The following is a 138,978-nucleotide window of genomic DNA, read 5'->3' as shown; positions in this document are numbered from 1 at the left end:
CTTTCCAGATTCTCACAAATCCACTTTTGAGCACACTTTCTCTGCAGTCCGCAAGTCCTTACAGGGGATGCAAGGTCATACTGCACCCTAGGCCCTAAAACTACACAGTGCCTGTCACGACTCACACGAAATCAAATCTGAAACCGGGCGCTTCCCAGGGCTGCGGAGCGACGAGCAGAAAGTTATAAAAACACAGGTCTAGATTACAAGAGCACGACGGCGCGACACCAAAACAAAAGCAAATGCGCGCACGCTCGCCGCGGGAAACATCTGCCGCGAGCGAGCGCCTCAAAACAACCGAAACCCAAAATGTGCGCGAAACACGGCGCGCAAATGAACTCCGTTTAGCGTGCGGACGCGAAATATCGTTTTCCCTATACCCTATACCTGGCCTCACAGTCCTTGGTTTGCCCTACGCGCGGGAAACGCAGGAGGAGTCCTTCGCTACGGAGATGCATCACGATTCGCGCGTCATACTGCAACGCAGAAACGTTTGACATTTACCTGGTCGCAGCCTTCCGGCGAGAATCTGCCTGCCTTCATGTAAACAGCGGCGTTTCGTCGTGTTCACCCGGGTGCTCGTCCCCGTCAAGGACTCCGCCACAGCGGTGCTCCGCTGCTCGGGAGGGCGAGTCGACGGGGCGGTGCTGCCGCTGATAATGAGAGGGATTCTGGCGCGTGAGGTTTGTTTGAGAGCCTCGTGAGGAAGACGAGCGTCGACGTGAAAGCAGCTGCGTAATATTACGACGCTCTCCTTAAAGGGGACCACGCCACTTGAAGTTGCGAAGACGTGCGAAATTACTTACATTTCAAAGAAGCCGTTAGACCGGTCTTTTGACGCCCAATTAAACGTCAGCTAAACCTAAAAATGTAAAATGAAATAGAAATCACGATACAGGTGACATGACGTATAATAAATGATTTATTGTTCTAATTTCGAATATGGTTTGTGTTTACTGAAACGCTATTAGAATTACATACAAGAAGCGTTGCTTTTAAGACCATTCCCCCTCCACCCAAACACAATTTTGGGGGATGTACTTACACTTTAAAAGTAATATCAGCGTGGTTATAACAGTGCACTTACTGAAGAAGAACTCAGGTGGGAAATGCCAATGTCGATTAGAAATTATCGAGAGAAGTTAAATTGATAGAGGCAATAATTGATTTAACCCTTTAAATAACCACTCAGTCTAAAAATAATAAGCACACGTTTTCCAGGCATTACCCTCCCAATGGACTTTAGTTTGGTTTATGTCCGTCTAATCAGATATCATGTTTCCAACACTCTTCAGCCATTAGAGTAAACGGAGAAACTCTTTCAGCACCGCGGACAGCGCCCTCCAGGCTCTTCTCATTGACTGGACACTCTTTATGGGATAGGTGGCTATAAAGCTTGTTTGTTATTGATGTGAAATGCAAAAGCCAGAGAAGAAAAAAGAAATATATCAGGATTAATGTTTTGTCCTTGACCTAATAATAATAATAATAATAATAATAATAATAATAATAATAATAAGTAATAATTCGTTAGGGTGTTTACATTCTCTAAAAATGATAAAAACTAAGAAATCCTTATCATATGACCAAGAAAAGTCGTGAGATGTAACAAAAAGTAAACAAAAAATCATCCAAGCTTGATTTATCTCCGTGTAGGCTTTGTATTAAAGGCTTTGTGTTAATGCAATGATAAGTATTTAAATACAGCCATTTTGTATTTAATTAGCTAATAAAATGCAAAGGAAAGTGAATGCAATTTTCAAAGTGAATTTTTATGACATCTGTTTATTTATATATACAGATGCATATTTCAAAACACTTCGAGCAACTGGTAATTACATATTTCCTTACTGTCCTCCTGACAGAGAATTAGCTTCGTGAATATAAAAGATTGCAAATGTTCCCGGTTGTTATTTTCTTGTCTGTTGATCGACAAGTTCTTCAAGAACTACACCATCTGCTAAACTGTAAGAGGAGCTGGAGTATCTCACTGAGAATGCTCCTCTATAAGGTCATTTGCAGATTACGCAGTTTTTTAACAATTTTCTGAATTTTTATTTTTGTTGTTTAATTTTTCCTTCAGTTACATCTCAAATCAAATTGCAGTTGGGTTGTTTTGCCCAAGTTGAAATATAAACTAAACAAACAGCTAACACAATAAAACCTTGATTAAAAAAAACATGATTTCTAAAATAAACAAAAAAAGTTATCTATTTTTGCAAATATACTATTTATATGTCAATTCAAATCAAATTATATACTAAGACGTTCTTAGTTGTTAATGTTAACTGCAAAAGATGGAATTGACATGCTTCTGTTTTTGAATATATTATAAGCTTAGAAATTTACAGAAGGTTTGCCTATATAAAGAAAGCAAAACTACATTAGTGATGTTTCCCAGTCATCATCAACAAAATGCAAAACTGAAATTTAATTAATTCAGAATTTGTGAGAAGATAGCCAGAATGATCTGTTCTGTTCAGCATGTTCTTGTTAATAGTTGGTTTGTGTTTGTGTGTGTGTGTGTGTGTGTGTGTGTGTGTGTGTGTGTGTGTTGAAGAGCTTGGTTTATCTGATGGACAGGAGTCAGCTTTTGCTGATGTCACCACCCTCTTAAACTGAACTCCACATCAAACACATGCAGCATTATCTATAAGCACGAAATCAGATTAATGACAGAGGTAATGGTTGTGCCATATACTCTAACCTATCTTTATACAAAGTTACTTTTTGCTCATGTTTGCTTTGTACTTTAAGGATAATTAAAAATATTGGGTTGTTTATTTTGTCCTTTGGAGCGTTTAGGTAGCTACTGATGAGTCAGTTGATTCAATTTTAAATCTAATGAATTGCTCAATGTCTCAATTAACCAAATTACTAAATAAATGTGAAAATCACAGACAAAACATTATTTAAAATTTATTTGATTCAGCATAAAATGTATTGTACATTTAGGATACAACAGCCTTACACAAACCATGGAACATAAAATATGATTTGAGAAACATCTCAGTAATTTATGTTTATACAGTGAAAGTTACTGTTAACTGGTACCAATATATATATATATATATATATATATATATATATATATATATATATATATATATATATATATATATATATATATATATATATATATATATATATACACACACACACACACACACACACACATACATACATACATATATATATACATATATATATATATTTTAAAGAAAGAGTACTCTAAATAAGAAACTAAACAATCTGCCAGCAGGTGGCGGTAAATGTCATTCAAACGGTTGATTCATTCAGGAGCAGAAGTTAACGGCTCTCTCTGTGAAGGAGCTTTTGAATATATAGTTGACACGATTTATTAAAAACACGGATATTTTTTTCAGAAACTAAACACCGCTGAGCTGCTCGGAGATGTACAACAGTTCTGCTGTAACTTAGATTTAAAAGGTAATATGTTCTCTTCAAAATTTAGCAAAACGCAGCGTACTATTGTGTTTAAAATATAACACGATATAAATTTCAGAACATGAATATGGACCGTTGTTTAAAATGTTGTTTAAGCTTGTGATATTCCTTACAAATATCAGCACTCCTCTGATATTACCCTCGCTACTTATGTGATATGACTTATGCACGTATGTTTGATTAGCATACTGAAATGAAGAACCGAGGCCTGTTTGTCAAAGGGACGAGTAAAACATGAAATCATTTCAAATGTATGAAAGTAGTTGTAAAAATCATTAGCTTGACATTTGAACAAAGAGCTTTTTTTAAACGCCATATAGAACTCCGAGCTACGCTCCATATGTTCCACATCTTTATGACGCGGGGGTGCAGCAGGTACATATGAGCGTTCTTTTCTATTATTCTCTGTTGGGTGTTTTGGAGATTGTTGTGGTTGGTGTTTTCGTGCTTCTGTGAGTTTCTAAAGTGATTATTTCTTCGGTTCTTGATTTTCGGTTTTTGACTTTTTTCCGACTTTGACTATCGGCTTCGGATTTGCTCTTGACATTGACTCTCGGTTTTTGACTCGTTTCCGTTTTTGACTCTCGATTTTTGACTCGTTTGGACTCCCGGTTTTGACCCTTTTCCGTTTTTGACTCTCGGCTTTGGATTCGTATTTTTTGTAAACTCGGACACCGAAGAAAGATCATTTCCTACAATGGGAGTGATTGGTGTTTTATCGGTGTGTGTAAGTATGCGCTATGCACACAACAGATTACAGTCGGTGACAGTTTACAAATGCTGAATGTTCACTAATGCACTTGTGTTATTGAATACTTGGTTGGTTTAGTATTGTAACTATCAAACTACATTTTTCTGATGGACATTTGTCTTGTGCAGGAGGAAACACCAAAGACCGTGTTCGGTGTGCCCCTCATCAGCCTGAGGAAGAGTGGGCAGATGAGGCAGGGTCTTCCTCTGACGCTCACACACACGGTGGAGTTCGTGGAGAAGCACGGTGAGTGTTTGACAGCGTTTCTCAGTGTTTTTCACTTGTACGTAGAGGTTGTGGGTATTTGTAAAATGTGTGTTTGTGTTTAGGTCTCAGTGCAGCTGGCCTGTTTAGAGTTGGCGGATCGGTGAAACGCTGCAAAGAACTGAGGAAAACGCTTGACGAAGGAGGCTTTCCTGAGTTTAACAGCTGGGATGTTTTCACTACGGCCTCCTTAATAAAGGTTTTCCTCAGGGAATTGCCCGGTGGGCTTATTCCCGAGCAACACAGGACACGGCTGCTGAAGGCGTTCAGGGGTAAGAGAAGTTGAGGTGGTGATGAGTGAACGTGTTAAGTACTTGCTGGTCAACAAAACAGATTTATCAGATCCAACTCAATCTTACTGAACTCTTGTATCTTGCAGATTTAGAAAAGGATGAACTGAACCAAGCCTTGAGGAGCGTGCTGAACAGTCTCCCAGAGGAAAATTTTAATGTCCTCTGCTATGTAATGTTCTTCCTGTCCCGTGTTGCTGCCGAAAGCCAAAGTAATCTCATGACATCTACAAACTTGTCCCTAGTTGTTGGACCCAACATCTTCCAGTAAGTGTTTGTATGCGTGTGTTAAGCTTATACGGTCTGTTCTTCAGAACACATGACAAAAGAACTTGGGACTGAGGTGTCTAGAATTACATGCTCGAGATATTATAAGACGCTGCGACCTGTCTGATGAAGCAGTCAGTCATGTGTGGTGTATGTAGTAAGGTGACAGGTATTTCTTATTTGTATGTGCAGCGTTCCTTCCAGCCCCACCATGCTTGAGGAACAGGGACAATGTAATGCTCTGATTGAGCACATGCTGGACAACATCATCCACCTGCTGCCAAACATATATCCACACACATCCACCAGCAACGCAGCAGTGAGTTAAGTTGAAGTTTCAAATGATACTTGTGTGTTTGTGTGATGGACTTAATAAATTCAATCAGAAACTTGGTAAACTGTCATTGCTGGGGTATAATATTGTGTGTAATAGTAAAAATGCTGAAAGAAAATCTGTTTTATTTTGTGTTCTATATGTTTGAGAGATTGAAAATGCTTAAAATAATGTATTTGTGTGTTTAAGGAGGAAAGAGACTGCACTGATGAAGACTGTGTCCCACAGTTGCCAGTCACAGAGATCAAGTACATATGCAGAAAACACACACACACACACACACACACACACAGATCTGTGCAGATCTTTGCTATTAGAAAGTAGTTGTTAATTAAATGCAAGCACAGATCATGGACATCCACATATATGATGCAGGTTTCTATAGGTTTATAATGATTCATTTATTGTAGTGTTTGTTAGTTTGTTTCTATGTTTGTTCTGTGTTTGTTTTTTCCAGCGTAAAGCCGCCTAAAATTGGGAAACTTGGGCGACTCAGAAAAAGATTCAGAGGTTTTTGGAGAAACCTTTGCTCATGCACAGGTACACAGTAGGAATTGTTGATGAAAAAGACTGATCTGGTTTGTTGTCCTGTACATGTGCTCATATAACATATAGAAATGAAGATCAGATAAGTGTTGTCAGACTGAGTTGAGTATAAAGAAGTTAAATCAAAAATCAGTGTTCTGCCACTCAGCATTTATTTCTTTTTCATTTTTGTTACATAGCAATGACTGAAGAGGCCCCTTAAGCAATAGAGAGCCAGAAGCAGGAGGGTAGAAGGCCACCAGAATGAGTCACCAGATGCCAATATGGCCAGTGAGGTCACAGCAAGACATGGGGGCCAGTGAGGGTCACCAAAAGACACTGGGGCCAGTGAGGGTCACCAAAAAACACTGGGGCCAGTGAAGGGTCATCTTAAGACACCGGGGCTGGTGAGGATCACCACAAGACACGGGGGCCAGTGAGGGTCACCACAAGACATCAGGGCCAATTTTGAAGAATCAAACAAAATAAATACTGATGTTGAATTAAAGATTGTCATCTTCATTCAATTTCAGAGTATATAAATGATTTGTTTTGTACAAATAGTTTATCTTGTGTGTGTGTCCAGTCAGTTTAAATATGAATAAATTCTGCACTCAGTTGACTTACAGGCTATCTGAGTGATCAGAAGTAGATCAGAACTCCAAATCCTCAATCTTTCTCAAACTAATCAGACAGGAGGGTAGATTAACTTTGGTGGACTTCAACTTGAAAAACATACAAAACATGACAAAAAATCACTCTGGACCCCTCACATCCAGCACACTCCATCTTTGAACTGTTGCCATCTGGTCGACGCTCCAGAGCACTGAGTACCAGGACAGCCAGACACAGGAACAGTTTCTTCCCCCAGGCAGTCCATGTCATGAACACTTGAGGACACTTATTTATTTAACATACAGATTTGCACATAACACTGCACAAACATAATTCCTGTTTACACTTGAATGTTTATAGTATGTATATATTTTTTTATTTTTGCTGTTTTGCACATTTTATATTTTGTATATTATATATAATTCTTTATTATCGGTCTTGTCTTGTTATCGTGTTGCCCTGTAGAGTTTCTGTCACTAAAACAAATTCCTCGTATGTGTAAACATACCTGGCAATAAAGTGATTCTGATTCTAAATGTTTTAGTCACTTATTTCACTGGATTTTAGGCATCAAGCTTTAACTTTCAGAAACCAGCCATGAAATATAGCACTTTACCTAACTATCACATATTTTAGAGGAATGCAAGTAAGAAGAACTGATTGGCTAGAACCTTATGGACCTTTAAATATTGTCTGTGTGTTTTCACAAAAGTGGTTAAAAAAAGGGAATAAACAAAGTCAGAGAGGTCATGGTCCTCTGAAAAGCATTGGGTGAAATTAACTTTAGATCAAAGAAAGGGTTGCCAAATGACATACATTTATATAATTATAGAAGAAGAAAAAAACACACACACACACACACACACACACACACACACACACACACACACACACACACATCCTTACTTTAAAGAAAGAGTACTCTATATAAGAAACTAAACAATCTGCCAGCAGGTGGCGGTAAATGTCATTCAAACGGTTGATTCATTCAGGAACGAAGTTAACGTCTCTCTCTGTGAAGGAGCTTTTGAATATATAGTTGACACGATTTATTAAAAACACGGATATTTTTTTTCAGAAAGTAAACACCGCTGAGCTGCTCGGAGATGTACAACAGTTCTGCTGTAACTTAGATTTAAAAGGTAATATGTTCTCTTCAAAATTTAGCAAAAACGCGTACTATTGTGTTTAAAATATAACACGATATAAATTTCAGAACATGAATATGGACCGTTGTTTAAAATGTTGTTTAAGCTTGTGATATTCCTTACAAATATCAGCACTCCTCTGATATTACCCCTCGCTACTTATGTGATATGACTTATGCACGTATGTTTGATTAGCATACTGAAATGAAGAACCGAGGCCTGTTTGTCAAAGGGACGAGTAAAACATGAAATCATTTCAAATGTATGAAAGTAGTTGTAAAAATCATTAGCTTGACATTTGAACAAAGAGCTTTTTTTAAACGCCATATAGAACTCCGAGCTACGCTCCATATGTTCCACATCTTTATGACGCGGGGGTGCAGCAGGTACATATGAGCGTTCTTTTCTATTATTCTCTGTTGGGTGTTTTGGAGATTGTTGTGGTTGGTGTTTTCGTGCTTCTGTGAGTTTCTAAAGTGATTATTTCTTCGGTTCTTGATTTTCGGTTTTTGACTTTTTTCGGACTTTGACTATCGGCTTCGGATTTGCTCTTGACATTGACTCTCGGTTTTTGACTCGTTTCCGTTTTTGACTCTCGATTTTTGACTCGTTTGGACTCCGGTTTTGACCCTTTTCCGTTTTTGACTCGGCTTTGGATTCGTATTTTTTGTAAACTCGGACACCGAAGAAAGATCATTTCCTACAATGGGAGTGATTGGTGTTTTATCGGTGTGTGTAAGTATGCGCTATGCACACAACAGATTACAGTCGGTGACAGTTTACAAATGCTGAATGTTCACTAATGCACTTGTGTTATTGAATACTTGGTTGGTTTAGTATTGTAACTATCAAACTACATTTTTCTGATGGACATTTGTCTTGTGCAGGAGGAAACACCAAAGACCGTGTTCGGTGTGCCCCTCATCAGCCTGAGGAAGAGTGGGCAGATGAGGCAGGGTCTTCCTCTGACGCTCACACACACGGTGGAGTTCGTGGAGAAGCACGGTGAGTGTTTGACAGCGTTTCTCAGTGTTTTTCACTTGTACGTAGAGGTTGTGGGTATTTGTAAAATGTGTGTTTGTGTTTAGGTCTCAGTGCAGCTGGCCTGTTTAGAGTTGGCGGATCGGTGAAACGCTGCAAAGAACTGAGGAAAACGCTTGACGAAGGAGGCTTTCCTGAGTTTAACAGCTGGGATGTTTTCACCACGGCCTCCTTAATAAAGGTTTTCCTCAGGGAATTGCCCGGTGGGCTTATTCCCGAGCAACACAGGACACGGCTGCTGAAGGCGTTCAGGGGTAAGAGAAGTTGAGGTGGTGATGAGTGAACGTGTTAAGTACTTGCTGGTCAACAAAACAGATTTATCAGATCCAACTCAATCTTACTGAACTCTTGTATCTTGCAGATTTAGAAAAGGATGAACTGAACCAAGCCTTGAGGAGCGTGCTGAACAGTCTCCCAGAGGAAAATTTTAATGTCCTCTGCTATGTAATGTTCTTCCTGTCCCGTGTTGCTGCCGAAAGCCAAAGTAATCTCATGACATCTACAAACTTGTCCCTAGTTGTTGGACCCAACATCTTCCAGTAAGTGTTTGTATGTGTGTTAGCTTATACGGTCTGTTCTTCAGAACACATGACAAAAGAACTTGGGACTGAGGTGTCTAGAATTACATGCTCGAGATATTATAAGACGCTGCGACCTGTCTGATGAAGCAGTCAGTCATGTGTGGTGTATGTAGTAAGGTGACAGGTATTTCTTATTTGTATGTGCAGCGTTCCTTCCAGCCCCACCATGCTTGAGGAACAGGGACAATGTAATGCTCTGATTGAGCACATGCTGGACAACATCATCCACCTGCTGCCAAACATATATCCACACACATCCACCAGCAACGCAGCAGTGAGTTTGTACTACGCTATAAGTTGAAGTTTCAAATGATACTTGTGTGTTTGTGTGATGGACTTAATAAATTCAATCAGAAACTTGGTAAACTGTCATTGCTGGGGTATAATATTGTGTGTAATAGTAAAAAATGCTGAAAGAAAATCTGTTTTATTTCGTGTTCTATATGTTTGAGAGATTGAAAATGCTTAAAATAATGTATTTGTGTGTTTAAGGAGGAAAGAGACTGCACTGATGAAGACTGTGTCCCACAGTTGCCAGTCACAGAGATCAAGTACATATGCAGAAAACACACACACACACACACACACACACACACACACACACACACACACACACACACACACACACACACACACACACAGATCTGTGCAGGTCTTTGCTATTAGAAAGTAGTTGTTAATTAAATGCAAGCACAGATCATGGACATCCACATATATGATGCAGGTTTCTATAGGTTTATAATGATTCATTTATTGTAGTGTTTGTTAGTTTGTTTCTATGTTTGTTCTGTGTTTGTTTTTTCCAGCGTAAAGCCGCCTAAAATTGGGAAACTTGGGCGACTCAGAAAAAGATTCAGAGGTTTTTGGAGAAACCTTTGCTCATGCACAGGTACACAGTAGGAATTGTTGATGAAAAAGACTGATCTGGTTTGTTGTCCTGTACATGTGCTCATATAACATATAGAAATGAAGATCAGATAAGTGTTGTCAGACTGAGTTGAGTATAAAGAAGTTAAATCAAAAATCAGTGTTCTGCCACTCAGCATTTATTTCTTTTTCATTTTTGTTACATAGAAATGACTGAAGAGGCCCCTTAAGCAATAGAGAGCCAGAAGCAGGAGGGTAGAAGGCCACCAGAATGAGTCACCAGATGCCAATATGGCCAGTGAGGTCACAGCAAGACACGGGGCCAGTGAGGGTCACCAAAAAACACTGGGGCCAGTGAAGGGTCATCTTAAGACACCGGGGCTGGTGAGGATCACCACAAGACACGGGGGCCAGTGAGGGTCACCACAAGACATCGGGGCCAATTTTGAAGAATCAAACAAAATAAATACTGATGTTGAATTAAAGATTGTCATCTTCATTCAATTTCAGAGTATATAAATGATTTGTTTTGTACAAATAGTTTATCTTGTGTGTGTGTCCAGTCAGTTTAAATATGAATAAATTCTGCACTCAGTTGACTTACAGGCTATCTGAGTGATCAGAGTAGATCAGAACTCCAAATCCTCAATCTTTCTCAAACTAATCAGACAGGAGGGTAGATTAACTTTGGTGGACTTCAACTTGAAAAACATACAAAACATGACAAAAAATCACTCTGGACCCCTCACATCCAGCACACTCCATCTTTGAACTGTTGCCATCTGGTCGACGCTCCAGAGCACTGAGTACCAGGACAGCCAGACACAGGAACAGTTTCTTCCCCCAGGCAGTCCATGTCATGAACACTTGAGGACACTTATTTATTTAACATACAGATTTGCACATAACACTGCACAAACATAATTCCTGTTTACACTTGAATGTTTATAGTATGTATATATTTTTTTATTTTTGCTGTTTTGCACATTTTATATTTTGTATATTGTATATAATTCTTTATTATCTGTCTTGTCTTGTTATCGTGTTGGCCTGTAGAGTTTCTGTCACTAAAACAAATTCCTCGTATGTGTAAACATACCTGGCAATAAAGTGATTCTGATTCTAAGCTGACTTCATTTCCGCTTTTTCTTTACATTCTTCACTCAACATTCTGGGCTTGACTGAGACCTGGATTCGTCCAGAAGACTCAGCAACCCCAGCTGCTCTAGTCAACAATCACTCTCTCACACACACCTCGTCAGGTTAGCCGGGGTGGGGGCACTGGTCTGCTCATCCCAAACAATTGGAAATATTCAACCCACTCACTTCTATGTAATTACAACTCTTTTGAATTTCATGCAATCACAGTTAGTACTCTGACAAAATTCCACATAGTGGTAATTTACCGCCCCCCTGGACATATTCTAGACACCTTCCTAGAGGAGCTGGATGGATTGTTGTCCTCTTTTACAGAGGAAGGCACTCCACTCCTACTCTTTGGGGACTTCAACATTCATCTTGACAAACCATACGCTACACACTTGCATTCACTTCTAGCTTCATTTGACCTCAAACGTCTTATCACGACAAGCACCCACAAATCAGGCAACCAGCTTGATTTAATTTACACACGCAGTTGTACTGCAGACACCATTTCAGTACAACTGCTTCACATTTCTGACCATTTCCTTCTTACATTTAAACTACATTTTCCTATCTCTGAGCAACCAACCCCTATACCGGTTACTTTCCGACGTAACCTTTGTTCCCTTTCTCCCTCCCATCTCTCCTCTGCTGTGTCCTCCTCCCTTCCCTCACCTACCCATTTCTCTTCTCTGGATGTGAATGCAGCTACAGATACTTTGTTCAGTACTCTAACCTCCTGTCTAGACGATATCTGCCCTCTCTCCTCCAGGCCAGCACGGACTGCCTCCTCTAGCCCCTGGTTGTCTGATGTTCTCCGTGAGCATCGGGTCAAACTCAGGGCAGCGGAGAGAAAGTGGCGCAAATCTAAAGAGCTGTCAGACCTGAGCAGGTATCAGACTTTGCTTTCTTCCTTCTCTGCTGAAATCCTCACGGCCAAATCATCATACTTCCAAAACAACACTTCAGACACACGTAAGCTCTTCAGATCATTTAACTCTCTGCTCTATCCCCCTCCACCACCTCCCACCACCTCAATAACACCTGACGATTTTGCCACATTCTTTACAAACAAAAAAACCCCGAAAGCGATCAGTAGCCAGTTCTCAGCCCCCCCAACACACAACCTTCAACCAACCACATCGACTACCGATTCCTCCACTTTCTCCTTCTGCTCCCTCACTGAGGCAGAAGTATCCAAACTTCTCCTCTCCAGCCATCCAACAACATGTCCGCTAGACCCCATACCCTCTCATCTTCTGCGAGCAATCTCCCCCACAGTCTTGCTGGCACTCACGCACATCATCAATACATCTCTCCTCACAGGCACCTTCCCCACAGCATTTAAGCAGGCTCGGTAACCCCACTGCTCAAAAAGCCCACTTTAAACGCTTCCCTTATTGATAACTACAGGCCAGTCTCTCTTCTTCCATTCATAGCGAAAACACTTGAAAGAGTTGTTTTCAACCAGGTATCACTGTTTCTTTCGCAAAACAACAAACTGGACCATAACCAGTCAGGTTTCAGGTGCGGCCATTCAACTGAGACTGCGCTGCTCTCAGTCACTGAAGCCCTGCGGACTGCAAGAGCTGAATCCAAATCACCAGTTCTCATTCTGCTGGATCTATCCGCTGCTTTTGACACTGTGAATCATCAGATCCTGCTGTCTACCCTCTCATCACTGGGCATCTCTGGGATTCCACTTCGCTGGTTCGAATCCTATCTCACTGGTAGGTTTTTTAGGGTGGCCTGGGGAGGAGGAGAAGTATCCACAGCACATCAACTGGTCACTGGGGTTCCTCAGGGATCGGTTCTTGGACCCTCCTCTTCTCCATTTATACTACATCACTAGGCCCCATCATACAGGCTCATGGCTTCTCCTACCACTGCTACGCCGATGACACACAGCTCTACCTCTCTTTTCATCCAGATGATCCAACGGTAGCTACTCGGATCTCGGGTTGCCTGGCGGACATCTCGGCATGGATGCAAGAGTACCACCTACAGCTCAACCTGACAAAGACTGAGCTGCTTGTATTCCCTGCCACTCCAACTACACAGCATGACTTCACCATCCAGCTAGGTTCTTCTACAATTACCCCATCAACCTCAGTCAGAAATCTTGTTGTAATCCTCGATGACCAACTAACCTTTAAAGATCACATTGCAAAGACTGCTCGATCCTGCAGGTTTGCACTACACAGCATCAGAAAGATCAGGCCCTTTCTAACAGAGAAAGCTGCACAGCTACTTGTCCAGGCCCTTATCATTTCTAGACTGGACTATTGCAATGCTCTTCTGGCTGGACTTCCATCAAACACAATAAAACCTCTACAAATGATTCAGAATGCAGCGGCACGGCTGGTACTCAATGAGCCCAAAAGAACCCATGTTACACCTCTCTTTATCTCCTTACATTGGCTACCGATTGCAGCTCGCATCAAGTTCAAGGCACTGATGCTTGCATATAGAACAACCACAGACTCGGCACCGGTCTACTTCCACTCACTATTACAAATCTACACACCCTCTAGAAGTCTGAGATCTGCTAGCGAGCAACGCCTCGTGGTACCATCTCAAAGAGGCTTGAAATCACTCTCCAGAACTTTCTCGTTCTCTGTTCCTGGCTGGTGGAACGATCTTCCTGTACATATCCGGAATGCTGGATCTCTGTCAATCTTTAAGAAACAGCTGAAAACTCACATCTCTCAGCAATACCTGACCTCATCATAAAAAAAAAAAAAAAAAAAAAAAGAAAAGAAAAATTTACTGCCTGTGACTGGGTGTTACAAGCACTTACTCTGTCTGTTTGTCTCTCAAAAAAATGAATCGCTGTTGTACTCTCAATTGTAAGTCGCTTTGGATGAAAGCGTCTGCAAAATGACTAAATGTAAATGTAAATGTTTTAGTCACTTATTTCACTGGATTTTAGGCATCAAGCTTTAAGTTTCAGAAACCAGGCATGAAATATAGCACTTTACCTAACTATCACATATTTTAGAGGAATGTAAGTAAGAAGAACTGATTGGCTAGAACCTTATGGACCTTTAAATATTGTCTGTGTGTTTTCACAAAAGTGGTTAAAAAAAGTCAGAGGGTCATGGTCCTCTGAAAAGCAGTGGGTGAAATTAACTTTAGATCAAAGAAAGGGTTGCCAAATGAGATACATTTATATAATTATAGAAAAAAATACACACACACACACACACACACACACACACACACACACACACACACATACATACATATATATATATATATATATATATATATTTTAAAGAAAGAGTACTCTAAATAAGAAACTAAACAATCTGCCAGCAGGTGGCGGTAAATGTCATTCAAACGGTTGATTCATTCAGGAACGAAGTTAACGGCTCTCTCTGTGAAGGAGCTTTTGAATATATAGTTGACACGATTTATTAAAAACACGGATATTTTTTTTTCAGAAAGTAAACACCGCTGAGCTGCTCGGAGATGTACAACAGTTCTGCTGTAACTTAGATTTAAAAGGTAATATGTTCTCTTCAAAATTTAGCAAAAACAACGTACTATTGTGTTTAAAATATAACACGATATAAATTTCAGAACATGAATATGGACCGTTGTTTAAAATGTTGTTTAAGCTTGTGATATTCCTTACAAATATCAGCACTCCTCTGATATTACCCTCGCTACTTATGTGATATGACTTATGCACGTATGTTTGATTAGCATACTGAAATGAAGAACCGAGGCCTGTTTGTCAAAGGGACGAGTAAAACATGAAATCATTTCAAATGTATGAAAGTAGTTGTAAAAATCATTAGCCAAAGAGCTTTTTTTAAACGCCATATAGAACTCCGAGCTACGCTCCATATGTTCCACATCTTTATGACGCGGGGGTGCAGCAGGTACATATGAGCGTTCTTTTCTATTATTCTCTGTTGGGTGTTTTGGAGATTGTTGTGGTTGGTGTTTTCGTGCTTCTGTGAGTTTCTAAAGTGATTATTTCTTCGGTTCTTGATTTTCGGTTTTTGACTTTTTTCGGACTTTGACTATCGGCTTCGGATTTGCTCTTGACATTGACTCTCGGTTTTTGACTCGTTTCCGTTTTTGACTCTCGATTTTTGACTCGTTTGGACTCCCGGTTTTGACCCTTTTCCGTTTTTGACTCTCGGCTTTGGATTCGTATTTTTTGTAAACTCGGACACCGAAGAAAGATCATTTCCTACAATGGGAGTGATTGGTGTTTTATCGGTGTGTGTAAGTATGCGCTATGCACACAACAGATTACAGTCGGTGACAGTTTACAAATGCTGAATGTTCACTAATGCACTTGTGTTATTGACTACTTGGTTGGTTTAGTATTGTAACTATCAAACTACATTTTTCTGATGGACATTTGTCTTGTGCAGGAGGAAACACCAAAGACCGTGTTCGTGTGCCCCTCATCAGCCTGAGGAAGAGTGGGCAGATGAGGCAGGGTCTTCCTCTGACGCTCACACACACGGTGGAGTTCGTGGAGAAGCACGGTGAGTGTTTGACAGCGTTTCTCAGTGTTTTTCACTTGTACGTAGAGGTTGTGGGTATTTGTAAAATGTGTGTTTGTGTTTAGGTCTCAGTGCAGCTGGCCTGTTTAGAGTTGGCGGATCGGTGAACGCTGCAAAGAACTGAGGAAAACGCTTGACGAAGGAGGCTTTCCTGAGTTTAACAGCTGGGATGTTTTCACCACGGCCTCCTTAATAAGGTTTTCCTCAGGAATTGCCCGGTGGGCTTATTCCCGAGCAACACAGGACACGGCTGCTGAAGGCGTTCAGGGGGTAAGAGAAGTTGAGGTGGTGATGAGTGAACGTGTTAAGTACTTGCTGGTCAACAAAACAGATTTATCAGATCCAACTCAATCTTACTGAACTCTTGTATCTTGCAGATTTAGAAAAGGATGAACTGAACCAAGCCTTGAGGAGCGTGCTGAACAGTCTCCCAGAGGAAAATTTTAATGTCCTCTGCTATGTAATGTTCTTCCTGTCCCGTGTTGCTGCCGAAAGCCAAAGTAATCTCATGACATCTACAAACTTGTCCCTAGTTGTTGGACCCAACATCTTCCAGTAAGTGTTTGTATGCGTGTGTTAAGCTTATACGGTCTGTTCTTCAGAACACATGACAAAAGAACTTGGGACTGAGGTGTCTAGAATTACATGCTCGAGATATTATAAGACGCTGCGACCTGTCTGATGAAGCAGTCAGTCATGTGTGGTGTATGTAGTAAGGTGACAGGTATTTCTTATTTGTATGTGCAGCGTTCCTTCCAGCCCCACCATGCTTGAGGAACAGGGACAATGTAATGCTCTGATTGAGCACATGCTGGACAACATCATCCACCTGCTGCCAAACATATATCCACACACATCCACCAGCAACGCAGCAGTGAGTTTGTACTACGCTATAAGTTGAAGTTTCAAATGATACTTGTGTGTTTGTGTGATGGACTTAATAAATTCAATCAGAAACTTGGTAAACTGTCATTGCTGGGGTATAATATTGTGTGTAATAGTAAAAAATGCTGAAAGAAAATCTGTTTTATTTTGTGTTCTATATGTTTGAGAGATTGAAAATGCTTAAAATAATGTATTTGTGTGTTTAAGGAGGAAAGAGACTGCGCTAATGAAGACTGTGTCCCACAGTTGCCAGTCACAGAGATCAAGTACATATGCAGAAAACACACACACACACACACACACACACACACACACAGATCTGTGCAGATCTTTGCTATTAGAAAGTAGTTGTTAATTAAATGCAAGCACAGATCATGGACATCCACATATATGATGCAGGTTTCTATAGGTTTATAATGATTCATTTATTGTAGTGTTTGTTAGTTTGTTTCTATGTTTGTTCTGTGTTTGTTTTTTCCAGCGTAAAGCCGCCTAAAATTGGGAAACTTGGGCGACTCAGAAAAAGATTCAGAGGTTTTTGGAGAAACCTTTGCTCATGCACAGGTACACAGTAGGATTTGTTGATGAAAAAGACTGATCTGGTTTGTTGTCCTGTACATGTGCTCATATAACATATAGAAATGAAGATCAGATAAGTGTTGTCAGACTGAGTTGAGTATAAAGAAGTTAAATCAAAAATCAGTGTTCTGCCACTCAGCATTTATTTCTTTTTCATTTTTGTTACATAGCAATGACAGAGACTGAAGAGGCCCCTTAAGCAATAGAGAGCCAGAAGCAGGAGGGTAGAAGGCCACCAGAATGAGTCACCAGATGCCAATATGGCCAGTGAGGTCACAGCAAGACATGGGGGCCAGTGAGGGTCACCAAAAGACACTGGGGCCAGTGAAGGGTCATCTTAAGACACTGGGGCCAGTGAGGGACACCAAAAACACTGGGGCCAGTGAAGGGTCATCTTAAGACACGGGGCCAGTGAGAGTCACCACAAGACATCAGGGCCAATTTTGAAGAATCAAACAAAATAAATACTGATGTTGAATTAAATCTTGTCATCTTCAATCAATTTCAGAGTATATAAATGATTTGTTTTGTACAAATAGTTTATCTTGTGTGTGTGTCCAGTCAGTTTAAATATGAATAAATTCTGCACTCAGTTGACTTACAGGCTATCTGAGTGATCAGAGTAGATCAGAACTCCAAATCCTCAATCTTTCTCAAACTAATCAGACAGGAGGGTAGATTAACTTTGGTGGACTTCAACTTGAAAAACATACAAAACATGACAAAAAATCACTCTGGACCCCTCACATCCAGCACACTCCATCTTTGAACTGTTGCCATCTGGTCGACGCTCCAGAGCACTGAGTACCAGGACAGCCAGACACAGGAACAGTTTCTTCCCCCAGGCAGTCCATGTCATGAACACTTGAGGACACTTATTTATTTAACATACAGATTTGCACATAACACTGCACAAACATAATTCCTGTTTACACTTGAATGTTTATAGTATGTATATATTTTTTTATTTTTGCTGTTTTGCACATTTTATATTTTGTATATTATATATAATTCTTTATTATCGGTCTTGTCTTGTTATCGTGTTGCCCTGTAGAGTTTCTGTCACTAAAACAAATTCCTCGTATGTGTAAACATACCTGGCAATAAAGTGATTCTGATTCTAAATGTTTTAGTCACTTATTTCACTGGATTTTAGGCATCAAGCTTTAACTTTCAGAAACCAGCCATGAAATATAGCACTTTACCTAACTATCACATATTTTAGAGGAATGCAAGTAAGAAGAACTGATTGGCTAGAACCTTATGGACCTTTAAATATTGTCTGTGTGTTTTCACAAAAGTGGTTAAAAAAAGGGAATAAACAAAGTCAGAGGGTCATGGTCCTCTGAAAAGCATTGGGTGAAATTAACTTTAGATCAAAGAAAGGGTTGCCAAATGACATACATTTATATAATTATAGAAGAAGAAAAAACACACACACACACACACACACACACACACACACACACACACACACACACACACACACACACACACACACACACACACACATCCTTACTTTAAAGAAAGAGTACTCTATATAAGAAACTAAACAATCTGCCAGCAGGTGGCGGTAAATGTCATTCAAACGGTTGATTCATTCAGGAACGAAGTTAACGTCTCTCTCTGTGAAGGAGCTTTTGAATATATAGTTGACACGATTTATTAAAAACACGGATATTTTTTTTTCAGAAAGTAAACACCGCTGAGCTGCTCGGAGATGTACAACAGTTCTGCTGTAACTTAGATTTAAAAGGTAATATGTTCTCTTCAAAATTTAGCAAAAACGCGTACTATTGTGTTTAAAATATAACACGATATAAATTTCAGAACATGAATATGGACCGTTGTTTAAAATGTTGTTTAAGCTTGTGATATTCCTTACAAATATCAGCACTCCTCTGATATTACCCTCGCTACTTATGTGATATGACTTATGCACGTATGTTTGATTAGCATACTGAAATGAAGAACCGAGGCCTGTTTGTCAAAGGGACGAGTAAAACATGAAATCATTTCAAATGTATGAAAGTAGTTGTAAAAATCATTAGCTTGACATTTGAACAAAGAGCTTTTTTTAAACGCCATATAGAACTCGAGCTACGCTCCATATGTTCCACATCTTATGACGCTGCGGGGTGCAGCAGGTACATATGAGCGTTCTTTTCTATTATTCTCTCTGTTGGGTGTTTTGGAGATTGTTGTGGTTGGTGTTTTCGTGCTTCTGTGAGTTTCTAAAGTGATTATTTCTTCGGTTCTTGATTTTCGGTTTTTGACTTTTTTCGGACTTTGACTATCGGCTTCGGATTTGCTCTTGACATTGACTCTCGGTTTTTGACTCGTTTCCGTTTTTGACTCTCGATTTTTGACTCGTTTGGACTCCCGGTTTTGACCCTTTTCCGTTTTGACTCTCGGCTTTGGATTCGTATTTTTTGTAAACTCGGACACCGAAGAAAGATCATTTCCTACAATGGGAGTGATTGGTGTTTTATCGGTGTGTGTAAGTATGCGCTATGCACACAACAGATTACAGTCGGTGACAGTTTACAAATGCTGAATGTTCACTAATGCACTTGTGTTATTGACTACTTGGTTGGTTTAGTATTGTAACTATCAAACTACATTTTTCTGATGGACATTTGTCTTGTGCAGGAGGAAACACCAAAGACCGTGTTGGTGTGCCCCTCATCAGCCTGAGGAAGAGTGGGCAGATGAGGCAGGGTCTTCCTCTGACGCTCACACACACGGTGGAGTTCGTGGAGAAGCACGGTGAGTGTTTGACAGCGTTTCTCAGTGTTTTTCACTTGTACGTAGAGGTTGTGGGTATTTGTAAAATGTGTGTTTGTGTTTAGGTCTCAGTGCAGCTGGCCTGTTTAGAGTTGGCGGATCGGTGAAACGCGCTGCAAAGAACTGAGGAAAACGCTTGACGAAGGAGGCTTTCCTGAGTTTAACAGCTGGGATGTTTTCACTACGGCCTCCTTAATAAAGGTTTTCCTCAGGAATTGCCCGGTGGGCTTATTCCCGAGCAACACAGGACACGGCTGCTGAAGGCGTTCAGGGTAAGAGAGAAGTTGAGGTGGTGATGAGTGAACGTGTTAAGTACTTGCTGGTCAACAAAACAGATTTATCAGATCCAACTCAATCTTACTGAACTCTTGTATCTTGCAGATTTAGAAAAGGATGAACTGAACCAAGCCTTGAGGAGCGTGCTGAACAGTCTCCCAGAGGAAAATTTTAATGTCCTCTGCTATGTAATGTTCTTCCTGTCCCGTGTTGCTGCCGAAAGCCAAAGTAATCTCATGACATCTACAAACTTGTCCCTAGTTGTTGGACCCAACATCTTCCAGTAAGTGTTTGTATGCGTGTGTTAAGCTTATACGGTCTGTTCTTCAGAACACATGACAAAAGAACTTGGGACTGAGGTGTCTAGAATTACATGCTCGAGATATTATAAGACGCTGCGACCTGTCTGATGAAGCAGTCAGTCATGTGTGGTGTATGTAGTAAGGTGACAGGTATTTCTTATTTGTATGTGCAGCGTTCCTTCCAGCCCCACCATGCTTGAGGAACAGGGACAATGTAATGCTCTGATTGAGCACATGCTGGACAACATCATCCACCTGCTGCCAAACATATATCCACACACATCCACCAGCAACGCAGCAGTGAGTTTGTACTACGCTATAAGTTGAAGTTTCAAATGATACTTGTGTGTTTGTGTGATGGACTTAATAAATTCAATCAGAAACTTGGTAAACTGTCATTGCTGGGGTATAATATTGTGTGTAATAGTAAAAAATGCTGAAAGAAAATCTGTTTTATTTTGTGTTCTATATGTTTGAGAGATTGAAAATGCTTAAAATAATGTATTTGTGTGTTTAAGGAGGAAAGAGACTGCACTGATGAAGACTGTGTCCCACAGTTGCCAGTCACAGAGATCAAGTACATATGCAGAAAACACACACACACACACACACACACACAGATCTGTGCAGATCTTTGCTATTAGAAAGTAGTTGTTAATTAAATGCAAGCACAGATCATGGACATCCACATATATGATGCAGGTTTCTATAGGTTTATAATGATTCATTTATTGTAGTGTTTGTTAGTTTGTTTCTATGTTTGTTCTGTGTTTGTTTTTTCCAGCGTAAAGCCGCCTAAAATTGGGAAACTTGGGCGACTCAGAAAAAGATTCAGAGGTTTTTGGAGAAACCTTTGCTCATGCACAGGTACACAGTAGAATTGTTGATGATGAAAAGACTGATCTGGTTTGTTGTCCTGTACATGTGCTCATATAACATATAGAAATGAAGATCAGATAAGTGTTGTCAGACTGAGTTGAGTATAAAGAAGTTAAATCAAAAATCAGTGTTCTGCCACTCAGCATTTATTCTTTTTCATTTTTGTTACATAGCAATGACAGAGACTGAAGAGGCCCCTTAAGCAATAGAGAGCCAGAAGCAGGAGGGTAGAAGGCCACCAGAATGAGTCACCAGATGCCAATATGGCCAGTGAGGTCACAGCAAGACATGGGGGCCAGTGAGGGTCACCAAAAGACACTGGGGCCAGTGAAGGGTCATCTTAAGACACCGGGGCCAGTGAGGGACACCAAAAACACTGGGGCCAGTGAAGGGTCCTCTTAAGACACCGGGGCTGGTGAGGATCACCACAAGACACGGGGCCAGTGAGGGTCACCAAAAACACTGGGGCCAGTGAAGGGTCATCTTAAGACACCGGGGCCAGTGAGAGTCACCACAAGACATCAGGGCCAATTTTGAAGAATCAAACTAAATAAATACTGATGTTGAATTAAAGATTGTCATCTTCATTCAATTTCAGAGTATATAAATGATTTGTTTTGTACAAATAGTTTATCTTGTGTGTGTGTCCAGTCAGTTTAAATATGAATAAATTCTGCACTCAGTTGACTTACAGGCTATCTGAGTGATCAGAGTAGATCAGAACTCCAAATCCTCAATCTTTCTCAAACTAATCAGACAGGAGGGTAGATTAACTTTGGTGGACTTCAACTTGAAAAACATACAAAACATGACAAAAATCACTCTGGACCCCTCACATCCAGCACACTCCATCTTTGAACTGTTGCCATCTGGTCGACGCTCCAGAGCACTGAGTACCAGGACAGCCAGACACAGGAACAGTTTCTTCCCCCAGGCAGTCCATGTCATGAACACTTGAGGACACTTATTTATTTAACATACAGATTTGCACATAACACTGCACAAACATAATTCCTGTTTACACTTGAATGTTTATAGTATGTATATATTTTTTTATTTTTGCTGTTTTGCACATTTTATATTTTGTATATTATATATAATTCTTTATTATCGGTCTTGTCTTGTTATCGTGTTGCCCTGTAGAGTTTCTGTCACTAAAACAAATTCCTCGTATGTGTAAACATACCTGGCAATAAAGTGATTCTGATTCTAAATGTTTTAGTCACTTATTTCACTGGATTTTAGGCATCAAGCTTTAACTTTCAGAAACCAGCCATGAAATATAGCACTTTACCTAAGTATCACATATTTTAGAGGAATGCAAGTAAGAAGAACTGATTGGCTAGAACCTTATGGACCTTTAAATATTGTCTGTGTGTTTTCACAAAAGTGGTTAAAAAAAGGGAATAAACAAAGTCAGAGGGTCATGGTCCTCTGAAAAGCATTGGGTGAAATTAACTTTAGATCAAAGAAAGGGTTGCCAAATGACATACATTTATATAATTATAGAAGAACACACAAAAACACACACACACACACACACACACACACACACACACACACACACACACACACACACACACATCCTTACTTTAAAGAAAGAGTACTCTATATAAGAAACTAAACAATCTGCCAGCAGGTGGCGGTAAATGTCATTCAAACGGTTGATTCATTCAGGAACGAAGTTAACGTCTCTCTCTGTGAAGGAGCTTTTGAATATATAGTTGACACGATTTATTAAAAACACGGATATTTTTTTTTCAGAAAGTAAACACCGCTGAGCTGCTCGGAGATGTACAACAGTTCTGCTGTAACTTAGATTTAAAAGGTAATATGTTCTCTTCAAAATTTAGCAAAAACGCGTACTATTGTGTTTAAAATATAACACGATATAAATTTCAGAACATGAATATGGACCGTTGTTTAAAATGTTGTTTAAGCTTGTGATATTCCTTACAAATATCAGCACTCCTCTGATATTACCCTCGCTACTTATGTGATATGACTTATGCACGTATGTTTGATTAGCATACTGAAATGAAGAACCGAGGCCTGTTTGTCAAAGGGACGAGTAAAACATGAAATCATTTCAAATGTATGAAAGTAGTTGTAAAAATCATTAGCTTGACATTTGAACAAAGAGCTTTTTTTAAACGCCATATAGAACTCCGAGCTACGCTCCATATGTTCCACATCTTTATGACGCGGGGGTGCAGCAGGTACATATGAGCGTTCTTTTCTATTATTCTCTGTTGGGTGTTTTGGAGATTGTTGTGGTTGGTGTTTTCGTGCTTCTGTGAGTTTCTAAAGTGATTATTTCTTCGGTTCTTGATTTTCGGTTTTTGACTTTTTTCGGACTTTGACTATCGGCTTCGGATTTGCTCTTGACATTGACTCTCGGTTTTTGACTCGTTTCCGTTTTTGACTCTCGATTTTTGACTCGTTTGGACTCCGGTTTTGACCCTTTTCCGTTTTTGACTCTCGGCTTTGGATTCGTATTTTTTGTAAACTCGGACACCGAAGAAAGATCATTTCCTACAATGGGAGTGATTGGTGTTTTATCGGTGTGTGTAAGTATGCGCTATGCACACAACAGATTACAGTCGGTGACAGTTTACAAATGCTGAATGTTCACTAATGCACTTGTGTTATTGACTACTTGGTTGGTTTAGTATTGTAACTATCAAACTACATTTTTCTGATGGACATTTGTCTTGTGCAGGAGGAAACACCAAAGACCGTGTTCGGTGTGCCCCTCATCAGCCTGAGGAAGAGTGGGCAGATGAGGCAGGGTCTTCCTCTGACGCTCACACACACGGTGGAGTTCGTGGAGAAGCACGGTGAGTGTTTGACAGCGTTTCTCAGTGTTTTTCACTTGTACGTAGAGGTTGTGGGTATTTGTAAAATGTGTGTTTGTGTTTAGGTCTCAGTGCAGCTGGCCTGTTTAGAGTTGGCGGATCGGTGAAACGCTGCAAAGAACTGAGGAAAACGCTTGACGAAGGAGGCTTTCCTGAGTTTAACAGCTGGGATGTTTTCACCACGGCCTCCTTAATAAAGGTTTTCCTCAGGGAATTGCCCGGTGGGCTTATTCCCGAGCAACACAGGACACGGCTGCTGAAGGCGTTCAGGGGTAAGAGAAGTTGAGGTGGTGATGAGTGAACGTGTTAAGTACTTGCTGGTCAACAAAACAGATTTATCAGATCCAACTCAATCTTACTGAACTCTTGTATCTTGCAGATTTAGAAAAGGATGAACTGAACCAAGCCTTGAGGAGCGTGCTGAACAGTCTCCCAGAGGAAAATTTTAATGTCCTCTGCTATGTAATGTTCTTCCTGTCCCGTGTTGCTGCCGAAAGCCAAAGTAATCTCATGACATCTACAAACTTGTCCCTAGTTGTTGGACCCAACATCTTCCAGTAAGTGTTTGTATGCGTGTGTTAAGCTTATACGGTCTGTTCTTCAGAACACATGACAAAAGAACTTGGGACTGAGGTGTCTAGAATTACATGCTCGAGATATTATAAGACGCTGCGACCTGTCTGATGAAGCAGTCAGTCATGTGTGGTGTATGTAGTAAGGTGACAGGTATTTCTTATTTGTATGTGCAGCGTTCCTTCCAGCCCCACCATGCTTGAGGAACAGGGACAATGTAATGCTCTGATTGAGCACATGCTGGACAACATCATCCACCTGCTGCCAAACATATATCCACACACATCCACCAGCAACGCAGCAGTGAGTTTGTACTACGCTATAAGTTGAAGTTTCAAATGATACTTGTGTGTTTGTGTGATGGACTTAATAAATTCAATCAGAAACTTGGTAAACTGTCATTGCTGGGGTATAATATTGTGTGTAATAGTAAAAAATGCTGAAAGAAAATCTGTTTTATTTTGTGTTCTATATGTTTGAGAGATTGAAAATGCTTAAAATAATGTATTTGTGTGTTTAAGGAGGAAAGAGACTGCGCTAATGAAGACTGTGTCCCACAGTTGCCAGTCACAGAGATCAAGTACATATGCAGAAAACACACACACACACACACACACACACACACACACACACACACACACACAGATCTGTGCAGATCTTTGCTATTAGAAAGTAGTTGTTAATTAAATGCAAGCACAGATCATGGACATCCACATATATGATGCAGGTTTCTATAGGTTTATAATGATTCATTTATTGTAGTGTTTGTTAGTTTGTTTCTATATGTTTGTTCTGTGTTTGTTTTTTCCAGTGTAAAGCCGCCTAAAATTGGGAAACTTGGGCGACTCAGAAAAAGATTCAGAGGTTTTTGGAGAAACCTTTGCTCATGCACAGGTACACAGTAGGAATTGTTGATGAAAAAGACTGATCTGGTTTGTTGTCCTGTACATGTGCTCATATAACATATAGAAATGAAGATCAGATAAGTGTTGTCAGACTGAGTTGAGTATAAAGAAGTTAAATCAAAAATCAGTGTTCTGCCACTCAGCATTTATTTCTTTTTCATTTTTGTTACATAGCAATGACTGAAGAGGCCCCTTAAGCAATAGAGAGCCAGAAGCAGGAGGGTAGAAGGCCACCAGAATGAGTCACCAGATGCCAATATGGCCAGTGAGGTCACAGCAAGACACGGGGGCCAGTGAGGGTCACCAAAAGACACTGGGGCCAGTGAGGGTCACCACAAGACACGGGGGCCAGTGAGGGTCACCAAAAGACACCGGGGCTGGTGAGGATCACCACAAGACACGGGGGCCAGTGAGGGACACCAAAAAACACTGGGGCCTGTGAAGGGTCCTCTTAAGACACGGGGGCCGGTGAGGGTCACCACAAGACACGGGGGCCGGTGAGGGTCACCACAAGACACGGGGGCCGGTGAGGGTCACCACAAGACACGGGGGCCGGTGAGGGTCACCACAAGACATCGGGGCCAATTTTGAAGAATCAAACAAAATAAATACTGATGTTGAATTAAAGCTTGTCATCTTCAATCAATTTCAGAGTATATAAATGATTTGTTTTGTACAAATAGTTTATCTTGTGTGTGTGTCCAGTCAGTTTAAATATGAATAAATTCTGCACTCAGTTGACTTACAGGCTATCTGAGTGATCAGAGTAGATCAGAACTCCAAATCCTCAATCTTTCTCAAACTAATCAGACAGGAGGGTAGATTAACTTTGGTGGACTTCAACTTGAAAAACATACAAAACATGACAAAAACCATGACAAAAATACATTCTGTTTATTCATGTTTATTTCATGCTTTAAGCAAGCATTCTGTTCATGTGTGTTGCTTGAACTGAGACGATACAGTAATCTGTCACAACACTGAAGAGCCACAAATTGGTATTTATTTGTTTGAATTTCTTAAGAAAATGCAAAGATTTGAGAGCTGAGAGCATGTTTCATACCAGATGAAACCTGTCTTGTCTGTCGGCACATTGTAAGTTTACTCTTTGCTCCATAGTCTACATGATCTTGTGAGAGCGGCATTGTTTGTCGGACATAGCAACAGTAACTAAGGGGGGTGGGTTTTGCGAACAGTCAAGTGAAATTCTTAATTCTGCAATCAAAAATTCAGCTGTTTTGTTAATGTTATGATATGCTCTAACAAATACTTTAGACATCTGTATTTTAACCGTAAGCCAGCTTCTCATTAGTTTACCCATCACAAGTACTGTAGTCTCACCCTCATAGTAAAGCACTAAGATGAAGTGACTCTCTGCTTTTGTCTGTTTTCTTTTCAGATTAGTTTCCTCCTTCGATGCCAATATGTGAGTGTGCTGCAGTGGCCCAAAGACAAACCCTTTGGTGGTGTGTAAGATCTTTGTTTTCATCCACTTATCTGCACCAGAATTTGAGTATCAGACCTCTTGGGTCTTAGATGCTTTTAAATGGACTTATTTTAAAATGTTTATTTTATCAATTACTGGGTTGCAGGCAGGCAGTCATACAGATATCTGATTCAGTATGTTCCACCTCTTATGCAAAACAGTTTCTTTACACTTCTTTGGAATGTGAAGAGCTGCAGCTTACCATGCTTATAAGCATTAATAATCCATCATTTAAATTAGCAGAAAAATGTGTATTTATTTTTGTTTTTAAATCAGCATAACTTTAAATATATAATTACTGTTTTAAGTTTTTTTTTCCAAATCATGCAAAAATCAGTTTCACGAAGAGAAAGGGAAATTAAATCACGCCGCTTTAAGTAGCAAAATGTGCTTACAATTTATTTTAAGATGTCCTTTGTTACAGTGTAATTATATATTTAAAGTGCCGAGTAGTATTAATTAGCTACATGTACTTACTATATGTATGCTATATAACGTGTGATGATGACACCCTGAAATAAAGTGTTCCTCCAAATGTTCGACAGAAATATCTGTATAACCTGTATCACTTTGACAAACTAAAGATGTTTTTAAAGTTTGGCAGTTGGCAAGTGAGGCTGTCTTGTAATATACTACCATGACCAGCAGATGGTAGTCAACATTTGAGTTCAGTGTTTGTACATCAGTGATAAACAGGCACAGCGTATCTTAGTTAGTTTTGTAAATGTGGCTCACTGGAGCCGAGAGTTGAATTGAAATTCACCAGTGTTTCTACCATTTTATTTTGTGAGATGGATGAAGATGTTTATTTTTAAGCAGCATGGCAGTGACAAAGTACATGCTGCAGCTTGAGTTAAATGAACCCCTAACAAACTTTATACAGTTACAGTTTTCTACTATTAATGTTAATGAAGTTCTCTTGTCATAACAGCTGAGGTGCGTATGTTTATGAAGTTCTGACACTCCACTGTCTGAGATCATTCTTGGTGTCCCACACCCATTCCCATTTAATTGGTCAAGATTTGCTCAGGATATGATCATTACAAAAATGGTACAGAATCAACTGTTAACTTTTTCTCTATAATAAAGCCATTCTGGAAAATTAGCAGGATCAAACTTGTGGAGTGGAATCTGGGTCAGGGCAGACTTACAATTACAATGTCTTGAATAAGATTTATATAATTCAATGTTTTACTGAAGTCAGATAAAAGGCCAGAAATGTTGTTTTTTTTTAAAAAAACAACAACAAATGGTTTTATCTTCCATCCTATTTGCTTTTATCATCTTTCATAAGTTTTTTTTTTTTTTTTTTTTTACAAAAATATTGTAAAATGTTTTAGTCACTTATTTCACTGGATTTTAGGCATCAAGCTTTAAGTTTCAGAAACCAGCCATGAAATATAGCACTTTACCTAACTATCACATATTTTAGAGGAATGCAAGTAAGAAGAACTGATTGGCTAGAACCTTATGGACCTTTAAATATTGTCTGTGTGTTTTCACAAAAGTGGTTAAAAAAAGGGAATAAACAAAGTCAGAGGGCCATGGTCCTCTGAAAAGCAGTGGGTGAAATTAACTTTAGATCAAAGAAAGGGTTGCCAAATGAGATACAGTGTACCAGCAGTGTCTCTGGCAAATAATTAAATTTTTTTGCAAAGTTTGAAGTCTCCTGGTATTGATTTAGCTCTTGTGAGTTCTGTCATATCTGTGATAGCAAAGCAATGGGAGGGAAAACAAATGGAACAGGAAAAGAAAATTGACTTTTGTATGAAGCCAATCACAGCTAGAGAGGTCACTAAATCAACTCTTAGCTCTCTGTTAGCTTTCTGGGGTTACAATGCTTTCGGTTTTTAAATATATGACTAAATATAACCAGGAAGTATGTTTCTCTCACATAGACAGCCTCTGTTGTCGCTTTATTGCAGTTATTCTTTTGCACATGGAACAAGGATTCTTGCTTTTTCATTCTGTATTTTTACGATTTATGATGCTTATACAGTACTATGTAAAGATTTATTCAATTTCATGCCTGGAGGGAGATGTGTGTTTAGATGTATTATGAGCTATTTGAATTTTTCACACTATTTCTGTCCTGGCTTTCATACTGAGAGAACTATGGTTCTCGGCCTGACTCACAATGGATCCTTCTGATGATGCTGTAGACTTGATGATTTGTTGAGTTGAACCTTCGGTGGTAAAATGCGGTGTGGTGGTAAAAAGTTGTCAGTCCTGTCTGGAGTGCAAATATGGCTCTGTTCAGAGGAAGAGCTGTTTGAGTAGAACGTGCAATAACTAGTATTCAGTCTTAAGACCGTCTGACTGTGCTTTAATAATATAATCAATGAAAAATAGAAAAATCTTATGTTAGGCATTACTTAAGGCTAGATTAGAGTTAGATTAGAAGATTGATGTTCAAAGCTTTTAGGTGTCTATGCGATCTCATTTTCACAGTTATTGCATATTTTTTTGAATGCCACTCTTATGTTTACTGTGAAAATGATAGATATGGAAAGAGCAGACTTATAAATAGAGTCTGCATCTGTGGTATCAATTTAGGTTTTGTTGGCACTTTTATGAGATCTGAGTCTCATTTTGTATAGTGTATTCATAATTATAATTAAACAAGCTGTTTGTTTACCTATGATTTAGAAAACATGCACTTCTTTATTGCTGTATTAGAATCTCATATATATATATATATATATATATATATATATATATATATATATATATATATATATATATATATATATATATATATATATATATATATCAAATGTGCTCAAGTCAAAAGTTGAAAGACCTTTTAAAGGGTTAAATATGGTTTGACGTCGAGAATAAAATGACAGAGAATTAAAGCAAATAGCTAGTTTTCAGAATAAAAAAAAAGCAGAATGAAAGTCTCTCTGCTGATTTCCAGCACAAAGCCTGATCGAAGTGGTGACATGCAGACATTCGAAATTCTTTTTCAAATGTTTGCACAAGGTCATATCTTGAATGCACTGCTGAACACAAAGAAACCAGCCCAGGAACACTTGGCTACGAATAAAAATGGGCTAAAAATATAACATCGTTCTCTTGAGTGGTGGGCTGAAAAGCATTCCCACTGAGTCACAGGCAGAAACGCTAGAAAAGTGGTGCTAGGAAAGAACAGGGCTATAACGGTTAGGCAATCACTCAGTGACATTCTGAAAGTACTGGGTGAGTTCATGTGCTTCACATCAACGTTTTAGGTTAAATGGGGAGTGCCGGAGAGCTAGTGACAATGTTTTGAAGTCTTTCGTCAGGCTCAGTAGCTGGCTTTGATCACTTGCATTGATCCTCTTTGTGTCTCTGGTTAATTGTGGCTGTCTAATGCTGTCGGTCATTGTCTGCCAACACAAAGCTTCAGGAATTAAAATGAGATTAAGACTTGGAAGAAATGATGGAGAGGGAATGCATGTGCAATGATAGGCACTGTGTTAAAATTAAGTCTGTTAAAACCTGAGAGTGCAATAATCACTTGCCCCCTTCTCAATCTCTCATTCTTTTCTCCTTGAATCATTCTTTTGATGTCAAGTCCTAAAATTCACTCATACTTTTGTACCATTTTTTTTTTGCTCTTTTTTTCTTTATTTCTTTCGTCTCTTGTCTGTCAGCTCTATTTTCACCATTCTTTTGCTGAGCAAAAATGAAGCACTCAAAATCTAAAAATGCTTGTACTCTTATCAGCTCAGAGGAAAGAAGGGCCAGGCTTTCTGAATAACTCTGAATAATTCAAATAGTGTGATAAGTGCCACATGAAAAAAATACTTCAATGTGTTTAATTAAATAACTCAATTTTTCTTTTTTTATGTTATCCCATGCTTTGTGTCACCATGCTGTCAAGACTTTTACAATGAATATAATATGCAACACTGGCAACAGTTCTTTTAAACCTTTTTAACCTTAAAATGTATTTCTACACACACATATTTTATATATATATATATATATATATATATATATATATATATATATATATATATATATATATATATATATATATATATATATATATATATATATATATATATATATATATAAAATGCAAATGTGTATTTTATAGATTTAGTATGTAGAGCTTTTAGACATTTTTTTAAATAATTGTCATTTTCTTTTCATCCTTTTCTAGTAAAAAAGGCAGCTGACCACTGAGTTCATTCTACTTTCATCAGAAGTGGTCATTTCTTCTCCTTTTGATTTGACGGCTGGCCACTTCAAACACAATATCACATTGATGTCTCCACCTCTGGCTCTTGGTTTTAGAAGAAGTGTTTGTTCCTTGTTCTGAACAGTTTCTTGGACACAAGGTAAGGGTATTATTGATATAATGCTTTAGAAAGGCAAGTGATAATGTTACTAGAATCAGCCATGTGAAGTATCAAACCTATTTAAAGTTATGTACATCTGTCTTGCAATGGGTTCTTGAAAGTAGGCTGATAAAGCGTGAGGTGTAATCTTGACTTGTTAAGAGCTCTCAGACACCCCATCCAGACTGACTGACATAATCATGCTGCTCTTGAAACATATAGCCCTATAGTTAAAGGTCACCATGATCTCTGATTGAATCAGGTGAAAGTTAACCATGGGTTGTGAGCATGAACTAAGTGTCTAGTAAACTAACCACACATACTGAAGTTGTGAAGTGTCACCTTCAATATCACATGTAGGGTTAATAATACAAGTTCTAAGAAGATGCAACAGTGTGTGTTACGGAAAATTAAAACATTTTTATTTTTTGTTTTGCGCAGAGCCTACTTATGTAATTATTTATTTTTAATGGCAAACTAAAGAAAGAATTGCAGTGATCTCAGCTGGTGCATCATGACTTAAAAACGAGTCACAGGTCTGTTCATGTTGAACACAGTAACTTTCTGCTATTTATGTAGTTGTACCATTTCTTATGCAGCCAGTTGTATTCATTATATTTGATATCCTGTGCATTTAATATGTCTTGAAATTCTGAGTAAATCGTTTTTTTAATGGAATTGGTCATGCAGAAATGAGCCAAAACCACTGATAAATACATTGTAAGTAGATTTAACTAACTGTAAAACAGGGATGGACAGGGACGAAAATCTACCCAGGCATTTTTTGCTCCAGTTGGCCCCACCACCACATATAGGCCTACCACACACATATATACCCGCCCCAAAACAAAAAATAAAATTATGAGTAGGCAACTGCGCACACATAGGCTACTATAAATTTACATTTTCGCCAGTAATCTTCACACTAAGAAACAGCAAAGAATGCAAGCTTTGAGAGGAAGGTGGAAAATAAGTTAATTATGATTATTTTAAATACAAAAGTATCGGTATCTCTAATGTTGAAAGTTAAGTATTTGTGTATAATTGTAACAAATCGTGTCTGATACAAGGAGACGACACTGTTCAATATAGAACAATAAATAAATAAATTCCAATCTGAACTTTACACAGCACAAAACATACTTTAAGGACTGACCTAAACAAATGGCACAACCGGGGTATTTAAACACAGTGACACAATTAGGGAGAACTGAAACAGGTGGATAGATAGGGGTGGAAACTAATTAACTAATAATCACATAATGAGAACAGGAACAGGAAGGACCAAATAAGGGCAAGGAGGACACACGAGGAAAGAAAACGATAAAGAAAAAGTCGCAGAACGTGACAGTAATACAAACTCACAAAATAAAAAATGGTTTTAGAATATGTCGCTGGATAAAAATTAAATGTCAGATCATATTTAAATCTAGATTTATCCACATTAGCCCATGTACAAACATTTGACTTGGCCAAAACAGCAGTGTTCGAAGTGGACGAAGTGTTCTACGTATCCTACACACGAGGCGCACACACGCATTAGGACAGGTTCGATTGTTATCAAGCCCCTCACCGATTAAACTCTCTTTGGTTCATCAGTCTGTTCTTGATAACGCTGCTGTGCACATTTTAGAATTGCTCACGACGAGGCACGTTTCGCGGCATCTGCCTCCAAATTTGTAAGCTACTTTTCCCTGAGCTCTTCAGCACCACTGTTTCGCTTTGGTTTGTCGATTTTTAAAAGTATGAGAGGAAGGTGGAAGAGAGGTGAAGCGATATGTACATAGGCGGAGCAAGATCCTGTATCACGTCTGTGTAGTGCTTTGTGACGGGCCGGTCTTCGGTGGAAAAAGAAAATTGTACTGGTCCAAAAGTGCGACGGCCCACCGAGAAAATGCATGGTACGCCAGATTACCAGCTCAGCCCTGCTGGAAAAGGAAAAAATATTTGTATTTGGATTTTACATGAAAGACTATAATAATAACGTAGAAATAATCTGAAAATAGAAAATGAATGAGGGATGGAAAAACGGCTCTATTCTGTTATAACTGAGACTTCTTCAGTGTAAAACTTCACACATGAATTCCGTGAGAGATAAGGAGTAAAAAATAACAGCTCGACAGTCCTTAGAAAAGACTGAATGTGAATTTCATTTTATCTTTGTGCAACATTTTGGTATTGCCATTCCACAGGTCTGCAAATGAATTAATAGATTAATTACATTTTGTTTTGCATCAGATATAATGGTATTCTTTTGAGCAGGCACATATTAGGCTTCTGGAAGACACTGTGCACTGTGTCTGACAGCGTGAGAGAGATTGAGCGCAGATATCCATTATGATATCTATTCACGAGTCAATATGAAGTCATTTAGTCATTTCTGATTCAATAGAAGGAGAGGCTGAGGTAGAGAAGTCAGTCTAATACTAGTTTTCATTGGAAACTTTTTGATTCAATAGAAGGAGAGGCTGAGGTAGTCATCTGCAAGAAGTCTTCAAGAAATCTTTAAGAAAATCGTCAAGCAATCTCCAAGAAAATCTTCAAGAAATCTCCAAGAAACAAATCTAACTTGAAACATGTTAGGTTGAAGTATATATGTTTCAAAGGGGGAGGAGTACACAGAGGTGGAGACCAGTAAAACAAGAGTACAAATGCGATCAGGAACTTAGCCCAGAACAGGAACTTTCCCGATCCTTGATCTATTTAGCATCCAGGTGTCATTCAAATGCATAGGTGAAACAAAAGGCACAGTTGTACCTTAGGATTAGCATTCACACTTGATTTAGGACACCTACCAGATGTTCAAGAAATGAAAGACAAAAGATAACTGTCTCGGAGCTTGGGCTTCCTGCTCTTAGAATGTAAATCACAATACACATTCAGCATATACTGTTATATTGGCGTCTGTGTTTAACCTTTTATAAACGTAAGACCATTGTGACAGCTAATTGCCTTACTGTCTGGGCAGTAGTAATAGTAACAAATGGATTTTAGCTGGAAGATGACAAAACGTTGCCATTTAGGTTTGACCTTTTGGAAGGGGAATTGTAAAGCAGACTGAGGGTGAATTTATTATTAATGAATTGTGCTTGCTGATTGCACCGTTTAGGTTCATGGGCTGCCTGTGTTGTTTTAAAGGCCAATTCACTATTCACCCAATTTTTTGAATCATGCAATGCATTTGTGGTATTGTTCCATGAACCTGATTTTTCACTATAGGCAAAAATATAGTTTTTTTCATGCACTGTCCAATTTTTTGATTTTAGGATATTTGGCTTTTATTTGAGATATTTGGTCATAACGTGTTTTTTCAGACTAGTGGCAAATTTCAGACACATTTTGTTCATAACATGTATGTTTAAATGCACTGAAATGCCAGAAATATCCTTTTCAATCTCCACTTCCAGGTTTATTCCAATCATTATTCTGAAGGGCCTTTTAAAGAGGTGAGTTTATGTATAATTTGCCTGATGTATATAACAATTTATTCGAAAAAAGTGACTATATATGTGACTATATATTTTCTGGTTCAACAAATAATACAAAGACGTATTATAAGACTACAATGTCACAAATGCACTTTAATATCCTGCATGCCAGTGTCCTTTTTGTGTTTTCCATGAAGTTAACAGATATTTTCTTCAATCCTAAGTGTAATGTGTAATTCAAAATAAGGTTAAAAAGACATCTGAGAAAAATCAATATAGAAAAATTCCATTGTATGTTGGGCTGTATTTTTACTGATTTGTCTTAGAATGTGAATCACTTGTAATAAATACTGCAATGGTTACTAGATACATATTTAGTGTGTTTACGTCCCAACAAACGACAGGATTGTTTTTGGTCTTTAGCTTTACATAAGAAAGTGCAGCACTGATAGGAACTACCCCAGCAAGACTCAAACCCTGGTCCCCACAAGCACAACAGCAATGCACACGTCCTCCGATTAGCAGCGTATTTTCATTGACATTAAGTTTGCTTTTCCTCTAATAAATTTTTTCACACACATTTTGAGAATGTGAAAAGCAGCTTTCATTTTTCACAGTACTGGGGTTAAACTTAGAGCACTGTAATTAAATCTAGGGTATTTAGTGTGAATATGCCACTGCTTTATGCCAGTCAAAAATCAAACCCAGACCCCATTGCTGCCAACCAAAATAACCTCATCCTCAGAAAATAGCCGTCTTTTATTTCACTCCCCTTTGTTTCTAGTGTCAGTAAAAGGGCCTATTTTCAAATCTATAATTTGGCAGGGTAATTTGCTGTGTGCATTAATGCAGTCTGTCCTGTCGATGCACTTTGATTAGCTTGACGTTTATTTTGAGGCTCCTTTCACAGTGGTGTGATTAGACACGCGGGGGATGAAATACTTCTGTGCTATCTGCTCTAATTCCCTCTCTCTCTGCCCTTTTGCATGCACGCTTTTGAAGGGTTTCTTTGAGACCCTTGGGCCTTAATGGTATCAGGAGCATGGCACGGCTTCGATAGTGTGTGCTTATGTTTGTGCTTATGTAGCCGGTGGTGTCATAGAAAAAAGTGGAGATGGAGTTAACATACTGATGTCATGAGGCTTGGGGTTCTGACAGCGTTTCGACATGGACGCTGATGCTGTCGGTAATTGGTATTTCTCTCAGAGGTGTTTGAAGCAGCAGGAGGTCAGCCATCTCTGTTTTCAGAGAGAGTGGCCCTCAGATGACCCAGAGGCTAGATGAGATTTTGAGCATTCTGTACATGTGTGCTGGTAATGAGGTGGCAATCTGCAGTGAACTAGGTCAACATGTCCATTGCTTATGGTTTGTTATTAGAATTCAAGTTGTGTGTTTTATGATCCGTGGCAAAGCTTGTGCACTGTATTTTTTTCTGCATTAAAATAAGGTTTCATATCACAGATTTAGTGGTCATTAGATGACAAAAAATAACATTTAGTTCAATTAATATTCATCTGATATATTAATCTTGCTCGTTTCTGAACAGCTCTAGAGTCTGAGTCAACTCCAGCACTGAAATCAACTCTTGTTGTATGTCGACTCTGAAATTGCTTATTTTCAAATCTGTCAAGTGCAGTATATTCGCAAAATTAAGCATTTGGCAGTAAATAACCGCTTGCAGTGCAGTCTGTTTGCAGTGTAGAAGCAGCTCTGGCTCATTTTGTTTTCACATGTTTGTAGTAAGCTATGATCTCTGGCTGTTTACCACCATTATTTTGATTTCAAATCCAAACGTTAAAAAGTTTTGTTTGTTTTTTCGCAGACATTGAAAATCAGTATATTACAATTAATTCTGTATAGGTTTGGCCTAAAAATGAAAATTCTGTCATGAATTATTTATCCTCATGTCATTCTGCTTTCATCTTTTGGACACAAATTAAGATATTTTTAATAAAATCTGACCCTCCATAGATCCCAAAACAACTGAAATGTTCCCAGATCCAGAAACGTAGTAAATGCATCGGTAAAATGGACCATTTGACATTAGTGGCTAAACCTGTGATGCTAAATGTTTTTTTTTTTTTCGCAAAGAAAGCAAAAATAACATAATTCTTAGAGAGCATCACAACACATACAAATGTTTTCCTCTAGGCGTAAACAATCGCGGACTACGTGCTTTCCCCTGATTATATTAGTAAATGTAATTAGTGATGCTGTCCAACATTGATGATAGCTCATTTTAAGGTAGTGTCACACCCACTAAATTGGACTAATTTGGACAGTATCACTAAATGGAGACAAGATGGTGGGAGTCAGGAGTCGGAGTTGATTACAGTAAACCTGGAAGTGGCTGTTTGTTGAACAATGGAAGACAGGTGTGTGTTTCGGAAATCTGTTTGAAAATAGTCATTATTTTGGTAACATAGTTTGGTGACATTAATTCAGATTAGTTCCCCCCTTTCCCTCTCACACTTTTTTTTTCTATCTGTCCCCTTCATAATGTAAAAAGCATGTGTGCTCCCAGGTGTTCTTATCGACAGTGCAATAATAAGTGATATCTCAGGAGAATAAAATGGACTTCTTAGAATCTTCTTTAACACTCATCTTTAAATCATGGAGCCCAACTCCTCCTGTCGCTTCCAATCCCGTATGTCCACCTGACTGGACACTTGCTCATCCATCTGCCACCACTGCATTCCACTGATCATATTTCAATGTTTCACTTTCACTCCTCTAAGCTTCACAGAGGCTGAAGCCCGAGGAGATTGAGAGATAGACAATAAAACCTGTTTTGAAAGTGAAGTAAGCTGATTGTGCCAGTAAAACACACCAACATAATGTTGTCCAGTATTTGTTCTTTTTTTCAGCTGGTTGCTTTTATTGGGCTCTTCATATCGCAGAGACATTTTTTAGGTAAGATATCTTATGTGCATCATGTAATAACATCTAGTATAACTGTTAAAAATATTATATAACTATTATTACGTTCTCATTCTCATTCACAAGTACACTAGAAGTACACATTTATTATTAATTAGCTCTGAATTAATGAATTACTTAACTAATTTATTATTATAACGAATCACTTATGTTCCTCATTTGTAACTCGCTCTGAATTAATAAGTGATTCAAGCTGTGAATTTGTCACGTTTACACTGATTTTTTCTAGTTTTCCACTACTCTTTCCTTTGTTGGCCCTAGTGTGATCCCAGCGAGATGGTGTGTTGCATATTTGCTGCTCTTCATGCAGTTATGAACGTGTCATTTGATAACATTTTGTCTCTGCAGATAGATAAAGAGATGGAAATCTGATCATCACATCATCATCAGTGTGTGTGCATGTGGGTGTAAATGAACATTTCCATTTAACAAATCCTTCTTTTCCCATTAAATTTATAGTTTCTTAGTTTAAATTATATCAAGTGTTTTTAAAGCCAGGTGGATTTGGCATGGTGTTGACAGCTGCTTACAGCTATAATAAATTGTTATTATAATAAACTGCAGTATTTGCTTTTCAGCAGTGTGAACAGGAAAACAAATGAAGTCTGAGTTAGAAAATAATACTTACAAGTGTCAAGACACCAGTGGAAACAAAGCCAAGATTGACTGAGACTCATGTCTGCTCATATTATTCCACCCAGTAAGATTCTTCATTTTAATTTCCTTTTTCAGTTTTATCAGTTAAATGCACATACTTTTCATTCTGGTATCAGTTAGAGATGTCTTTGGATGCTAGACTTGGCTTTCAATTAATCTGAATACAAGCATTTGTCTGTATCAGATTTTTTAAATGATTGTTTCAATATTGAAAACCTTTGGTTACAGCATGGATACACTTCTTTATTAGTGGTGTACAGTATTCTGCAGCAGGAGGTCATTTTAAAAGGCACTGGATATCTAACCAGACAGGAGAACACCTTTCATTTAAAGATGTGCCAACCTGCTAGCAGTTGTCTTCATTGAAATGATGAATATTTAATATCTGAAACCTATGAACATGATTTTATGTTTGCATCTTATTCAGCCCAGAATATTACTGTTTTTTTATTTTGTAGTAAAACTAAATATACTGACATTAAAGATGTGCTATCTGAAACAGTCTAAAGTAAGACTGCTTCTCTTACTTGCTTCTCTAGTAAATAGTAAAAGTTATCAATTCAAGGATTGTTAGATATTTTAACCAGAAAAGAAGTCAGAAGTCCTTGCTTTGTGCTAAAGAAAGAATTGCAGTGAAAGAATTGCTTTCTCCACAAATAGCTTGGCAAGTGATCAATACCCTAGCCAACTTCAACAACTGGTTTATCACAGCTTCTTATGGCAGATGCTTAGTTCTAGAAAGCAAATTGTAGCAGATTTTGCCAAACACCTAGGACATCTACTCGATTAGAAGCAATAAAGACTAGTTCAGTCCTTAAGGAACCTCTCACAGATGCTTTTCACTCCAACCATCTGGTATGTTACATCAGAGCATCCAATCAAGAGCCACCAGATTGTGAAACTATATCAAGAAGCAGAAACGCCATCGATAGTCAGTCATCACTGATTATTGGTAAATGGATTTAAAAAAAAGTTGCATGGCTATTCAAGTCTGTTTTAGCTCTTTGTGTATGTGTTGTATTGCATTTTCAATAGCCTTTTCCACAAGTGAGTGCATAAATTGCGACTTAATCCAAATGAAATTGCAAATTGCACATACCATTTGCATTTTAGCTTTCACGACCCCACAGTGACTGCCACATTTCGAATGAAAAAACATCTGTGACTGTGTTTCCCATGTCTCACAAGCTATGAGTCTGTCATATTTAAATAGCAATATTAATTATTAATTATACCACATTTGCTATTTACTTTCTCTGTGTTTTGCATGTAACCTCCCAAAACTTAAATCGTAATCGCAAATACAGTTCTTTAACCTAGGAGAATGCAAAGGGATGTGCAAAGGCTATTCTAAAATAATGTGTCAATTACAACTTTGCTCTGATAATCTGGCGGTCCTGAATCAGCGACTGTAAGTATTTATGTATTTGATCTATAGTGGGCAATGGTCAAAGTACCCTAATGATGTAGTATTTTCTATGCATAAAACCTGTCTGTTTACTTAAATAACAGATATGGGCATCATGCCATATCATATACTTTTAATACTGCTACTCCTAAGCCTGCCTGCCCTAGATGAGACATCACTTAACTCCAATGATCTAGGCGCAGCTATCACAGGTGCTGCAGCCAAGGTAAAAAATCATGCGCAATATCCAGTGGCTGTACACAGTGAATCCAGAAACTTGCACAACTGCTCACGGGACTGCTCCATTATGAATTGAAACTTTAAAATATCAGGGTTTTAATCAGGGTTTACCAAAGGTCATGGAATTTCTGGAATGTTTTTAAAGGTATATTCCAGACTTTGTAAGTCAGGGAATTTTTTGTTGCTTTAAATTTTACTTTCCATTTATTAAAATTAAAATTTTCTATACCGATTTTTTTTCTTGTTGTTTCGCACATATTGTGGTTAGACTCAGTGGTGTAGTGGAGGGTATATGCAGGTATACAGGGTATACCCACTTCTTTATCAGTCGACTTTGCTCTTCAAAAAATCGTTTCTGATGTGCAACATTTATGTCCTGTAGTGTCCTGCATTAGCCAATCATGACAGTCTACTACACGACTAGCTAATCCAATCGCATTTGAATAAATGCAAATATTCCCTATAAATACTCAGTAAAGACAGTCAGGTTTGCTGGCGCTCCCTCTTGTGAGGATTCAGACAGACACAGAAATGCTGGGGAGGTGGTAAAATAATAATTAATTATTGATTACTAATTTGAATCTATACATTATAACAAAAAAAACTTAAAATGAAAAAAAGCAGGTTTTTATGATCAGAAAATGAATGCGTTCAAACAAGTTCAAAACAGCTTTCGTTGAAAAGCTATTAAAAGTAGCCTATCACACTGTGCCGGGTGAGACGGTCTATTTATAAGAGAGTTACTGAGAAATAAAACCAAATTACCTTAACTGCACAAAGATACTGTGGTAAAAAGGCAGTATTTATGTTTATAAAATATGACGCCTAGTTAAGCAACACAAGAAGGTTCTTGTTTTTGACAATGATTTTATTCAAAAGTTTAAACAAGTTGTTTCTTTAATAAATTCGCTGATCAAATAGTTTGAAAAAATATTTATATAGGGCCTTTGTAAGTTGTTGTTTTTTTTGGCTAATAGACATTTTTAATATCCAAATTGGGATATTACAATTGAGTGGAAAAGCCCCCTGTAGCCTATTGTAGCCCCCACATGCAACAGTATAGGATTGGTCAACTATTGTCTCACGTCTTACACTGCAAGAGAGATGCTCAGCTATGCACCCAAATTTAAAAGCTGCTGTCTGTTAATGAAGATGAACTTGTGACTCAATTGGACTCTTGTCATTTCAGAAAGATAAGACTTTCAGTTTTATGGACATCTGCATCTTTGATATTACTTTGGTCACTGTTGCTATGGTTACTGGTAAGGAATAGGGCTTGACCCATTTCACATTCAAACAAAGATATTTAGAGACTCACACCTGTAAAGAAAATGCGTTTGTCAATCCCAAAAATCAGCAGTGTGAACACAAAGGTTGCCTGTTCCTTCACACAGGCTCAAACTGGTTATCAGCTGCATTTAGCAGAGTCTTTACAGAGTACCTCCATTGATCAAAGCATTTCATTGAGTGAAGTCATCTCCTAATACAAACAACTCTCATAATATAGTCCCACCCCCTTAAATTGATTGATAGCTTTCTGTAAAGACATTCACAGTCAATACTACAATCAAGTATAATTATTTAAATGTACATGTACAGAAACAAAAATCTTCATAAATCGGATAAATGTGTCAGTAATGTGGCTTAAAATGAACCTTTATGCCTCTGGAGGGTTATCACATGTACTCGCAGACCGAAACTGCAGAAAGCGCATCCTGTTTTCTTTCATCATTTCACAAATAAATGTAAAAATTAGTCTTTACAGATTCTGTATGAGCAAAAATTGAATCTCTCAATTCACCTTGCCTCCACCACCCAGACTCCGCACCGTTAGCAAATTCTTTCCTTAATACAAGGGGAAGCGCTTTGGGAACGGTCTGGGCGTTGAGCTCTGACTCCTCTCCCTGGGTAGGGAAGAAGACTCTGGAATTGGGAGTCCTGCAGAGCTCCGAGCCCTCTCCGTGTACAGCACACCAAATATGCTTAGTCTTTACTCGATTAATTGTATGTATGTGTGAACTCGTTAAACAATGGAGTTGTACTTCCTTCACCAGTTGAAACAGTTCTACAGTTCAGCTGTCATTGAGTCTCTCTTGTGCACTTCAATACGTCTCTAGTTTGGTTCAATTACATAAACAGATATCAAAAGACTACAAAGAATAGTTTGGACAGCTGAAGGTTAGTGATGCTACCCTGCCCACCCTCCAAGAACTGTACATGTATAGAGTAAGGAAAAGAGCTCAGATCCAAGCCATCACTTTTTTTTTAGCTTTTGCAGAAGTTGTGAGTTTGATATTTTAGAAGATGGTAATCTGTTTCAGTAACAATGACGCTGTTAAGGTTGGTAATCGGTTTGCTAATAAGATTCAAATCAGGTGGAGTAAGGTTTCAGAAGATGAGAGTCATTTCAGTAGCAATGTAGTTCAAAGCATAACGCAGATAACTGGTTGAAAATGAGGTTTTAGAAGGTGAGACTCATTTCAATAGCAATGGAGTTCAGTGCTGAGCGTATGTAATCCGTTGATAATATTGAAATTAGGTGGAGCCAGGTTTCAGAAACCAAGATCTGTTTCAGTATGAAACAATGAAGTTGTTGATTTTGATAATCGGTTGCTAAGAAGGTTCAGTTTAGGTGGAGTAAGGTCAGAGATTGTCTGAATCTGCTCCAGTGGCGCAATCGGTCAGCGTGCGGTACTTATAAGACAGTACGTAGCAGAGCAATGCCGAGGTTGTGAGTTCGAGCCTCACCTGGAGCAAGGTTTTAGAAGGTGAGACTCATTTCAGTAGCAATGGAGTTCAGTGCTGAGCGTATGTAATCCGTTGATAATAATGAAATTAGGTGGAGCCAGGTTTCAGAAACCAAGATCTGTTTCAGTATGAAACAATGAAGTTGTTGAGTTTGATAATCAGTTGCTAAGAAGGTTCAGGTTAGGTGGAGTAAGGTCAAAGATTTTCAGAATCTGCTCCAGTGGCGCAATCGGTCAGCGCGCGGTACTTATAAGACAGTACGTAGCAGAGCAATGCCGAGGTTGTGAGTTCGAGCCTCACCTGGAGCAAGGTTTTAGAAGGTGAGAGTCATTTCAGTAGCAATGGAGTTCATTGCTGAGCGTATGTAATCCGTTGATAATATTGAAAGGTGGAGCGAGGTTTCAGAAACCAAGATCTGGTGAGAGTCAATTCAGCAGCAATATAGTTCAATGCTTAACGTACGTAATCGATTGACAATAAGATTCAAATTAGATTGAGCAAGGTGTCAGAAGATGAGAGTCATTACAGTAGCAATGGGATTCAAAGCTTAATGTAGATAATGGGTTAAAAATAAGATTGAAATTAGGTGGAGTAAGGTTTTAGAAACCAAGAACTGTTTCATTAACAATATAGTTCAAAGCCTAGTATGGATGAACAGTTAAAAGTAAGATACAGATTAGCTGGAGCACAGTTTTAAAAGATCTAAATTAGGTGGAGTAAGGTCACAGATTTTCAGAATCTGCTCCAGTGGCGCAATCGGTCAGCGCGCGGTACTTATAAGACAGTACGTAGCAGAGCAATGCCGAGGTTGTGAGTTCGAGCCTCACCTGGAGCAAGGTTTTAGAAAGTGAGACTCATTTCAGTAGCAATGTAGTTCAGTGCTGAGCGTATGTAATCCGTTGGTATTATTGAAATTAGGTGGAGCCAGGTTTCAGAAACCAAGATCTGTTTCAGTATGAAACAATGAAGTTGTTGAGTTTGATAATCGGTTGCTAAGAAGGTTCAGTTTAGGTGGAGTAAGGTCAGAGAATGTCAGAATCTGCTCTAGTGGCGCAATCGGTCAGCGCGCGGTACTTATAAGACAGTACGTAGCAGAGCAATGCCGACGTTGTGAGTTCGAGCCTCACCTGGAGCAGGGTTTTAGAAGGTGAGAGTCATTTCAGTAGCAATGGAGTTCAATGCTAAACGTATGTAATCCGTTGATAATATTGAAAGGTGGAGCGAGGTTTCAGAAACCAAGTTCTGGTGAGAGTCAATTCAGCAGCAATATAGTTCAATGCTTAACGTACGTAATCGATTGACAATAAGATTCAAATTAGATTGAGCAAGGTGTCAGAAGATGAGAGTCTTTACAGTAGCAATGGGATTGAAAGCTTAATGTAGATAATGGGTTAAAAATAAGATTGAAATTAGGTGGAGTAAGGTTTCAGAAACCAAGAACTGTTTCATTAACAATATAGTTCAAAGCCTAGTATGGATGAACAGTTAAAAGTAAGATACAGATTAGCTGGAGCACAGTTTTAGAAGATCTAAATTAGGTGGAGTAAGGTTTCAGAAGATGAGAGTCAATTCAGTAGCAATGTAGTTCAAAGCATAACAGTGCTGAACGCAGATAACTGGTTGAAAATGAGATTCAAAATAGGTGGAGTAAGGTCACAGATTTTCTTAAATTGCTGGAGTAAGGTGGCGCAATCGGTCAGCGCGGCAGCGGTACTTATAAGACAGTACGTAGCAGAGCAATGCCGAGGTTGTGAGTTCGAGCCTCATCTGGAGCAAGGTTTTAGAAGGTGAGAGTCATTTCAGTAGCAATGGAGTTCATTGCTGAGCGTATGTAATCCGTTGATAATATTGAAAGGTGGAGCGAGGTTTCAGAAACCAAGATCTGGTGAGAGTCAATTCAGCAGCAATATAGTTCAATGCTTAACGACGTAATCGATTGACAATAAGATTCAAATTAGATTGAGCAAGGTGTCAGAAGATGAGAGTCTTTACAGTAGCAGTGGGATTCAAAGCTTAATGTAGATAATGGGTTAAAAATAAGATTGAAATTAGGTGGAGTAAGGTTTCAGAAACCAAGAACTGTTTCATTAACAATATAGTTCAAAGCCTAGTATGGATGAACAGTTAAAAGTAAGATACAGATTAGCTGGAGCACAGTTTTAGAAGATCTAAATTAGGTGGAGTAAGGTCACAGATTTTCTTAAATTGCTCCAGTGGCGCAATCGGTCAGCGGCGTATGTACTTATAAGACAGTCAGTAGCAGCAGAGCAATGCCGAGGTTGTGAGTTCGAGCCTCACCTGGAGCAAGGTTTTAGAAAGTGAGACTCATTTCAGTAGCAATGGAGTTCAGTGCTGAGCATATGTAATCCGTTGATAATATTGAAATTAGGTGGAGCCAGGTTTCAGAAACCAAGATCTGTTTCAGTATGAAACAAACGAAGTTGTTGAGTTTGATAATCGGTTGCTACTAAGGTTCAGGTTAGGTGGAGTAAGGTCAGATCAGAATCTGCTCCAGTGGCGCAATCGGTCAGCGTGCTGTACTTATAAGACAGCACGTAGCAGAGCAATGCCGAGGTTGTGAGTTCGAGCCTCACCTGGAGCAAGATTTTAGAAGGTGAGACTCATTTCAGTAGCAATGGAGTTCAGTGCTGAGCGTATGTAATCCTTTGATAATATTGAAAGGTGGAGCGAGGTTTCAGAAACCAAGTTCTGGTGAGAGTCAATTCAGCAGCAATATAGTTCAATGCTTAACGTACGTAATCGATTGACAATAAGATTCAAATTAGATTGAGCAAGGTGTCAGAAGATGAGAGTCTTTACAGTAGCAATGGGATTGAAAGCTTAATGTAGATAATGGGTTAAAAATAAGATTGAAATTAGGTGGAGTAAGGTTTCAGAAACCAAGAACTGTTTCATTAACAATATAGTTCAAAGCCTAGTATGGATGAACAGTTAAAAGTAAGATACAGATTAGCTGGAGCACAGTTTTAGAAGATCTAAATTAGGTGGAGTAAGGTCACAGATTTTCTTAAATTGCTCCAGTGGCGCAATCGGTCAGCGCGCGGTACTTATAAGACAGTACGTAGCAGAGCAATGCCGAGGTTGTGAGTTCGAGCCTCACCTGGAGCAAGGTTTTAGAAAGTGAGACTCATTTCAGTAGCAATGGAGTTCAGTGCTGAGCATATGTAATCCGTTGATAATATTGAAATTAGGTGGAGCCAGGTTTCAGAAACCAAGATCTGTTTCAGTATGAAACAACGAAGTTGTTGAGTTTGATAATCGGTTGCTACTAAGGTTCAGGTTAGGTGGAGTAAGGTCAGAGACTTTCAGAATCTGCTCCAGTGGCGCAATCGGTCAGCGCGCGGTACTTATAAGACAGTACGAGCAGAGCAATGCCGAGGTTGTGAGTCGAGCCTCACCTGGAGCAAGATTTTAGAAGGTGAGACTCATTTCAGTAGCAATGGAGTTCAGTGCTGAGCGTATGTAATCTGTTGATAATATTGAAAGGTGGAGCGAGGTTTCAGAAACCAAGTTCTGGTGAGAGTCAATTCAGCAGCAATTTAGTTCAATGCTTAACGTACGTAATCGATTGACAATAAGATTCAAATTAGATTGAGCAAGGTGTCAGAAGATGAGAGTCTTTACAGTAGCAATGGGATTCAAAGCTTAATGTAGATAATGGGTTAAAAATAAGATTGAAATTAGGTGGAGTAAGGTTTCAGAAACCAAGAACTGTTTCATTAACAATATAGTTCAAAGCCTAGTATGGATGAACAGTTAAAAGTAAGATACAGATTAGCTGGAGCACAGTTTTAGAAGATCTAAATTAGGTGGAGTAAGGTCACAGATTTTCTTAAATTGCTCCAGTGGCGCAATCGGTCAGCGCGCGGTACTTATAAGACAGTACGTAGCAGAGCAATGCCGAGGTTGTGAGTTCGAGCCTCACCTGGAGCAAGGTTTTAGAAGGGGAGACTCATTTCAGTAGCAATGGAGTTCAGTGCTGAGCGTATGTAATCCGTTGATAATATTGAAATTAGGTGGAGCCAGGTTTCAGAAACCAAGATCTGTTTCAGTATGAAACAATGAAGTTGTTGAGTTTGATAATCGGTTGCTACTAAGGTTCAGGTTAGGTGGAGTAAGGTCAGAGATTTTCAGAATCTGCTCCAGTGGCGCAATCGGTCAGCGCTGTGGTACTTATAAGACAGTACGTAGCAGAGCAATGCCGAGGTTGTGAGTTCGAGCCTCACCTGGAGCAAGATTTTAGAAGGTGAGACTCATTTCAGTAGCAATGGAGTTCAGTGCTGAGCGTATGTAATCTGTTGATAATATTGAAAGGTGGAGCGAGGTTTCAGAAACCAAGATCTGTTGAGAGTCAATTCAGCAGCAATATAGTTCAATGCTTAACGTACGTAATCGATTGACAATAATATTCAAATTAGATTGAGCAAGGTGTCAGAAGATGAGAGTCTTTACAGTAGCAATGGGATTCAAAGCTTAATGTAGATAATGGGTTAAAAATAAGATTGAAATTAGGTGGAGTAAGGTTTCAGAAACCAAGAACTGTTTCATTAACAATATAGTTCAAAGCCTAGTATGGATGAACAGTTAAAAGTAAGATACAGATTAGCTGGAGCACAGTTTTAGAAGATCTAAATTAGGTGGAGTAAGGTCACAGATTTTCTTAAATTGCTCCAGTGGCGTAATCGGTCAGCAGTGGTACTTATAAGACAGACACGTAGCAGAGCAATGCCGAGGTTGTGAGTTCGAGCCTCACCTGGAGCAAGGTTTTAGAAGGTGAAACTCATTTCAGTAGCAATGGAGTTCAGTGCTGAGCATATGTAATCCGTTGATAATATTGAAATTAGGTGGAGCCAGGTTTCAGAAACCAAGATCTGTTTCAGTATGAAACAATGAAGTTGTTGAGTTTGATAATCGGTTGCTACTAAGGTTCAGGTTAGGTGGAGTAAGGTCAGAGAGTTGTCAGAATCTGCTCCAGTGGCGCAATCGGTCAGCGCGTATGCGGTACTTATAAGACAGTACGTAGCAGAGCAATGCCGAGGTTGTGAGTTCGAGCCTCACCTGGAGCAGGGTTTTTAGAAGGTGAGACTCATTTCAGTAGCAATGGAGTTCAATGCTAAACGTATGTAATCCGTTGATAATATTGAAAGGTGGAGCGAGGTTTCAGAAACCAAGATCTGTTGAGAGTCAATTCAGCAGCAATATAGTTCAATGCTTAACGTACGTAATCGATTGACAATAAGATTCAAATTAGATTGAGCAAGGTGTCAGAAGATGAGAGTCTTTACAGTAGCAATGGGATTGAAAGCTTAATGTAGATAATGGGTTAAAAATAAGATTGAAATTAGGTGGAGTAAGGTTTCAGAAACCAAGAACTGTTTCATTAACAATATAGTTCAAAGCCTAGTATGGATGAACAGTTAAAAGTAAGATACAGATTAGCTGGAGCACAGTTTTAGAAGATCTAAATTAGGTGGAGTAAGGTTTCAGAAGATGAGAGTCAATTCAGTAGCAATGTAGTTCAAAGCATAACGCAGATAACTGGTTGAAAATGAGATTCAAAATAGGTGGAGTAAGGTCACAGATTTTCTTAAATTGCTCCAGTGGCGCAATCGGTCAGCGCGCGGTACTTATAAGACAGTACGTAGCAGAGCAATGCCGAGGTTGTGAGTTCGAGCCTCATCTGGAGCAAGGTTTTAGAAGGTGAGAGTCATTTCAGTAGCAATGGAGTTCATTGCTGAGCGTATGTAATCCGTTGATAACATTGAAAGGTGGAGCGAGGTTTCAGAAACCAAGATCTGTTGAGAGTCAATTCAGCAGCAATATAGTTCAATGCTTAACGTACGTAATCGATTGACAATAAGATTCAAATTAGATTGAGCAAGGTGTCAGAAGATGAGAGTCTTTACAGTAGCAATGGGATTCAAAGCTTAATGTAGATAATGGGTTAAAAATAAGATTGAAATTAGGTGGAGTAAGGTTTCAGAAACCAAGAACTGTTTCATTAACAATATAGTTCAAAGCCTAGTATGGATGAACAGTTAAAAGTAAGATACAGATTAGCTGGAGCACAGTTTTAGAAGATCTAAATTAGGTGGAGTAAGGTCACAGATTTTCTTAAATTGCTCCAGTGGCGCAATCGGTCAGTGCGCGGTACTTATAAGACAGTACGTAGCAGAGCAATGTCGAGGTTGTGAGTTCGAGCCTCACCTGGAGCAAGGTTTTAGAAGGTGAAACTCATTTCAGTAGCAATGGAGTTCAGTGCTGAGCATATGTAATCCGTTGATAATATTGAAATTAGGTGGAGCCAGGTTTCAGAAACCAAGATCTGTTTCAGTATGAAACAACGAAGTTGTTGAGTTTGATAATCGGTTGCTACTAAGGTTCAGGTTAGGTGGAGTAAGGTCAGAGATTTTCAGAATCTGCTCCAGTGGTGCAATCGGTCAGCGCGCGGTACTTATAAGACAGTACGTAGCAGAGCAATGCCGAGGTTGTGAGTTCGAGCCTCACCTGGAGCAAGATTTTAGAAGGTGAGACTCATTTCAGTAGCAATGGAGTTCAGTGCTGAGCGTACGTAATCCTTTGATAATATTGAAAGGTGGAGCGAGGTTTCAGAAACCAAGATCTGTTTCAGTATGAAACAACGAAGTTGTTGAGTTTGATAATCGGTTGCTACTAAGGTTCAGGTTAGGTGGAGTAAGGTCAGAGATTTTCAGAATCTGCTCCAGTGGCGCAATCGGTCAGCGCGCGGTACTTATAAGACAGTACGTAGCAGAGCAATGCCGAGGTTGTGAGTTCGAGCCTCACCTGGAGCAAGATTTTAGAAGGTGAGACTCATTTCAGTAGCAATGGAGTTCAGTGCTGAGCGTATGTAATCTGTTGATAATATTGAAAGGTGGAGCGAGGTTTCAGAAACCAAGATCTGTTGAGAGTCAATTCAGCAGCAATATAGTTCAATGCTTAACGTACGTAATCGATTGACAATAAGATTCAAATTAGATTGAGCAAGGTGTCAGAAGATGAGAGTCTTTACAGTAGCAATGGGATTCAAAGCTTAATGTAGATAATGGGTTAAAAATAAGATTGAAATTAGGTGGAGTAAGGTTTCAGAAACCAAGAACTGTTTCATTAACAATATAGTTCAAAGCCTAGTATGGATGAACAGTTAAAAGTAAGATACAGATTAGCTGGAGCACAGTTTTAGAAGATCTAAATTAGGTGGAGTAAGGTTTCAGAAGATGAGAGTCAATTCAGTAGCAATGTAGTTCAAAGCATAACGCAGATAACTGGTTGAAAATGAGATTCAAAATAGGTGGAGTAAGGTCACAGATTTTCTTGAATTGCTCCAGTGGCGCAATCGGTCAGCGCGGTACTTATAAGACAGTACGTAGCAGAGCAATGCCGAGGTTGTGAGTTCGAGCCTCATCTGGAGCAAGGTTTTAGAAGGTGAGAGTCATTTCAGTAGCAATGGAGTTCATTGCTGAGCGTATGTAATCCGTTGATAACATTGAAAGGTGGAGCGAGGTTTCAGAAACCAAGATCTGTTGAGAGTCAATTCAGCAGCAATATAGTTCAATGCTTAACGTACGTAATCGATTGACAATAAGATTCAAATTAGATTGAGCAAGGTGTCAGAAGATGAGAGTCTTTACAGTAGCAGTGGGATTCAAAGCTTAATGTAGATAATGGGTTAAAAATAAGATTGAAATTAGGTGGAGTAAGGTTTCAGAAACCAAGAACTGTTTCATTAACAATATAGTTCAAAGCCTAGTATGGATGAACAGTTAAAAGTAAGATACAGATTAGCTGGAGCACAGTTTTAGAAGATCTAAATTAGGTGGAGTAAGGTCACAGATTTTCTTAAATTGCTCCAGTGGCGCAATCGGTCAGTGCGGTACTTATAAGACATACGTAGCAGAGCAATGCCGAGGTTGTGAGTTCGAGCCTCACCTGGAGCAAGGTTTTAGAAGGTGAAACTCATTTCAGTAGCAATGGAGTTCAGTGCTGAGCATATGTAATCCGTTGATAATATTGAAATTAGGTGGAGCCAGGTTTCAGAAACCAAGATCTGTTTCAGTATGAAACAAGCGAAGTTGTTGAGTTTTATAATCAGGTTGCTACTAAGGTTCAGGTTAGGTGGAGTAAGGTCAGAGATTTTCAGAATCTGCTCCAGTGGTGCAATCGGTCAGCGCGCGGTACTTATAAGACAGTACGTAGCAGAGCAATGCCGAGGTTGTGAGTTCGAGCCTCACCTGGAGCAAGATTTTAGAAGGTGAGACTCATTTCAGTAGCAATGGAGTTCAGTGCTGAGCGTATGTAATCCTTTGATAATATTGAAAAGGTGGAGCGAGGTTTCAGAAACCAAGATCTGTTTTCAGTATGAAACAACGAAGTTGTTGAGTTTGATAATCGGTTGCTACTAAGGTTCAGGTTAGGTGGAGTAAGGTCAGAGATTTTCAGAATCTGCTCCAGTGGCGCAATCGGTCAGCGCAGTACTTATAAGACAGTACATAGCAGAGCAATGCCGAGGTTGTGAGTTCGAGCCTCACCTGGAGCAAGATTTTAGAAGGTGAGACTCATTTCAGTAGCAATGGAGTTCAGTGCTGAGCGTATGTAATCTGTTGATAATATTGAAAGGTGGAGCGAGGTTTCAGAAACCAAGATCTGTTGAGAGTCAATTCAGCAGCAATATAGTTCAATGCTTAACGTACGTAATCGATTGACAATAAGATTCAAATTAGATTGAGCAAGGTGTCAGAAGATGAGAGTCTTTACAGTAGCAATGGGATTCAAAGCTTAATGTAGATAATGGGTTAAAAATAAGATTGAAATTAGGTGGAGTAAGGTTTCAGAAACCAAGAACTGTTTCATTAACAATATAGTTCAAAGCCTAGTATGGATGAACAGTTAAAAGTAAGATACAGATTAGCTGGAGCACAGTCTTAGAAGATCTAAATTAGGTGGAGTAAGGTCACAGATTTTCTTAAATTGCACCAGTGGCGCAATCGGTCAGCGCGCGGTACTTATAAGACAGTACGTAGCAGAGCAATGCCGAGGTTGTGAGTTCGAGCCTCACCTGGAGCAAGGTTTTAGAAGGTGAAACTCATTTCAGTAGCAATGGAGTTCAGTGCTGAGCATATGTAATCCGTTGATAATATTGAAATTAGGTGGAGCCAGGTTTCAGAAACCAAGATCTGTTTCAGTATGAAACAATGAAGTTGTTGAGTTTGATAATCGGTTGCTACTACGGTTCAGGTTAGGTGGAGTAAGGTCAGAGGTTTTCAGAATCTGCTCCAGTGGCGCAATCGGTCAGTGCGGTACTTATAAGACAGTACGTAGCAGAGCAATGCCGAGGTTGTGAGTTCGAGCCTCACCTGGAGCAAGATTTTAGAAGGGGAGACTCATTTCAGTAGCAATGGAGTTCAGTGCTGAGCGTATGTAATCTGTTGATAATATTGAAAGGTGGAGCGAGGTTTCAGAAACCAAGATCTGTTGAGAGTCAATTCAGCAGCAATATAGTTCAATGCTTAACGTACGTAATCGATTGACAATAAGATTCAAATTAGATTGAGCAAGGTGTCAGAAGATGAGAGTCTTTACAGTAGCAATGGGATTCAAAGCTTAATGTAGATAATGGGTTAAAAATAAGATTGAAATTAGGTGGAGTAAGGTTTCAGAAACCAAGAACTGTTTCATTAACAATATAGTTCAAAGCCTAGTATGGATGAACAGTTAAAAGTAAGATACAGATTAGCTGGAGCACAGTTTTAGAAGATCTAAATTAGGTGGAGTAAGGTTTCAGAAGATGAGAGTCAATTCAGTAGCAATGTAGTTCAAAGCATAACGCAGATAACTGGTTGAAAATGAGATTCAAAATAGGTGGAGTAAGGTCACAGATTTTCTTAAATTGCTCCAGTGGCGCAATCGGTCAGCGCGCGGTACTTATAAGACAGTACGTAGCAGAGCAATGCCGAGGTTGTGAGTTCGAGCCTCATCTGGAGCAAGGTTTTAGAAGGTGAGAGTCATTTCAGTAGCAATGGAGTTCATTGCTGAGCGTATGTAATCCGTTGATAACATTGAAAGGTGGAGCGAGGTTTCAGAAACCAAGATCTGGTGAGAGTCAATTCAGCAGCAATATAGTTCAATGCTTAACGTACGTAATCGATTGACAATAAGATTCAAATTAGATTGAGCAAGGTGTCAGAAGATGAGAGTCTTTACAGTAGCAGTGGGATTCAAAGCTTAATGTAGATAATGGGTTAAAAATAAGATTGAAATTAGGTGGAGTAAGGTTTCAGAAACCAAGAACTGTTTCATTAACAATATAGTTCAAAGCCTAGTATGGATGAACAGTTAAAAGTAAGATACAGATTAGCTGGAGCACAGTTTTAGAAGATCTAAATTAGGTGGAGTAAGGTCACAGATTTTCTTAAATTGCTCCAGTGGCGCAATCGGTCAGTGCGCGGTACTTATAAGACAGTACGTAGCAGAGCAATGCCGAGGTTGTGAGTTCGAGCCTCACCTGGAGCAAGGTTTTAGAAGGTGAAACTCATTTCAGTAGCAATGGAGTTCAGTGCTGAGCATATGTAATCCGTTGATAATATTGAAATTAGGTGGAGCCAGGTTTCAGAAACCAAGATCTGTTTCAGTATGAAACAACGAAGTTGTTGAGTTTGATAATCGGTTGCTACTAAGGTTCAGGTTAGGTGGAGTAAGGTCAGAGATTTTCAGAATCTGCTCCAGTGGCGCAATCGGTCAGCGCGCGGTACTTATAAGACAGTACATAGCAGAGCAATGCCGAGGTTGTGAGTTCGAGCCTCACCTGGAGCAAGATTTTAGAAGGTGAGACTCATTTCAGTAGCAATGGAGTTCAGTGCTGAGCGTATGTAATCTGTTGATAATATTGAAAGGTGGAGCGAGGTTTCAGAAACCAAGATCTGTTGAGAGTCAATTCAGCAGCAATATAGTTCAATGCTTAACGTACGTAATCGATTGACAATAAGATTCAAATTAGATTGAGCAAGGTGTCAGAAGATGAGAGTCTTTACAGTAGCAATGGGATTCAAAGCTTAATGTAGATAATGGGTTAAAAATAAGATTGAAATTAGGTGGAGTAAGGTTTCAGAAACCAAGAACTGTTTCATTAACAATATAGTTCAAAGCCTAGTATGGATGAACAGTTAAAAGTAAGATACAGATTAGCTGGAGCACAGTCTTAGAAGATCTAAATTAGGTGGAGTAAGGTCACAGGTTTTCTTAAATTGCTCCAGTGGCGCAATCGGTCAGCGCGCGGTACTTATAAGACAGTACGTAGCAGAGCAATGCCGAGGTTGTGAGTTCGAGCCTCACCTGGAGCAAGATTTTAGAAGGTGAGACTCATTTCAGTAGCAATGGAGTTCAGTGCTGAGCGTACGTAATCCTTTGATAATATTGAAAGGTGGAGCGAGGTTTCAGAAACCAAGATCTGTTTCAGTATGAAACAACGAAGTTGTTGAGTTTGATAATCGGTTGCTACTAAGGTTCAGGTTACGTGGAGTAAGGTCAGAGGTTTTCAGAATCTGCTCCAGTGGCGCAATCGGTCAGCGCGCGGTACTTATAAGACAGTACATAGCAGAGCAATGCCGAGGTTGTGAGTTCGAGCCTCACCTGGAGCAAGATTTTAGAAGGTGAGACTCATTTCAGTAGCAATGGAGTTCAGTGCTGAGCGCATGTAATCTGTTGATAATATTGAAAGGTGGAGCGAGGTTTCAGAAACCAAGATCTGTTGAGAGTCAATTCAGCAGCAATATAGTTCAATGCTTAACGTACGTAATCGATTGACAATAAGATTCAAATTAGATTGAGCAAGGTGTCAGAAGATGAGAGTCTTTACAGTAGCAGTGGGATTCAAAGCTTAATGTAGATAATGGGTTAAAAATAAGATTGAAATTAGGTGGAGTAAGGTTTCAGAAACCAAGAACTGTTTCATTAACAATATAGTTCAAAGCCTAGTATGGATGAACAGTTAAAAGTAAGATACAGATTAGCTGGAGCACAGTTTTAGAAGATCTAAATTAGGTGGAGTAAGGTCACAGATTTTCTTAAATTGCTCCAGTGGCGCAATCGGTCAGTGCGCGGTACTTATAAGACAGTACGTAGCAGAGCAATGCCGAGGTTGTGAGTTCGAGCCTCACCTGGAGCAAGATTTTAGAAGGTGAGACTCATTTCAGTAGCAATGGAGTTCAGTGCTGAGCGTATGTAATCCTTTGATAATATTGAAAGGTGGAGCGAGGTTTCAGAAACCAAGATCTGTTTCAGTATGAAACAATGAAGTTGTTGATTTTGATAATCGGTTGCTACTAAGGTTCAGGTTAGGTGGAGTAAGGTCAGAGATTTTCAGAATCTGCTCCAGTGGCGCAATCGGTCAGCGCGCGGTACTTATAAGACAGTACATAGCAGAGCAATGCCGAGGTTGTGAGTTCGAGCCTCACCTGGAGCAAGATTTTAGAAGGTGAGACTCATTTCAGTAGCAATGGAGTTCAGTGCTGAGCGCATGTAATCTGTTGATAATATTGAAAGGTGGAGCGAGGTTTCAGAAACCAAGATCTGTTGAGAGTCAATTCAGCAGCAATATAGTTCAATGCTTAACGTACGTAATCGATTGACAATAAGATTCAAATTAGATTGAGCAAGGTGTCAGAAGATGAGAGTCTTTACAGTAGCAATGGGATTGAAAGCTTAATGTAGATAATGGGTTAAAAATAAGATTGAAATTAGGTGGAGTAAGGTTTCAGAAACCAAGAACTGTTTCATTAACAATATAGTTCAAAGCCTAGTATGGATGAACAGTTAAAAGTAAGATACAGATTAGCTGGAGCACAGTTTTAGAAGATCTAAATTAGGTGGAGTAAGGTTTCAGAAGATGAGAGTCAATTCAGTAGCAATGTAGTTCAAAGCATAACGCAGATAACTGGTTGAAAATGAGATTCAAAATAGGTGGCGTAAGGTCACAGATTTTCTTAAATTGCTCCAGTGGTGCAATCGGTCAGTCAGCGCGCGGTACTTATAAGACAGTACGTAGCAGAGCAATGCCGAGGTTGTGAGTTCGAGCCTCACCTGGAGCAAGGTTTTAGAAAGTGAGACTCATTTCAGTAGCAATGTAGTTCAGTGCTGAGCGTATGTAATCCGTTGGTAATATTGAAATTAGGTGGAGCCAGGTTTCAGAAACCAAGATCTGTTTCAGTATGAAACAATGAAGTTGTTGAGTTTGATAATCGGTTGCTACTAAGGTTCAGGTTAGGTGGAGTAAGGTCAGAGGTTTTCAGAATCTGCTCCAGTGGCGCAATCGGTCAGCGCGCGGTACTTATAAGACAGTACGAAGCAGAGCAATGCCGAGGTTGTGAGTTCGAGCCTCACCTGGAGCAAGATTTTAGAAGGGGAGACTCATTTCAGTAGCAATGGAGTTCAGTGCTGAGCGTATGTAATCTGTTGATAATATTGAAAGGTGGAGCGAGGTTTCAGAAACCAAGATCTGTTGAGAGTCAATTCAGCAGCAATATAGTTCAATGCTTAACGTACGTAATCGATTGACAATAAGATTCAAATTAGATTGAGCAAGGTGTCAGAAGATGAGAGTCTTTACAGTAGCAATGGGATTCAAAGCTTAATGTAGATAATGGGTTAAAAATAAGATTGAAATTAGGTGGAGTAAGGTTTCAGAAACCAAGAACTGTTTCATTAACAATATAGTTCAAAGCCTAGTATGGATGAACAGTTAAAAGTAAGATACAGATTAGCTGGAGCACAGTTTTAGAAGATCTAAATTAGGTGGAGTAAGGTTTCAGAAGATGAGAGTCAATTCAGTAGCAATGTAGTTCAAAGCATAACGCAGATAACTGGTTGAAAATGAGATTCAAAATAGGTGGCGTAAGGTCACAGATTTTCTTAAATTGCTCCAGTGGTGCAATCGGTCAGTCAGCGCGCGGTACTTATAAGACAGTACGTAGCAGAGCAATGCCGAGGTTGTGAGTTCGAGCCTCACCTGGAGCAAGGTTTTAGTAGGTCAGGCTCATTTCAGTAGCAATGTAGTTCAGTGCTGAGCGTATGTAATCTGTTGATAATATTGAAAGGTGGAGCGAGGTTTCAGAAACCAAGATCTGGTGAGAGTCAATTCAGCAGCAATATAGTTCAATGCTTAACGTACGTAATCGATTGACAATAAGATTCAAATTAGATTGAGCAAGGTGTCAGAAGATGAGAGTCTTTACAGTAGCAATGGGATTCAAAGCTTAATGTAGATAATGGGCTAAAAATAAGATTGAAATTAGGTGGAGTAAGGTTTCAGAAACCAAGAACTGTTTCATTAACAATATAGTTCAAAGCCTAGTATGGATGAACAGTTAAAAGTAAGATACAGATTAGCTGGAGCACAGTTTTAAAAGATCTAAATTAGGTGGAGTAAGGTCACAGATTTTCAGAATCTGCTCCAGTGGCGCAATCGGTCAGCGCGCGGTACTTATAAGACAGTATGTAGCAGAGCAATGCCGAGGTTGTGAGTTCGAGCCTCACCTGGAGCAAGGTTTTAGAAAGTGAGACTCATTTCAGTAGCAATGTAGTTCAGTGCTGAGCGTATGTAATCCGTTGGTATTATTGAAATTAGGTGGAGCCAGGTTTCAGAAACCAAGATCTGTTTCAGTATGAAACAATGAAGTTGTTGAGTTTGATAATCGGTTGCTAAGAAGGTTCAGTTTAGGTGGAGTAAGGTCAGAGAATGTCAGAATCTGCTCTAGTGGCGCAATCGGTCAGCGCGCGGTACTTATAAGACAGTACGTAGCAGAGCAATGCCGAGGTTGTGAGTTCGAGCCTCACCTGGAGCAGGGTTTTAGAAGGTGAGACTCATTTCAGTAGCAATGGAGTTCAATGCTAAACGTATGTAATCCGTTGATAATATTGAAAGGTGGAGCGAGGTTTCAGAAACCAAGTTCTGGTGAGAGTCAATTCAGCAGCAATATAGTTCAATGCTTAACGTACGTAATCGATTGACAATAAGATTCAAATTAGATTGAGCAAGGTGTCAGAAGATGAGAGTCTTTACAGTAGCAATGGGATTCAAAGCTTAATGTAGATAATGGGTTAAAAATAAGATTGAAATTAGGTGGAGTAAGGTTTCAGAAACCAAGAACTGTTTCATTAACAATATAGTTCAAAGCCTAGTATGGATGAACAGTTAAAAGTAAGATACAGATTAGCTGGAGCACAGTTTTAGAAGATCTAAATTAGGTGGAGTAAGGTCACAGATTTTCTTAAATTGCTCCAGTGGCGCAATCGGTCAGCGCGCGGTACTTATAAGACAGTACGTAGCAGAGCAATGCCGAGGTTGTGAGTTCGAGCCTCACCTGGAGCAAGGTTTTAGAAGGTGAAACTCATTTCAGTAGCAATGGAGTTCAGTGCTGAGCATATGTAATCCGTTGATAATATTGAAATTAGGTGGAGCCAGGTTTCAGAAACCAAGATCTGTTTCAGTATGAAACAATGAAGTTGTTGAGTTTGATAATCGGTTGCTACTAAGGTTCAGGTTAGGTGGAGTAAGGTCAGAGAGTGTCAGAATCTGCTCCAGTGGCGCAATCGGTCAGCGCGCGGTACTTATAAGACAGTACGTAGCAGAGCAATGCCGAGGTTGTGAGTTCGAGCCTCACCTGGAGCAGGGTTTTAGAAGGTGAGACTCATTTCAGTAGCAATGGAGTTCAATGCTAAACGTATGTAATCCGTTGATAATATTGAAAGGTGGAGCGAGGTTTCAGAAACCAAGATCTGTTGAGAGTCAATTCAGCAGCAATATAGTTCAATGCTTAACGTACGTAATCGATTGACAATAAGATTCAAATTAGATTGAGCAAGGTGTCAGAAGATGAGAGTCTTTACAGTAGCAATGGGATTCAAAGCTTAATGTAGATAATGGGTTAAAAATAAGATTGAAATTAGGTGGAGTAAGGTTTCAGAAACCAAGAACTGTTTCATTAACAATATAGTTCAAAGCCTAGTATGGATGAACAGTTAAAAGTAAGATACAGATTAGCTGGAGCACAGTTTTAGAAGATCTAAATTAGGTGGAGTAAGGTTTCAGAAGATGAGAGTCAATTCAGTAGCAATGTAGTTCAAAGCATAACGCAGATAACTGGTTGAAAATGAGATTCAAAATAGGTGGAGTAAGGTCACAGATTTTCTTAAATTGCTCCAGTGGCGCAATCGGTCAGCGCGTGGTACTTATAAGACAGTACGTAGCAGAGCAATGCCGAGGTTGTGAGTTCGAGCCTCATCTGGAGCAAGGTTTTAGAAGGTGAGAGTCATTTCAGTAGCAATGGAGTTCATTGCTGAGCGTATGTAATCCGTTGATAATATTGAAAGGTGGAGCGAGGTTTCAGAAACCAAGATCTGTTTCAGTATGAAACAACGAAGTTGTTGAGTTTGATAATCGGTTGCTACTAAGGTTCAGGTTAGGTGGAGTAAGGTCAGAGATTTTCAGAATCTGCTCCAGTGGCGCAATCGGTCAGCGCGCGGTACTTATAAGACAGTACGTAGCAGAGCAATGCCGAGGTTGTGAGTTCGAGCCTCACCTGGAGCAAGATTTTAGAAGGTGAGACTCATTTCAGTAGCAATGGAGTTCAGTGCTGAGCGTATGTAATCTGTTGATAATATTGAAAGGTGGAGCGAGGTTTCAGAAACCAAGATCTGTTGAGAGTCAATTCAGCAGCAATATAGTTCAATGCTTAACGTACGTAATCGATTGACAATAAGATTCAAATTAGATTGAGCAAGGTGTCAGAAGATGAGAGTCTTTACAGTAGCAATGGGATTCAAAGCTTAATGTAGATAATGGGTTAAAAATAAGATTGAAATTAGGTGGAGTAAGGTTTCAGAAACCAAGAACTGTTTCATTAACAATATAGTTCAAAGCCTAGTATGGATGAACAGTTAAAAGTAAGATACAGATTAGCTGGAGCACAGTTTTAGAAGATCTAAATTAGGTGGAGTAAGGTCACAGATTTTCTTAAATTGCTCCAGTGGCGCTAATCGGTCAGTGGCGGTACTTATAAGACAGTGCGTAGCAGAGCAATGCCGAGGTTGTGAGTTCGAGCCTCACCTGGAGCAAGATTTTAGAAGGTGAGACTCATTTCAGTAGCAATGGAGTTCAGTGCTGAGCGTATGTAATCTGTTGATAATATTGAAAGGTGGAGCGAGGTTTCAGAAACCAAGATCTGGTGAGAGTCAATTCAGCAGCAATATAGTTCAATGCTTAACGTACGTAATCGATTGACAATAAGATTCAAATTAGATTGAGCAAGGTGTCAGAAGATGAGAGTCTTTACAGTAGCAATGGGATTCAAAGCTTAATGTAGATAATGGGTTAAAAATAAGATTGAAATTAGGTGGAGTAAGGTTTCAGAAACCAAGAACTGTTTCATTAACAATATAGTTCAAAGCCTAGTATGGATGAACAGTTAAAAGTAAGATACAGATTAGCTGGAGCACAGTTTTAGAAGATCTAAATTAGGTGGAGTAAGGTCACAGATTTTCTTAAATTGCTCCAGTGGCGCAATCGGTCAGTGTTGAAAATGGTACTTATAAGACAGTACGTAGCAGAGCAATGCCGAGGTTGTGAGTTCGAGCCTCACCTGGAGCAGGGTTTTAGAAGGTGAGACTCATTTCAGTAGCAATGGAGTTCAATGCTAAACGTATGTAATCCGTTGATAATATTGAAAGGTGGAGCGAGGTTTCAGAAACCAAGTTCTGGTGAAGTCAAGTTCTGGTGAGAGTCAATTCAGCAGCAATATAGTTCAATGCTTAACGTACGTAATCGATTGACAATAAGATTCAAATTAGATTGAGCAAGGTGTCAGAAGATGAGAGTCTTTACAGTAGCAATGGGATTCAAAGCTTAATGTAGATAATGGGTTAAAAATAAGATTGAAATTAGGTGGAGTAAGGTTTCAGAAACCAAGAACTGTTTCATTAACAATATAGTTCAAAGCCTAGTATGGATGAACAGTTAAAAGTAAGATACAGATTAGCTGGAGCACAGTTTTAGAAGATCTAAATTAGGTGGAGTAAGGTTTCAGAAGATGAGAGTCAATTCAGTAGCAATGTAGTTCAAAGCATAACGCAGATAACTGGTTGAAAATGAGATTCAAAATAGGTGGAGTAAGGTCACAGATTTTCTTAAATTGCTCCAGTGGCGCAATCGGTCAGCGCGCGGTACTTATAAGACAGTACGTAGCAGAGCAATGCCGAGGTTGTGAGTTCGAGCCTCACCTGGAGCAAGGTTTTAGAAAGTGAGACTCATTTCAGTAGCAATGTAGTTCAGTGCTGAGCGTATGTAATCCGTTGGTAATATTGAAATTAGGTGGAGCCAGGTTTCAGAAACCAAGATCTGTTTCAGTATGAAACAATGAAGTTGTTGAGTTTGATAATCGGTTGAAAAAAAGGTTCAGTTTAGGTGGAGTAAGGTCAGAGATTGTCAGAATCTGCTCCAGTGGCGCAATCGGTCAGCGCGCGGTACTTATAAGACAGTACGTAGCAGAGCAATGCCGAGGTTGTGAGTTCGAGCCTCACCTGGAGCAAGATTTTAGAAGGTGAGACTCATTTCAGTAGCAATGGAGTTCAGTGCTGAGCGTATGTAATCCGTTGATAATATTGAAAGGTGGAGCGAGGTTTCAGAAACCAAGATCTGGTGAGAGTAAATTCAGCAGCAATATAGTTCAATGCTTAACGACGTAATCGATTGACAATAAGATTCAAATTAGATTGAGCAAGGTGTCAGAAGATGAGAGTCATTACAGTAGCAATGGGATTCAAAGCTTAATGTAGATAATGGGTTAAAAATAAGATTGAAATTAGGTGGAGTAAGGTTTCAGAAACCAAGAACTGTTTCATTAACAATATATAGTTCAAAGCCTAGTATGGATGAACAGTTAAAAGTAAGATACAGATTAGCTGGAGCACAGTTTTAGAAGATCTAAATTAGGTGGAGTAAGGTTTCAGAAGATGAGAGTCAATTCAGTAGCAATGTAGTTCAAAGCATAACGCAGATAACTGGTTGAAAATGAGATTCAAAATAGGTGGAGTGAGGTCACAGATTTTCTTAAATTGCTCCAGTGGCGCAATCGGTCAGCGCACGGTATTTATAAGACAGTACGTAGCAGAGCAATGCTGAGGTTGTGAGTTCGAGCCTCACCTGGAGCAAGGTTTTAGAAGGTGAAACTCATTTCAGTAGCAATGGAGTTCAGTGCTGAGCATATGTAATCCGTTGATAATATTGAAATTAGGTGGAGCCAGGTTTCAGAAACCAAGATCTGTTTCAGTATGAAACAATGAAGTTGTTGAGTTTGATAATCGGTTGCTAAGAAGGTTCAGGTTAGGTGGAGTAAGGTCTGAGATTTTCAGAATCTGCTCCAGTGGCGCAATCGGTCAGCGCGGTACTTATAAGACAGTATGTAGCAGAGCAATGCCGAGGTTGTGAGTTCGAGCCTCACCTGGAGCAAGATTTTAGAAGGTGAGACTCATTTCAGTAGCAATGGAGTTCAGTGCTGAGCGTATGTAATCCGTTGATAATATTGAAAGGTGGAGCGAGGTTTCAGAAACCAAGATCTGGTGAGAGTCAATTCAGCAGCAATATAGTTCAATGCTTAACGTCACGTAATCGATTGACAATAAGATTCAAATTAGATTGAGCAAGGTGTCAGAAGATGAGAGTCATTACAGTAGCAATGGAATTCAAAGCTTAATGTAGATAATGGGTTAAAAATAAGATTGAAATTAGGTGGAGTAAGGTTTCAGAAACCAAGATCTGTTTCATTTACAATGGAGTTCAAAGCCTAGCATAGATGAACGGTTAAAAGTAAGTTTCAAATGAGCTATTAGCTAGTCACCTATTTTGTGTGTTTAGGCTATACATTGCTCTCTTCCTGCTCCAGTCGTCGAATCTGATCCAAATCCCACTCCAGTCCATGAGTCCACTCCACCTCCACCTCCCTAGTAATCTGATTCTGCTTGAACTCTCTATTTGTCCTGTTATAGTGTTATTCTATTATCCTATTTCATCCACAAAGGCCATTGTTAACCTCTCTTATTTTTGAATTCTAAATCTCTTGAAACTCTAAAACATAAAAACACATATATAAGAGTGTGTTTGGCACTGTGTCAGAAATGGAGAATCTATCGCTATTCATCTGTTGTTCTTTTTTTTTAGTCAACAGTCACCAGATATAAAAAACTACAGTCTGAAACCTTTCAAATGATATAACCTGTTAAGATTACTTTAGGTTTAGACCAAAATATCATCATTAAAAAAAGTGTGGGGAAGTGGCAGTCAAAAATAGTGGTTAAAACATTTTTCAAATCCTAAATTACGATATTTATTCTTTGAAATGTGTGAAAAGTACAGATATTAGAAGGGTATTGATTTTATGTTTTTTATGTCATAATTGTTTTGTGGAATTACATTGAAATCCAAAATAGGTCAAATTGTCCTGGGCTATACAGGAAATGACCTGTTTTCGAGCCGTACATGAGGGTTAAAACAACATGGACTAGAATGGCTTTCTGAAAACCGAGTTGATTTTACACTTAATAAACTTCTTTTTCATGAGGTAAGGTAAAGAGAGCTTTGTTATATTATACGTTACCATTGAGAAATTTTGTTATAAGCTTTTCTTTAAGACCCTGAAGAATCTGATGTCCTCTTTAACATTAAAGACAGATTCAGATGTGCATAATCAGTTAGAAGAAAGTTGACACGGTGTTGTGAAAGGTGAGTCTAATTTAAAACAAGCTTACTATTAAATGTTAAAATTTGGTGGTAATCTTCCATGAAGTTGGACTTTCTCGTGCCTAATCTCAAAAGTGACCAATCTGGTTTGACTTTCTTACACAGTGTTTTGTCATTTGTCCATTAAGTCGGTCAGTGCATGGTACTTATAAGTTTTTCTCACCTTGAGCAATGTTTTAGAAATACTGAGACATAATTGTAGTAAAAGAGTTAAAAGAGTTTGTGAAGGATTGGATGGTCATTATAATTTAGAAAGAAGGTAAAGAAGGGAATAATGTAAAAGACTAATCTAACTATTGACTTATCTGTAGTTGACACATGTAGTTGATACATAAGGTATTATAAGGCATGTGAGACTGAAGCAGAGTCTGAATCCATTTGCAAAAGTTTATTGAAACTGTTCCACAAAACAACAGGGTAGCACAAGCATGGTCACAGGCAAAGAGATCAAAAACAGAGAATCAGTCCAACCATGCATCAAATAAAGGGGCAATGCAAAAGAGAAATCCAAAAACAGGCAAAAGATCCAAAATACAAAATAGGCAGCCAAAAACAGGCAAACAAATCCAAACAGTAATCCAATAAAACAGGCAAACAAACAAGATAACAGAAAGAACACTTTGTATTACTGGCAATATTTTGCATGGAGCACATGGTTAGCCAGGAAGATAAAGCTACCAAACGCCAAACAGTAGCAGATGGAGAGCTGGTGGCTAGAACTCTGGTCAGGACTCCCTCTGCTGGCCTGGCATTACAGGTACCACTTTCCGGGACATATTTTGCACAGGATTGCTAAATTGCCTAAAATAAGCAGGTGTTAGTTGATTGCACTCTACCCATTGTTCATTGTGTGAACTCAAAGTATGACAAGACCTATTGCAGTGCAGTGCAGATGGCTCCATGCTTTTCAATCACTCTTTTGGTACTTTATGTCATACAAGGATCGGCATAGGCAGAGCAATTTAGAAATCTTGCACAGAATATGTACCTGGTAAGTGGCACATTACTCTGATCACATTACTTTAACATTTGTTGATTTCAACATTTTCCAATAAAAACCATAAGCTTAGGAGACCAGCTTTGAACAGTGCTGTCTGTTTAGCATTCTATACAATGTTCTACATTTATGAAATGCATTTTAATGTCTTTGGGGATACACAGAGAGACAACATATTTTTTATGTGCCATCTTCGTAATTCAATAGAAATATCTATATTTACAATATAAATATTGCTTTCTGTGATCAGCTCTTCAATGAGATTCGATTTTTCTGCCAAGGACAGGACACCGTGGAGACCAGGTAATTTAAGTGTGACATTTGGTATTCTGTTTTAATGCATTTGTTCCAAGTTTAGCTTCAGGATGGACAGGGATACATGAAATATTTGATTGGACTCAGTTCCACGTTAGTCCATAATGTGCTTCACCTGCTTTACCTTCTCAACACACACACATACTCTTTAGCATCATTTTCATCAAAACCACTAACAACATTAATTTCTTGGACTCAAGGGTATTGATTCTGGCTTGCTCAGGCACTTACAAGGATTCTTCAGATAAAATTAGGGGACTGACCTCAACATGGTACTCTTTCAGATGGTGAACTGCAATTTATAATAGACATATATTATCAGACTTTAAATATGCTGGATTTACTATATTTACTTAAAAACTAGAAACTAAAAGGTGGTTTGCTCTTTAGTGAGTAAGTAGTCATTTGCTTGAAGAATTCATCAAATAAGTATTTGAATAAGTCAATACATGTTTAAACAGCCTTTTACTTGGAATCCTAAACAAACTTTGCAAAAAGCGCCTTAATAAAATTCTTTTTTAGTGTGCATTTGGATTTAAGGGTATTGATTCTACATGTACTGTCCTGTTTAAATGCTTTATATGGCACAGGTTCTGTTGGCCGTTCAACTACATTAAAACCAAATAGAGATAAATTGTCATAGCAGACAGACTCTTCACCTCCAGGAAATTCAGTGGCTCCGTCCTGAAACATATGAATTTCATATTTCATTGATTAAATTTTTTTATATCTCATATTTTGGTTAAGAATTTGACCTAAACTTACAGCTCCCCTGACTTTTTCCCAGTATGTCAGCATTTTTCATTTAGCATACTATTTGGTCACATTTATGACAAGTACATGTGAATATATTTAGACAAGATTTTCACAATCTATAATTAAGTTCCTTTTTTTATAAATGAGAAACTTGTTTGCTTAAGCCATGTTGTTTTGGCAGTAAATGGACTCTTCTAAGAAGAACTGTTGTGTTGCCACATTCAATGTTCCAACACCTAAAAAATGTTGTTTGATTTTTGCATGTCTCTTTGTACAAGCTTTACTCATTCCACATGAATTAAGTGGTTTTGCCATTACCTATTATATAATTTGTTAGTAAAATAATCCAGGATATAAATGAATTTAAAGTGCACACAAGCAAGTTAGTATGGGTGGGGTTATTCATGTATTCAGTTGCTCTGCTCTGGCAGCTCTCAGTGTAGTACCAATATGAACTATGATCTTAAATATGAAATATGATCTTACTGATGTATTACATTCCAGACAGCTATAGTTATGTAACATACAGCTAAATAATGGAATAATAACTTTTCAGGTTACATTAAGCACATATATACAATTCGGTTTCATTTTAAAGAGCATGTTGCTTGTCCACGTTTCATGTAAAATGAATGCTTGCAACACACTTATATTATTAAACAACATGAAGCAAAGGTGGGACTGTTTTTGTTCAATGGGAATTGGCTGGATGGTGAAAAGTGGTGTTACATATTAAAGAAGCAGACCAAATGCTTACTGAGCTTGTTAAAAAAGTGCTCTAAATTACTACTTGGCTATTGACTTACGTTATTAAAAAGGGTCAATTTTTATTGGATATTGACTTTAAGCCTCTCAAAGTTCAGATTTTTCTCTCCCCTGTGATTTCATGCTAAATCTGTTGCTTTCTAAAATTGAAAATGTCAGATTCGTGCAGTGGGGCTGGTTAAATGTCACTCCAAATTTTTCCAGTGACACATTGGGGTCTGCTGAGGATGATGAAATAAAAAGGGGCCACTCAGGACTAGTGGTCTTTTGGTTGTCTAGCTTATTGGAGTCATAGAGCTGTCTGGATGGATCAAAAAAGATGCATCTTCAGTGATAACAAGTGTACAAACAAGACTGTGATGTGGCTGAATTATTGGATTACAATACAAATGACTATGTTGATTACTACAGTCCTGGTGCCATGTGACATACCCCATTGAGTCAATTAAGATAAACTATATTAATATAACATACAGTTCAGTGCTTCAAGAGATGGGAATTTGTGGTCATATTTGCATAAGATAATTGCTTGATATAGGAAGGATGAAATTAGACATTTAATGAACTGTAGGCGGACATTAGGCCAGTGTTAGAGTCACATAGTTTCATGCATCATTGGATTAAATCGGTAAACAAATAATGGGATCTGCTATAAAACATTAAAAAAATCCTTAAAATAGAAAATAACTTAATATTTCAAAATAATAATGCCATATTTCATTTTGAGTTAATGCTATAACAAGAGTTAACAGGTAAATTTCTGGTGGCATGTAAGATCAATTTTTCTTCTTTTCTATAGTGTTAAATTAAGAATGTGTGCTGGTCTTGTTGTTGAAGGGGTTTGATAGCAGCATTGCAATGCAGGTGGGAAGCTAACAACAAATATTGATCCGAGCTGACAGATTGTTTCCTTGTGACACATTGCTGCATCCTATCACCCTTGCAATCATGCACACACATACACAAACAATTAAAGGGCTTCCTTCTTAAAGCTCTACATATGGCTCACTCCATGAATAGGGTACATATGAAAGCCTGAAACTCTTAATATTTCCCATCTCAAACGATCAAAGAGAGGAGGTGGCTGAAGTAATGGTACATAGTTTAAATATTGGTTATCATTATATAATATTTAATATATATATATATATATATATATATATATATATATATATATATATATATATATATGAATGCCTTTAATAGTTGACTAACCATTGACCTTTAATAGTTGACTAACCAAAATGTTAGTAGTCATTTAGTTGCAGACAAATCAATAATTAATTAAATATTCACGTTGCAGAAGTCACACAGATCATTAACTGCTGGTCCATGTGGTAGCATATTGAGTGAATAAGGTTCAGAAGTCTGGGGGCTTATGATTGCCTTTGGCCATCAGGAGCACTGGGACATTCCTTTCGAGTTGTGGGTCGATTTGAAATTTCTTATTAATTTATTTTAAAATCCATATGTCATTTATTATATATATATATATATATATATATATATATATATATATATATATATATATATATATATATATATATATATAAAACACACTGGAGATTAATTAATTTTAATTGTTAGATATGGTTGAGAATGTCCATTTAATTGAGTGATACAGATATTTAATCTGTTTAAAACTAACCACTTTAAGCTAAAAGATTAAATATTCAGTGAACCCTGTACTAAACAAACAAGCAATCAAGCAAATAAATAAATAAATCCTAAGGGATTTATAAATCCTAAAAAAGGGCTTTGATGCAGCAACATGGTTGTCCTATTCTGGTCATGATTTAGTTATTTATTTATTTGTTCATTCTTTCCCCTCTTTCTCTGTCTTCTTTTTAACCTTTTGGGGATGCCAGCTGGGGTGAGTTTGCTGCCAGAGCATCACAATCCCTGAGGAATTAGTGCTCATGCAGGCAAAGCATGGCTGCATTTTGAATTGACTAGTGCATGCTTAAAATACCAAAAGCATAGTACACACACACACACACACACACACACACACACACACACACATTTAATAACACACTAAAATGACATCTGAACTGACAGACTTAAAATAACAAAATCCATTGTCCAGCCTCTGCATGCAGTGAAATTATAATAGTACCTACACTTTGTGTAATATATATATATAACATTAGAACTGTAATTATTTGTTTATGCCCAGATTTAGATCAGTAAAATTTTTATTTTGATATCTGCATAGGCGCACACCTTTAAACCGTTAAATTAATTTCCTTGAGATGTTCCACAGATTTTTTTGTGCATGTTGCCACCCTATAAAGTAAATTGTCAAAACTGCTGTTTATCAACACTGAATTGAGAAGAATACCCTTTTGTTTGAAATATGACACATGACTTGTCAGAAACTTTTCACAACACTGCAACATATAAAACATTATACTTTTGACGCTTCTTCATTTAATACATTATTGGGGTGTTCTTGTGTTTAACAACTACTGCAAAATATAATGATACTGAACTATTAACTGGAAGACAGAGTTTAGAAAAACTTTCTGGCAGGTGCAAAATCTGCTAGAGAAACACAGTTGACTCATTTGACTCCAAACTTGAATAAAATCTTCTATTCAGACAACCTGCCCATTAAATCTGTCCTATTATAAGTGTACAGAGAGAAAGTTGTGTTGAGATGCTTATGAGCGAGTTACCATGGAATATGCTTACATTATATTTGCCTACCTTTCATCCATTTCATCCATATTTGATGTCATATCATTAAATTCATACATCACATTAGTTGCCCTTATAAACTCATTACAGTATTTCCAGTTGAATTTGCATGCTTATTGCAAATCTCTCTGGCTGCTTCTACAGAGAATCTCATTTCCACTTTCCCTTCATGAAGCTGGAAGAGTCACAAGCTCATTGCCCTTACTGAATATGTAATTAAGCACATGTGCAGAAGTAAAGATATGATGATGGTTTTTCGTTTGGGCAGAGGAGGGATAGGCTGTGGGCTATAAAATGTTGCTTACTCGTGCCTGTGAATCTGCACTGGACATGGACATTAAAGAAACACAGTGGCATTCTCCAAGGTCTTTAGTCCTTATTAATGTAGAGTGAATCTTCAGGCTATTACTCTTTCTGATCGGTTTCCTTGTTTTTACTAATTATCTAGTTGGAGGGAGGATCATTACATTAAATGAAATGGTCTGTAAATGTGCCAGTGATAGTAAGGATGCAAAGATTTAAGGTGGGTGCAATTTGAAAGTAAGTTTAATATGAGACACTTTTTCCTTAACTTATTTTTTTCACACAGAACAATTTTTAGAAAGGTTACCTGTCAATTTAACATCTACTTGTCTCAAAACTGAAGATAAAAAGATGATTAAATGCTGTGAAAGAACATTGTTCATTGCTAGTTCAAAATAGCTAAATCATAAACATGACAATGTTAACAAATTAAACCATTCATTGTAAAGTTCTTTTTCCCCAGAAAACCCTGTTGATTGAAATATTTCCCACATATGGAAGATATAATAAAAACTAATGAACTGGTCTCAGAGCATCCTTAAATTCTCTTAATTGTGAACGTCAAACAGTTAAGAAAGTCAAAGGTTTATTTTTGTCATGGTTATGAGGATGCCCCCAGCTTCAGGGCAGGATCTTAGAAGTGATTGAACAGCCCAATTATGTTTGACTGTTTCTCAGTGCTTCTCTTGCCTTTGGGATCCAATCACCACAACAATCACATCCATCACAGACCTCAGACAACCTCCAGACTGGGCATTACCTGAAGACAATTTGATAAGGTCAGCCAGCTCAGTCATTTGTTTGCATGTGTGTGTGATTAGAGTCAGGTGAATGGAAAATTCTTGAAATGTCTCATGTTTTGAGCTCTAATTCATCACAAATAATACACTGAGAAAACATTCATTTCCGCTTTTAATGATCTGACTAATACAAATTAAGTCACAAGAAAAAAATATATATATTCACTTATTTGTAGAACACACTCATTACATTTTAGTGCACTAATGGGCTGGCAGAAATTAATTATCAAACATCACAAGCTTTATCAACATTTAAAGTGTGATGTATAAGAAACGCTTTTTGAACAATTTACTATTCAGCATTATTCCCCCATTAAAGTCAATACATCATACCAATCAGTCTTAATTAGGGAAATAAAAACAAGACACATCAACACCAACACTATTCAATACTAGTCAAATTCAGTAAACTTCAGTTAACTGCAATACTAACGTATTTATTTTTTTACACCACAAGTTAACGTTGACTGTGGGATGTACATTATATTGATTTCTTCAACATCAATTCAGGTGAGTTTTGAGTTGTTTTATGTGATTCATGACACTATGAGCATGGAGGCACAGTTTAAAGGCATGTAAACTGTGAATCTGATTACTACTGATCTAAAACACTGTAAAGTCAGTTTAGCGCCATAAAAATACCAGGCTTACATAGGAAAAGTATTGATTTGAGGGCAACAACAGTAAAATTACAATAAAACAGTCATAGCAATGATGATGTGCCACATGGCTCTCACTCACCCCAGAGAGCCATCAAGCAAACCTTTCTTACTGCATTGGTCTTGTTTTCTTTACAATCTCTGCAGGTGGTCCTCATACCATTCTCTTTTTTTTCTTTTTATGTCGCTTGTTGTACCCTTATAGCCCTGGCCATCATACCTACTCCTTTTCCATTCAGTATACTTCAACACACTGGTCTACCATGCCACTCAAGTGCTCAGCTTCCTCCCTGCTGTGAATATCAACTATGTTCTCTAGAGTTGCCTCATGATGGTTCATGTGGGTGGATTTCAACAAGACAGCACCAAAATATGGGCCATATATATATCCAGTCATATCAGGAGCCTAACAAAAGCTTTATTTTAAATGGATCTGGTCAAATCACATGACCAGATGAATATTACTTACTTTATCTTACTTTGTTTAAGAATCCTCTCTTAAAAAATGCTGGTTTTAATACAATCCAGTACTGTGTGAAAATGTATAAACCCAGAGATTGAGTTGTTTTGATCCAGCGGTTTGGTTACTGTCAAGGAGGTTGGGTTAAAAATGAGACTGTCCATATTTTACCCAGTGCTTGATTGTATTTAATTAAATTAAATTAATTGTGACCAGTTAATGGCATAGGTAACTGAATATTGCTACGTGTAAAATACATCCACACCACTAGGTGTCAGGTGGACTTTTTAGCCTTTTTACTGTCATTTTATATTAACACGATTTAATGAAAAATCAGTTATCAATAGGGCAACATGAACTTCCTAATCATACTCATCCTCACCTCTAAGGCACAAGAAAAAAGCAGCAGTCTTGAATTTACCATTTTCTTTGGTATTATCACATTACATTATTCATTATTATCCATTATATTATTATTATCATTGTCACAGACCCATTCATAGACCATTCATCTCTTTCTAAATGGTTCCCTTTCACTTGTGTTTGATATAAAGCTCATCACAATATTGTCCACTAGACATTATAAGAGATAAACTGAACATTAATGCTGCTTTTCCACATTCCTTCAGCCACACATATTCTCAGCCAAGGTTCATTTGAAAACCATGCTTGTGGTGACATTTATGCACAACTATAAGTTTCCCCTATAAGTGAAATGTCCACTGAATAATAAATAAAACCACATTCCTTTCCCCCCAAAACAGATGAAACTGAATTTGGTAAGCGATGGAAATGAAAATGCTCTGGTGAGTGGCGCTAGAGGCACGTTTTCCCAGTGAGTATAGCTTTTAGACATTCTATCATTGCAGTCTGAATCTCCCCTCTCTGCAAATTGCGAAACAATGCAGTATTCAAATGAAGCTACTTTAAAATGTGCGAATAATTTCTTTTTCGTCATCCAGCATTCTCCAGTTTGCACACAAGAGCGCTGCCTGTTTGCACATAGGCTGTTGCTAAGGCGACAGAATGGCGACAGTGTCTCGGTGTGTTGTGTGCAAAAGTCACTTCTTTGACAATGCAGCAGCCTCTGCTTTGAAAACCTCTGTTGTGTGCCAATGAATGACAAGAAATTTGAAATGGTGCATGTCCTTGTGTTCACAGTTATTCCAGTGTTGGTAAATTACATAAGCTGGGTATAAAGACTCTGTGTACATAACAGCGACTGTCTGCAATCTGTTCCTTTCGTAATATTTTTTTGTCTTTCACTCTTTTAGCTGCACAACATAGATATACACTTTATACTTTGAATAAGAAACAATGAACATCTGGATATACATTAGTGTTTTTGTATTTACACTCTTTCGGCACATTGTTCTTTGTATTTTGTGCTACATTTCCTCTTATAAACATGTATACATCTCTGGAGCCAGCTCTGCGCTGTGTAAAAGTTCCATACGGTGATTCAGTAGCATGGATATTATGAATTCTTGTAATAATAACTCAATATGAAAACATTCTTCGCCTCAGCAGTCTCTCCTTGGCTGAGTGAAATAGAGGAATGGAATGGCTGAATCTTGATTCAGTAAATGGTTTCTTTGATGACATTGGTGGAGAAGGTCTGGTTGCTGCAGATGCTAATAGAGTGTCTGGTGAGAACGCGCTTCTGTTTCTTATGGCGGCATGGCAGGATTAGGTAACGGAGCGTGGAAAAAAAAATTTGGCGGTAATTGGCTGAGACGAGGTTGTAGAGGATGGGGTTGATGGCCGAGCTGACATAAAAAAGCACATTGGTGACCATGTAGAAATAGTGGTAGAAATCGAAGAGAGCACTGTGGAAAAGAGAAAAAATATTTAATTGTTTTCAATCAGACAATCAGAATCAATAAAATGTGTTAACAAACCAGTATATTATTGTAAAAGCAATGTAAAAAAAAACTGTTACATTTTCTTTTTATGTTTTATGAAAGCTTTAGTCCCCATTTAGAGCAACTACATAAAATATAGTTGCCATACTATATAAAGGTGACTAAATGTTCATGTCTGTCAACTATATAGTTTATAGGGTCTTTTACGTCACCTTCTGTGAGTATAGTGATACTTTATATAAAGTAACACACAGTCACATAATTATATATGTAGTACATTATCAATTTCAAATTATATGTAGGTTCAGTTTGCTGCTCAGTTCTCAAAGAAATTAAAGTGTTCAGCTCTCCATTATTGCACTACATATTGCTTATAAATAGCTTATATTAAAGCACTTTCTGCTAATGACTGTAATGGCTTTTTAAAATGCATTTTTTTCCAACAATCATTCTTTCTCCAAATTTTTTGTAGTATATACACATAAAATGTTCTGTATATGTAAATTGAAATTTGCTTGCCTGTGATTATTTTGAAAGTGTTGTTGTGCTGTTGTTGTGCTTTTCGGGAGTGGCTGAGAGAGAAAAAATTAAGATTTTGCTTATTGAATGAGTGTATGTGTGTAAGTAATTCTAATCTGAAATGCTTTAAATGATGGTTGCGTTTGCGTTTGCTCCAATGAAATCATTGCACACAAAAAAATGAAATTTTTGACTTCACTGGGCGGCCATCATATTCATAATCCATTATCCCTGTGATATGTGATCACATCAGGATTATGATATTGTATGTAGAATATCCAAAAAAGACAGAAACAGCTCACACTCCTTTGAACAAGCTATTCTTCTTTATTAGTGCTCATTGTAGCAGCCCGGGGCCTTGTAAACAAAACTGTCAACTTTCCCTTGGGGCTGATAAAAATCAGTACGCCAGCCAATTAAATTAGGGCTAGATGCTTCCAAAAAGCTCTTACAATTTTTGTGTGCAACATACATCAGGCATTTTATAACCTGTCTGTGGCCATGCCTTCTAAGCCAACAACAATGCCTGACCTCAATGACCTTAATATCTGCCCATTCATCTGCAAATAAAAAGCACTACTATATTTCTGAAACCCAGAAGAGGGAAAAAAAAAAACACATCAGACTGGCATTGGCTTAGGAGACAAATGGATTAAATCATCAGCAAAACGAGTTTAGCTCTGATGACTTATGAGACTAATGTCTGCCCTTTAGCTCTCCGTATATGTGCATTTTACACTTGCGTTTTATTTCAAATTTAATATGTTTTCATCTTCAGACATTAAATGTTTTCAAATGTTAAGACTAAAATTAGTCTTAACATTTGAAAACATTTAATGTCTGAAGACTATTCTTTCAACATGAAAATATTTAAAGTATGAATAATGAGTATAGTAACTAATGCGCAATATGTCTTTAAATGTAATAATTAGCTGGTCATTAGGGTGAAGCATTTGATTTTTCAAGGCAACACTGATGATTAGCCATGCATGTGAAATGACAACATTTAGACTGGGAAGAATCATAAATCTGACATAGAGATCTCTCCCGTTGCTGTGATTTTACTGAATGATGAATTAATTCAGTGGAGATTGAGAATATTAGAGCAACCAGAGTGATTCTGTAGCAGTGCGGTTTGTCATTTTGAAATGTATGCATGAAAATTAAAGGTGCTTCACGATCCCTTAGAAGAATCTTTTTGTCTAAATGGGTCCTTTAACTTCTGAAGAACCTTTCTCTTTCACAATTTTTAAGAATTTCTCATCATATAGCTTTAAAAAAAAAAAAAAAAAACGTAATGCTGCCTCCCATAACATCTTTGATTCCTCTCATATTTTCACGTCTTATCTTCTTCTTCTTTTTTCTGCATTACTAAAACATCAGACGTACTACAACATCAGTCACCACCTCAGTTCACTGACATTTATTAAAGGACTTTCATTAAAAAAGGTAGCATTTGCAATCAATACCGAAGCCAAAATGTACAGATATCATACCTGTCATTTCCTTGTATGGACAAGCATTGCTATTATTACCGTTCATATATAGGGTTAAGGATTTAAACAAACACCTCAACAGCATTAAATTTGGTATTTGACTATTTTTGAAACAAAGGTTTTTATTCACCTTGTGAATGACAAAACTCCAAACTCCGAAAGGTGCCTGAACTGTCTAATCTAATCTAGGTTTGAATAGAGAAGCCCACACGTTTTTTAAAATCAAATTTTAAAACCCATTTTCCAGCAAGTTTTTAAATGCCATGTTTTTTTCTGGACATTTGACATCCAGTGAGGTGATATGTGCACTGAATCATACAAATGTCCCATCATTTATCAGAATATGCTTGAGGAAGCTCACCACAGCATAAATTTGAGTGCAGTCAGTCACAGATAAAAATCACATGTACAGGCTGTTCAGATTAGTTTGCACCATGTATGTGCTGTTCTATATGAATTACAACCTGGGTTTTGGAGCGTATTGCACAGATTTATCGATCCGGCCCTAAATCATTGAAGAAAACTCCCAGAAATCACTACCACCGGCAGATGCATTGTGATTTATGTGCACTGCTGTTGGTGGGCGTTGGGCAGAACAAAGCATTGATTTGTGGAGCTATAGTGTGCAGTGAGCTAGCTACAGGCTATAACTATTCATTTTTGTTTTACTTTATATGTTATTTATAAGCAGCTCTTGGACTTCAGCAACTTTCTCTCTAAAAACAGATGTATTTGATATTGGCTGGGAATTGTAGTTACATCTGTGCATCTATAAACCCAGCATTTGTGCATGTTGTCCAGAAATAGGATGCAAATCGAATCAGTTTTATTGTATTGTGTATTGCGACTGTCTTTGATTTGAAACTTACGGTGTCCATTCAGTGACATAGCAGTACATTAGTCTTCGTGCGTGATATGGTAGCCAGCACACCACGAAAGCAATGACCACAGCACCTGTGGAGAGCAAAATGCAATTTAAAAAATAGGTAAAACGGAGTCATAATAATCAGAATTTCCAACTTTGTGCAATAATCTGTGTAAATGAACAGTTTTCAAGAGCCCTGCTGGTGGTTTCAGCATGTAATAGTCACATTTGGTAGAAACAGATGACACATAATTTGTTTCCCGACAGAAATGGATTCGTATCTGCCAATTTTACATGAGCCATTTATTTTTCTCTGATCTGTCTCATTTTTTCCCAATCCCATTTCAATTTATCCGGCCCTCCAGGTCTGATTCGAGTCAAGCAGGGATTGACTCACTAATCTCTGTTGTATCTTTGTGTGAGGCTCTTGACTAGAGGCTCAAACCTATTGATCTCTCATACAGTGATAACACACATTTACTTCCTGATCCTGTTTCCTCACACTTTATATGTTCATATCAATTTGTTTTTAGTTAGCTTCAAAATTATAAACCTTAATCATGAAGCACAAGCAGAATGAATTTCTGTGTAAATGTACAACCATTTGTATTCAAACTGTCACGTTGTCAGGAAGTTGAATGTCATAATTTAATCACAGATGGCTTTACATAGCTATTTATTTTGCTTGTCTTTCATGAATAAAACCAAATGCATGCATAGCAGATTACAAATTATGTACAGTTTGAACAGATCTGTGCCATCCATCAACATGAATATGAATGTTTATGGCATTATTGCCCGCCATGGTCATGTTGTTAAAAAACTTTGACATTAATTCTTATTCTTATATGTTAGTGTACTGTGTATATTTATTATGCGTATATATGCTGTATTTGTGTGTATTTACACAGTATATACATAACACAATACACACACACATATATTATGTAAACAACTTTTATTTAGGATGCGATTCATTGTGATTAATCATTAGGCGCTAATGAAAATATAATTTCTGCAAATTGGTCTTTAAGCTGTTCTTTTACATAACACACATTTTCTGAGAGAGAACTGTTTAGGACAAACTAATTGTCAATGCAAGTTAGCAGGGGCAGCAAAAGCGCAAATAATTTCTTGTTACAGCATTTACTGGAACTATGAAAAAATAAGCTTGGCAGATAATTTTATATAGGCTTCATTACAACAAGCTCAGCAAATCTATTCATTGCAGCCAAACAATACCCTGTGTCTTTACCTCTCCGCTCCAAATCAGAGAACTGCTAAAACCAGAGCGTTTCATTTCTTCTTGGATCAGACTAGTCATCCATTTGTCACACAGATGGTGATTTAAATGACTGTGTGTGTGTGCATTTGTCTACGAAACAGATAGATTTATGGAGGGATTCCTCTTCCCTTTGAAATGCGAGCAGAAATGCCGACTCATATAATCTCCACTTCTGTTAATTATATGAACAGCGGTTATTTTGTTCTGCTTTTCTTGAATGATTGAATCTTGCCCAGGGTCCTTCCGATTACCCAAATTGAATTTGTATTTCTTTATTTGAGACTAGAAGCAATTAAAAGATAAAGCCCAAGAGAAAGAAGCTGGAGAAAGATAAATATTGTCCTCAGTTTGTTTCTTTTGAAAATGTCAATCTGTCTCAGTTATCAGGGTTTTCCACCACCAGCGATCGCATTAAAGTGGAGGCTGTGTCCTTTTTTGATCATTTATTGAGACGCACAAAAATACAGAACAGTAAAATAATTACAAGAGCGACAAGTCTGTGCCCAGTACTCACATTATCAAAGTAAAAAGTACATTATGTACCATTTTTGTAATTGTTGCTCTGTTCATTTCAGCGCACTGCAGCAAAATGGCCGACTGCGGCTAAATCAAATCCTTCACCAAATGATCTTGTTTTCTTTGATGAGTTTCATTTTCTCCTCATTCCACCTGTCTGTCTCGTTACCTTATCACTAATGGAGCCGTAAACGCGTAAGTCACTCTGTATCTGAATGTGAATGTGTCAGGACGATGGTGACCCACAAGCCATGGATGAAATTCTGGAAATTCATTCATGAATAGAAATTTTTCTGGTTAACTTTGAAATGAAAGGCATTTGGGTATATGCGTGTGTGATATATACATATATATGTGTGTGTGTGTGTGTGTGTGTGTTTGTTTCAAAAGGCAGTCAAATTTTATTTGTTCTCAAAGCCTGGCAGATCCCACTCCTCCCAATAGCTTTGGATTCATAAAGAAACATAAATACAGATCAGTGACAGATCACACAGAAGAGGATTATTCCCTTTACACAGCAGCAAAACACTGACTGCCTCAGACAGCGCTGGCGACACGGATAACTGATGTGATCAGCTTACAAACACATGCTGTCTACACAATAATGCTGTATTTTCACAAGCTGCGTGAAACAAAAAGTAAGCTTGTCCATCTCAGAAATCTTGCTTGGTGCTGTGCTTTGATAAGACCTAATTAGCTCTATTATTTTAGGTTGTGAATATGGTAATTAGGCAGCGCTATTGAGAATTTTGTCCATTACATTTTGCCACATTTATTCTTTTGGGAGTGGGGGTGGTCAGTCGCATTTAGCAGATTAAGCCTCATTAACCAAATGCAACTTGAATTATTCATGCATCTTGCGTAAGGCAAATTTGTGAGAGAAACAACAAAATGGTGTGTAATATCTTGTGGGAAGCATTTATTAGCATCTGAAATGGACCAGAGATGTTGTTTCCTGTTCCAAGTGGAGAGTGAAGCTTCCTGTCAGTTCTTGCACTGGGTCAAGATGAACACCTAATCACATTGCACCAATGAGAATAGATTTTCCTCTCTCTGTTTTTCTGCTTGCTGTCTCTCCTAAATGCTGCTATGCAGCCAAGATACCAGCTTTAAGGAGAATTTCCTTCAATGCACAGTCACTAAGAAGACATGGTGAGAGATATTCCCTCAATGGTGAAATGTCCTATCTTTCTTAGACAGACAGACAGACAGACAGACAGACAGATAGATAGACAAGTTAATTATTGTAGGACTAAGGGATTTAAAATATGGTCATGCAGAATAAGGCTTTAGTGCTATAGCCAACGTGCATGCTAATATGTTAGTTAATATGTTAATATGCTAGTTAATAGTGAGAACTTGTTCTTAAAATAAAGTGTCACTAACATTTTTAGTCTGTGTTCCTACAAACCCCAGTAGCCTAAAAACTGATCTTTCTTTCTGTTTCATAACAGAACTTTGAATACGGAACATGACCAGAACTTTGATGCAGATTTACCGCTACAAACTTTAGTATATGTCTCACTAAGTGCCTTTTTTTGGATCCAGTTCAAGAATGAAAAAGCGAAGCGATTAATTCTGATTCTGAACTTTAACAGCACTCCATATAAATTCAAATTCAGCTAAAGTAGCAGCGAGTGGAGACAACATTAGATAAATTTAGAAGAATGGATAAAAGCAAAGCCAACACACTCTGACCTTGTACGAACCTGCCGGGCAAGAGAAAGTGTCCTCTGCAGATTCGCCTTAATTAGAGTCTTTCAGTCAGCAATTTGGGGGCTCTTACATCAACTATGGATCACCTCACCCACTCACGCTGTCACACTGACTGATGAAGAGTTTAGGGGCAGATTGCTTGATTCTTAGCAAACTCTGCTGGATATATCAGACACTGCATTATTGGAAACAGTGAGAAGAGAAGGTGAACAACCTACAATGGGATGTGGAAATAATTGACTGAAGTTAGGTCAAGTGTGAGAGAACATGCATTTCGGTTGGGAAACAAGCACTTAAATGCATTAATACTTTTAGCACAGGCTGGATTTTCAAACTGAGAAGCATTTCTTTGTTGGTCTTTTATTTTAGAGGGCACTGTAATACTAGTCTTAGAAAGTAATAAACACCTGTGTCATGTACCTTTTTATATAAAAATTCATTGGATATTCTTTTTTTTTTTAATTTCACACAAAATCAGTTTTAAGTGCAAATTTGTGCACAAAATCCTTGTGAAAAGAAGTACATTTTAGCATACTTTGAAAATGAGTACTTATTATGCATAATACTGTAATACATTTGTAATATATATATATATATATATATATATATATATATATATATATATATATATATATATATATATGGTATAAAAATACATTTAATTGTAATAAATAATTGTTGTTACAATACATTATTAAAACAATGATTTAGAATGCACTTTTTAATTTGATATTATTACAAGGTTTTCTTTTAACACAGGCCTAGTACTTCACTAATATTATATTACTATTTTTTTTAAATAAGGAAGTAATGATGCATGAAATGCTTTGACGTACAGCTGTATTTTGTGTCATGTGATGATTCCCTCAGTCCACTAAAATACTAAGGTTACTCTTGGTGCCCTTAAGGTGATTCTGGCACAAATTCGTATCAAACCCTCTTCTGTGATGCAGTAAATTAAACGAACAGTACATTTTAAAAAATAATTGTCTCCCCCATGGTGCTGAAAGCTGGTGTGAGAGCAGTCAGAAGTCTTAGACCAGAACACTGACCCTATAATGGACGCTGCAGCCGGCGGTAAAACTGACTAACTCTAGTCCTCCCCTCGAGTACATATCTCAACTGCATCTCTAATGGAAAAATTCATGTTCTTCCTGTTTACGATTAAGTCCAAAGTGAATTAAACAGCTTTTTAAATGAAGTTAAACCGAACTGCGATGGCACATATTTTTAGCTCCCGTCTAACAAGTCTCTTTCTTGTTATACATGCACAAAACATTTTATAAATCCAAACAAGGGTATGAAATCTTACAAAGTGCTGTAGGGAGTAAACATCATTTTCGCTGCACACATGCAATTTTTGGTTTTCATTTGCCAGTAAAATGAAAGGAAAAGAAGTAGCTAGATAAAATTGAGCTGTTTGTGGACGAAAGTAAGGCAGTACGGAGAGCATATGCTGATTCGAGCTTTATAAAAGGGGTCTCTTGTGATAAACATACATGTGACTCAGCCTAGTCCTGTAATTCATAAATGAAAACCTTTTCACTCTTTCACTGTGAGGAGGTTATGGCTATATTCGTCTATAGAGAGATTTGTATTTGGTTAAATGAGAGAACCTGGCTCCTTATTAGCTTTCTGTTCATCGATCAATACACTCAGTGGGACAATACACAACACTTATCATGATAATAAGACACACACACACACACACAAACATTCTCCTACCGAATTGAGTAGGAGGGCAGGTCTTTGTTAAAGGGTTCGATAGCTTTTCTATAATAGGCGTAAATTAAGACTGTAGCTCATATAGACATCAAGATTGTTTGTCTTGCAGGTGTAGATGTTTTTGGGGTAGTTTGTGGAGGCTTCCAAGTAAATTAAAGTAAGGGTTCCCACCACTAATACAGAGGCTGACAGTCTGTCTGGAATGTGCAAAAACAAGGATAATGCACTGCTAGGTGTGCATTGCACAGATTTTATGCACAATGTGGAGGCAAAGAGCCACTTGGGGCAATGCATATTGCATTAAACATCAACTTTAACATCGACTCTGTCACAGGACTATGGTAATAGTGGCATATTTTGCTTCCACGTTGTGCAATAAACTAATCGGATTGTATTGGAAAGATGCTCAGGCAATTCGTTTTTTAGCTGTTGTACAAATTTAAGATATATACTACAGTACAAACGTTTAGATATATATATATATATATTATAATCATTAAAATGGTCATGCTTTTTATAGATGTTTTTATGAAAAATGTAGTGCATTTTCCAGAAATCTTTAACAAATGAAAGTTAAAAAGAACAATATTTATTTGTAATAGAAATCTTTTGTAACATTACAAATGTGTCTTTGCTGTGCCTTTACTTCACTGATCAATTTAATGCATCCTTAACGAATAAAAAATATTAATGGTAAAGGTAATTTGTTGACTACTTAAAACGGTAGATAATATGACCGTTGGAAATCCACCACATATACTGTATGTATATGTATATGTGTGTGTGTGTGTGAGTGTGTGTAATTTTATTACTGATTGTATGCATTTTCTATTCATTTTTTTAACTGTACGCTAGAGAAAACAAGGTACTCACGAAGCACCATGACTCCATGGCGCATTGATTGGGCACGGTTGGGTTCAACAGCAACGCTGAGCATGGTATCATTGCCTCCGATGATACAGATGCGATTGTCTTGAGCAGATTCCCGAAACATTCGCAGTAACTGACTGGCTATAACTCCATTTAATGCTGAGATCACTGCCATGGGAACCACAAAGGACAGAAAGGCATTTACCTTGAGGAAAAGGGAACAAGGAAAAAAAGACAGAAGAGGGAATTAAGTACACATGTTGATTTTTTTTGACCGCCACAATGCTATCTCCAGTTGGCAGGACCTGCAAGGGTGTGTATGATAAAAGACAGGAAGTCAGTGGGATTAAATTTGAATTATACTGATGATGCGTGCATGAAAACATTAACATGCATGCTTTTGACAAACACTGCGTTTATTTATGGCATTCAGAGTATAGACTATATTTTATAATTTCATGCATTTTTTGAGTATGTCAAATCATGTTTTTTTTCTCACTTTTGTAATCAGTTATGTGTATACATGCAATCAGTTGTAATCAGTTATGTGTATACATGCATTATTATTTTTTTTATCATTCACCACCTAGATTAAGAAGGTATTCATGACACCTTTTGATAAACTCACCTGCCCTCAAATGCGTGCACACACACACACACACACACACACACAATAATTATCTCTGCAAGATGTGTTTTTTTTTTAACTGGTCACATTCCTATATCCGTCATTCCATTTTGCACCAGCTGATCTTTTGTTCCTTTCCATTTTTCTGCTGTTGCCAAAGCAAATTAATCTCATGCGTTCTGACATCTGCACTGCATGAAAAACTGAGATTTTGCCAAGACTATTGAAATACTCCTCAGCGCTAATTTAGAAGAACATGGTGTTGGTTTAGGCAGTCATGTTAAATTGGTGTTCAGCAGATGACTGGAGTTAAAGAGCCCGGCACTGTTCCTTCCAGATTGAGAAACATAAAAGGGATCTGCAGGAAAAATTTGAGTGTTTTTTTCAGCACATTAAAAACCTACTGAAGGCAAAGAGGATGGGAATATTTAAAGTTTTTAATGAGAAAGGTCAGAGATGTTACAACTGAACGTGTTCTAGAAGAAAGTGTTCTTTTTTGCTTGTTACTGCAAGGTTGGGCCAGGGCTACTAATTAAAACCAAACCGGACTCAAAAACTATTTTAAAAAGTCAAAAAAGCAATACATGAGTCTCAATCCTCAGTATTCATAAAAATGTGATATGCATATATAATTTTAATTAGTGCTGTCAAACGATTAATTGCAATTAATCACATGCAAAATAAATTTTATATATGTTTACTGTTTTTTATTTGTGTATACATAAATACAAACACGTGTATGTATAAATTTAAAAGCAAATGTGTTTCTATATTAAATATACTTATATATACATGTTTTATCTGTACACATACATGTTTTTGATGAATCATTTGACTATGCTAATTCATATATAAAGTAAATGCAGGTGCAAATGTTTTACAGCAGTAAATATGTTATAGTTGCCGATTATTAAACCGACAGTTTTAATTATGTTGTTTTCTGCTAATTATTTATTAAAAAGCTCAATATTAATATGCTGCAACCTCCCCTCATAATTGTTTTTTCAAACAAATTTTATGTAAGCATTTTTAATTTATGTTCTACCACTTTATTTACTTTATTTAGAACCTTAATGGGATAATGAATCACATATTACATAACTGCAGGCTGCCTCACTAATTATATTTGTTCTCACACTGAACATAAATGAGAATGCAGCGAAGAATCCTCTCTCTGTTTACAAAGACACGCAAACACAAGAAAAATTAAGAGCCAGAGGTAGTTTAAAAGAGTTCAGCCACCTTATCAAATAGACAATTGTGTTTTAAGACAATTCAGATTGATAGCGTTGGTATAATAGAGAACCCCAACCACATATTTATACAATATTTATGCGTTGTGCAAATGCACCTCTATGAGCAAAGAATAACATTATGCTTATTTGTGAGTTATGTTTAATTTTCAGCAGAATGTTCCCTCGTTGGTGACCGAGGAAGGTCTGCACTTTGACTCTCTATGAATGTTTGTCTAAGAATGTCCAGGAAAATGACATTCCCATATCATTTCTCCATCAAAGCTTTCCAGCAGGTATACAACAGCGCACATGCACACTCGAATAAGCAAACAAATCATGTGGCAAATCAAATTCCACTTTAGTGTCTGCTTGTTGAGGGCCTTGTGCTCAGGTTCCTGCAGTCCTGCATGGATTAGCTGAACCTGTTCACTGCCTTTTTATTTAGTCTGGACGCTGAAGCTGCAGTACAAGTATTATGACGCCTTTATCTTCATGTTCCTGACATAATAATATTTCAAAATAACAAGTACATATATTCAGGCCTGTAGATCAATAGTAAAATAATTAATTTCACGATTAGTTTAAATGAATGGCAAAGGAATGCATTATTGCTGAAAAAAAGGAGAAATTTTAATGTAGGTTAGTTCTTTCCAAGCAGTCCTCAGAAGACAATGTAGCAGATATTACGCCATTAAACTACATTAATCAAAGAATTTGAGGTGCAAATTAGTAAAATTTTTACCAGTTTACAAACACTCCTGACATGCATGCAGTCTCCGTGCTCTTCTCTCTGGGCCTTCAGACAGGAAGTGCACTGTGACAATCACTGGTTGAACTCAGCACTGTAAAATACTGTAGTACATGTATGTCAACTTTCTACTAATCAAATAATTGAATTAATAACATTTAGATCTGAACAATAACATGTTATGGTATCAATCTATCTTTGTAAACATTGGATAATAAAAAACAGTTTTCTGTTTACTTGTACTCGTACTAATACTTGTTACCTGTTGGACATTATCCTTAACCTAAATTAATAAATGTGTTAGACATATTTTTAACGTTAATAGTTACAAATTTAAACTAATTGTAAAGCATTATCATTATAAGCATTACCATTAGATTTAAGACAATAAACTCTTACTTTTATAGTACACTCTTAAAAATAAATGTTCCAAAAGGGGGTTCTCACATGCAGCGATGCCATAGTTTTGGTTCCCCAAAGAACCTTTCAGTGAACAGTTCTTAAAAGACATTTTAATAAACAAGAACCATTTATGGAATTAAAAGTTTTCATTGATGGTTTCAGACTTTTATTTTCTGTTTCCTGTGCTTGTTTTATGTATTTATGGGCCTTGTAAACCCATATAAATCACTCGTTTTTATGCGTCATGGTACTGTGTCACACGATGCACACGATGAAGGTAAAGACAAAATAATCTTTAAATAATCCTCAAAGAGGGTAATACACAGGCAGGTAGATGACACGGATAGAAGCATAAGATATATACACAATACCAGAACAAGACACAGGGATCAGACTAGGACTTAAATACAACTAAACAAAATTACACAATCTAGGGTAGACAGAAACCAGGTCAGGGAACACGTGGGAAAACAAACTCAAAGTCCATGAGATGTGACAGTGTTCTTTATAAGTTGGTAAATGAGTGTTTTGCTCTCAGTTTTTTTTTGGCATGGTTATCTGAGCATTAGCTTGCTAGGGTGCTTCTCAAACATCACCCACAACATTACAATTAGCTAATTAATATATGAATTCACTGTGTTTTTCTGGAATGTTTGTCTCCCTTGTTTGTTAAATGCTAATTTCACCGTTAAAATTCTGTTCGTTTCTTCTGTCCAATGTCAGACCTCCAGAGCAGAACTCATAAGTAATTTTTCTCTTTACTCAGCTCAGCACCTTTAAAGCTGGGGACAAGTGCATTTTGATGTGTTAAACAGATTAGCTGCCTGTTCTCTTTTTCATCGTTTTTTATCATCAGTAGTTTTCTAAGCTGCCTCGCTCAGTAAAGCCACTGATCCCAGCAGGCAACTACATCAAACCCACAGATAATGGGAATACAACAGAGATGTTCTTCTGAAACAGATGAAAAACAGACTAATGGAGCAACAGGCACAGTCGCGCGTTTTAATAAAACACAGCAATAGGTTGGAGTTATTCAAATGAGCTCTTTGTGCCTTGTACACATTTGTTCAATTTGAGCATTGTGCAGTTTTATTTAACCAATTAATGACCCTTAGAAGCTCTAACGAGGTAATTAGCTAAATCCTGGGCTGCGGTGTGTAAACCCAACCTGCAAGTGTGGCCCTTAAGGGATATGAACAATATTAATTCATATTTGTTCACTTCAAATAGCAGGATATCTCCATTTTGTGTTGGATGCTGAGGGTGGATTAGTGAGGTTACCGACAGAACACTGTTTGTTTATTTGTACTTTTATTGTCTATAATCTTGTCTTTTTTTCTTAAATACACAGATTAATGAAGCCAGTGTTTCTGTAGTAGAAAAAAATGGTACAAAAGCTGTATGTACCCTTACACTTCCTACTGGTAAAGGTGTTTTTAATGGAATCTGTTTCTGTTCCTCCTTAAAAGGTCCAGAAAACTAAAACTTAATTCGAGTCATCTGAAGAGATGCAATCTGAACAGATTTAACTAAAGTTTTTATTCACCTAGGATTCATATCTCATTTCATTCTGGCTTAATTTCATTGCACAGTTTTAAAACAGAAACATTTTAAGTCGCTGCATTTGGATGGAGAAAAAGTCAATAGTTTTCTTCTAAAATTGGTCCAAAATTGATAAAGCTGATAAATCGGTCAGACCTTAATCAAAAATAGTCAGGGCTAGTATTTACCAATATGTAAGGCAAAAAAGATGTGCGTGAAAGATGTGTTGAAAGTTGTTCTTTCCGCTCTGTCTTTGGCCTCAATTCCATCTCTCCTCCTATCTTCTCATTTCTTTAAAAACTCTTGGCTGAGGTTTCTTTTATCTGTCAGACATCTTCTCTGTCTGTCAGTATCTGTGCAGGTGTCTGGAATAAAGAGTCCACCTGTGATTGCTTTGAAGCACTTTGACTGTGTAATTCACACCTCTGACAGGATCCTGGACAAAAGTAACAGCGTATCTTACCCCTCAAGGCCACTGAGAATAAGTTCAAAATGCAGCTGACTGACATTTTCAGTGATTCACGGAAAGTCTGTATTGTGTCACTTTCATCTGCACCACAACATCAGTCCTCTCAAGCAGACGGACAGCCCAGCTCTCTGGCTCTGTGTTCCTGGCTGACCACTGCTTGTGACAAACTGTGAATATCTCTGGCAGATCTATGTAAAGGGCACAGATGCCTCACAAAATGTAATTATAGCTTCATGAATGAAGTGGTGGGTGGAGAAAATCACAACTGTTAACACCAAAGTCTTTTCATGAAAATGTTTCTAACCACCCGTCCAAACCTACACTTGAAAGTCCATACTCTGAAATGCACCAAACATCCTGCCTTTCACACAATCCATATCTCTCTGTCGGCAGCAGATATACCCCACAGTACACTGCGCTCTCTTAGCTCACTGTGGACACAACAGACGTCATCTCTATCTTTGCTGATTCCTGTGCTCACTGACATGTGTCATCTTACATTTATTTCCGGCTTAGGAGCAAATATATATATCTTTGGGTGGGCCATCTTGGCTAGTTTTGATTCTAGTTGAGACAAACTTTAGTTGTGCCTTAAATAATAGATAAATAATAATAATTAAATGCAACAGTGGAAAGGAAACCCGTCAAAATATAAGACATGTAAGAAAGGACAAATACATTTTATTTTCATAACTATTACACAACACAGTATTATAGTGTTTTTGAAAAGTATTTTACGCTTACTACGGTTGAAATTATTTGAACAAAAATACAGTAAAAACTGTAATGTTGTGACTGCTAATTACATTTTAAAATTACTATTGTATTTTTTTTTTTAGTTTTTTTGTTTTTAATATTATAGCGTATTTTAATGTGTAATTTATTTTTCCGCCATTAAAGCAAAGCTGTATTTTCAGCATCATTACTCCAGGCTTCAGTGCCACATGATCCTTCAGAAATCATAATGGGCTGACGCTAAATAAACATTTCTTCATATTATCAATAATGAAGACAAATAAAATAAAAATTAAAACAGCATTTATTTGAAATGTAATTTTAAAAGTGTTAATTTATTTTTAAAAATAAATAAATAAAATTAAATGTACTGGCTCTTTTTTAATTTTGTGTTTTATACACACACACACACACACATGTAGACACATTGGTACTGGTAGTATATGGGGACTAATGTGAAGGTGGTTCTCATAAACCACCTTCACATTGTAATACCACTGTCATAAACATACCTGTAATTATACAAATTTGTGTCCCCATAAACCACCCAAACCAGTGCATGCTCTTCCCAATAAATTAGCTTGAGCACAACGTTTTGTCAGATCTCACTCGACACCAAAACCTTTTTGTATCTATGCCTTTTTTTGCAGGTGTCCTGTTGTGTTGAACTGAAAAATCTGTGCTTTGCGAATGGTGTTGTGCCGTTGAATAAAAAGGTCAGAAGGGTGTCAGAAGCTCAAAATGCTGAAAGTTTTCAGCTTCTGACACTTCACCCCTTCATTCAACAGCAAACCCTCCTCCTTTCCCCCTCTTTATAGTGAGATGAGATCTAAACACCTGCCAGAACACAGTGCCAGGCAAATATCAGCTATCAGCCGCCTATTCTCGCCAACAGCCCTGCCTGCTGCTATATATATGTCAGTCTCACTTTATTCGTATGTTTGTATCAATGTACTTTCAAGTGCAATACTAGATTAATTTCAGGTGCAAACTGTGCAATAAGAAAGATCACGACAACAAACAGAAGGGGGTGTAAGGTTTAGCGCACCTGTACAGATGCTCATATTCAAGAAGCCATTACTGAACAGAAACACTTCAGTAACATACATATTTATGTCAGTTTACACTTTTTGTTGTGAGGTTATACCACATCCCAAAAAGCAATAAAAGACCGTTTATGTGTTTCTTCTGCAATTCTGTGCCCCACAGGGCACTTGAATTTCAGGTATCGCTACAGCAATACATAAAACTAGATAATTTTTTCATATCGTGAAACCTTCTGTATATAAAAGAGGACATCTTGGGGTTCACTGTGGCATCCAATTTGCCAAGATTGAAACATGATGAACTGTTTGTCCTGTAGCAAACAGCCACTATTGCAACTATCATTCTTTTGGCTGGAAGATCTCAGGATGATACACACACTCAATGACTGATGGAATTTGTCAGAATCAGTTCATCCCGTATTCAGTTGCTCTTGAATCTCTCTATTTTTGCACCTCTCCAGTTTTTCTGCCATCTTTTGCATCTTTTTCAGTGTGCATCCATATTCTTGATTTTCTTGCTCTGATTCAGATCATGACTCACTGACCGTCCACAGTGCTAAGACATCCAATTATGCATTTTAAGTACTGTATGTTGTATCATATAGATGTAAGTGTAATTTTCATGTCTTTTTTGCCTAGAACCTCACAGGTGTGCTTGTGTTCGGCTTCAACCTTTTTTTTTTTTTTTAAAAATAGAAAGTTAGAGAGCTGAGTGTTACAAACAGGAGACCTCCTGTTCTTATAAATGGATTGTGTTCCAATCTAAATTAGATTCACTGGTGTAATAGAAAAGAATAAGGCAGGCACAAGGTTTAGGGGGGCAAGGACAATTTTCCAAGAATCAAAGCATAATATCTCCATTTCCAGGCAATCAAGATTTACTTCAGGGCACTGTAAGTGCCTTTCTATTTCCGTAAGATAGCAAATCCTTATTTTTGAGCAAACCCTGACACTTGTTGCTCAAACTGGGTTGTGGTAGACTTGGAGCAATAATTTCAAGAGCCAATCGTTAAATTCAATAGAATGACTGATTTATTTTGATTTCCGTGACCATCGGTGCTCAACATGGAAGCAATGAGGATCCTGCTGCTTGCCATTTTAATGTATTTGAATAATCAAGACATCAACATTTCATTTGCAATTCTAGTATAATCAAAGGGGATAACGCATATTAAACAGTTTAACTGCTACTCTTGCGCTTTAGAATAAAACAAAATACACTGCAAATGATTTAAATACGGTTGGATCAACCCAGCTGCATGAGGTTAAACCAACAAAAGTATCTAACTAGGACAAGATCCAAGTTAAACAGAAAAAGCTCATTTAGGTAAAAAACGACATATTTTAAAGATAGACTGTGTTTTTGTTTGCCTGTTTTATTTGTTCCAATAGTAGGCCTACTAGTGGTTTTGAACTTAACACTGACATCTATTGGCCTGGTACTCGGCTGGCTGTTGCATTGCACCTATCTATGTACTGGAGCTGTGGGTCGTCAGGCTTTGTTTCATCAATCCACCAGAGACTGCTTGTTTGGACGTTTTATTTTTCCACTCGTACCCATTCAGGTTGGACTGGCGAATCAGCATGTCTGGACTTGCTGACATCTTGTCAACTTGGACTTCTGCGTTATGTTGAACTGCTTGTTTGGACATTTTGTTTTTATCTCACACTCATTTGATTTGTCTGGTGGATAGCACACATGATCCATACCAGCATTTTAAGCAGCGCCGTTTACTCAGGCATGGGTGTTTTGCCCTGTCTGTATTGTGCATGTAGTGCATGCTTGTTTTATTTAGATGCATTTTTCTGCCTTGTGCAGTAAAATTACTTAACAAATTAGTCGAAGTAGTAATAGCTCATTGACCCATAAAACAACCAGCTTTTTCTGGAAAAAAAACTGATGAGTATTGTTATTTTATCTGATGTGAGTCTACATTATTTCTAAAACGTGCGTTTTTATTCATTATGTGCAAGCAAATTACTGGGTGCCCATTTAACATTTTTAACTTTAGTTTATTAAATCGGTGTAATCCATGGCTGTGTATGGATTTTGCTTTTTTAAAATGGCCAGGTATCGAGAGATACGCAACAGGTTGTTACTTTTTATGAGACACGAGCTCGTGCATGAGACAAAATCCAACGCGGTTGTAAGCATAGCTCTATGCAGAAATATGCGCTCACCTGTAGCACGGTTTTAGCGGTTATCGAGGACACGATAGTGGTGCATATGAATTCGTCTTTTATCAGTCGCTGCCCCATGGTGAAAAGCATCGGGGTGGCCAGGAGAAAAGACGCGACCCACATGGCGCTGATGAGTTTCTTGGTGCGGCTCCGCGACATGATGCTCTTCGCCTTGAACGGGTGGCAGATGGCCATGAAGCGCTCCACGCTCAGGCTCGCGATGTTGAACGCCGTCGCGTACGAGCAGCCGTCCCGCAGAAAGTAGTACCCTTTGCATACAGCCTCGCCAAAAGCCCACGGGTGATGAACCCAGATGAAGTTGTACAACTCAATGGGCATGCAGAGGATCAGGATGAGCAGGTCGGATATGGCCAGACTCGCCAGGTGATAGTGCACCGTGCTCTGGAGGTTCTGAAGAGATTTCTTCGTGAGGAGCGTGTACAAGGTGATCGAGTTCCCCAAACACCCGATTACGAACAAAACCACGTAAATCACAGTGACAAAAACTTTAGAGTAGACGTCCGTGTTCACGTCCAAATCCTCCTCGGAGACGCTTTCCGTTTCGTTGTCCAGGAATAGCTGGGACTGGTTGGCCGAAGAGAGAAGTTTCTGCGTTAAAATGCGCAGATCTACGAAGTTGCGTCCAGATAGCGTGGCGTTAATCTCCATGTTGGTTTTTAAACATCAACACGTAAGGAAGGCAGCGCAAAACAACGTGTTCTTGCTGCGTTTTTCACATTTGTGCGTTTGGCGAGCCGCGCGCAGAGCTGTGGTGAACTGGAGACACTTCTCTAAACTTACTCTTACAGGTCTGCGTAAGCGAGACGTTCAGAGGCTTTTATACGACGAGGACGCGTACGAACGCAAACCTTGAACGGTGACGCAGTGCCATTCAACGATTGGTGTATTTTTTATTTATTTATTTTCCTGCGAGACTGCGCTATAACCTTGAACACATGAAAGCGCGTCTCCGTTCTGAGCGCTTTATTAAAACGCCCTGTATATAAGGTTTAGAAACATGTCGGATATTGAAGTTGGATTTTTTTTTTTAGCTGAAGCATAAAATGTTATAATCGTTTTTAAGCACATTTGATTCCACTTGATTCCACAATAATGCATGCTCTGCTTCGAGCTTTTAGAGTTTTTTTATTCATTTAATTTAAAAAAGGTAAAATGTGCAAGTTAACAAAAGTATGTTGTAAGAATGTTTTGCTAAGTTGATGAAAATGGGTACAGGTTAATATTACTTTCCAACACGTAATGTATGAGAAAACCATGTTTTATTATTATTATTTTTTTAATTAAAGACCAGAAAACTTTGTTAAACTAAACATTTTATTAACATTACTGGAAGAATGTTTGTTGTTAACTTTTGCCAGAACATTCCCTGTTTGTTGAGAATAGACCTTGGTTACTTTTGCACCACCTAGATTATATAGAAGGCAGAATTTAGGGATTGCAAAATAGCCAAAAATATCAGGTCAGTTTACACTTTTTTACTGTATTCTGTGATAATATTCTGTGACTATCTAGCTTAATATGCAGCTTTATATATAGAAATATTGACATTAAATTGATTTGAGCTTGAAGTTTATTATCATTAGCTCATTAGTGAGAGAGTTGTAAGACAAAATAGGAGCCTAGCTATGCAGGAAACAGCTTTCTCAGATGAGCAGTCAAGGGTTACTGTTCAGAAATACTCTATTTGACTCTGGCTGACCAATCAAAATCAAGCATAGAGCTTTGTAATATGAAGAGGTATTAAGTAAAGTGGGCAGTGCAGATGCATGACAGCTCGTGTAGTAAAAACCGTTTTTTAATCTATACTTTCATGATCTCCAGAATCATCTCTCAGATTGCGGCGGTACATACAGATTGTGTTCTGGGGGACTGCTTTTATTACTGTATGGCCTTTCCTCAGACAACATGGTGTGTTTTGCATGTCTAAAAATAATCTGAATAGTATTTGAATATAAATAACAAAGACGTATTCATTTATTATTCTGAAATATGTCAGCAAGCGCCCAATATAATTAACGATCCACACATATTGACAGTGAAAATGTTCAAAGGTTAACGGCATTTAATTCAATACAACAACTGTTCATCACTCAGTGTAATGAAGATATAATGCTATTATGAGTCAGGCTTGTCAGGAATGATGTGGATAGAGGTGACGGATCGGGATGAGCAGGTCTCAGTGTAGCGATCTCTTTCGTCTGCTCTACAGTATCTCCTGTCTCAAGAATAATGGTATCTGAATGTCCTTTGATGAATAAATCTCTTCGCCACCTGCCCTTCATTTCGGCTGTCGCAAAGAGGATGAAGATGAGCCCCTTTCTAATGTGGTCTGTCCCATCTTCATTAATTGTCACAGTAAATCATGCTTTTACGTTTGGCAATTTTTCAAAACGCTATGCCACAGCAGTTTGTTTTAATTGAATGCTTGACTTATCTTAACATACAAAACATTTGAAGGCAAGTGTTCTTGTCCAAATTGTACCTGCAACAAAAAAATATTAAATTATATTGGTTAAATTGTGGACATAATTAGAGTTGAATTAATATGTTTTAAGAGAATGTAGAAATTTCTTTATTTTTAGCGTTATTTTATTTCTAGTGTAAATTAAAATGTATCAAATATCCATGTGGTAAGTCATGTGGTAATGACATTACTAAATATTGCATTTTGTAATTAAATTTAAATGTAAAAAAAAATCCATTCTGTTAACTAACAAGTTAATAGAACATTCAGAAAGTATGGCTATAATTGCATGTAAATTACAATGTAATTGCAATGTAATTACAATCGAAAAATCATAAATCTGGAGTCAGAGTTATGAACTGTCTTAACAGGCTCGTCGTTGGATCCTATCTGAAAGATAGCATGCTGAATTTTGTTATTCCTTACGCTTGCATGCCCTCGTTATGGCTTTCCATAAAATCATGACTCTTGAGGTTAGCTCTCTCTCCTCATGCTTCCTCTCCTTTTGGTAATAACTTTTGTTTCCCACAATCATAAATCATGCAGAAGCAGAAAAAGAACAGAGGCAGAAAAAAAACAAACAAACCAAACCAGACATATTTCAAAAATTGATGAAATGATAAAAGCAGATAAAAAAAACCAAAAACACATTCATTTCAGTGTGTTAGTTAATGTCCCGTTCATTTCATCCATCATATTACAGAAGAATGTCTACAGCGGTTTGCTAAATGTGAAAATTGTATCCAGTCTATGGCTGCATTTTGTGCTTTGGCTCAGTTCCGTGTAGATTAATTACCATTTGGATGTAAATGTGACCCCTTTTCTCATGTTAATTAGATTTCACAGTGATCAAGTTTGTAATAATTCTCAGTGGCCCACTCCTGATAACCATTTTGTAATTTATGGCCATTATTAAAAGTGGCACAACCCAGCACTCACTTTATTTTCTCTAAAGCACTGCAGTTCTTTCACATGGCAGAAACTCTCTTGTCGTGAATGTACAATGTGAGTCTGCTGCCGTATAGCTAATGCTCACTCGCCGCTTTCTATCTGCTTAGTGAAAACATTATGAAACTAATAGCACATTCTGCTCAACCTCACATAAGTGCGTGGTCTTCTTGACATGGATGGGAAAACATAGATGTCAAAACATATTTTTCGTAATTAGCCACCTCTCAAGAAGATTACAAAAGTCTTTCTCAATTTAAAAGCCCTGCAGTCAAGTGTTCTCACAATGCAACCCATCATTAATATTCGAATCCCATCAACATCAACTCAGGTCTTGAGGACTGTTGATTGCTTGAACATTTGTCACTGTGTCGCCAGCATGCTATTTTATTGGTTGAAAGGACGTTTCCCAATGGGAGCTCTGTAATTTCCTCCTCAAGTGCTGTGCACCGTTGCAATTTGCTTCTGACTGATGTAGCAGGCATATTGGACCTTATTATTGATCTGTGAACAAGAGTGTTATGCAATGTATTACTGTTCTTATGCGCTGCGTGTCATGAGCAACAGTGTTGACGTATTTCAGTTTTGTAGCAAAGGACATCCTGGAGGCTTTCCTTTTATATGCAAAAGTGCTTTTTTTGCTTTCAGAACCCTACAAGAAGCATCAGCACGTTGCTTAATTAATTGTAATCAAATATTTCATCACAATGAATAGTCGTTTTTGAATGTAACTCAGTTGATGAACGATGCCCAAATGCTATAGTAACACCATCCGCCAGCAGGGGCTCGGCGGGGCAGTCAGCCTTCAGCTCCTGGTACTGCCAAAATAAATCTAATTTAGATGCTAGGGTCACAGAGATAAAAACAAGCCTATTTCTGTGAGTCATTCATCCATAGCTATAAAAGTAATGGCAGTAAGATAAGAAATATGTAAGGCAGAGATTTTTGGGCTATAAATACCTTGCTCTCTTGTAAGCACATTCTTTGAACAGGAAATTAACAAGAAATTCGTTATCGGCGAAGGTCGAACGAATGATAAATGTTTACATGGTTCTAGAATTTTAATTGCCACAAAATTCCCACCACTGAGTCTGTTTTCAAACTCACGCTCATTCAGTAAATGACATTTCTTAGCAATGCAACCCCCTCAAAAACCATTACTACAATCACTCACAATGCATGGTACATAAAGCACATTAATAGAAGTTAGCTAAAATATGTGCAATCGTCTCTAAACTACCCTGCAAATATATTAAGGAATAATTGATGACGGGCCATTGAATTATTAAAAAAAATAATCCACACAACGTGAGGTGCAATCTTATAAATCAACGGCCTAGAGTCAATTATTTTGCTTATATTATGGTTGCCACACCTCAAGACATCCATCAGTTGATATATTTCAAGGTATTTGTTTGTGTTTTTGTACTTAAAACACTTTTTTTATTACATTGATTGCTATGTTTATTTCTATATTTATTTGGCCAGTGTCATTGTGGGTTTTAGCTTTTTTGCTGTTGTGAGATCTTTGAAATAATTTATTAAATGCACATAATATGAAACATTTTTATTCTTTTAAGAACTGAGAAAAGAAGAAACCTCAAAATTAGCTTAAACAAGTCCTGGCCATGTAGTACAGATGAAAATAATGTTTTTTAGAAGTAGCATTACTCCTACTAAATACATACATAGGCATTGTCTGTGACTCCAGTCATCTGAATTTAGCAACGTAAGCTCTTTTGAAATACATGCCGCTACCTACGTTTCTCAAAACTCAAAAACATACTTGGTTTGACAAAACGGCTCAAATAAAGAGAATTAAAGTAGCATAGCTGTATCAACAAATGTGTTTTTATATCAGTTTTGTATTTGTTAATGCTGTCGGTTAAGTTTAGGGTTGGATTTGGTGTATGGCATTAACTTTTAGCAACACTTCTCGAATACTTAAATTATGAACCACCCCAATACGTACCTGAAGCAACGTAATGCAAACATAGAAACGTAACAAAAAAACGTACCAGGGACACGTACTGTATTGAAGTCTTGTTTCACTTTGAAACTAACGTGAAATATTCAGTAAAGAACGTAAAACTGCGCTGCAGAAATGTATTTAGAGGCTAGTGTTTTGAATGGAAGTTATGAACAATATGAGAAGCTGTTTTAGTGGATTTAGCTGTACCACCGGCTTTAGCATCTGTTTTCATGGTCACACGTGTTAAATACCACAACATAAAGGATTATAAATATGAACACTTTTGTCTGTCTTTCCTGGAAGTTCTCTGTCCCTTCCTCTGAATGAATGAATAAATCTTCCTCAGAGAGACATTAGCCGTGGTTTGCCTTTGCTCTTTGACTCTCTTTGTCTGAACGCCTCTACAATGGCATTTGGTATTTCCTCTCCCGAATGCTTTACTGGTGGCATGAATAATTCATTTTGGTTACGTTTGGTGGATTGTGTATTTCTTTTTCGTTTGCCCACACAACTGAATCGTTAAGCTGCGAGATGCACCACTCTATTACCTGTTAATTGACTTTAAGGGTCTTTCTGCTGGCGCAAAAAGGTATCCTGAGGCCAGTGTAGACAGAAAAATGGTTGTTTAGAAAGTCAGATGTTAAAAGTCAACGGTCCAATACTTTTAGCTGAACAATTGCTATATCAGTACTTCTCAGTGACATGTATTCATTTGGTGAAATCTTTTACTACAATTAAGCATTTTTATAGCTGATTACTTCTTTCTAGAGCTCTTTAGATTGCACACTGCATCTTCATCATTTTTGACATTTAAAGGGCACATTGCTTTTGGAAACAGTAGGTCTACCCTGACAAAAGAAAAATTCTGCAGTTTCACAGGTGTTGGTGCAAACCTGCACATCTGACGCCTTTCTCCAACACTCTTTGGTTTTCGTTGTTTGTTGGGAAAAAAATAAGACAGCTGTGATTACGTCCTGAAAGGGTAGCTTGAATGAGAAGACTAATGTTATACGAAACATTTTCATGATGCAACATTTAAAAAAAAAACAACCACAGTTAATTTTGGAGGCTAATTATTATTTGGAGGCAGGGTATCTGAAGTAGATTAGCTGGAGCAGGTGGTCTTTTACACAGAGCTGAATTTCAGAGTGGGTTTACAATTGACAAAAACAAAGAAGTTCAGTTCAGTGAGTTCACAACTCTTTAACCAACTCTATATATTTGTTTTTCTAGAGTATAAAAATGAACTCCGGAGCATGTGTAATTGACAATTTGGCATCTGCAACACATTTCAAAAAACACAGGAAACATGGAGATAGTCATTCTCAAAAAAGCGAGCACAATTCACTTCTGCTAAATATTTAGAGATCTTATGAAAAATTAAATGCATTTAAACACATTTACAAGGCAGGAAAAAACACTGTGGATGCCACAGAAGTTTGAGAAGGCAGCTGAAAGGAAATATAAATATTAATGCAAGTAATACATTTAATTTATTTGATTAATAATTTATAGAGGTTTACAAAGAAGAAAACATATAAGGCCATTTTAAAAGGTTCAAATATTTGTAATAAGTTTGTATTTATATTTATGGATTTGTATTCATTTTAAATGAAAAGTTATATATCAATTTTCTAAATTTGATTGCATATGTTATGCTTTAAGAACAATTAATTTAAAACCCTGGTCTGATTAAAAACAAATATAATTGGGAAAACTGGAAAATAAAATATTAATTTGCTTACAACTTTCTTGGCCAGAATAAAACCTGTGGCTTGTTATATAAAAGTAGTTTTTCTGGTCATTTACTGTATGACAGTGTCATTATTTTTTACATTAACCCTTGTGCATTAATAAAAAAGTTAAACATAGATCACGCATAGACATAAATGTCCATGTCATAATTTTGGTCTTATTTTAAAGAAGATTATTATTAATTGTTATAGAAGTTATGCAGGTTTAAGTTTATGAAAATGATTTATGAACAATATGTTGTATGAAACATGTTGAACTCTATACCTACAAGAAAATCAAAACAAGCTGTGTTCCAAATTTGAGGTTTATATTTCAAAAAATAAGCTTTCAGTAAAATTTTGTTTGGGTATAGTACCAAATTTTCCTCATTAGAAGGCAGGAAAAACTCCGCTGGTGCACACAGTGATTGATTTGAGATTTGTAGAAATCAGAAGAGTTTTGTACTACAGACCAAACCAGAAAAAATGGCACCATCTGGTAAAAAAATAATACAAAAAAATATTTTGAAGCTTTGCCAACAGAATCAAAGCCTATTAAGAAAAATAGCATAATTTTACAGTTAAACAGTTAAAAATATCCATAAGTGTGCACAAGGGTTAAATCCAAAATATTCAACACATGACTCCTTTGGTAACTGCTAGTTGGTCAGATCAGTTCTTAATACACAGTTTTAAGAGACTATACAAATCTATTTATTTATTTATTAATAGCCATAGAAATTACAATTATTTTTTCCACCAGTATCTAAATGCTTTAATAGATGCTCTGGAGGAGAGCATCATTAGCTAATTGCAGCTTCAAGACCTCTCCGTTGTGCGGTAGCCTGTGACGTACCTGTTCATAAATCATCAAGAAACAGCCTCTTTCTATTCAGCTACAGAGCTTCCTCCATTATTGCAGCTACGTAACCGCCACTGTCATTATGCTTAGATCAGATCTGCAACTGGCTTTTGTGTGGACTGAAAAAAAGCGAACCATCAAATTGATAAAACACATGTAACTTCTGGCCATAAATCATTTGCACAGATGGATCAGAAAACATGTAGCCCTGCCGCAGTTGTTAGAAGGAAGTGAAAATCTATTTTAGAGTAGGAAATACAGCTGTAAGCAATTTGAGAAAGACCAGAAAACATTTATTTCAGTGACATTTCCCCCAAGTTTAAATTCTCATTATCCAATGAAAGGTTGGATCTTTGTGAATGTTTAAAATAAAAGATCAAAAGCATTAACAACGCAGATTTATTTTCATAGCCATCTTTTATCATATTTACCAAGGGTGCTGATATTTTTGTCGATTACTGTATTTATATATATATATATGTTAAGTAAAATGGGTCTTAGTAATATGGGTTTGGAGCAACATGTATGCATAAATGTGTTTTACCATCCCTTTAATGACCAAAACAATTTTTCCCTCACATTGATATGCTAATAATATTTCTATTCAGTTATAACATTTAAATTCAATAAAATGCTGCATTGTCACTATTGGTCTTAGGCTTTTGGGCTCCTGCTTATCTTTAACACAGCTCTCTTGCTCTTATGAAGAAATTTTGTCAGAATCATTTCTCAGAATACTCTTTCATGTCCCTATATTCCATCACGCATCATTTTTGAATGCAAACGGATGCGGAAAAGAGAGTGCAAAGATGATTTAATATGAGCTTGTGGAAACATTTGCATGTAATGACAAATGAAATGAGGTGGTCTTTAAAGATAAAACCACATAACTGAAGCATGTGTCTGTGTCACTTGAGAGCTCAACAATTTGCAAAGATCACAGAAGTTTACAACAGAGTTCTCTCACTTTTGAACAAGCCATACAAGGCTGAACTTTCTTTTGCTGTTTTCTGCTGTGCTGATCACACTCAGTGCAACGTGTCCTGGTACATGTGTTGATCTCCAGATGTTTGGAGTGAGATATATATGTGTGTGTGCTCTGGAGGAAGGAGACTTTGTTTAATGGTCACTTAGAGACAGTTGGTACCCTTGAGAGACATACATCTACTTTGTGTAGCGCGCTACAAAGAGAACTGTGCAGGACAAAGATGTCTTGCAGGACTTACAAATAAATGATTTGTACAGGAAGCATAGCTGAACAAATTTACGTTCTGTGCAGTATCACACTATCTATGTTTTAAGAATGTGATAGGGCTTGGATTTTAACAGTCAAATGCTTCTCTCCTTTCTACAAGAGCTAAACGTCCACTCAGTTCCTAATCAAATAAATGGCTGAGTATTTGTTTAGCACTCTCCTAGTGTTAGCTCCTAGCTACATTACCAAGCCATTCCCTGTTTATTTTTCTGTTTAGTCTAGTATTGTTCTACGTATTTCACTCTCCTAGTGTTAGCTGCTTTACTGAGTTGATTTTGTAGTTAGCTGCTCGTTTTCATAATTTTTCATAGTTTTGTGTCCATTGCTGGTTTTCTTAGTTGAGTTATTTTCTTGTTTTGCCTGTTTTCCCATTGTTAGGCTATTTGCCCATATATCTTGGATCAACCCTTTGCCTGCTGTATTGGACTCTGTTTCTACCGGTATGACCCAAGATTATCCGTCTTGTTTTGCTCCCTGGATTACATCTGCTTGCTCGAAGACCCACGCCCTGGATTTACTCTTGTGTCATGCCCTCTGTTTACTGATGTTTCTCAGTAAAAACCTGCACATGGATCCATACTCCTTACAGCATTACATATTAGTCGGCCAAACAAGGATCTAGCAGCTTTTTTGAGTGTTTCAGGCCAATCATGGACCCTGCTGGTCTTTTAGAGGCTTGTCATGTTCCTTAACTAATTCCCATGTCTGGAGTGCTTACCATGGTGGGGATTGTTTTAAGTTGTGTTTGGGCTGCGTACAACACCACAGAACAGTCTGAAATCACAAAAGCCACAATTATGTCTCCTGAGGTGGCGGTTGATACTGCAGAACCTTCCGAAGCGGTGGTGCTCAGTTCAGCTCCTGGTATGATGGTGGCTCCCAGCTACGCTAGCACAGTTTGTAATGTTACTGTCAAGGAGACTACTATTGAACTTTAGTTTACTGTTGATATCACTGTATAACCTCCAGAGGTGTCAGTGGTGTCCACTCGTCAGTCCGTTTCCTGCCCTGTCAAGGCTATGGAGGCCGTCCGTGAATTCTTGTCTTGCGCTGTAACGGCTATGGAGGCTGTCTGCAAAGCCTCAGCTCGTCATGTGACAGTTAGGGAGTCTCTTTCTGAACTCTTGCCTTGTTCCGAATTGGTCATGGAGGTCATTTATGAACATTTTGTCTGGCTTTGAATTGGCCGAAGAGGACATCACCTGTCACCTTGCTCAAACTCCTCAAAAGAGTCTGATTGAAAACAGACAGACAATGCACAGTCACTTTATGAATCTGAACCGTCAACCCGGTCCACCTTCACCAATGTAATCAGAGCTGTCTTTCACGCCACTCACAATGAGACCAATGCCAAGTTTGCTGCCCTTGCTACCACAGCCAAAAAAAAACCTCATTGTTCCCTATTGTTTCTGTTTTGTCTTGTTTCTTTGCCCATTTAGTTCCTTGGTAAGTGATTAGCTCCTCCCCCTTGTTAGCTTGTTATCCTGCCTATTTAAAGTCCACTCAGTTCCAAACAGCCGAGTATTTATTTAGCGTTTAGCACTCTCATAGTATTAGCTACATTACTAAGACATTCCCTGTTTATTTTCTGTTTAGTGTCCAGTATTGTTAGGGATGATCCCTCTTGTTTTGCTCCCTTGATTACGTTTGCCTGATCGAAGAACCACGCTTGCCCTGGATTTACTCTTGTGTCTTGCCCATATATTTGTTTACTGATGTTTGACTATGTTTCTCAATAAAAGCCAACCATACTACACTTACTATTTCTCCCATAAATAAAAATGTTCTGTGTCCTGTTTAGTTTTGCAGTCGGCTTAGAAATCGTACACTTCACCTTTGCATTAATCCGACTAATTGATTTAATAAATCCCCTCTACTCCTGACCCTCATAAGAACTACGAATAATGAAAAGGAGGGTTAAATGAGCGGGTCCTATGTTCAAGTGGCAATTGTGTGACTTTGAGGTTTCATAAAGAGATCCTTAACCCTGGGTGAACAATTAATTCTGTTCAGATTTTCAGTCTCTTTTTGGAAGTGCAGAACAGAAGATGTTAGTATTGTCCAGAGAGAATAGCCCTTGTAAACGAGTGCTGATAAGAAGAGAGCAATCACTGAGAGAAAAAGGAGAGGCACTGAAAGAAATAAGAGAAAATAAGAAGGAAAATCTCATTTTGAGTTTCTTTGTTATCCCCACACTCTCAGCTGTTTTTCTCTTTCATCCTAATATCTTTTCATCCTTTCAAGCCCTATCACTCTCTGCCCACATACTGTTGTTGATGCATATGGGATGAAAACAAAGGTGGACTTGATGTGTTGAGTAAAAGACCAATTTCATGTTGCATATAAAATGTCAACAGTAGAAGAGGTTTCATAAGGTGAAAGATGACTAACTGTGTCTATATGTATGCCAGAGGTTTGTCTGGGCTCTAATGGCTCTGTTGATTTAGCCTTCCAAAGAAAAGAATCACACACACACATCTCAAGTTACATTCCATTTGTGCTTGTTTACATGTGTGTGCTATACAGCAGAGAAAGTGGAGAGGGTGATGTGGCAGTTATTTACCCTCTAAAATCAATGAAAAAAAAACATGAATCGACAAGACTATCTCTCAACATCAATTGTTTCTAAAGCTAAGGTTAAGACATTCTGCTCCTCTTTTGCTACAAATTTCAGTTCTCATGGAAATGCATTGACTCCCTGTTGCTTGATGCCTGTCAGAGTTAACGCCCCATTATGCTCAGTAAGTATCCACGTTACCGCTGCACCACAGCCCCGACCACAGGATTAATGAGTGAAAATGTGATTTGTATAGAAAATTGTATTAACACTCCAGCAACCAGCAGTGTGTTCTGTTTACTCTCACTGCTGCTTTTCTTCATAATGGCATATCCATTAAGCTGCTCTGAAGCATGCAGGTTAAAATCAACAAGATTCATGAAAATCATTGTGTTGTTTTCTTAGAGAGCTTCAAACAGAGTGCATTATGGCCGTAAGATGAGCCTTTAGTGATTAATCAGAATTGGGAGGCAGCGTGATCAGTTTTTCATCTAGATGTTTTAAAAGAGGAAGGTTTTTAAGGCATTTTTAAACTTTGATAGTTCAACCAAGAATAAACTCTGTCATTAGTTATTCACCCTCATGTCAGACCAAACCCTTCATTCAATTTCAGAACGCATATTTTCTATGAAGTCCGAGAGCTTTCTGACCCTGTCCATACCTCTATCAAGGCACAGAAAGGTATATAGACACATGAGGTTAAACTGTAATTTTAAAAAGTTAAAAGGACACTGTTTGTGTGAAAAGAAAAATAAAATAAAAACTTTTATTCAACAATTTTTTGCCTCTGCATCACCCCCAGGCACCATTTTGGAGAGTATCGCAAAGCAGTACAGGGTTTGGAACGACATGTGGGTGAGTAATTAATGACAGAAATTTCATTTTTGGGTGAACTATCCTTTTAACGTCAACCTAAGGACGCACAAAAGGTTCAAAAGGCAAAAGGTTCTTTATAATGACAATTTTTTATTTGCAGATAGATACCTACTAATGGTGATACTAACTGATTTTTTTCTGTAGCATTGCTGAAAAAACCCTCTTTTAGAACCTTTATTTATGTAAGTGAAGTTTTGTTAAGAAAAATCTATATTTAGTAGTTCTTCAAGTTCTCCATTGAGACCAAAATGCTAAGAATGCTAAGAATTGGAACAGTATGTGAAGATTGCATGGAGGAATATTTATATGGATTTATATGGACTATTGATATGACAGACCTTGATAATGAATTTTGCAATGCCACTTACAATGTCACAGTAAATATGAAAATTTGAATTTTACATCTTTCAATCAGATGGATCATAAAATGTATGAGATTGAAACTGATTACCACTTTTTAAATAATGGAAATAATAATTATCGTGAGTATTATACGGAAGATAAATTTAATAGAAATGTGAATATGATGCATGTATTAGTTGTGTGTACAGATAACTAGGAACTTGTACAAATACCTTTTTTGAATAAATAATTTAAGGTACAAATGAAATGTGGTGATTTCAATATTAATTTGTTGAATCTAAGTGGAAATAATTGGATAACAGATTTTACTGACAAATTGTATAGTAAAGGTCTATTACTTGTGATTATTAATGGTTAAAGGTTCGGGAAGAGCACGAGCAGATAATCTGTGAATTAGGCACAGGTGTAGCTCGTTTAGCTAATCATCCTAACTAGCTCATCACGTGTATAAATAGTCTCTCATTCTCATTCCATGCTTGGGATTTATGGGTTCTGTGGGTTCGAGCTATATTCTGGCCTCAAAGCCCTCTCCCAGGACAGCGTGCTAAAATGTACTTAACATTTATTTAACCAGATTATATGCAAGGAACTCGTAAAGAAGTATAATAATAAAAGAGAGCTACATTTAATGGATAATATATGTACAAACAAAACTGGAGAACTAGGAATAGGAAAAATAGGAGGATTATTTATAAATGATATGACTGACTTTTCAGTTTTTGCAATCTTTCAAAGACCGTTTGAAAAAAACAAAAGGAAATGGGGATAAACAGCTTAAAAATAATTTTACATGGAACACCGGAAGTCATCATTACTCTAAATTTTGCTTTAAAGTTTTCCATGCATCTTTCATTCTTCTTTTTTTGTTTTTAAAGCTTAAAAAAACCCCAAAAAACTACTGGTTAAGCATGTTTTTATAGTGTGGAGAGTTTTGGAATTTAATTTTGTAAAATTAGCTTTTCCTTCTTTCTTTGTCCATTTTTATGTGTACTTTATAGTCTAATTCAAATTTAACTTTAATCACTTTAATGGCAAATATTATTTGTAGTTCAGAACTAAACCATCACCTGGCAGAGCCCTTAAACAGGTTCTCTCTCTATTTATTTTTTTGTCTTTCATTTGTTTTTATTTGATTGATTTAAACGTGGTGTGACTGAGCATGAGTCCATTCTCTAAGAGTCAAAGAACTATTATTGGATTTTCCACATGGCTTGCCTTTAGCAGAGACCCAGGGATCTCCTAAGAAGCTGTCCTTTTATGGCACAGAGTTAGTGATAATGAAAGATTTCGTTCACATTTACCACCATCAAACTGCCAAGCGTGGTCACATCTCTAAAATTCCCACAGGAATCTAGTGGAGTGACAGCTTTAGGCTTGTACCTATTCAAATGCTTTTGTGTGTGTTTCTGTTAGCAGCCCTGACGCAGTCTAGTGATTGATCCAGTCACTTTATCAGACTATGTGACACACAGAAGCGATGTGACAGTGGGTCTAGAAGCAATTTGTGATGCTCAGAGCAGTCAATGAAAACATGACGTACCTCCAGCAGTATGACTCATGATGCTTTTCTGTCCCTTCAGATGACAGGTTTTTCATCTATTGGCCACATGGTTCACAAAGGCCAGAATCAGATATGTTTTCTTTGGCTTTGTTTGTTGGCCTGGTGGTACAAATTATGCTTTGCATGAGAAAGATCTTAATTTCATACCCTGAGACACAAACTCGAATTGCTAGTTTTTTTCCGAATGCTTTTTTAAACACGACTTAATAAAATATTTATTGTACATGCTTTTGTAAATATGTAAAAGTGTAGCAGCTAGAGAAATAAGCCTGTTCTGCATACATCACTAACTCATTTTAGCTGGATTTGATTGTTGACGTTTTCGCTTGATTTTTGGATCATTCGGTTGAAAGCAGGCTTATTTCATGTAAAAAGAAATATTTTTTTTTTTAAAGCAGAATTGATAGTTAAAATTTGTCCCAGCTACTGGGAATCATGGAGAAAAATCCCAAATTATAACATTTATGTAGTTTTCTTGCTTGGCTCTTTCCTTTTATAAAGGTCTAAACCATTCTGAACTCAACCATCATATGTACCAACATCTACAGGAAAAGCTTCATGCTAACATGTGGTGGGCATAGATGAAGTTAAAACCCAGTAAATACAGAAACACATCTGTGTTCACAGAGAACTTTTGACATGCCAGTCAAGAGCTTACACTTTTGGGAAAAAAAATAGCATATAGCGTATTTTCTCAGTTTATGGATTCTCTGGGAATTAAATCCTTAAACTAGGTGTTGCTGACTTTCTCTTAACTCTCTTTCTTTAAACATTGGATGTGACTATTTAAGCCGTCAAACAGTTAAATTCTTGCGTAGTATTTCAGAGTGAGAGTGTCTCCATCTGAATGCGTGCCAGACTGGTGTTGGTCAGATACTCCACCTCATTTGGCAGAAGCTACATGAAAGCCTCATCTGTGACTCACAGGTGCAAACCCCAAATGAGTCTGGCACGAAAGTTTGGCAAGAAAAGAAAATTAAACACTATTGTCCTGCTTCGCAATTGTGGAGAAATAAATGATGCTCATCAATCAAACAGCTCGTGTCGTTCAAGTCGAAATACCCACATGAATGAGAGCAGAAATCTGCGAGAAAGACAGAAATACAAGTCGCCAACAAAATGCATGTGTAATAATTATTTATGAGTTTTTGTTTATGCTAAATGTAAATCCGTTTTTTTTTTTACCCACTGACATCTGCTAGCGGGGAGATAATGAAATGGATTGTGGTGCATGAAATCGGAGGAACTTAGTGGGCCGTGATTTACTGTACTGTGACATGAGCACTCAGATGTCGGCTACGGAGGAAGTTGATTATAAACTGGTTTAGAGGATATATTAATTGTCTGACATATTCTCCCCATCACTTTCTTGCAGGCAAGTCATGTTTTTTCTCGCTTCTCCTGTCACACTAGACTATTTTTATGATTCCCTTTTGCATTTTCCATTAAGCTAAAGACCTGAAAATCAAATGTAATGTCCAAAGTTGTGCAGTACTCAGAATTTAGATGAGAATTCAGCTTCAGTTTAATTCCTGAATTGAATTTTAATTGGGGTAGCAATTAAATCATTTTCAATTTTAAGGAAGAATTTAATAAACATTCATTGTATTAATTTAATAAACAAAAATGCATTGTAATACTTTTGTATATGCATCATAGTAGATTTATATATATATATTATATATATATATATATTTACATTATACATTCACTTAAATATGAAAAATATAAATGTAACAAATTAATAAAATATAGTATAAAATTATTTAATTGACTAAATTTATGAATAGAGTCAGTGTAAATATCTGAAAATATTTTGTAATTCAAAATTATAATATATTTTGCCATGCTTTTTCGACAGTACTAAACTTAATTTACAGAAGTGTATTTAATCAGACAAAAATGTGTATTTTGCAAGAATAATTTTTTTTGTTACACTGTAGTAATTCGTTACATTCCTATTTTCTCATGTTCTCAAGTTTAAATTTAAGCATCCTGCAGAGTTTGGAAAATTCAGTGTAAATTAATTCATGAAATTGTTTTTCAGTTTTTCCTAACTGTGATGTTGGTGGTTTTTGCTATATAATACGTTCCCAAAAACGTGTGGATGTAAAATATCTCAAAACACCCACCTTAGCCCTGCCAATCGCATCGATTTCATTGGGCTAAAATTTAGACCTGATCTGTGGAGTGCTGAAATGATCATCAATTTCTGCTGTCTTGTTCTGTTCAAAACAATTAATGGATCTTAGACTTGTGGTCAGTTTCTGTATCTCTGCTTCCCTCGATGTGTGGTCTCAGGTGATTCACTGTTCACTATTCCCAGTTCTGCCCTCAATCTCTTTGCCAGCAATTCTTTACCTTAGCTCTTCAAAACATCCCACATATGAAGGCATTGAAAACTCATTAGCACACAAACAAACGCTCATCTCATCACATTCCCCTCTCTTCCAGTCATAGTTATAATTGTTTTGGCCCCTGTTGACCCTGATCTGCACGGCAATTGCTGTTTGCATCTCCATTATGATTGGAAGTGAGAATATCTATAATGCTCTGCTGAAGTTAATTAACTCGTGAAACAGACCGAGTTGCTGTTGTCCGTTTGGAGTTTAGTTTAGAGTGAAAACTAAAAGCTCTTCAAAGAAAACTTATTGACAGTTTTTTTTCTCGCTCTCTCACAATCTGATTTACTTTAAAGAGTTCAAATACAGTTTAATCTCTTTAATGTCAATTACAATAGGCTTTACATAGCCTATTTAAAGCTGAGCAATGGCAGATTTCATAGTGGCAACTTACCCTTGTTTTTTGACCGCATTCCCAAGCTATACTTGGGCACAAAAGGTTAATAATATTCATTCACATTTCAGTTTTGGATAAAAATACAAGCACTTTTAGCATCACTTTCACAGGCATGATTTTACTTCGAGCCTGGATTGGTTTATACAGAAACTGACCATTCAAAAATAAACCAGAAGAAATATTACATCAAAGTAAACAGTGACAACTAGCCTACAAACATTGTTTTTTAAATAAAGCATATCACCGCTTGATTCGTGTGTGTAAAATATTAAACTCTGTCTTTTGTGGAAAATGCAAAAAATGTATCTGTGAACAGGATAGGGAAGCTTTATTAGGTTTCATTAAGTGTCACTAAATTATACCTATCTTTTAAACTTCTTTTTCAATAATCATTACGGAAGTAGTGATTTCAGAAGTACAGTTAAACTAAAAATTCTAAAAACAGTAGTATTGTGACATTTTAAAATGCAATCTGAACAATTCAGTTTAAATTTTAATTCTCAATCCAAGCAGCTGCACAAATCTGCTAAAAAAACATCTCTTCCATCTTTATTCTAATTCTATTCTTTAAAAAAATCTGACATAGATTCTCTATTCTTTTTTTCTGTTTATCTATTTCTTTTCTTTTTATTCATTATACAATGAACAAAAACAAACTCTCTAGACATTTAACACCTAGCTTGCTCTTCTTTTTCTATTCCACCCATTTTCTTTTTTATTCTAAAATAAAATAAACCTTGCTACATGTACTACGTTAAGCTAAGTGAGGCTTTATATCATTACTCTTTTTGTTAATTTTTGATTGCTTCCAATTTGTAAGTCGTTTTGGATTAAAAGCTATCGATGACTAAATGTAATGTAAATGATATTTATTTATATTTGATGCACATGTCACATTTGTTACGATTTGTCAATGTTCCAAACTGTAGTGCTTAATATTTTTGTTGAACTTGATTGTATATGTTTTCAGGATTCTTTGATGCATATGAAGTCCAAAAGAGCAGCATTTTTTAGAATCAATATAAATGTCTTTTACTGTCATTTTGATTGATTTAACACATCCTTACTCAAAGTGTTCATTTCTTACAAACAATTATTGACTTTTGAACGTGTGTTTCTTCAAAAAAAAAAAAGATTGGTTTAATAGGTAATATGACGTGTTTTAAAACAGAAAGTCTATAAAAAGCAAAGCATTGAATTCCTAGCACAGAGAATAAAGAGTTACTCCTGACACTACAGTTTATGACAAACACAGCGTTTTGGTATTAATAATCACGAATGGCAGTATTTTAATTGCTTGATGACAACAGTTTGTTTATGGCCCTACGTAACCCTTAAGTCAGTAGTGAGAGCCAAAAGACTTTTATGTTGATCAGTGTGTCTGCAATATGAAGTTACAAACAACTAAAAGCTTTGTATTCTGCTTTACATCTTTGCAAATCAATATAATATTACAAAACACAGACAGCTGAATGGTTTTGGACTGACAATATAAGTGTTTTTCCTTTCTAGCATGACTTCATTTTCAAGATATTATTGGAAAACATCAAGCTATGCGAGAAATCGATGCCACACTGTCAGGGACTTCACAAAAGAGCCACAGAGAGTTTCCTGCTTTAATATTTGCCAAAACATTATCCATCCTTCACGGTTTTTACTCTTCAAATATTTCTCAGCTGAGCTTTTAATAAGTTCTTTGACATTCACTGCTTTGTGAGTAATGGCCGTCCTCTTCTGATCTGACTTTGCCCGTTGTTAGCTTGTTTTGCCTCCTGTGGTAGTGATTGCGAGCCTCGTTGAGATGGAAGCGAGTGATTTTTAGACGAGGTCTCCCAGCTTTTCCTTCCCTCTCCTCTGCACTCTCTCCCTCATGCTGAGATCGCATCTCGCTTGTGTGGCAGATCGTGGCGTGCTATTACCCCCATTATTGTGTTGTGCTGCTGTTAGAAACTTCCTGTTTTGATTAACAATTTCTCTGAAACTCCGTAGCGACTGTTCTCCTGCAGAAGAAGGTGCATGAACGACTGTAATTTTGTTATGCACTCAATTCTTTTCCTGTTGCAAGCGCACGAATTATAAAGCAATTACGGGGGAATTTTTCTTCAACAAATGCAGAGCTTTAACATCGTCGCAATGCATCCTGGCAGTCATTCGAATTAGATTTGCATCCGTGTTAGCCATTATTAGAATTTCTAAATTGTTATTTTTTGTATGATTTGGTAAAATGTAATTTTAAAAAGGCAAAATTAAAAAAGCGAAAGTTAAGCTGGTGATGTAAAGTATTTTGCACTAATATATAATATGAGCTTTCTTTTTCAGTCTTTCAAGCTTGTTTTATGTTTTTAGTTTCTTTTTATCTGTAGTTACTCAGTGGCAATGCAGTTCTTTGCTTCATTCCGTTCAATTGTTGAACATTGTTGCCCCAGGAAACTTATTATTATGTTTCAAATGTAGTTTTTGGATTTAGTAATGATGTCCATTTCATATAGCGTGCAGTCGTAGTTTGAAAATGTATTCATCATTTCCTCACCCTTGTGTTTTTTGTTTTTTTTTTTTTTTTTGTTTTGTTTTTTGTGTGTGTTTTTGTTTTTTGTTTGATGCACAAAAGTTAATAGACTAATTATCTTATTTTAGAATAAAGGAAGGAAAGAAATGAAGGACAAGGAAGATGTTATAAGATTTCCGTATGTTTCTAGTCTTAAAATATCTAAACCTACGCCCTTGATGTATATAGATATATATATAATATTATTATGTGTGTTGAGGACTGACTGTCCTCTCGATCCTCTCTAATCTTGATCACTCGGTGACATATGGAGAGGCTGTTCTGTGTGAGATTGACATGAAAGACCTGACCTTCAAAGCCAGCTTCACAGCCGCCGGAGATGTCGTTAACAAAAGCTTGCTTTGACGGTGACCATATGAAATAGGTGTTTATTTGTGTATGTGTGTGTCTTCAGCTGTATTGAATTTCATCATCTGACCATCTTTCTCTGTGTGGGGAGTGACATTTTATATCTGTCTGTAGACTTAAAATAAATTGCAGAGACCCAGTTTGCTCATAACATTTTGTCATAACAACCAGTGATGGGAATAACGATGTTAAACAATAAACAGCATTACTAACGGCGTTATTGTTTTCAGTAACAAGTAATTAAACGGTTGTTTCCCCCGTTACAATGCTGTTACGTTACTGACAATAAAATGCGGCGTTACCATAATGTATTATAATATTATTCAAATTTTGTTTTTCATTTCATTTGAATGGATGCACAGTGTTTTTTGCGTACTATAAACTTTGTAAAGGCATACGGTCCGCCGTCGCTTTGTCTCACACGCGCAAAGAAACATACACAGCAGGAGAGTCTTTTTATAACATGCAGAATTAACGCTTTGCCTGTAAACCGTATTCTTTTTTGCATATTCTTGTCAAGGTAACGGCGCCCCTTTGAAATTCTTCAGCTTCCAGAACTGCCGGTCACGTAACATTTCCATTTGACTAACATTAAATGATCTGCAGCTTTCAAATGACCTCCCTCTCGTTCAGTGATAAACTGATGATTCACGCTCAGCATCTGTGAACGGTAAACCCTGATTACTAACTCTGTACTAATTGTGAGAAGTAACTAGTCACTAACTCTTTACATTTTTTTTTAAAGGTATCATGCCCAACTGCGATTTTAATTACTGATGATTTGTTTTTGGGGTTTTTTTGCACTCGGATCATTTGGGGTTTTCAGGATTTCACCTGTGACATCCTGACTACAGTTGACAAATTTAAACAATTCTGCTTGGAAAATGGAAAATCCTCCAGCCTGTGTACAGGAAATAGTCTGCTGCTTCTTTGTTTGATGTTTACTCTATAGTCCATTCTATACTGTAAGTGCCGGCTAAAAAGCCTCATGGCTTTGAGGGAGAGGGGCTGATCTCTGTTCAATCACCCCTGCTCTCCGCTCTCCTCCAGCAGCAGCAGGGACAGTTTACACAGTGGGTGAAACAGATGGCCGAGATTCCATTTTGTGAGGTGGTCAAGAGGTTTGGATAGTTAGGTGTCAGTCCAGGCATATTGCTTCAATCCCCTAACACACAGAAGGATCTTATCTGAGTGTGTGTGTGTGTGTGTGTGTTTGTGTATGCTACTCTGTGCCTTCAGGCTAATGTTTCAGCTCTATCATGACACCAGTGAGGAATGTTTCAGTTCCTTCTCATTTCTTCTGCATTTACTTTTAGGTACACTCTAGTCTCGCTGTTATGTATCCACTATGTACACTACCTGAACTCCCTGGGTTACAGTATATTTAAAGGAATTTATACTTTAAAGAAACAAGGGGGAATTACAGATCAAATGTGACGCACACTTTTACATTATGTGCTCTTCTTTTAAATGTTCTATAGATTAAAGAATCTAAAAAATAGCTGTATTCTATACGGTTGACTTGTGTTCCAAATACGATCATTTTGAGCTTCTGACATTTTTTGCAACGCTTCGTCCTCAGTCATTTTGACCTTGTGTTTGACCTCTCATGATTTCCAGCATGTGCCTACCTTGACAGGCTTGTTTTCATTGTGCAGTGATTAAGTAGAACAGACTGTACTTATTCAGCGCAAGGATACGTTTGAAGATCAAATACATTCACATGCATAAATATACAAACAGATTTGCAAACAGACCTTTTTTTTTTTTTTTTTTTTTTTTTTTGCAGACCAAGACTGCATCGTAATTCCCTAAGGGAAGATTAATTAGCAAATACTGAGTACACATGCCCACATCGTTAATGATGAGCGTTTCCCTGACTGTGTGCATTAAGATAATGGATTGATCTTCATTAAGTGTCTGCCTTGAGCAGCGTTGCTTAGCGTATAGATGAAATAGACGTAACAGAACCGGCCAGAGCCCGTGCCTTTCAGGTAAGCCTCTTATTTAGAACTTATTACAACAATATTTCCTGAAATTGTGAAGATATTGTGGTTGCTTGAGCCTCTCGGAGGGAAATTTAAAATCCACCTGGATTTAATCTTGGGCTGAGCTGTAATGACAGCCATCATTTATTATTTAGCATGCGTTCTTTCATGCAGACATATATTCTCACGGTAAACTAATCTTATTTTACAGTACGGTGATCCATGACAAACAGCCGTGCCGTGTATTCCCTGTCTCCCGATCCCACTGCTTCATGACCTCACATAATGCCATGCATTTATTAGGATGTAAATATAAATTCTAGCCCGGTTTTCATTTGTTTCTTATCTTTTCTCCACTGCCACAAAAGCCTCTTCGTTCCTTTTGACGTCACCCAGAACAGTCACTGTCCACATATTCACCCTTTTATGTCTTAATGTATGTTCAACTCTATAGTTTGTATATTCAACTTTAGCTTGAACATTTTAATATTTTACAACTCGTATGGATATAATATATGAGTAGTAGATCTAATCTAGTGATAGATAACATGAAGTGCAATCACAGCGAAAATTCACTATATGACATTTTCAAGCAGAGATCCTTATGTTTTGAACGTATCTTCAGAGCATAGCCTAATGATAAATTATCTTTATCTGTGTGTTCACAAAAGTCATATCTTATGAAACAAACTCTAACTTTTATTAATTTAACTAAGAATGACTTGGTCATTTCAACTGGCGGGAAAAAATGACAACACTGCATCGCTAGTGACATCTAGTGGCAATAACAAAAAGTACAAAGTGAGTCTTAAAAACTGATTTTTGCTGTTTTTTATTATTATTATTATTATTATTATTATTATTATTATTATTATTATTATTATTATTATTATTTATGGCATTTAGCGGTCAAATCTACTTTCCATTGGATAGGAGTATCTTTTTGTTGTGGAGTAAACTGCTGTTATTTTGAAGTGTTATGTGGTTTATTAAATTTATGTGGTAAGTAGCGTTGCGCTTTTAAAAGATAACTAAAAGTAAAGTCTGAATTTTATTTATTTATTTTTTACATGGCTTTAGTAGGCCTACATTATTTAAATTGACCCAATCAAACTAAATTAGGTGGGCTCAAAAAAATTAATGTACCTATTCTAACTTGAAACTTGAAATTATGTGTAAAAAAAAAAAAATGTGTGTGTGTATATATATATATATATATATATATATATATATATATATATATATATATATATATATATATATATATATATATATATATATATATATATATATATGTATGTTATATATATGTGTATATTTATATGTTCTTAAGTTGTTTAGTGACTAATGGCCTGATGCTGTATTTAAATTTCATTTAAAACAAATAAGTGCATTTTAGGATTTTAAAAACAAAAAATGTTTTGTCAAAATGAATAAAAAAATAAACTTTGCACTTAGATTTCTAGGTCATCAAATTATCCATGTCTTTGTCCATGTTATGTATAGAGTGAGTGTGTGTGTGTGTGTGTGTGTACATATACATATAGTTAGGAATAAAATATGACAGTTTGCTTTTGTTTGTATTTGGGTTGTTGCTTTTAAAACTTTTATCGAAACGTCAGCATAAAAAAATGACTTGACAAAGAAAGTACCAAAACTAATTACAAGTGTTTAGAAACACAGTGGTAAAAAAGAACAAAAAAAACAAATATTAATAAAGACAATAACAGGCCCACTCGAAAACTCCTTTTGTGACACAAGACACGTTTCTTTCAGTCATCGAAGTAAAAAATACACATGAACCAACACAAATTCAAATACAAACATCACGTTACTCTTTGTTGTTGCATGTTCAGTTTCATTGTGCAAATCTTCCATTTCCGAGTGCATCATTGTCATTCAGGGTTCGTCATCAGAGAGTTGATTTAATCCATCAAAATCCATCACATCAGGGAAAGAAAAAATATAATAATAATAATAATAATAATAATAATAATAAGAGCTCTGATACAACATTTGGAAAATTAATCCTAACAAATGCATGAAATAATAAGTAAAATCTTCTACATAAAATATCATTGGTGAGATGTTTTAGTAGCACTTAATATAAGCAAATTAGGTTCATGTGAAAGATATTTGTTATTCTTCTTATATTTGGAATTAAGCAGCTTGGGGTATTTTTTTTATGTTCGAAAAAAAAAAAAATCCTGCTACATAAAAAAATTAAAAATTAAAAAATACAAATGCTGCATTTTATGAGCAAGGGAGAAAGTATCTTTTTTTTTTTTTGTTTTACAATATACCATCCTAAATGTGATTGAAAATCAGTGCAAGAATAATTGTAAGTGTAATCTCAAAGTGAAGTGCTTTTTAAGAAGATCCCATTTTGGGTGGTATTTTCAACCTGATACACAGTTGCAAAAAGTTTGTAAACCTGCTGCCTCTTGATCTCTGTGACCTTACAGAAGGCTCTCTGTCCTGCTCAGTCCTGAGCTACAGTATTTTGGCACATTTTAAAATGTAACAAATATTCAGAATTTATGAAAATCAAATACATGAATCGCAAGTCATACATGCTTCAGATGATATCAGAATGTGGGCGAAAACTGTGTAATGTTGTGTTGTCGGATGAATCTTGGTTCACGTGTTCATCTCCATCAGTGAAGTGAGTTTAAAGTGCAATTTAGAGAGATTTAAGAGTTTGTGAGATTTCAATTGACATTTTTCTCTAATCTCTTTCTTACTGTGCTGACTTATGCAAAACTCTTTTTAAAGGCACAGTTTGTAATTAATTGTCAGGTTTTTTTGTATAACGGAGCAGCATTTGAATCAACTATCTTTAATATTTTATAACAGCTTCACACTTTTATAACATCTACACAGTATATTACTCTCTTTCCATTACATTTATATTAAGTGCTCTTTTTTTATCATCTATGGCTTTTTCCTTACAAAAATGCTGTAATTTGACATTTAAATTATATAAATAATATCAGTTTATACGCATAAACAATCTTCTGTCAAATTGAGATTATGTCGTCTTTTGGTTTTAGGTTCTGTTTATGTAATATACTTGTAGTGCTCATGTACTGGACGTTGTACTCTGAGACCGGTGGGCCAATGAGAGTATATGGGAACAAATCACAAATGCATGTTGGGAAATGAAGTACTGCCGCAGGACGGGAACAGTGATTTTGTTGACCTTATATATATATATATATATATATATATAATATATATATATATATATATACACACAAACACGCACATACAGAGAGACACAGATGTGTGCACACACGCTTTGAGGTGAGGTGTCTGTGTATTCGTAGACTGAGGTCATAATTTGGCGTGGGGGTTGGAGATGATCTCAGCGGGGAGGTCTTTGATTGGCAGGTCTCTGGCGTCTCCGCCTCCCACATCCGTGCTCTCACAGCTGCTCTGAGGAGACTCGGGGGGCGGCTTGTACAGCATGGTGGCCAGAAAAAAGAAACTGGTGCCTAAAACCTGGGGGAAAAAACAGAAATCAGATAAGTGAAAAATGAAGGAACTTCTGTCCTCAAGCTGACTAAAACGTTTCACACTTTCACAACGAAACATGGCACCAGCAGCAACACTACAGCGAGAATAATTTCAACTTCTTCTTTCTTTGCATAAACATTTGGGTGGTGTTATGAAAATAAACCCACTCTGTGACGTAGAAAAGTGTTTTAAATGAGTTGTTTTAGGGGTGTGGACAAGTCATAACTTTTATAAAGAATATCTCTTCGGTTTTGAGACTTTAGCCTCCGAAGAGAAAGGAAAACTTGAAATCGCATCACATGACCCCTTTTAAGTCAATGGCTTAAATGAACTTTTCCAATGAACTTTCGTGCAAATTGTTATGCTGATCATGTAATTAGTAACAAAAACATTTGTATTGCATTTGCAGAATGGAAGCTTTTCCTCTAATCGATCCCCGCTTGATGTACGCTTTAAAACGGACTTGTCGACAGTGCAGTTTAGTGCTGCACAATAAATGAGTTTCATACAAGCTAAAGTGGTATTACACGTGGAATGAGTCGGCATGGGCTGCATCATTTTCAGATATTTTCATGTGTGTTTTTCTCCACCTTGTAGATGATGCCTGCGATGAGCGAGTACTGGCTCATGGCTGAGTTGTGGTACAGGTAACAGGAGCCGTATTCCCCACACTGCTCCTCCCACAACAGGCAGGAGATGTCAATCACAGAGCCAAACGCTATAGGGCCTGGGATCCCACCGAGAGTCCTGACGACAATCCACTGGATCCCTAGTCCAAACGACCTCTGACTGTCAGGAACACACCTGCAGGAGAAACGAGACTCTTACATTAAGCTATAAAGATAGGTAGGTCATAAGAGATTCTACTATCTTCTGTATGTTAGGAATGGAACTCCACAGTAGTAGGAAATTTAACTTCCCTTCACAATAATGTTATTATAAATATCTTTACTTTTGATCAGTTTAATGCATCCTTGCTAAATAAAAGCATTCGATTAAGATAAATAAAAGCGACATTTTCTGATTCCAAACATTTGAACTATAGCGTCTATGCAATGGTCATACCTGAGTGTGGCAGTAAGAGCAGGGATGCTGCAGAGGAAAGTGAAGAAGATGATGACGAAGAGGAAGGTGAGGAAGGCTGGCATGTGATTGCAGGACGACACACACCTTCCTTCTTCAGCAAACCCTCGTTCTCCCCATGTTATATTCCCTACCACACAGCTGCATCCAGAGAACACCTATGAATGCATAAACACAATATGGACAAATTCATAGAGTTCATTAACTTCAGAGTCACTGATTGTATTGTTAAAAGAGTGTACGTGACACTGAGAGTCCGTGTACCTGTCTGCCTCTGAGGCTGTATGTGTGGTTGAGAGAGCTACAGCCAGCATGGCAGGGAGAGAAGTACATGACTCCATCCGCACCACACACGGGGTTAAACAACTCCTTAACACAGTGACAGCCAACGTTACAGCTTGCGGTCAGGTTGCCCAGATCTGAGAAGCTGAGAGGGAGGGAAAAGAATTTTACTTTTGAATTTCACCTCAAGCAATCCATAACACATTATCAGTCAATCTCTCTGGGTATTCATTTAAAACATTAGCTTGTCAGCTGAACGTCTTTCGCTTGGAGTGCCCCTGAGATTTTAAGTTGCTTGTTCACGGATCTCTGATATTAATTAATGGTCAAATGACATGCACCTAAACAAATGAAATATTTCATATTTATAGTACATGTTTTATTTTCATTGTTGTTATTTTATAATTATATAAGCCAATAAGGTTTCCAGGGTGAAATCCTAGGGTTTTGTGTAGGTATCTGAAAACAATTTAATGGCACTTTTTAACTTTTAAACCCCTTGCAGTTACAAACCCTATCTTAGGACGCCTTTTTATGGACTTTATGTTGTTAATTACAGCAAATGGAATATGTGTGGTTTTTTTTAGTATTTTATATAAATATGATACAAGATTCTCATAATTAAATCATGATAAATGGGATCAGTTTAGATTACTTTATTAAAAGTAATCTAAAATTAATCAAAGTAGTGAACATAAAAGTAACATATCTAAATGTAGATCATTAGAAACTACAATTTTTATGTAATTTGAAATCAGTACTGAACCACAAATTGTAAGTAACCTACCAAGCACAGATTATAACTCTCGTAAGCTGTACATTCATTAACTGTTGATGTTTGCATAATTATGACCTATTTTCCTGAATAAAGTTTCAGTTGCTTTGGTAGTACGCCAATTCTCAACTGATTCCTTCTCCCAGCACGGCAACAAAATACAACTGGGGTTGATTAATAGGAATAAAAATACAGAAAACAAATTTCAAAAGATTTAGGTTTAGAGTTAGGGTTAAGATTTACTGAACGGCAGTTTCATAAAAGTGCAGATGGAAGGGGAAAATTCTGCAGTAATTTGATGAGCAAAAATTAGTAAACCGCATTGCGTGATTCATTTTAATACTCTCCTCTCATAGATCTAGTGTCTGAAAAGTAAACAAATGCAAATTCAAAAAGGTCACAAAACAACATCTTTTTGAGTGCTAATTTTTCAGTGTTATAAAAAGTAAATCTGGCCTGGTTTTAACAGTAATGAATTGATTGTTTTCATACCTGTTGTTATGGATCTCTGCCTGCAGGTAGGGGGCGCTGTACTGGTTGTGTGTAAAGTTACTGTAGTATGGGGCAGTTACTCCTGCCATGGGCACATTAGGACAGTGTACCAAAAATATGAAGATAGCCGACAGACTGACCACTGCGCACAGCATACAGAAACGAATAATCCCACGGCAGCGAAGGTTCAGCTTCTTTACAATGAAGCCACCGAGAAAGGTGCCTCCTCCACCTGCTGGTACCACCATATAACCTGGAATGAGAAGATGGAGATAAAACGTGAGGAAGAGGGTGTGACATTATTTTTGGTAGACATGTGATTCTTACCAAACCAGGTTGCTGCCTCTGAAGCACTCAGACTAAACTGAGACTCTAGAAATTTGGGGCCAAACGTGGACATTCCAGCTATGAGCGTGGCCTCTGTGGCACCAGCGAGACACAGGAAGATGAAGGTAGGGTTCTTTAAAAGAAGCAGCATTGACCTACAGAGAAAACGAGAGTAAAAAGAGTCAATCAAAAGGCTTATTCAATTAAAAAGAAAGAAATTCAAACATTAAATGCATTTGCAGAAAATATAATATTAATAACAGACCACTTATTAATGCTATTAAGCAAAAGTGTCCATTTTAACACTTTAACTTCTGCTTGGTTCTGGTCCATCCACAGTATTACTTTCTTTAGTATGAATCGGTACAGTATATGTAAAGATCAAGCACAAATAGTCCAAAACAGTTCTAAACAAATTTATTGGTGGATTTTGATGTTAGTGGACCATAAGAGAGAGACTTTTTATTAGAGGAAGAATTTGTATGCATTATGGACTTGTACTTTTGTCCATAAGTGATGTTTTAAAGTTAAATTGCACTAATTATTGATTTGTTTTATTATAAACACAACTGTTTAACATGCAATTAAATATTTTATGTGCTCTTTTCACATTAGATTAGAACAAAAGCTGGCCAAAAATGGCTACATTAATCTTTTTAAATTATGTAAAACATGCATTTTAAATACTTTATAAAGCATTTTAAGTTAAAAAAATCACATGATGTTCAGTTGACATCTCTTGGCCAACTATTCCAACATTTAAATTTTGTAGGTAATCGTGTCATGATAATATACAACAGCATCAACTGACAGCAAGTGATGTGTGCTTTACTTTTTTTGTTTTTTTGTTTTTGATGAATTGCAGCAATTGTCTTTCACTTGCCTTTGAAAACCGGACAGAGGAGAGGAAAACACTCGAAGGTTTTAATGATATCTAGTGGAAACTTGTGGCCAGATGAAAAACGACAACTCATTACCTCGTACGAGGCAGTTTGTTGGATCTTTAAAAGTAAAGTGTCAGTGAAAAGTGCTAATTTCCTGGATCCTTAAATATCGTCTAGGGACTCATCGCCCATCTGAATTCGCTGAACTTGCCAGACAAGAAAGCTACAACCTCAGCTACTTCCCATCAATGAAGTGTCTAAATATAAACACGGGGGTACAGCACATGATAACAGACAGTGAATGCGGTACACAATTATGGCTTTAAATATGTTCGAAAAACCAGCAGAGGAAACAAACCTTCCTCTCCTTGGCCGTATGTTCATACCTGGGCATGTCTTTTACTGTTTTGCCAAACTGAGGATCAGCCGCAGTGATCTGACTGCCATCCTTCAGCTGGTGGGCCTCTGAGACCCGCATGGCCACATACCGCTGAGAGCCTACAACAGATGAAAACAGAAAAGTGAGACTGTTATTCACACTAACACGATACTGTACTGTGGTCACTTGACTTCTTTTAAATGAAGCTTGTGGGTAGCACCTGGTAGCTGTCGTGGGTAACCCAGTATAGGCAGAGCGATAACCAGAGCTGCTGCACCTCCTGCCAGGAAACCAATCCACCAAGCTCCCACCCACAGCGGGTTTTCAGGGGTCAACTCTGTCCTGAGAAAGAGAGAGAGAGGTTAGCTTTAGGATGTGCAATGTTTAGTATTTAAAACGCATATGGTCATGTTTTTGTTATTTCTGTGGGTTTATGTCCGATTTTAATCTATATTTCTTATCACTTAAGTCACAAGGCCCAAATCAATTCTAGTCTAGTTACAGAAATGTATACTGTTATCTAGTCTCCTATTTATGTGGTCATGTTATGGGATATTTATATTTTGGATACATGCAGGACATTTGTGACCCTGGACCACTAAACCAGTTTAGGTTGCAATGGTATGTTTGTAGCAATAGGCAAAAATGCATTGTATTGGTCAAAATTATACATTAGTACCACTGATATCTCTAGAAAATTGTTAAATAAGTATTATATGCAGTTCAGCTACTTCAGCTAACTCAAATACAGCAGGAGCCTGGCACTGGTGAAGGCCTTTTCAGAAATAATTCATCCAAAAAAGCAAATTGTTAAATAATCCAAATGAATTGAAAATACAAAAATGCCTCTGCTTATGTAATATTGTACACTACATCTGTGATGTATGGATAAATAGCCTAAAAATGTACTTTTTACTTATTTTAATAAAGTGAGCATTCATTTGCTGAAATGTTCTTACTCATTAGCCACTTACGTTTGGTCGATTTCTGTGTAGATGTTGAGAAAGAATCCACCCAGCAAGTATCCAGCAGCAGGCCCTACAATGGCAGCCGTGTAGAAGATCCCTGAGAAAACAGTAAACAAACATACGAAGTCTGCATTACTGTAAAGGTAGGTTTAGGGTTGTTGGTGTAGATTTTAATAAAACACAATCTTATAAGTAGTACAATTATTTATGACTGCTTTATAGTAGATATATAGTCAAAACTGTGAATATAACACATAATAATGCCGCGTGTATGATAGGGCCCTGAATCTTGTTTTTGATAAAGACACAATAAAACGCGGTATTTCCAGTGCCTATGTCTGCAGAGGGGCAAATAGGGTAGCGATTGTCCTCAATGGCCTTTGAAAACTGGACGTTGGGGAGAAAACAATGGAAGGTTGTTTTATTGATGTCTGAGGTGGAAACTAGTGGCTCTCGCTGATAACAACAAAAGAAAACGACTGAGAAGACAAAAGAAGCCTGAGTGGAACAACCTGACAGGGTTCAGTGAGGGCAAATATCAATTCTTGACTGTTTTCAGTGTAATTCAAAAGAAAAACAGATATCGACAGATATAGAATATAGATTTGAGTGACTGGGTACTTTTGAAATCAGCTACACATTTAACAAACAAACCCTCTGACAAAATCAAGTCCTATTATTGGGCCTCGATTTAATTCCATTTTAGTGCTTCAATGAAATACAATTTTTTTCCCATATTCTGATATAGTTTTTCTGGATTTTATCATCAAGAACTGTACTACTCAAATCAATTTTATTCAACAATTAATATAAATGTGAAAAATGAATAGCCAAGCAGAACAAAGTTTCTAATATCAGCCTAATACAGTACATATTTTCATGTTTTTATGGTGTCATCACACTCACCTATATATACAGGTGCGTAGTTTGACTTGACATTCTCATCTAGGTAGGTGACCCCGAGGGTGTACAAAGGGGTTGCTCCAACCCCGTGCAGAAACTGGCCCAGCATAAAGACGTAACGGTACGCCGAGAGCCCACCTTCTTCACCGACACACGTCTCGGTGTGATTGGCTGAGCACAGCCCCATGCGCTCTGGGACTCTCACCTCATAGGGTGGTGTGGTGAAATGGGGCAGAGCAAAGACCAGAGAGCCCAGTGCCATGATGAGTACACCCCAGCCCAGCCATCGAGGCTTGTGACCAGTACCACCAAAGTAGCTCACGAATGTCAGGCACACACAAGCAGCAATGTCATAGGAGCTTGCGATGAGTCCCGCCTGCAACGGCAGCACATACAACACAATGAATTAATAATGCTGGGGTGTACATTTATCCCAATTTGAATACTGTCTACCCTATAATGTGTGAGGCTAGTACTACCCATAAGCCACTATGATAGGCAAGATGGTTGGTTCTCTGATTTATTATTCCATTTTAAATTGTTTAAAAGTGACAGTAAAGACATTTATTAGGTTACAAAAATATTTATTTTAAATAAGTGGTGTTCTTTTGAATTTTCTATTCACCAGAATATTAATATTAAACACTGATGATGATAATAAGAAGAAATGTTTCTTGAGCATAAAATAAGCATATTTGAATGCTTTCTGAAGGATCACGTGACAATAGACTGAAGCAATGATTAATGAAAAAAATCTACTCTTGCCATCACAGAATTAAATTAAACTAGATTACAATGGAAAACAGATATTTTAAATTGCAATAATATTTTTATTCAAATTTGTTTTTATAAGATTGTTATATTACAAAAATGTGTCAAATCAAATCAAAAATTGACTGAAAATCCTTAAAAATTTTGACTGGCCAAGTGAGTAGTAATATTTAATAGAAAATAACATGAGTAAAAATATAAGTCTTTTGAATATAATGATCAATTTGAATGCATTTTAGATAGCAATGCAACAATACTGTAATTCTGGCAAATATGAAATATGAGATAATAATTTTTTTGGTATGAACAAGAAGCAATTTTATCTTAAGGGGTTAGTTCAGCCCAAAATAAAAAAGCTGTCATTAATTATTCACCCTTGTGTTGTTCCAAACCCCTAAGACCTTTGTTCATCTATGTAACAGAAATTAAGATATTTTTGATGAAATCTGAGAGCTATCTGACCCTCCATAGACAGAAACACAACTGAAATCATCCAGGAAATCAAACAGGATCAGTGGCTTAACTTGAGTTTTGCAAGGCTACGAGAATTGAGAGGAAGTGTGCACAAACATAATAGGCTTTGTTTATGCCTAGGGGAAAAGTGTGCGTATGCGTTGTGATACTCTCCAAAATGGCGGAAGGCGGGAGAACTGTTGAGTAAATTGTTATTTAAGTTGAGCTGCTGATGTCACATCTTGTTTAACCAATGTATTTTTTGACGTTTCTGGAGCTAGGAAAATTTCACTTGTATTGCTGTCTATGAAGGGCCAGCTAAGGTGTTACGGTTTGGAACAACAACAAACAGTTGGTGGTAGCCATTGACTTTCATAGAATTACCAACTGTTCGGTTACCAGCATTCTTCAAATTTATCTTCTTTTGTATTCAGTAGAAGAAAGATCTTCATACAGGTTTTTGGCAACCTGTGTATGATGTCAGATTATAACTTTTTTGTGTCAACATGTAAGAGTGTTTTACTAGTAGCTTTACATATGAGCTTTAAGAGAAAATTAGATGCTGGCAAACCAATCAATCCAATATCAACCAATACTAGCAAAATGTAAAAAAAACCCAAACTCTAATGTATATGAGGAGTATTGTACCAATACACCCCTCTAACTACAAATGCCAGTTTGTAATATATTGACCTGGTAGCTGCGCAGATCAAAACGTCTTTCGATGGAGGTGATAACGGTGTTGATGAAGCCGTTGATGATCATGCCCTGAAGGAAGGAGGCCACACAGAGGAAGAAGAGAACCCAGCGCGGAGTGTTGAAGGTCTGGATACACTGTGGGGTCAGTGCTCCCCATCCACAAAGATTCTCTGAGTCTGTCGGAACAAACTTCACCCCAGTGGGTGGCTCTGTGAGGTCAAGCCCCTTTGTGGAGCACAAGCCTGTCTTGTGGAGCACAGTGTGGGCATCTCCAGTTGGGCTGCTTGGACCAGAGCCCTGGGACTCCACTGGGCTGGGAGTGTCCAGGCTGGGTCCCAGTGGACTGTCATGTAGGACCAAGAGCTCTTGCTTGGAGCTGAAGGAAGTGTCATTGTTCAGCAGGTGGGGCATGGCCCCAGCAGGGGGCACTGTGACAGACTTTGTGAAGGGTAAAAAATCTAAACGTTTCTATCGAAAACACTGATTCTGTGTGTAGTTTTGCAGAGTGATGCGATGGCAGTCTTTTGGAAAAAGGATCCCTTGGAGTTTCTCACAGTTTAAACTGAAGTCATACAGATTTTGGAAAACAAAGTTCTGTAAAGAAGAGTGAGAAACACTCAATTAGTAAGTTTGTCACCAATTGAAATAAATTCACAGTAAAACATTTAAGTTATTAAACTCCAAAAACAAACCTATTCAAACCCTATTTCATCATGAAAAAGATAACTCCATCTTTTCATCTCAAAACTACAATTTAAATTTTTTTTTGCTCACAATTCTGAGAAAGAATCAGAATTAAGTAAGATATAAACTAAAAAATGAAACAGAAATTCTGACTTTAAATTGTGCAATTCTTACTTTTTTTACCACAGTTTAACTAACTAAATAAATAAATAAATAACAATAATAATTGTGGCTTCATTTGTCCCACAATTAGAGGTTGACTGATGTGTTTTACAGGGTCGATGCTGATTAAGACCAATAGCCGATTTTTTTAAACTACTATACATGGCTGGTGTAAAAATGAAAATTCCAAAATTATGAATAACTAAAGGCTCTGACAAAAACTTGAATTTCTAAATTATGAATATTTCTGAATTATCTTAATTGGCAAATCAGTTCTGATAATGATAATCTTAATAATACTTCTAATCCACCAGGCCAATAATCAATCTTCTCAGAATTCTTATTGTACATCTCTGAAATCTGAAAAAAATAGAAACAGCTTTCACACTCTTTCAGAAAAAAATTGTGGCAAAACTGTACCTATAGAGGTCTCTTTAAAGCGACACCTTTGTCCCTGAAGGGTTTTTCTTTACCCCTAAAGGATTCATAGTAATACAGTCAGAGTATTACTACCTTAAGAGTACATATTATTACTCTAAGGTACTAATATACACCTTTTATAACAGTGTACCAATTAAAAGGCATAAAATCATTCATCTTTATCCAGTGAAGTTAACCGTGACCTCCAAACAAACCCCCAAAACTCTAATGAGCAGGGATTAGATCTGCATGCCATCTACGGTCCACAAAGCACTCTTTTGGGACAAACACCTGACATGTTCGACTCACACTGTGATCTCTGTGGTAGAGCCTTGGTCACCTTCTCCAGAGTGGTAACCCACGGGAAGGTTAGGAGATTTGAAATCAAAATTCAGAATTATGTTTTAATTTGCACACACAGTGGTTCCATATGTGTATTCCTTCAGCACACATGTGCTACACAATTTTTTGCTAGGAATATCTGTATCTTTACAGTGTGAGTTGGGAGGGTGTTTTTAATTCATTCCCCACTGTAATTAATTAGACGCCTAAACTATCCTAAAAAGCCATACAAACTGTATGTCTTAAACTGTATAAGCCAAATTCATAAGCTGCAGACATACAAATTATGAACGTATATGCACTTACTATGAAACTATAGTCCATTTCAGATGTAGATCTACTTGTGTGTTGGTAATAGTGCATCAATCTTGCGAACAACTAAACTAAAGTTCCTTGTACATGCAAATTAACCCGGCAAAACATCTATACTCACATTCAGATTTGGTTTCTAACACATAATTACCAGAAAATTTGTGGTTCATGCATTGGCATTGTAAAATAATTTACGCCCCTTATTATAACTCTAAAGAGTTACACCCATGCAAAACATAAGACAACTAGGAAATGCTTTTCTATTATTGCACTTGGCTGACGCTTTAATTCAAAGCACGTTCTAGTGCAATAAAGTTACACAGTACATTTTATGAGTACATGCATTCCCTAAAAAATGAAATTTAGGACCTAAATGTTACCAAAACATAAGAACATGACATATATTACAGCCGAGAACTGCATTATAGTATTGTCACACTGAAAGAAAAGCAACTTACCTCGGTTCCTCAAATACTTCATTGGTCTAAAAGGGTCTGAGAGTTTGATTGTGCAACAAATCAGAGCGAAAACAAGCAGCATAAGAGACTAGAAGCAAGCAAGACAGTCCCAAAATAGGGAGTTACCCCAGACTTTCATTCCTTCACATCTATCACTGAAGCAGCACAGTCCTGCCCACTCTATCTACCTGATAAGAAGCACCTCAGAAGTCTTCTTAACCCATCACCCACCATCCACACTGCATGAATACTACAGATAATTTTTGTCTTACATTTTTAATAAGCAATAAAAATTATATAACTGCATGAAAGTTAAGTATTCATACTTATTTGTGATAAATGCACAAGCTCTTTATATAAATCATGTCGTGAAGGCAAACATCAAAATAGGTGTTATCACTGTTTTCTTTCAGTCAGTTAAGAAATCTTACAGTTTAAAGAGAACAGTACAAAGAACGAACAACAAAAGCAAAATGAAAATCCCCAAACCGGCACTGTCATAAAAACGAAGGAACTAAGGCATCTATGCCGCTGCAATCCCTGGTTTTCTTTTCTGACTCATTAGCATGCATCTATGAATAATGGACAGTTACTATAGCGTTAAGAGTATTGGTGGTGCAGCTGAGGCTGTGTGAGCATTTCTCAGCTCTGTCTTCAAAAGAGCTTCGGTTCATGCTTTGTTACAATGAGATTAATAAAAAAAAGGCTAATTATTTGTTCTTGTGTTCTATGAATGCTTTCATTTCTAATTTTAAATGTGTGATCAAACGGAGGGAAGGATAACATCAGCGAGAGCTTAGAGTCTCAGGGTGGGAACACGCGTTTGTTGTGGAGTGCAGGTTCCTTCCCTTTTCTTTGTACAGCGCTGGATGGTCATATGGTGTGATATGAATTACACAGAAAAAAAAACAACAAGGAAACAAAGCAAGACTGAGAGAACGGCACTTTCACTCTTTTAGGATTTCTGGGAAGGAAGCGTTATCTATAAAGCATTCACACAAACATCTATTTTTAACGATTGCATAATGCTGATTTAGGTGCTAAATGGTTAATCTTAGATGTCTTTCTTACAATGTGTAACACACACACACACACACAAAATCCCTTTGTATTTAATTCATGCATTTGGCATGAACTGTTATCCAAAAACATTGTATTTAAGGTACGTTATATTTTTTAATCTGTGTATTCCTTGGGAATCAAGCCCATGACTTTGATATGTAGAAACAGTTTTTTTAAACAGTTTAAGTACACTGTGTAGAATTTACGTTTGAAACAGTTGCTAGTGTTACATCCGTTAAATGAAGCCTGAGATTTCTAGGTAGAAATATGGATTAGATTATGAAACACAAATCTAAGTCTAACCTTAGCTGTAAAACGCCACAGCCGTATCGCCCTGCAACCCAAGACCCACTCAAGCTAAGCAGGACTGAGTTTGATCAGCACCTGGATGGGCTACCACCTGAGAAAACTAGGATGCTGTCGGTAGAGGTGTTAGAGAGGCCAGCATGGGGCGCTTACCCTGAGATATGCCCCAGTGATAGAGGATACTATAATGTCAAAGAGCGCCATCTTTCAGATGAGACATTAAACTGAGTTCCTGACTCTCTGTGGTCTTTACACTCTTTGGAGTAGAGGTGTCTCCCCGGTGTCCTGCCTCTATCTATCTCTCCTTTCCACCTGGCTGCTGTACGCTGGTGGTGGTTATGGAGAGACCCCCTCACGTGATTGTGAAATGCTATGGGTGTACAGCAATATCATTCTTTCAACACATGAAGAGTTTTTTTGTTCATTGTGTTAGTTAAAGTCAAAATAACCCAACTGCAGTTTGATTTGAGATTTAACTGGAATGCACAATGAAAAACAAGATTTTGTTGCAATTGTTAAAAACTGTTATATGAACTCTTTACGTTCACTATTTACTAAGGGTTTTCTTTCAGTTAACTCCTACATTGCTAATTATTGATAAGTGAAGTAGTAGCTTTCTGGGTAGGGTAGGGTTAAGGGATCTAAACACTGTTGATCTAAAATGTGTGTGTGTGTGTGTGTGTGTGTGTATATATATGTGTGTGTGTGTATATATGTGTATATATATGTATATATGTGTGTGTGTGTGTGTGTTTTCCTGCATTATTACTATCACTTACTGAAAAGCTGTAAAAAAAAAAAAAAAACTGACTATGCCGAGGAACAATACAAAACTTATTATCAGTTGGGACATAAAAGTTAAAGCGAGATAGCTTTATGAGGTTTCAACTGAACAAGAAAATAATCTAAATAATACCTGCACTCACAAATGCCTGTATATAAAAGATCATCTTTCCATCTTCCACTGAGACTTGCATTACCGGGGTTTTGCTGCATGGCCTGGTGGTGTCATCCAGACCTAGTGATGTGATAGAAGCAGACAAGGGAAGTCTCTGGCCCAGTAGCGACAGTTATATCCTGCATATAGGGAAACCGTTTGATTCATGCATTAGCCATAGAGAAAGATGCATGCAAACATACATAAAGAAATGCAAATATAAAGTCATGCATGCAAAGAGGGTAACCACGTTAGCTGATATTCTTACACAATGTGCTACTGTATCTCCAGACCTGAACCTATTTGCTTGGTAGGATGAATGGATAGAGAGATGATTTACAGTTATGTCATTTACTGCATGTGCATTGTATTCTATATATTGTGCTCTTAGAAGCATACATGCAGACTGAGTGTCCTATATCTCCAGGGGCTTGTCTCATCATTTAGCTGTAAACTTGTCTGTTCATAGGTGTAACCAAGTGGAATGAATGACCTACAGAAGCAGCCAATCAGTTTCTCTGCACTCCAGGTTTCGCCTCTGGCACAGAAAAATGTGGGTTAACAGACTGTCATAACAAGTGTGTAACAACTAGCTTTGCTTGGATTGCCATGTGACTAGTTCCAGTGGCAGCCTTTAAACTAAACTCTAACATAAAAGTTGACTTTGCAGAAATGCATTTTTATATATATATATATATATATATATATATATATATATATATATATATATATATATATATATATATATATATATATATATATATATATATATATATATATATATATATATATATATATATGCAAGGCTGGGGCTTTTGTCTTGGACTTTAAAAGTATTCACTTAAAAAAAAAAATAGTTTTACAAATTGTTTTAGTATCACTGAGATGGTATTATGGTTTTTATTCAGATTTTGAATTTGAGTTTTTAATATTTTAGTAAAAGTATGTTTTCATTTTAATTAAAATTGTAGTTTTTTTGTATTTGTAAAATCTTCTTATTTCTAAAAAAAATTTGAAAATGTTGCCTTGGAAACTGCTGATATAAAAAAAAGTCATTTGAGTTTTATTTAATTTGAATGAACGTTTTCTTTTTAATGACTTTAGTTAAGTCTGAATTAAATCACCAAATTTGTTGGCCAAACATTTGATGTAATATTTGATTTATATTTTGCAGTTCATGAATTGCTTCATTAATACATCGTACATTTTTTATGGTGTACATTTTGTTGAAAAGCCTGTTAAGGGCATATGAGTTCATAAAGAAACTGATAAACCTGTGATTCTGATTCAAGGCTGCTTTGTCATTACTGGAAAAAACAGTTACATTACATTGCATTACATTCTGCCTAATGCTGTAATAAATCACCTATATGTAGTGATGTATTAAAGTCATTATCATTATCATGACTTTCAGTACAGAGAACTGAGCGTAGAGATGAAAGTGGGTTTCCAATTTAGGAGAAACTGAGGTGTCTTACATTAGCACACATACACAAACCCCTTTACATGATTCAGATATTCTAAACACACAGACAATTTTACCAGAGACTCACAAGCAGAACAAGAACGGCAGACTAGAAAGAGGACCACGCAATTTAATGTTATTAATATTATTCATACATTGATTTTCATACTGAATACCACTGTGCTGTCAGTGAAGCTTTTGATCGCCTTATAATAACTAAAAGGCTGAAGGGTTAAAAAAGAACTGATTAAAAGTGATCATACATACCATCTTAACAGATTAGCAGAGGATGTGGTATAGTTGGAGGAGGTGGAGCAAAAAGAGTCAATAGGATTTCTAATGAATATAATCTCCTGCATCGTATTTGTCAGGCGATTCATATTTCACTTAATCATTAGCGTTGAATGGTTTCTGGAGGACGGCAGCGCATTCAAAGCTTAGCCGTGAGGAGTGGTGAATGACTGTGATAAAGAGTCATTGTCTGAACTATTTTTATCACCATTAATATTCTGAATGTAGAAAAGGAAATAAATCAATCAATAAAATTAATTTAAACCCTAATGTTTCATAATTACTCCTATAAATAATAAGAAATAATTCATTTTGACTACATATAGAATAAATTTTAATATGAATATATTACATTATTATAAATATAAACTAAACGGTTTACACACCTGTGTAAAAGCAAAAAGAAAAGCTATGTAACATAATAATATGGGTTGACATATTATGTGTCCATTTTTGCTGTCACATCATTTTTTAATATAGATAAACCTCTCTCTCATACTATATGTAACTCTAATGTAGTTACACTTTTCTCATGTTATTCGTATATTACGTTTTTTTCCATATTTTTGTAGTCTGTTTTTATTTGCCAACTACCCAAATATACTGTCATGAACTTTTATAAAGTAATTAATTAATGCCTAATGTATTATCTTTTTTTATTATTATTATTATTATTTTTTTATGGTCTTAGATTGCTTGCTTCCCTAAAAATAAGCTATATACTATATAGTAACATTATATGAGCGTTTTGTGTGTGTGCTTTTTTTTTTTGTGCGTGTAGACAAAAAGCCAACTGCTCCTTCAGCACCTTCATTGAAGTGTGCATCAGTGGCACGTGGATTCGAGATTACTTATAATCCCAATTACCAGTCATGTTACACGAGGCATGGGTATGTCATTCTAACAGCCTATAACAAACAAATACAACTCATCACGCAAGAAAAGCAGAATTCTATTAGTTATGGCAATTCCGGTTTGACAGAACGAATCGATTTTTTCGAACAGTTCATTTAAAAAAAAAGATTCGGCTGTTCTACACGTCACCACGGGGAACAAGACCGTCTGCGCGATCCGGTTCAAACGAACGAACGTTTCGTTCGAGATTCGGACAAAATGTTGTCGTCTGATGGAGGAAACTGCATTGATGCCGTGTGCCCCTACTGTCACTCCTTACGCCCATACCGAAGCTCGTCGAGGATTAAACACCACGCAACACATTAAAATCACCCCTAGTCGATATATATCAAGAATACACTGCAGTAGCGATGTTTTAGGATGTCATGAAGCGATATGTGGTTTTTGTTTATGTGAGCATGTGTCTCCGTTGGCATGCTGAAAACAGGTGGAAGGAAAACGCAGTCCAGACTCATTTATGAGTCTTTGTCGTCTGAACTGCACTTCATGCCTGAGCATTTAGTGCCCTGCAATAACCAGATCTACCGAGACAGAGCGTGTCACCATCAGCCATATGTCTGGCTGTGCTGTCTGGCCAGCGCTTTTTCACCGCATCCCTTCACAGACAGTTATACTCTCTCGCACGGCGCACTTCATTCATCACTGTCTCGACACTGTAACATCATGAAAGCCACTCACGTTCTCACGCCGACGAGGATTTAGACGACTCCTCCATTGCCTGTCAGATTGCGATTTCGTTTCACGTTCGCGTTTACTGTCTCTCCCAGCGTAAATCCATAAATAAACGCTTAAGCTGGAGATGTTAGAAAATGTTGAGCTCTCAGATTAAGCAGCTGTGACCCAATGAGAATCCGCCCCCCATGGCGTTATGTTGCTGGACCAATAGTGTCATCCGTACTAACGGCTGCGCGCAAGTATGTGACCACGTCTTTACGTCTATCATTTATATTTTTAAATGTACTATTAAAGAAGTTTAAGCACTGAAATGTGAGCAATGTGAAATAGGCCTACTTTATGATGCAGTCTATGGTAGTAATAGTAGTAGTGTGCTGTTTATTATAATGTATTACGTGAACAGCCTGCTATTTAGTAAATAATAATAGTAAAAAATGTTATTTTCTAAAGCATCTTTAAAGTGACTTCGTATTGCATTTTACACAAAATAAACAGGAATATAAATAACAAATAAACATCAACAAGCAAACTTTTACATTTTTCCTCTGTACGGTCATAATGTCATGATTTCAGTCTGTTTCTCTGTCTTGTTTTTTGAGGACTATTATTTTGAAGTGTTTGTTCCCCATTGTTTCTGTGTTCCCTTGTCCCTTTTGCACCTTGTTAGTTTCTTTATTAATTGAAAAGCTCCTCCCTCTTGTTACCTTGCTATCCTGTCTATTTAAAATCCATTCAGTTCCTGCTCAATCTGCCAAGTATTAATTTGCGTCTCCGCGCGCCTCACGTCTCGTTGGCACTGTTACACTACTCGGCCCCACAATGATCCAGCAGCTGTTCAAGTGAACCCTGGCCAGGTATATTATTATTAGCCATTAAGCATTGCACACGTGCAGACCATCCAGAGACTCTTCTCCTCACAGCTGATCATCCAGAGTCATGTCAGACCCAAATATCGGTATCCAAGTTTGGTATCTAGTGTGAGGGATGCACCGCTGGTGTCCACACACACAGCTGGTATCTCCAAACTTGTTCATTCTAGCCCTCCTGTTCCTGAACTGATTTCCCTGTCTGAAGCACTTCCCATAATGAGGGTCGCTTCATGTTGCGTTTGGGTTGCATACGCCACCACAGAACTTGAGTTGGTGGCGTCCTCTGTGATGTCTGCCGAGGTGGCGGCAGATGCTGCAGAACCTCCTGGTTTAGTAACGCAGACTCTCGTGTTTCCCGAGGCGATGGCATTCTCTGCAGTTTCTCCGAAGGTGGCAGCACATACTGCAGAACCTCCCGAGGCGACCCTCACTTCAGCTCCTTGCGTGGTGGTGGCATTGTCTTTGAACTCTTGTTCTTTTGTTCAACTCTGAAATGAGTCCTGAACCAGTCAGAGTGTGAACTGTCTGCTCTTCCTTTCTCTGTCAATTAATCTAAACCGGAGCTGTCTGTCTTAATGCTTCTGTTGAGTCTGAATTTGATCTATCTGGTGGTCCTTTGCTCCGTCTGCTTCACCCTGGTGGTCTCCTGTTTCGTCTTTTCTGCCTTGCCCAGTTTCAGAGAGAGCATGTACAGTCTCAAGGACTGGGGTGACAACTGGACCAACAGGTAGTTCAACAACTGACTTGTTGTCTCCTGCTCTGCTGTGGAGGTCTTCTGCACCGGTCTGCTCTGCCGTGGTGCTCCTTTGCTCCATCTGCTCCGCCCCTTGTGGGTTCCTGTTTCATTTTCTCTGCTGTGAAGGGCTCCAATGCCGTCTGCTCTGCCCTGGTTCTCTGCCCCGCTAGGCTTCCCTGCCTCACTATTTCCGTCGGCCAGTTTCTCTAATTGATTAGCTCCTCCCCCTTGTTACCTCGTTATCCTGTTTATTTAAAATCCATTCCGTATGCATGTAGTGCTCTTCTAGTGTTAGCTGCCTTACCAAGCCATTCTGTGTTTTGTCTTGCCTTGCCTGTTTTCCCGTGTATTGATTTCTGCCTTTTTTGGAATTTTCCTATTCTCCTTGCTGTTCTGGACTGTTTTTGCTCATCGTCTGGATTCTTGCTCACATTTATCGCATCACCTTTCTGTCAAGCCCTCTGGATATTATTAGTTGTTGTTCGATGATGCCTGGCCTTGAATTGTTCTCGTGTTTTGCCCGTACCATACCTGTTTGCCATTGTTTGACCCCGCCTGTCTTTCTAAATACTGCACTTGTATCCACTCGCCTCTCTTTTCTTCGGCTCTGTTACACATAAATACACTCCAAACAATTCAACTTTAGTGCAAAATGAAGCACTGCATTTTTTTTTTTTTTCTAGTAATGCATTTATTAAAAATATTAACACCAAAACTACATGTATGTTCTCTGTTGATTATAAAACATACTCAGAAAGATGCAGAAATACACTAATAAAAATTTATGTAAACAGGGGGCTTTGTTATGTATAGTCTAATAAAACTGTCTCAACATCTCCACAGGCCTCTTGCTTTTGTGACCGATATTGTTCTGCAATAAAACAATGCTCTTGTTCCATTCAAAAAAAACTTGATCGCCCACTTGAATGTACTCAGACTTCAATTACAAAAAATGTTTGGACATTCATAGAGCGTAAGTTGTCCCAAGAGGATTATTAACAATCAAAGCACAATACTGATAAATATAGAAATTATATTCTCATAGTAACTCTTTAGCTCTGTTTCCCAGCTTCTGGGAGAGGAAGAGAAGGGTAACCGATTCAGTGTCCTCTTACACCCTGCTCTCCGCTGCATTTCCTGTGTTGTTTATTAATAACCAAATAATATCAGAAAATATATGTGCATTTGAAGCTTTGCTTTTTGTGATTGAACAAATGGTCCGTAAGTGTTTTGTGCTTTGTGTTTTGATTATGTTTCTGATACATTAAGATTTTGGTTGGCTGAATGAACTATTACGAAAACTGTGTTTTCAGAAAATGGTTCACATGATTTATAATATGAATGAAAACTTTTGTTAATTGTTAAGAGAGTTGCAAAATATTCAGATCAATTTAGCATAAGACACTACATTGTACTACATTTCTGAGATGCAAAAAGGATTAAGAATCCTATATTAATTTATATATTTTAATATATTTATATTTGTTTATTTAAGCTGAAACTGGCATTTAACCTAACATTATGAATCACTTTTATTATTATTGTTCACTTGTAATATATTGAAAAAAGTTGGTTAGTTTTTGCAAGTTGTAACTCAATACAATAAGCTGACGCTCATTTTCCGGAGGTTCATGACCTGTTTCTGTGGTCTATGAGATATGTATAAATTCTTGGTGGTTTCACTACACAATTCACTACAGGAAGTGAGCTATTCTCACTGCTTACAACCAACTTCTGACTTAATGCAAGCAGACTGGCTGGAAATGTTGTCTGTTTCCTGTAGTCTATATGTCGCAGAGGGGAAAAAAAGAATGCGGTTTACCATGTTTAAGACTCTGTCTGTCTGTCTGTCTATCAAAATAAAATAGGTTATGCATACTTTTATCAAAGGACACTCGTACTTCAATGAGTACTTTGTAAATACTTTATCCTTTATTGCAGTTGTTTGAAATGAACACGAACCCCATCTGTCGGCAGAGATTCACAACTACAACACAATTAACATTTCAGTAGGCAAATTTTAAGCACATAGCCCATCAGATCATTATCAAAGGAAATATACCCGAGAGGCTACAACAGTTATTATCATAAACATTTTTTTTTTAAAGAAATGTCCAGTGATCTCCGCCAGTTTAAAAAGCTTTCAGAATAAATGTATTGCTTTATTTGAGTTCCTTTTACACGCTCGTTGCACGTGATCTCAACGTGGTCTCTGCGGAAACGGCAAACGGTAAAAAAATGAATTGTGAAATCTGTTCACTTTATAATTTACTCCTCACGAACACAGGAAACTTAACGACGAACACACTCTACTGTCCTCTCACTGGCCGTTTTGTTGCTTTGTCGAGTTTCGGTTGATTCCCCATCGATTCGGTTTTGCTTATATTTGCTTGTGCATGTTTAACAAAACACAACGGCAGACACGTATTAGGTCACGTCCCGTTAAATATAAAACCTATGCAAATGTAAAACGCTAAAAGCCGTTTTGGGAGTGAGATCAGTGTTGTGATATTGCGCTTGACCTCTAGAGGGGGTTGTTGGCAAGGTTTACGACAGCACCGACACGTGTTTTTGACATGAAGTTTATAACGATATTAATATAGAATAATATGAATTGTATGAATATTTAAAACGAAAAAATGAACATTAGAATCCGCAAATAAATGTGAATAGAGTTGTAGTGAGCGAATAATTAACGCGGGGAATGTAGAAGTGGCATTAAACGTGTGCTTGGTAGCCTGTTTTATTAAGAAGGAGGAGGAGTCGCTTTTGTTGCCTGGTGTATGTGTGAATTTATTTATTTTCTTTACAAGACCGGTTAAATAGGCAGCAGTTATCTGCACTCCATGTGATCGCAAGCCCTGGATCGTGACTCTGTTGTGTTGTTCATGTAGTGACCACTAGAGGTCCGTCCCCCAGGTAGACGCAATACCAGATGCGGACATTTCGACTGAAGTGTGTTTGTTATTTAAACAGTTCAGTCTAGTGAGTCAGAAAGTGCATGTAGGATTATTGTTGTTTTGGAATTAACTGCGTACAAAAGAAAACAAATGTAAAGAAAGTTGCTGCATGACTACCTAGAGGCTCAAATGAACTCAGGTCGTTGTAATAATACACTAATAAACGTTTGTGGCTGTCAGTCATGCTAATTCCTGAGCATTATGAACAGCATAAATGATATCTTCGGAGTGCATTTGAACAGAGGAATAGCTGGTTTCAAAAATACTCTTCATAAGGCTGAAGGGTAATCTTGGGAAATTAAATAGTCTATAATTGGTTTGCTCTGGTTTATGTGTATTTATACATCAATATACCCTTGATGTGCTTGTGCATATTATGTTTTCTTTGGTATTAACAAAAAAAAACAAAAAACAAACTAACAAAAAAACCTCCACAAAACTGAGAACATTTAATGTTAAAACCTTGATTGTGAGCATAGGCTGTTGATTTCCTTTCAGTTATACGCTCTTAAATGTGTTTGTTTTATTGTAAATATTAAATAAAATATTAAAGTGGTTACTGTATTAAATTACTAATTTCAATAATTGCATTTAGATGTGATTTGTTATATTTATTTTCAGTGCTAATTAGTTTACTATTACAGTATTTATTCATCAGCGTTTTTATATTATTTTTAGTAGTAACTTAATCCATTTTTTTAGTTTGAATACTCCTATTTGGCTTTTCAGTTATAGTCATTTTAGTGCTTGTATGTATTTTTCAATTTAGTTTAAAGAGTTATTTTTTAAAGAGTTTGTAAAAAAAAAAAAAAAAAAAAACAGTAAAAACAATGGCTGTATTATGTGACAATAACAATTAGCCTGGAATGGTGTAAGACTAATGAACTTAGTAGAAATGCTGTTTTTCATAATTCACTAATTGGTTTATTATTTTGTTTGAACAATTTTATTAATCATAAAACATTGTTGTGCCCCAGTAAAATATTACTGGTAAATCTATGTCTGACTG

At 37.4% G+C, this 138,978-nt stretch overlaps 2 protein-coding genes and 37 non-coding genes across 40 annotated transcripts; 37 read left to right on the top strand and 2 right to left on the bottom strand.

Moving 5' to 3' along the window:
• Positions 1-43,019: 43,019 nt before the first annotated feature.
• On the top strand, positions 43,020-43,113 carry trnai-uau. Its single transcript has 2 exons — positions 43,020-43,057; positions 43,078-43,113. It is a non-coding gene; the product is annotated as a tRNA-Ile (tRNA).
• Positions 43,114-43,319: 206 nt separating this feature from the next.
• trnai-uau lies at positions 43,320-43,413 on the top strand. Its single transcript has 2 exons — positions 43,320-43,357; positions 43,378-43,413. It is a non-coding gene; the product is annotated as a tRNA-Ile (tRNA).
• Positions 43,414-43,846: 433 nt separating this feature from the next.
• Positions 43,847-43,940, top strand: trnai-uau. The gene is made up of 2 exons: positions 43,847-43,884; positions 43,905-43,940. It is a non-coding gene; the product is annotated as a tRNA-Ile (tRNA).
• Positions 43,941-44,146: 206 nt separating this feature from the next.
• Positions 44,147-44,240, top strand: trnai-uau. The gene is made up of 2 exons: positions 44,147-44,184; positions 44,205-44,240. It is a non-coding gene; the product is annotated as a tRNA-Ile (tRNA).
• A 1,373-nt stretch (positions 44,241-45,613) lies between these two features.
• trnai-uau lies at positions 45,614-45,707 on the top strand. The gene is made up of 2 exons: positions 45,614-45,651; positions 45,672-45,707. It is a non-coding gene; the product is annotated as a tRNA-Ile (tRNA).
• Positions 45,708-46,140: 433 nt separating this feature from the next.
• trnai-uau lies at positions 46,141-46,234 on the top strand. Its single transcript has 2 exons — positions 46,141-46,178; positions 46,199-46,234. It is a non-coding gene; the product is annotated as a tRNA-Ile (tRNA).
• Positions 46,235-46,440: 206 nt separating this feature from the next.
• trnai-uau lies at positions 46,441-46,532 on the top strand. The gene is given in 2 exon segments: positions 46,441-46,478; positions 46,498-46,532. It is a non-coding gene; the product is annotated as a tRNA-Ile (tRNA).
• Positions 46,533-46,965: 433 nt separating this feature from the next.
• Positions 46,966-47,059, top strand: trnai-uau. The gene is made up of 2 exons: positions 46,966-47,003; positions 47,024-47,059. It is a non-coding gene; the product is annotated as a tRNA-Ile (tRNA).
• A 206-nt stretch (positions 47,060-47,265) lies between these two features.
• On the top strand, positions 47,266-47,360 carry trnai-uau. The gene is made up of 2 exons: positions 47,266-47,304; positions 47,325-47,360. It is a non-coding gene; the product is annotated as a tRNA-Ile (tRNA).
• A 734-nt stretch (positions 47,361-48,094) lies between these two features.
• On the top strand, positions 48,095-48,192 carry trnai-uau. The gene is made up of 2 exons: positions 48,095-48,136; positions 48,157-48,192. It is a non-coding gene; the product is annotated as a tRNA-Ile (tRNA).
• Positions 48,193-48,720: 528 nt separating this feature from the next.
• Positions 48,721-48,814, top strand: trnai-uau. Its single transcript has 2 exons — positions 48,721-48,758; positions 48,779-48,814. It is a non-coding gene; the product is annotated as a tRNA-Ile (tRNA).
• Positions 48,815-49,247: 433 nt separating this feature from the next.
• trnai-uau lies at positions 49,248-49,341 on the top strand. Its single transcript has 2 exons — positions 49,248-49,285; positions 49,306-49,341. It is a non-coding gene; the product is annotated as a tRNA-Ile (tRNA).
• Positions 49,342-49,547: 206 nt separating this feature from the next.
• Positions 49,548-49,641, top strand: trnai-uau. The gene is made up of 2 exons: positions 49,548-49,585; positions 49,606-49,641. It is a non-coding gene; the product is annotated as a tRNA-Ile (tRNA).
• Positions 49,642-49,844: 203 nt separating this feature from the next.
• Positions 49,845-49,938, top strand: trnai-uau. The gene is made up of 2 exons: positions 49,845-49,882; positions 49,903-49,938. It is a non-coding gene; the product is annotated as a tRNA-Ile (tRNA).
• A 1,351-nt stretch (positions 49,939-51,289) lies between these two features.
• trnai-uau lies at positions 51,290-51,383 on the top strand. Its single transcript has 2 exons — positions 51,290-51,327; positions 51,348-51,383. It is a non-coding gene; the product is annotated as a tRNA-Ile (tRNA).
• A 205-nt stretch (positions 51,384-51,588) lies between these two features.
• trnai-uau lies at positions 51,589-51,680 on the top strand. Its single transcript has 2 exons — positions 51,589-51,624; positions 51,645-51,680. It is a non-coding gene; the product is annotated as a tRNA-Ile (tRNA).
• A 433-nt stretch (positions 51,681-52,113) lies between these two features.
• Positions 52,114-52,207, top strand: trnai-uau. The gene is made up of 2 exons: positions 52,114-52,151; positions 52,172-52,207. It is a non-coding gene; the product is annotated as a tRNA-Ile (tRNA).
• An 825-nt stretch (positions 52,208-53,032) lies between these two features.
• Positions 53,033-53,126, top strand: trnai-uau. Its single transcript has 2 exons — positions 53,033-53,070; positions 53,091-53,126. It is a non-coding gene; the product is annotated as a tRNA-Ile (tRNA).
• A 433-nt stretch (positions 53,127-53,559) lies between these two features.
• Positions 53,560-53,653, top strand: trnai-uau. The gene is made up of 2 exons: positions 53,560-53,597; positions 53,618-53,653. It is a non-coding gene; the product is annotated as a tRNA-Ile (tRNA).
• A 206-nt stretch (positions 53,654-53,859) lies between these two features.
• Positions 53,860-53,953, top strand: trnai-uau. Its single transcript has 2 exons — positions 53,860-53,897; positions 53,918-53,953. It is a non-coding gene; the product is annotated as a tRNA-Ile (tRNA).
• Positions 53,954-54,386: 433 nt separating this feature from the next.
• Positions 54,387-54,480, top strand: trnai-uau. Its single transcript has 2 exons — positions 54,387-54,424; positions 54,445-54,480. It is a non-coding gene; the product is annotated as a tRNA-Ile (tRNA).
• A 203-nt stretch (positions 54,481-54,683) lies between these two features.
• trnai-uau lies at positions 54,684-54,777 on the top strand. The gene is made up of 2 exons: positions 54,684-54,721; positions 54,742-54,777. It is a non-coding gene; the product is annotated as a tRNA-Ile (tRNA).
• Positions 54,778-55,210: 433 nt separating this feature from the next.
• trnai-uau lies at positions 55,211-55,304 on the top strand. Its single transcript has 2 exons — positions 55,211-55,248; positions 55,269-55,304. It is a non-coding gene; the product is annotated as a tRNA-Ile (tRNA).
• A 203-nt stretch (positions 55,305-55,507) lies between these two features.
• Positions 55,508-55,601, top strand: trnai-uau. The gene is made up of 2 exons: positions 55,508-55,545; positions 55,566-55,601. It is a non-coding gene; the product is annotated as a tRNA-Ile (tRNA).
• A 527-nt stretch (positions 55,602-56,128) lies between these two features.
• Positions 56,129-56,226, top strand: trnai-uau. The gene is made up of 2 exons: positions 56,129-56,170; positions 56,191-56,226. It is a non-coding gene; the product is annotated as a tRNA-Ile (tRNA).
• A 206-nt stretch (positions 56,227-56,432) lies between these two features.
• trnai-uau lies at positions 56,433-56,526 on the top strand. The gene is made up of 2 exons: positions 56,433-56,470; positions 56,491-56,526. It is a non-coding gene; the product is annotated as a tRNA-Ile (tRNA).
• Positions 56,527-57,053: 527 nt separating this feature from the next.
• Positions 57,054-57,151, top strand: trnai-uau. The gene is made up of 2 exons: positions 57,054-57,095; positions 57,116-57,151. It is a non-coding gene; the product is annotated as a tRNA-Ile (tRNA).
• Positions 57,152-57,584: 433 nt separating this feature from the next.
• Positions 57,585-57,678, top strand: trnai-uau. Its single transcript has 2 exons — positions 57,585-57,622; positions 57,643-57,678. It is a non-coding gene; the product is annotated as a tRNA-Ile (tRNA).
• Positions 57,679-57,884: 206 nt separating this feature from the next.
• On the top strand, positions 57,885-57,978 carry trnai-uau. Its single transcript has 2 exons — positions 57,885-57,922; positions 57,943-57,978. It is a non-coding gene; the product is annotated as a tRNA-Ile (tRNA).
• A 433-nt stretch (positions 57,979-58,411) lies between these two features.
• On the top strand, positions 58,412-58,505 carry trnai-uau. Its single transcript has 2 exons — positions 58,412-58,449; positions 58,470-58,505. It is a non-coding gene; the product is annotated as a tRNA-Ile (tRNA).
• Positions 58,506-58,711: 206 nt separating this feature from the next.
• trnai-uau lies at positions 58,712-58,805 on the top strand. Its single transcript has 2 exons — positions 58,712-58,749; positions 58,770-58,805. It is a non-coding gene; the product is annotated as a tRNA-Ile (tRNA).
• A 527-nt stretch (positions 58,806-59,332) lies between these two features.
• trnai-uau lies at positions 59,333-59,426 on the top strand. Its single transcript has 2 exons — positions 59,333-59,370; positions 59,391-59,426. It is a non-coding gene; the product is annotated as a tRNA-Ile (tRNA).
• Positions 59,427-59,629: 203 nt separating this feature from the next.
• Positions 59,630-59,723, top strand: trnai-uau. Its single transcript has 2 exons — positions 59,630-59,667; positions 59,688-59,723. It is a non-coding gene; the product is annotated as a tRNA-Ile (tRNA).
• Positions 59,724-61,325: 1,602 nt separating this feature from the next.
• Positions 61,326-61,419, top strand: trnai-uau. Its single transcript has 2 exons — positions 61,326-61,363; positions 61,384-61,419. It is a non-coding gene; the product is annotated as a tRNA-Ile (tRNA).
• A 206-nt stretch (positions 61,420-61,625) lies between these two features.
• On the top strand, positions 61,626-61,719 carry trnai-uau. Its single transcript has 2 exons — positions 61,626-61,663; positions 61,684-61,719. It is a non-coding gene; the product is annotated as a tRNA-Ile (tRNA).
• Positions 61,720-62,247: 528 nt separating this feature from the next.
• On the top strand, positions 62,248-62,341 carry trnai-uau. Its single transcript has 2 exons — positions 62,248-62,285; positions 62,306-62,341. It is a non-coding gene; the product is annotated as a tRNA-Ile (tRNA).
• A 206-nt stretch (positions 62,342-62,547) lies between these two features.
• trnai-uau lies at positions 62,548-62,639 on the top strand. The gene is made up of 2 exons: positions 62,548-62,583; positions 62,604-62,639. It is a non-coding gene; the product is annotated as a tRNA-Ile (tRNA).
• A 10,377-nt stretch (positions 62,640-73,016) lies between these two features.
• On the bottom strand, positions 73,017-92,343 carry ntsr1 (neurotensin receptor 1 (high affinity)). The gene is made up of 4 exons (XM_043225307.1): positions 91,528-92,343; positions 82,545-82,746; positions 76,434-76,518; positions 73,017-73,513 (listed from the first exon to the last, which is right to left on the bottom strand). The coding sequence occupies exons 1-4, from the start codon at positions 92,194-92,196 to the stop codon at positions 73,264-73,266; spliced, it is 1,206 nt and encodes a 401-aa protein (XP_043081242.1). The 5' UTR covers positions 92,197-92,343; the 3' UTR covers positions 73,017-73,263.
• Positions 92,344-115,584: 23,241 nt separating this feature from the next.
• slco4a1 (solute carrier organic anion transporter family, member 4A1) lies at positions 115,585-133,595 on the bottom strand. 2 transcript variants are annotated; one of them, XM_043224025.1, is made up of 12 exons: positions 133,408-133,595; positions 125,370-125,969; positions 123,456-123,828; positions 122,556-122,646; positions 121,802-121,923; positions 121,589-121,700; positions 120,319-120,473; positions 119,992-120,244; positions 118,707-118,869; positions 118,425-118,600; positions 117,950-118,163; positions 115,585-117,344 (listed from the first exon to the last, which is right to left on the bottom strand). In XM_043224025.1, exons 2-12 carry the CDS (start codon positions 125,784-125,786, stop codon positions 117,177-117,179), a joined length of 2,244 nt encoding a protein of 747 aa, XP_043079960.1. In that variant the 5' UTR covers positions 125,787-125,969; positions 133,408-133,595; the 3' UTR covers positions 115,585-117,176. The 2 variants fall into 2 exon arrangements, with proteins under 2 accessions (XP_043079960.1, XP_043079961.1); XM_043224026.1 differs by lacking the exon at positions 133,408-133,595 and adding an exon at positions 127,754-128,310.
• Between the last annotated feature and the right edge of the window lie 5,383 nt (positions 133,596-138,978).

Source organism: Puntigrus tetrazona, chromosome 23 (genome assembly GCF_018831695.1).
Source record: "Puntigrus tetrazona isolate hp1 chromosome 23, ASM1883169v1, whole genome shotgun sequence".
Classification (NCBI taxonomy): Eukaryota; Metazoa; Chordata; class Actinopteri; order Cypriniformes; family Cyprinidae; genus Puntigrus; species Puntigrus tetrazona.
This window is presented reverse-complemented; position numbering and strand designations above follow the sequence as displayed.

What these genes read in the sequence shown, in the direction of transcription:
- ntsr1 (XM_043225307.1), bottom strand. Translation starts at nt 92,196, where the DNA reads ATGGAGATTAACGCCACGCTATCTGGACGCAACTTCGTAGATCTGCGC. An exon ending in CCGCTAAAACCGTGCTACAG is followed by an intron (nt 82,747 to 91,527) that starts GTGAGCGCATAT and finishes CTTTTCCTCAAG; the next exon opens with GTAAATGCCTTTCTGTCCTT. An exon ending in CCATGGAGTCATGGTGCTTC is followed by an intron (nt 76,519 to 82,544) that starts GTGAGTACCTTG and finishes TGCTCTCCACAG; the next exon opens with GTGCTGTGGTCATTGCTTTC.
- slco4a1 (XM_043224025.1), bottom strand. Translation starts at nt 125,786, where the DNA reads ATGCCCCACCTGCTGAACAATGACACTTCCTTCAGCTCCAAGCAAGAG. An exon ending in TTGATCTGCGCAGCTACCAG is followed by an intron (nt 123,829 to 125,369) that starts GTCAATATATTA and finishes CTGCCGTTGCAG; the next exon opens with GCGGGACTCATCGCAAGCTC. An exon ending in ACAGTAAAAGACATGCCCAG is followed by an intron (nt 120,474 to 121,588) that starts GTATGAACATAC and finishes TTTTCTCTGTAG; the next exon opens with GTCAATGCTGCTTCTTTTAA.